General features: G+C 39.2%; 4 protein-coding genes and 1 non-coding gene across 8 annotated transcripts in view; 3 read left to right on the plus strand and 2 right to left on the minus strand.

The window, feature by feature from the left end:
• The window catches only part of LRBA (LPS responsive beige-like anchor protein), a 346,581-nt gene extending 340,986 nt beyond the window's left edge, over positions 1-5,595 (minus strand). Inside the window, exons 1-2 of the mRNA XM_015861117.2 lie at positions 5,363-5,595; positions 4,777-5,103 (exon numbers count right to left, since the gene is read on the minus strand). Of these exons, the coding sequence (XP_015716603.1) occupies positions 4,777-4,992 (216 nt within the window). The 5' untranslated portion in view covers positions 4,993-5,103; positions 5,363-5,595. The remainder of the gene's footprint in view (positions 1-4,776; positions 5,104-5,362) is intronic.
• Positions 5,596-19,846: 14,251 nt separating this feature from the next.
• Positions 19,847-23,179, plus strand: RPS3A (ribosomal protein S3A). Its single transcript, XM_015861122.1, has 6 exons — positions 19,847-19,983; positions 20,315-20,418; positions 21,242-21,429; positions 21,596-21,804; positions 22,348-22,457; positions 23,017-23,179. The coding sequence occupies exons 1-6, from the start codon at positions 19,922-19,924 to the stop codon at positions 23,136-23,138; spliced, it is 795 nt and encodes a 264-aa protein (XP_015716608.1). The 5' UTR covers positions 19,847-19,921; the 3' UTR covers positions 23,139-23,179.
• LOC116653447 lies at positions 22,690-22,760 on the plus strand. The gene has a single exon (XR_004307271.1). It is a non-coding gene; the product is annotated as a small nucleolar RNA SNORD73 (small nucleolar RNA).
• Positions 23,180-24,991: 1,812 nt separating the features above from the next.
• On the minus strand, positions 24,992-106,448 carry SH3D19 (SH3 domain containing 19). 4 transcript variants are annotated; one of them, XM_032444493.1, is made up of 23 exons: positions 106,226-106,448; positions 100,358-100,467; positions 98,629-98,758; positions 80,728-80,767; positions 62,788-62,828; positions 56,597-56,637; positions 55,668-55,710; positions 54,295-54,442; positions 53,850-54,051; positions 52,151-53,149; positions 43,955-44,062; positions 40,713-40,825; positions 38,352-38,410; positions 37,188-37,452; positions 36,237-36,305; positions 34,907-34,979; positions 34,463-34,593; positions 31,950-32,008; positions 30,774-30,961; positions 30,469-30,521; positions 29,822-30,008; positions 29,144-29,241; positions 24,992-27,815 (listed from the first exon to the last, which is right to left on the minus strand). In XM_032444493.1, the coding sequence occupies exons 6-23, from the start codon at positions 56,610-56,612 to the stop codon at positions 27,699-27,701; spliced, it is 2,928 nt and encodes a 975-aa protein (XP_032300384.1). In that variant the 5' UTR covers positions 56,613-56,637; positions 62,788-62,828; positions 80,728-80,767; positions 98,629-98,758; positions 100,358-100,467; positions 106,226-106,448; the 3' UTR covers positions 24,992-27,698. The 4 variants fall into 4 exon arrangements, with proteins under 4 accessions (XP_032300384.1, XP_015716607.1, XP_015716605.2 ...); XM_015861121.2 differs by lacking the exon at positions 106,226-106,448 and having other exon boundaries at positions 98,629-98,748; positions 100,358-100,453; XM_015861119.2 differs by lacking the exons at positions 56,597-56,637; positions 98,629-98,758; positions 100,358-100,467; positions 106,226-106,448 and adding an exon at positions 97,987-98,544 and having other exon boundaries at positions 52,151-53,146.
• A 17,325-nt stretch (positions 106,449-123,773) lies between these two features.
• FAM160A1 (family with sequence similarity 160 member A1) overlaps positions 123,774-144,179 on the plus strand; it is a 77,405-nt gene continuing 56,999 nt past the window's right edge. The window contains exons 1-2 of the mRNA XM_015861123.2: positions 123,774-124,083; positions 131,828-131,926. The gene's annotated coding sequence lies outside the window, so the exon portion shown is untranslated. The remainder of the gene's footprint in view (positions 124,084-131,827; positions 131,927-144,179) is intronic.

The following is a 144,179-nucleotide window of genomic DNA, read 5'->3' on the forward strand; positions in this document are numbered from 1 at the left end:
TGCTAAGAATTATTTTTAAAAAGCTTCAAGTTTATTTTTGTTTGTGGTTTGCTCTTTGCTCTTCAGATCCAGTCACTTTTTAATCATCTTTGGATGATAAAAAAAAACGTCATTTGTACTTCCTCAGTAGGGGAATCTTGGTGAGGACTTCATAATCCACAAACAGAATCAAAAGCAACAGCACATGATCCTCATGGAAGAAAGAGACAAAGTCTTAAAAGCCTCCTTTGCAACACAGCCTCGGGGTATGGGGGGAGGGGGGAGAAAAATCTATAATCAAATCAAATAGCAGAATCAATATCATAATTAATAGAGCAATTAAAAGCACTAAAGCTTATTTAAAAAACATAGCTTAGAGCAAGGCACAGCAGTTCCTCAGAGATGGGCAGAAAGCCTAAAATATCTGCTATCTCTATACAGTAAAGAACCTGAGACACGAGCAAATTCTGACATGAAGTCCTCAAATTGAATTACACGCCAACATCACACAGGAAGGCAACAGTTGTACAGTCATCTGCTTGAAGCACAGCTGAATTTTGCCAGAATATCAACTTCCTTCTGCAAGTTCAATAGAGTAACTAAACACCGCACACACACCCCACTCATTATGAACAAAGCACTTGCCAGTGAGCCTTTTACCCGCTACAGAAAACTAAGTTTAATATATAAACAAGAAATTTACAACAGTAAGTTGGAAACAGCATGGCATTGACATATGATACAAGAGAAGCCTACTGAGAACAAAGCTGAGCAGAAGCTCCAGCCACAACTTTAACCTGGAAGAATTTTAGCCTAGAAAATCTCATATTGCAGAAGATCTGTATTTCCAGCACAGTTTGTATGGCCTTCACAGCAGACTCACAAAATACATCTCCTAACTTGAAATCCACAGATCCTAAAAATCCCCTACAACACCAGGAGCACAGAATTTGTAAGAAAGAAGCTTTGCTAATTGTTGAATTATTTTTACGACTCTCTCTGAAAAGTTCCCCAATAGCAGCACTTTTTATTTTACCACAAAAACAGATAGTTATTTTAAGATTGTAACACATTTCAGTGTAGATCATTTATTTTCCCACTCTACCATCTTCTCCTATTAGAAGTTTTTTGTTGTTTTTTTTTTTTTGTTTGTTTGTTTTTTTTAAATCTTAATAATCTAAAGGGGAGAAGGGGGAAGAAGAACATGAGATAGGAGTTCATAGTCAACTAGTCATCTAACTTAAAATGAAAGGGCAGTGTACACAATTATTAAGGAAGTATATCCACCACTTGGCCTACTGCCTTTCAGAAAGATAACAGAACAGATTATTGCATGAACAAGAGCATATTCCCAGAGCGTATCACAGAATAAAAGACTTCCTGAAGCTCAGCATCTTCCTCCTCAGTTTTAAGTAGGGCTGAAACACACAAAGCTGTGCCTAAGGTGGGCTGGAAAATTAAGTTCTCTGAGAACACTGTCCAATACAATGCTGCTGAGTTTGAAAACTTCCAAGAATAATATGTCCAAAGACAATGAAATGAAACTAGATTCTTGATACATGATAGAAACAAGCTCACAAAGTACTTGTTTCACTGCTAAACAGGGAAACCGCTATAGCTGCCTCTCAGCTCCAAGATCCAACATTGCTGGACTGAATGAGTTATTTGCTCCAGTAATCAGGACAACAGGAGCTTAAATTTCTTTAATAAGCAGCAAGTCAATTACTGTGCACTTCAAATTCTTGACCTTTTGAGTCTTTCACATGTAAAGCATGACCATCTCTTAAACCCTTAGGATAATGAACATCAAGACTTCACCTAACGCTTCTCTCGACTCTGTCCAAAACTAAGAAATTCACCATAACCTGCTTGTGCTACAGAAAGCTTGCAGAACATAATTAAGAGTAACATGTCTGCTCAAGCAGTTAAAAAACAAAAAAATAGGTCAGCTAACCCTCCTTTTCAAAAGGAATGTCTTACCTGACAGAGTGGTTTTGCTATGAAGACTAAGCATGAAGTCACACCTTTCGACAAAGGTTTGCTCAACCCTCCCTTCAGTCTGGTCTAAAGACATCGTGTTTTTGTGACCAAAAAAAAACAACCCAGATGCTAAGTGTCCTCCTTGCAAATAACAAGAAGCAAGCAAGCTGATTTCTGCTAGCACTGCTGAGATAGTGCAGTTATGAGTCACCAAACTGAAAGAAACTCGCTAGGAAGGGGTATTTAGGGCTTAACCCCACTATCAATGACAGAACACAGCATGATTTTCACACCCACCCACTGAACCTGCACACACATGAGTAAGTTCACTTCAAAAGCTTATTCCCTATTGGGAAACAGATTGTTTTAAAAGCCATAGCCAAGAATCACTTTTTCACTGCAGGATCTTTTCCGTGCACATGCACAGTAAAGTACACCGTCACCAACAAACACTTCTCCTGCCTCAGTTTGTGATCAGTGTGATTTTAAAAGTAAACCACAGTTAATAACTGAACAGAGGCAGAACTCAACGCCAGGTGGGAAAGTATTTTGTATAGAGACACTGATGCTTCAGCTTTTCATGTTCTATACTACACTCGCATTCAGAAAGCACAAATGTTACAAGTTTTTTGCTAGATAAATGGGTAAGAAACTCCACAAGGCAGGTGCTTTTTGTATCAAAACTTGAGTTCTTTGGCTACTTAGTATTTTTTTAGTATTCCAGTTTCAATCAAGCCCCTAAAAACTGAGAGATCCCTTCCCACCAAACCAGGAGCTAAATATTTTTCCTTAAACTCAGGAAAACTGAGGGACATGCATTTTCCTATGATACCCCCTCCCAAAAAAATATTTACATTGCATTCTTGCATGATTGAAGTATTGAACCAAAATTATTAAAGGTTAGTTTGTTACATTATCAAATTATACATTGTTTCACAATATGTATCAACTTCAGCCTCTCACATCACAGGCAGGTGCGCTGGAATGCCTGGGGAATCTTCTCACAGAGGTCAGCAATGCTGTATTACTTTACAAAGTGAAAAGACAGTTCCAAGCATCTTCAGAGCCAGAAACCCTTCCCAGCTTCTAACTGGGAAAATATCCAGCAGAAGCATAGAATGGGATGGGTTGAAAAGGACCACAGTGATCATCCAGTTTCAAAGCCCCTACTATGTGCAGGGTCACCAGCCACCAGACCAGGCTGCCCAGAGCCACATCCAGCCTGGCCTTGAATGCCTCCAGAGATAAGGCATTCATGACCTCCTTGGGCAACCAGTGCATTACCACTCTCTGTGTGAAAAGCTTCCTTTCAAAACTAAAAATCAAAGATTCTCTGAATTAAGACAGATTCAAAGATTCTCCTTAATTTTTGCTCCAAAACAGAACAGAAAAGGAATCTCAGAATGAATAAGCTTTTGACTATTTTGCTCAACCTCTTTTGACTGCTGTAAAAAATATACCTCCTTCCTAAAAGTACACCTTCTCAAAAGGATGTGCTAGATAAAGCAAAACATTAAGTATTCCCACCTACTCGGACAAGCATCCTAAAGCAAACTATCTCCCATAATTTCCTTTTGAACATTCCATGCACAAATCTGAACACTGGGTTTTATTAAATAGAATTGTCTAGTGCACTCCAAGCAACTTCAGTCACCTTCCCCGGTGTGAAGCACCAACCTACCAGGTGCTCTACAGTTCATTTTTGCCCATACTGCAATTGCCCTGTAGTGTGACTTTCAACCAAACAAATCTGTAAATATGAAACAGTCTAAAAAGTAAAAGTTTACCATAACTGAAGATACCACAAACAGTCAGCAGAGCACATTCAGGCTTATTTACACGTAAACTGCAAAATGCTACTAATCGTATAACAGAAAACCAAACTGCATTTAGAAACCTGTATGCCTTTTGCATCGACCTTCCTTCTACCACACTTCACGCAATTACATGGTCTCACTTCCTGGTTTTGTCAGAGGCCACGCTTTTTTTTTAAAGCCAAAGGTGCTCAGTAAAAGCAAGGAGGAGGAACAAGGAGGTTTTTAGAGAACTCTGATGAACGGAGCATCTTTGTGAACATGGAAGGCAATTACTCCTAACGTTTGGTCTCCTGCAGTAAACACTTTAACAACCAGCCTTACAGTTTAACGCAAGGCCCACTGAGCTTAGCAGTACATATTTGATTCATTTTTTTCACAAGTTGTATCCCCAGCTTTTAGCCAGATTTATTATTAAATATTAAAACTGCTTACCCTGTATCAGCAAATAGTGCCTGACTATTTCATTCGTTACAAAATGAAGACACTAAGATCAAGTTTTACTTTCCCCAGTAAACAAAGTGAAGCACGTAAATGAGTCGCTTCCTTCCCCACTTCCTAGTAGACAGAACATCTGAGTTCAAAGCCAGCAGAAATGGGCACAGACACCTTTATAGGAGGAGCTGCTTTGGCTGAAGGCAACAACGTGTGTTTTGATGGCAGCTGGAGTGACTGACCACCATTTAACTTTCATTGAGCACACCTGTTGGAGGGTTCAACACTGCAATGCACCTCTCAGCTCCAGTTAAGGCAATGCTTTCCTTGAGGCAAAGCAAGGCCAATGCTGTTTGGAGCTTTTGCAAGCTTAAATGCACATATAGGAATTCATCTGCCACATCTTTAACTGTTTTGAGTCATAAAAGGAAGCTCACTAGAACCTAGTAAACCAAAAGTGTAGATATGCAAATATTAGAAGACAGAAAAATAACGACAAAATACACGGGACCCTTCTACACACAGATGCAGTTCTTCTCGCTCGCACTCAAAAAGGAGGCCAACTTACCAGATTGAATATGGTATCCACGATGTCTCTGTTGGACACCTCTCCAACCTCCACCAGCCCCACCAGCACGGCAAACTTCATCCTGATGCCTCGGATGGGGACCCCTGGATTCAGCGGCTGCAGCGCGCTTCCCCCTTCGGCGGCGTTTCCTTCTTTCCCCGCTCCTCCTCCGCCATCACCTGTTGGCCGCACAACTTGTTTGCCGTCGCTCGCCATGGCCGGTGCCCTCCGTGCGGCAGAGCGGGAAGAAGACGCAGCCCGGGCCGAGGAACACGGTCCGGCCGCACTCTCCTCACGGGAGGCGGCTGTCAGCGGCGGTAGCTCAGCCTGAAGGACGACCGAGACGTCAGTGAGGTCGCCGAGGGCAAAACACTCCCCCCCCCTCGCACGGAGCCCCCCCTCCCCGCCCCGTCGGCGGTGGCCGCGCCTCTCCCCGCGGCAGCGTCCGCGAACGGCTCCGTGCGGCTCCGTGCGGGGTTTCGGTCTGTGTGTGTAAGGCTCGGACTGCCGCCCCTCCCCGCCCGGCTCCCCGCCCGCCCCTCGGCCGTCGCGCACAGGTGCGCCCGCGCGCCAACTTCGCACTCACCGCTGCGCCCGCGGAGGGGGCGCGGGCTGCCCCGGCTGCGGCGCGGAGGGGTTCGGAGGCGGCGGCACCACACGCGCCTCTCGGCGGCCGCGGAGCGCCTCACGCCGCTGTCCCCGGAAGGCTGCCCAAGTTTCAGCCGCCGCCGCCTCACGCCTTGCTCTCAATCAGCCCCATCGCTTCCTGCCGCCGTCTGCCGCCATGACAGCGCTCGGCTCCCGGAGCGCCGCCGGCCGAGGAGCCGCGCGCCTGCGCGGCCGTGTGCGGGCGGGGCGGGCTGCTGGCGCGGGGCGCTGAGGCGGCGGGTCGCGCACGCCCAGGTGCGCCCAGGTGCGGCAGGTGAGCGGGGGGCGCCGCGCTGCACGATGAGACGTGTAGACAGCGCGGCTGAGGCGATGCCGACGGGATTGTGTCGGCTGAGCGGTGTCCACACAGTCCGACCTGCTGCCCTTAGAGCGACTTTCACCTACGCGAACAGAACCGAGCGGTGAGCTCTGCCTCAGCCAGCCCCGCCATGGGCAGCTCGGACCTTGCGGCCGCCTTTTTTTTCTTGATCGGCTTAAAGAGTTGTTTTTGTTAAGAAATTCACGATTTATTGTATGCTGAAGTCGTTCTTCTCGTGTAGAAAATCAAAGTTTTGCGGGCAAGCCTGGATTCACCTCATCTCATCTAACAATAGCCATAACATCAAAGTGAAGTATTTACTAGAATCACAATGCATTCGTTTCCCTTTTTGGAGTCTTCTGGGGAAAAGAAAACCTCCTTAAATCGTGTCAGTATCCTTATGCTCTTTACATTAGCTTTTCATTTCACAACAATGTTGACAACACGAATATAAAACACCTGTATACTCTTGTCATTAAGTTGGATTGTAAGTCACTTGATTGCTCGCATTGAAGCACTGTCATTCTCAACACTGAAGTGGCATAAAGGCATACACGGCCTATGGCGATGAATTAACTCCGTGTTGTAGCCACTGATAACATAATGCACATCACACTGGTTCCAAGCAACAGCACCCCCTATGGAAGGTGTTAGAAACTCCTTAGTTACTCTAACCTTGGAAATCACTATTTCTTGCCAATTGAACAAAAAAAACCAATACACAGTCCTATGGGAACTGCCAGATGCTCATCTTTTCATTAACAATTGTGCCTATTAACTGCTGCTTTCATTTGTAAAATAGAGGTTTTTTTCCCATTTTTTCAATTCATTAAAAAAATATATTTTTTTTTCCTATATATGAACACAAATAGTCTGGAAAAAAAATCTGTCTTCAAGTGATTGCGATGTGGTTCTCACAGAACCCTCACATAGATGACATAGAGCCCTCTCTCCGTACATATTTTATGTACAACAAACCCTGGATACATGTTTGTGACATAAATTGCATTCCAGCCAGAATCACGTTCACCAGAACCTTTTCTATAATGTTATAAGCATACATTCAAGTCTCAAATAGGGCAGGAAATAACCATAACAGCTGTTTCCGTGACTGCCAGCACCTTTCCTAAAGAAACTCTTGAAGCAAAGTTGAAGTGTGCTTTACACACCAGTTCTCAAAGAACAGAACAGATCTGGTGTAGTTCTGAATAGGACCAGGGACACTGTATAGATTTTGCTTTCTAATTTGATGAGATTTTTATTCATTAGGTATCACAGCAAGATGATAGCATCAAAGATCCCGCCTTTGGAAATCATTCCAGGAAGGTGGGCAGGACTTGCTGAAAAACTGATACAGAAATATATATATCTTTTCTATGTTATATAAACAGTTGTAATTTGTTTCATCCTATGTACATCCTAGAAGTTTGTATGCACCCAGTGACTTGGATATGAATTACATTTATCAAATTTCTTCTTATCTGTGCTGATATTTGTTATCAGTTGTTAAAGACATTGGGGTACGTGCATAAATAAGTGCATAAATACCTACGGTGGGGAGTTCAGTGTAGCAGCTGAAAAGTAGATCCACTGCCAGCTTTGCTGCATCTGTTGCAAGAAGAGTGGCTTTTGGCAGCTAGAGCCTGCTGGAACAAAATATGTTGCCTTTAAGCAAAGGGAAGTATATAAAAGAAATTTTATAACTTTTTATGACAAAATGCTCTTTGATCTTAAGCATTAAAAACTGCCTTAAAAATCCGTGTCTAGAAATTAAACTCCAAATAAAAAAGCTGCTTATAAATACTGCTGACCTTAAACGTGAGGTCCTTTCAGCTTTTACAGAACACAATACTTCACAAGAGCAATAGAGTCCCAAAATAAAGATTAGCCCTGTCAAAAGAGGAAGTTTTCTTTGGGTTAGGTGGGATTTTTTTTCCCAATATGTGTCAGAGGTTGTTCTGTTTTGTTCAGTTCTTTTTATTTGTCTTATTTTTACTGTAGTGCATTTTTGTAACGTAAGTTTTAACTTTTCTCATTGCTTACTATCCTTTCTAGTTGCTTACTATCCTCGTTTTTAACTAGCACTGCATTAATAAATGATGCTTAATGAGACTCACGTCAATCCTAATAGAAAATAAACTTCCATTTTCTCAGGAAATTATGGTAACACTAAGCTAAAGCAGCTGCTTTTCCTTACTTCTTCTGTTCCTTTTACTTCAGGAAGGATCACAAGAGTGTCAGGGTAATTCCTTACAAAATCTAAGCCGTGACAGGAAACACCTCATCACAGGAAATGTGAACTTTTACTAGAGTAAATGCTGAATGAACTTGTGAAACAACTAATTGTCCTCTATTTTAATGAGTATTGCTTACGTCTTTTAAGTCATACGCCCCTAGTATTTTAGCCTTCCTTCCACCTCCCACCCTCTCAGTCCCATATTTGTTGTTGTGAAAGCCCAGTTTCCAGTATCACTGACAATAAATGATTATGATTTTCTGCTTTGGTGGCAAAACCTACACCTGATTAGTTCAGGCAAATCTCAGACCCAGACATAAAACATTAGCATAGAGGAAGTAGAAAGTTCTTCACTAGGGCTACATTCACTGAAACTGAGTTTATAGGGTGCATTTATCAGGACAGACAGCTGTATGCTTGGAGGGCATGCTGGGGAGAACTGGCCTTGAGTCTGTGCTCAGTGCCCTGCTGTGCTGGACTGTGGCTGCCTCTGAGCTTGCAGGAACAGCTGCTCCCAGCCTAGCAGGAACTGTAGCGACCCACTCAGTTACACCTGGCTTGTGCTGCAGCAGCATTTTTCGCACACTATTCAGACTCCCCAGCCAAGCCTGGTTTTGCTGCTTAGAAGGTGAGAGCCAAGCACGGAGCCCAAAAGAAACAAAAGACCTAGAAACAGCTCCATATTAGAGTTCTGAGAGGGATTATGAGAGGTTTTCTGCATAAAACTCCAGTATGATCTCAGAGGATGTTTGAAAATCCCCTACAAATTACTTCTCACAGGAGCTGGATTTGGAGACTATTTTAATGTAAAACCGGAATCAATGGCAAGAAGTTTTACAGGTAGACACATTCCCTGGCTGAGCAGTAAAGTCAGAACAGCAAAGAATCAAGGGAATCTGTGAGTTTTAGGAAAGGAACAAAAACAGAAGAGCAAACTGCAGCATTTACAATGCTCCTCCAAAACACGGCTTCTTTTGTTATTATTATAACAGCTGATTATATGATTATAATGTACTGAGGAACATTTACTTACTTCAAGAAATCACAGTAAACTAAAAGTGATGGAGGATTGTCTGAACAGATTAGCTATGGCATTTTGCTTATCAAGAGATTGACGTAGACCAGAACACTTTCTAGATTGCTGGAAGATAGTTGCTACGGATGGTTACTGTCTTCTCCCAGATACAATTCTTTCACATAATCCCTTCCACATTAACCCCATACATCTTATCCTCGCTATATTTATGAAAGCAAAGATCTGCCACTGATGCCATTAGAACCAACTAAAGCAAAAAAGAAAAAGAAATTGTACCGACCCTTAGCTCAAATTGCTGTGAGCACTTGGCTGACTCTGGGGAAGATGAGAGCTCTGAAGAGAATCCGGAACCTAGCAGCAGGGGCTGGCTGTGGTGTTAGTACATGGTTAAATTTTGATTGAACTTCAGAAATTAGTTGAACAAGGGGAGATTTAAACAATCTCAGAAGCTTAATGCCCACCTTGCCTTGCTAACACTTGCTACACTAACACAGATTGATTAGTGGTTTTACTGACACTATTGCAATTACTTTGTTGGAAATGCCAGTACAGGACACAAAGCCAACCACGGCTGTTACCCAGATGAATACCATGTGTGAAATTTGTTTTGTTTGTGTTTATTAGGGGTGAACTGTGGGCCAAGTTGATTGAGTCGCGTAGTGACTTAAATATGTCAAATTATCACCTCAAAGTGTCAATTATAACAATACTAGTAAAATGTAGAACAAGACATCTCTGCAGCTGGCAGCCACCTACTCACACGTAAGAGATAAGTTGATCCATTTCTGGTAATGAAGATTAGCTGCCATTACAGAAACTATTGATTTGCCTCTGTGATGGTGAGCAAAATGTAGTTGGTGATATAGTAGCACCCAAAAGGCTTGCAAAACTCTGAGCCAGACTCCGATGTGCTGCAGGCATATGGTCATGATTGACCATCTCAAACTCCTTTTCCATTACTGTTGTGTACTTAAGGATAGCGTCGCTGCTCCATTACAATCTTGTTAAATTCAAAAGGGCACTGAAGATCCAGAGGATTTTTCAAAGTAGAGTGTAGGGCTTCTCATAAATCCTAGTTTTAGATAGAAGTCTTCTAGAGGAAACATTTCTAGGAGACTTTGGTTTTCAAATTCATGTCTGGAGGCTACAGACATATTGAAAAGGATTCTTTTAATCAAAGACCTGCATCAGATGAAGGAGCTTCAGAACACTGATAAATGGCAAAGGAGATGGCAGACAGTAAAAGGAGAGGGAAAAAAAACAAACAAACAGGGGATTAGCATGTCTTATTTTCTTCATTTCTGCTCCATTTAGGAATGGTAATTTCTCACACAGGAGAAGAAATGAAATGGGAGAATGTTGCAGAAAAAGAAGAAAAATCATCCAGTTTTTATTATCTAACAGCTGCGTAGGCACTGAGAATCAGAGCTTCATAAGTGGTCACACATGCCAGTGGTCATGCACACATCATTAATGAGCAGCATAATGGCCAGAAAAGAGACAAGAGCTGCCACTGCAGTTGTGGCTTTTAAGAATAACTTGGGATATTACACTTCTCCTTCTCAGACCTGGCCAGAGGTCTCAGCGAGTCCTCCTTCAAGTCAACACAGTTTATATGATCCACTTCCAGATACCTTATATATAGGAGAAAAGGTTAACAATCCAAATTCTACACCTGGGATAAAAACATAAAATCCAAGATAGGAAGAAAGAAACTTTTTTTTAGTAGCTAATGTTGCACTAATAATTATTTTTATTAAGACTCTTGCCTTTAACTTCTAATTTTTTTTTAATTACTCTGTCAAGTTCATCTCTAATGAGTTCCCTTAATTATATTAAAAAAAAATAGCTTTCTTCTTCATGTTTCCATTTCTTTGTTTTGTTCTCATGAGCTTGCAAATCTGTAAGCACTTTTTGCCATTTGCAGCCCAATGTGGGGAGGTCAGGATGTTTATATATCATTCTGTATTTTAGTTTTGATTATTGCCACTTAAGCATAATTACAACATCCATCCAGTTAAAAGTTCAGTTTCACTGGAAATTGCTTTTTTTCAGTGAACCGTTGCTAATCAAAAATGTATGAGCAATGCTTTCATAAGTTAAAAAAAAAGGTAGAATACTCTCATAAGTAAAATAAAATAAAAAATGGAGAGTGAACAACTTTCTGTTCTAACATGGCCATCTGTCATTTATAAAGACATCACCCCATTAACCTGTCTAATCAACTCCATTCTTTTTTCAAAGTTGGTTAAGTAAGTTTATGAGGAGACGTAGATGTTCTCTTGATTAAATCTGTTGTAAAACGGCCTCCCTGGTGTTCTGCTTTGTGTGCATTTACACGTATAGAGGTAATTACATGTACATATCACTACTGTAAATTCCATGCCTGTCATATTACAGTACATGACATTTTCATTTCCTACTGGTGAAAATGAAATCCGATCTTTTCTGTTCAAGCAATAATGACCAATTAGAATTTGTTATTATTAATGTTTGTCCTAAAATGCTCCAAGGCATGAGGTGGTTTCCTCCACGGCAATTGAATTTATAACGTGGAAAATAGGGGTTTGACATTTTGCTACAGCACCTTCAGCCATTCACTCTCAAGACCGGTTACTCCCGCAAAAAAAGTAGATCTCTCTGGAAAACCTACAATGTATGCAAGAGCATTACTCGGTTCACGTTTAAAGTAGAGAGCTGAAATAACTGCTTCTCCGCAGCAGAAATATCTCAAACCTACCCCTGACCTTTCCCTGATGTTTTGCTTTTATCTCAGGGAACAGTGCTTAATTCTCTCACAAGTGAATGTAGCGCTGCATAAGTCTGAGTTAAATATGTTGCATTGACTTCTGAGGTGATTTAGTCTGCTGTCTTCATTGGGGGTATATCCTCATTGTCTTTGGATTGTATCAGGAACAGGAAAACTCTTTCAAACTCCCCTTTTGAAGAACTGCCCAAAGAATTAAAACGATAACTGTGCTATGCATGGGAACCAGTGTAGGAAGGCTTTCATAAAATGAAGTCAATGTTTATATACATAGCTGAAATATTGAATATGTTTTAAAAGCATTACCAGTCACTTTGGAAATTTTCAAATAAGTCATAGTTGACCACCAATTTCAACAAATGGATACATATGTTTATTGCTCAACTCATTTAAAATGTGTTCTCAAACCTGGAGATGAGTAAATTTATGCACATGGAGATATTTTTGTAACTATCCTTCAGTGATGATGGACAGCGCCCTTGTTTTTATACAAGTACTGAGCATTTGGGTTAAGACTCAAATCTCTTGCCATTATATCTGAAGTTCTCCTTCTAGAAACTCCCCTCTGCTGGAGAGCCAGGTGAAGCAACACACAGACCCACGTTCCATATGATATATGGAGACAGCAGGGGTTACAAAAGAACAAGCTCTTGGAAGCATGCAGGACACAGCATAGGATGGAAAGCAGATGACAACTTTTGGAGTGACCCATTTGGAAGATGGCAATGGATCTGCTCTACTGTCATTGAAGGAGATGAAACAGCCCATGAAGGATGCTCACAAAGAACCTATTGGGATTATTACAACGCAGTGAATGACCAGCAGATCTCTTGGCACATCACAGGGTACTAGAAATCCACGGACAGCTTATGAAATACTCATACAAAAAGAAATACCTGTAATCCTTTCTCATGCACTGAGACTGAAGAACAGAGAATTTTTTTCAGGCTCTGGTTGGCCACTTCTTCCTCTTCCCCAGTTCATGAGCACAAGTGGCACAGTCACAGACTTGAAGCAACTAATAATTCAACTACTTTCTTTTTTCTTGAAGAAAACTGGCACTTTGAAAAATAAGGAATAAGCTTATGCCGCCTTTACAGTCGCAAGCAGCTCATGTGGCATCACGTGGTATCTAGTAGTGGCAACAGGTTAGAAGAAACAGAGGCAGACTATAACCATTGAACTTCAGCTTGCTGAGGGAGCTAACAGGCAGGATCCCACAGGAGGGTGTCCAGCAGGGACCCACACAGAGCTGCTCAGTCTTCTCCATAGAACCACACACAGTCACTCAGACCAGCTGCAGGACCCTGCCTACCTGAGTTCTGACCATCTCTACAAAAGCTCCATGGGTAATTTTAACATATGAATTAAACCCAACTTAAACTTCATCCTTGCTGTTTCATTTCTGGCAGTCTCTGTTCTCACGTAGCTGTCCCAGTTCTTTTGTATCACTGTGTGAGCTTTTTCTCGGAGGAGCTGTCAGTTTTCAAACCAGAACTTGCATTGTTGTTACAATTTTAATGATGGAATCAATTAAGAGACAGACTTCATTTAGATTACAGCTGGCTTCGTAAAGAAAACAGGAGCTACCTATTAGTGTGTGGGGGGAGTGTTGTTGTTTTGCTGTTATTCTTAGTTTTCTCTATATATTGGCATATGATATTCTGAAATAAGGTGCTTCAAGATGTTGTTAAAAATAATCACACTCTGAAAAATGGTGGTTATAAGAAATTTTCAAGTATTTTTTGATATCCATTCATGTTAGGAGGAGAAAAATATCTGTGCTAGCGTAACTGGAAAGAGACAATAAGAGCAGTGGTCCTTTTCTTCAACATTCACTGCAGCCTTTATTCAACCAGTTATATAAATGGGGCTAAAAATATGTTTTGTTGTGGACCAGATGAGCTCTTCATGGCACTTCCTGTACAATATTTCTGTATTTTCTTTGTCAGGATATCACATTATTCCAGACCTGAGCCCGGAGCTGAGAAGTCTTTCCTCACAAGCCTGTACCTATTGAAATAGACAGATATCTTTAATTGGAACATCCTCTTTTAGCTGACAGAGATCCAAAGAAGAATAGCTAGATTCGGAAATAAGTTTACATTTGCTGTGCTGCAGCAGCTCACCTATTTTGATGACAATGCTTCACTTAATATACTTCCAGCAAAACAACAACACTATTAATCCATTTCAGAGGGATTTCTCATTCTCGGCTTAAGACTGTATCTTAAAAAGATGCAAAATTAAAACATTTGACTATTTAGTTGCTTACCATCTCACAGTTTAAATATTTAGACAACGTGAGCTGGAGTCTTGCTTAAAGAATTGAGCAGAAAGTGAAATAAGGATTCAAATTCAGCTGTAGAAACTAACTGTAAGTATCCACACTTCCTTAAGAGGCTTGAATCCCAGTGCTACGTCAGTGTCAATGTTGTTGGGAACTGGATACAGTATTATTCTAGCGCTAAGTCTATTTTCTCCTTTTTGAAAAAGAATTTTCCACCAAGACTCTGACTGCCAAATTTCCTACACTTTTTTTTTACCCTCAGATTATTTGACAGGTTCCCTTTTCCTCAACACAAGCTATAAAAGGCATGATTTGGCTCCGAGACCACATATGTGCATGTTACTGTGACACTCTGACAACTGGTAGCCTGAAGATCACAGTTTGGAAACCCTAATGTGAGCAAACAGCATTGTTCTCCATTTACTGGATTCATTTAACTAACTACATAGTCAAATCATATTGCACGCCATTCTCATAGATGAAACACGTCACTCTTTAAATAATGCTTTATACCAAAATATTTATCCTTTTAAAGGGAGAAACCTTACATAAGTGCCTTTATTTATCTTTGGTATCCTTTATATTTTTAACTACCCAGGTAGCACAGCTGATTGTTAGATAAGTAGACGTTCAGCCATGTGCCTTCCAGACGAGAATTCTAAACATCACATTTTCTTTGCTTAATTTGAAATGGATGATGGATAAAATGCATGAGAAAAGTCAGATTTTTCTGCCAAATCCAGCATAGTGGTAACCTTCTTGTATAATGAAGTGTTAACTAAGTCATGCTTTTTCAGAATGATTTAAAGTGTGACTCCACCACCAAGAGACTGTTAAAAAAAAGCAGGGCTCCGTGGTGTCTCAGTAATTTCAACATAAGATGTGCTGAGTTTGCAAGGAAAAAAGGTGGGAATGTTTGGTTTGGGAATTTTTTCCTCCTAATTTCCAGTCCCCCAAACTCCTCCTTTGGGCTTTTTTGCATCTCATGCATCATTAGCTGGAATAAATTATCATCAGACCAAATTGCGTGGTCGACTATAGCTGAGCTGGCAGGCGAGGGAGAAACGGAGAAAGACTTTAACCTGCAGCACGGGCAGATTTAGCAGGAAACAACTGATAAAAAAATAGTCACTTCACTAAAGCTCTTCTGTAAGATTATTTTGCAGGAAAGAAACAGAAAAGTACAATAACGAGACTTTAAAAGCTTGTATAGAAAAGATGCATGATATCCTAGTTTTGGAAAAAGTCAAATGACAATATCCCAGTTTTATGGGTAAATATTAAACACTTCTATTAAAAAAAAAAACAAAACAAAAACACTAAAAAACCAAAGAAACCAACCAGGAAACTGAGAAATCCACAGATAAGTCCAGATCTACAAAATTTTAAATAATCTGAAGTATTAAAGCAAGCACTACTATGTGGAGTTTGCTCTTCAGAATCAGTTCCTCCATTACAAATACAGACTCTTGGTTCTGAACTAAAAATCTCCTTGCCTCATAAAACTGGCACTAAACACTTGCACATCCCTAGAGCTTAAGCAGCCCCCACTCCCAGCCTACCTCAGCATGTCTTGCTAACCAGTGAAAAGCAGGGCTCGGCACACTAACACTGTGCTACCATCTATCTCCATCACACGACGTGGGACCACCACACTAAAGCAGCAGAAGAACATGAGAGGTGATTTTCCAGCGTAGGGCAGCTGAGGACCCCGGTGCCTCCCATCCTTGTCCATCCTCCACTGCTGCAGCAGAGGCAGAACCACAGCTGAGGGTCACTGCTGCAGTGTGGAGGAGAAACAGAATGCGACAGGCTAGGAACTCAATAACTGCCCTGTTATTATTAATGTTGGGAGGCATCCGTGCTAACTGTAGCTTTTTCCTCAGTAATTTATGTGTTATGCCAGAATGTTTTGCTATGGTGTTATTCAAAATATTTAAAGTATTTTTAATTAATGAGGATCTGTAAAGGAAGAAAGCTGTATTCGTGCAAGGGAATTAGAAAGCACAGAGGTTCTGGTGTCACCACCAGGATCCCAAGGAGCTAAGGAAAATATTGTTAAATGAGGCATAGGACTGTTAGTAACCAGACATAAGCATTGGCATAAATACTTATAGCAAGCTAAACCAATGTAAATTTGAAGCAAAAACAGAAGCAGAACATTAGACAGGCTATAGCAGTGCTACAAAAATATATACATTCACTAAGAAAAAGTCTGCAGAGCATTCAGGCCCTGATACAATCTGCCTAGAGCTGATAACCAACATTATTTCCACTAAACAGGTAAAATTTAGGCTTGGTTAATCTACATCTTAACATATGTTTGTTGAAGGCAAAATTAAAGAGCTACACGAAGCAGAAATAAATATGTTTTCCATCTAGCGTTCCATTTAACCTGCAGAAAGATGCTCAGGACTGTTTTGATTCAGGAAAAATGAAAACAGGCAGCTTTCTGATACTTAAATACTTCTAAGTATCAGGCTAAAAGGGTACTGCAGAATCCCTTCACATTGAGGAATCTGGCTGCAAAGGCCAGTTACGCCGGATGGTAGAGATGGAACATCAAAGCCATTAAGTAGTTTTAAGGAAGAAAGCCAGAGGAGAAAACAGGAGAACCTGACTCCTCTAAATTTCTAAAGACTTACAGGGAGCAACATAAGCTCCTGCTTCTGAATTAAGACAGCACATCTAATTCCCAGGAAGGGATTGAAGCCCCTTACATTAGGGGGCAAACACTTGTCCACAAAACCTTCCCATTACAAACAAATGCTAAAACTTCATCATTAACCAGGAGCTTATTTTCACAGCTGGAGCTGGTAGCAGCAAGCTTCCTGAAGAAAACAGTGTTCTCGTAACACTACCAATAAAATACCTTTAAGTAAAAGACTATAAACCATCTTAAATCACACTTGCTAAGCGCTTTCCATTGCTGTTTGTAATTTAGCCAAAGTGATGTATAAATGTATATACAAAAAACTCTCCAGGTAGGTTCCTTCAACAGAGAGGATATGGTTTTCTTCAGTTACTTTTCTTGCTCTACTAAATAACAAAGAATACAAAGACCTTTGGAGCGTTGCTTAACTGCAAGTGTACACAGGAGCTTTGTGGGATGGATACTACCTTGTACTTGTGTAGTAAACCATAACCATAAAACATGAGAGGAAAAGGCTACTTGAAGCAGAGAACTTTGCAAAGTAAGCGGGGAGGTTATTCACAAATTGAATCTCTTCAATTCTCACAAGACAAAGGATGTCACGAAAGACAATAGTTTGTAGTGGATAGATGAGCTGTTCTGATGACCCACCCAAAATCCTGTTGAAACATAAAACAAAAACCCAAAATAAGCTTCCTGTTTGGCATAACATAACACAATAGAAATCACAGCAATAACAGCAGAGCAGCAAGGTCTCAGACTGCAGCAAGCAGAGCCTTGCTCAAATTCAACAATGAGGGACACTAGAGGCACTATAAAAAGAGGCACTTGCCTCCACTGCCAACCCCTAAAAGAGGTCTGGGAAGGGGTGGATCCTGGCTTATCCCCTTCATTGCATGCACCTGAGCTCCCCTGGGTTGACCTTGCCTTCCCACTAGGTGCTCGGTCACTGTTTCAGGCTGTGGCTTAGCATTTCTGCTACACATAGCTTAAAGTTATAGAACAAATCAGGACGTAAGGAGCGTTGGAGGTCATCCAAAGCTGATCCCTGATTAAAACGGGGCTAGCGTCAAAGTTGAATCAGACTTATGTGGATGTTTCCTCCTCAAGAAGCTGTGTAAAGAAAAAGGTAAATGTTTTAGCTGCTTTAACAACTACAGGTGCTTGAAGTATTTGCTTACCTTTCTGATTCTTTGTTCAAAAGGCTGAATGACAGCACCTGGTTGAAATGCAGTGATGATGGAACAGATCCAGTGTAACATTCTTTCCAGTAAGCCTCCTAAAGTTCTCATTGGACACCTCTGCTCCTCTGATATGCTGTGTTTTGTTAGAGCTGCTTTCAAACTCATTTCAAAGAGAAATTTCAAGACAATAAAATAGTGGGGTTTTTTTTTTTCCATGCATGTATCTTTGAGCTGGGAAAGCCTTCAGGTACTGGACAGGGCAGCACCAAATGGCAGCTACTGAGAGGCAAACAGATTCCATGTGGTATCTGATGGAAAAACTAGGAAACACCAAAAGCTGTCCTCAGGAGATGCGTAATTTCCAAAGCTGTAAGAGCTGTTTTATTTGTGCAGGTGAGATTTCACTGTTAACTCAACCTGCAGCAGAGTATCCGAATCAGCAACATGCCAACAGTGCAGTAAAATTGAGGAGAGGTTTTTGCATATCTACAGCTTGGAGAGGGACGTTGCAGCTTATGGTTCTGGGGGGTCCTGTGACACTCAGGAGAAAAACCCAAAGTGGTTTGGTTGGGGTTTTTTCGTGTGTGTGTGTTTTCATTTTTGTTTTTTCTTTCCCCTCCCCCCCCCCCTTTTTTTTTTCCTTGAGTCCTGATTACCTCAGAGGTAGTGAGCAGGAGGTCTGCTCTCATCTGATTAAGCTTTCTGCCTGATAGTGTGAGTTGCTGATAGAATCCAGTTGCTGTAGGCATGCAGATGAAATTCCAGGCCAGTGTGAAAGAAATTGATGAAGTAATCAGAACTGTGCCTGCTGCTCCGGTTTCATTTGTAAAACATAACAGATGGCTTTTGTGTGGCTGACAACTGCCCCTTCCCAAGTGCAAGATTTTTATTACCCTGGACATGTTGTAACTCACAACTCCTAACAGATCCAGAAGCCCCAATGAGCTCAGGCCCTAACCTCAGCCCAGCGCCACAGGCAAGCAGCTGCAGCCGTGTGTGAGGCAGAACCTGTGCTGGGGACAGCAGTCAGCCAACAGCCGGGTCGTTAATCTGAGATCTGCTGAGCACCTGTGTCCGCATGTAGCACCTGGTGTGGGATTGAGACCACACTACAGCTGGTACTGCCACGTATCCTGACACCCTGACGGAAGGCAGCTTCCCATCCTGAATCTGCAGGCACTTTGCTTATGTCCTCAGCGTGTGGCTCAAGCTGATGAGTGAAAAACACGAAGGCAGGAAGAGGGAAGTCAAGTCATAGGAGAGCTGCCGTTGGAGTGCACCGAGCTGCTGCCTGGATGTTTCTCTTATAATGCGCTCTGCTGAGAAACCAGCCTGGACATCTCACAGCACTAATGATTGCACTTGCTTGCAATGCTTTTACCCTAAATAATTTCTGGTGTCTGGCTGTTGGGATCACACGATGTCAAAGCTCAATTATCTCCTAGCTTTGCTTTCTTACAAGCTTTGCCACACTCAGGAAGAACAGTTTGAAACGCCTGTGAACGAAGCAGACAGAACATAGGGCAGTAGTTGTCGCCGCTTGTGAGAAGCGGAACACCCTGGGACTATCAGCTGCAATTTCAACTGATTATTCACGATGAAACTGGAGGGGGCAGTGCGATTACCGGCCTGATAGGGCTTCTACCAGCAGCTACTTGAGCCAAGCACAGCGACAGGGCAAGTACCTTCAGCATTGAGTAACGCTGTGAGGTGGGAGGGGAATCCACCGTCTTTAATTTGTTCCAAAGTCTAATTGTGTTTGACGTTTAAAAATGTAGCCTTTGTTCTCATCAGCCCTTCCGTACGGCAGATTTTCAGCTGCAGGATGTCACAGCCCCCTGTGATCTCACGTCCCTTCCTCACAGCAGCCGCCCGCTCTGAGGGAACCGACCAGCCCCGCCCGCTTCGTTCCGTCCCACAGCGCAGCCGCGCCTCGTTCTCGCGGTAGCAGCACTCCTCGTATAATCTCGCGCGAGGGGGGTGTTCCCTCTTTCCCGCGGCGCGGTGGCATCATGGCGGTGGGCAAGAACAAGCGGCTCACCAAGGGAGGCAAGAAAGGAGCCAAGAAGAAAGTGTGAGTGCGGCCGGGCGGGGCGCGGGGATGTCGGTTGTTGCGGTGCGGCACGGCACGGGGCGCGATGCTGCGGATATCGGGCGGATGGCGGCGGATGGGATCACACGGCTGAGGGTGGCTGCTGTCATGGCGGCGGCCGGGCCTTGGCCTGAGCTGGGTTGGGGGGATCCCCGTGAGGTGCGGGCCGCTGTGTCCTCAGTGGGCGAGGCTGGGAAGTTTGCGTTTCCATTTCACTGAGTGTTTAGGGATAGAGTTGTTTCAACCAAGTTAAATCTATTTTAAAAAAAAAAAGTGATTTTTCTTTTCTTCCTTGTTTTATTTTTAAATGAAGGGTCGATCCTTTCTCCAAAAAGGATTGGTACGATGTCAAAGCGCCAGCGATGTTTAATATCAGAAACATTGGGAAGACTCTTGTTACCAGGACTCAAGGAACTAGTGAGTATCGGGGTTTAATGCAGTGCGAAGATACGGATTCGTTTCATGTAAGCGCTTCAAATGAGGCTTAACTAAAGAACTGCTGACAGGCAGCTTTTCTTGTATGAGGTGTGAGTTTGGGATTTAAAAATAAAAGGTTTCATTGCCGTGAGTTTCCTGAAGCTGACGGTTAAAACTGAGTTAGAGGAGGATTAATATCTTGTGGTCCTGATTTAGATAAGAATATCAATTCATGGGTAGGAAGACAAGGATGGAGTTCTTGCTGAGCTGCTGGTATAAAATGGTTAACTACTATGTCGTTGTTCTGAATGTTGGACATAAGGAGACAGTGACATCTTGGTCATGACTGAAACTCAAAGTTATTCAGTAGCAGAGAGAGAGAACTGCAAACCTGACAGGTGGTTATCAGGGTGCATTGCTGCATGGATGCACTTAATGAGCTGTTTATCTGAGGTTAAGGAGCCCCTTGTTACAAAGGCACAGTGCTTTGGATGTAGTTAATGTTGGATGATTAAGTGTGTAGTTAAATAGTTATATTTTCTTAGTTGCACTTCAAGTTATGAAGGCGGTTGTTATTTTCAACTGCATCGTGTGAAACCAATAAAATAAGGGTCACTATAAACTACGTATGAATCAGGCAGTGTTAAAATTCTTCTTAAGCAAAGATGTGAAATAACTGCACTCATTTGCTTCTGTGTTCTTTGTTGAGAACACATGGCTCTTTGCATTTATCTTTATTCTTCAAAATGGAAGTTTAGTATCTGATTTGAGTAATACTTTTCTAACACTAATACAAGTTGCATCGTATTGTTTTATAACACAGAAATTGCCTCTGATGGATTGAAGGGTCGTGTATTTGAAGTGAGTCTGGCTGATCTGCAGAACGACGAGGTCGCTTTCCGTAAGTTCAAGCTGATAACTGAGGACGTTCAGGGCAAAAATTGTCTGACCAACTTCCATGGAATGGACCTCACCCGCGACAAGATGTGCTCCATGGTCAAGAAGTGGCAGGTGTGTAAAGAACAAGGTCTGCCTCACTGCCCTTACTGCTTTCCTCCTTAGGAAAGGAAGAAGCTACTGGTGTGTTTTAAAGCTGTTTCTGCTGGTATCAGCAGATATTAATGAATGTCATGTGCTCGTTTGGGAAGCCTCTCATGGGCATAACTTTCTTTTCCAGACGATGATTGAAGCCCACGTGGATGTCAAAACTACCGATGGTTACCTGCTGCGCCTCTTCTGTGTGGGTTTTACAAAGAAGCGCAATAACCAAATCCGCAAGACCTCGTATGCCCAGCATCAGCAGGTTCGGCAGATTCGCAAGAAGATGATGGAAATCATGACCCGAGAGGTCCAGACCAATGACCTAAAAGAAGTTGTCAATAAGCTGTAAGCTGATGGTTTTTCTCTCTTACAGTCCATGTAATTGTTTCAGTTACTGACTGAAGGCTGGTCCTTCACTTCTGTGTTCAGTAGGGGCCAGATAAAGTGTGTTTTTGGTGCTGAAAAGCTGATGTGCTTCTCTGAGCACTTGTCTCTGCATCATATTTGATTATTAATCATCGTGTTTGCATTAGTTTAGAATTAGCTTTTTTCATTTATATCTCTACAGAATAAAATTGTAACTCGGATAAGTTGGATTTGCAGATGTTCTGGATCCCTCTGAGGGATCTTCCAAAATACTGTCCTTGCTTCCAAAAGTTACATTACTGGTTTGGTCTCTAAGTGACCACACTTGCTCTGTTCATACCAGCGTTGCAAGGAAAATGCCTTGTGATCTAAGCACACTTTGCCTTCGCTCTGGAGCTCTTATTGTACTGATGCAAACTCCTCTTGAATGTCTTGAATTATTAATTATATTAAGCATGTGTCACTTGATTAGGATGCTGTCACAGTTCTAACATTTGTTAATCTGCTCTCTTGGCTGCACAGGATCCCAGACAGCATTGGCAAAGACATAGAGAAGGCTTGTCAGTCCATTTACCCCCTTCACGATGTCTATGTCCGCAAGGTTAAGATGCTGAAAAAGCCCAAGTTTGAATGTAAGTCAGTTACTCCTCACATCCAGGGTTTGAGGGGACGAGGGAGGGAAGACTTGAAAATATTTGCTTTTGGGGAAAGATATGAAAGCAGCATCAAAAGATTGCGTGGCTGTAGTAGTTAAAAGGCAGATGATTTGGCTTTCAGGCTGGGAAGTCACATAGTGATTAACTCGGTTTGAAGCTTTTCTTGAGTTCTTGCCTGAAACTGAATGTTTAAAGGCTCTGGTTTGGGAATGAATGATGACAAATTGTTTCGGTCCCAGATGACACGGAATGATTTTAATTTTCCCATTTTCTGACATTCCCATACAATGAAGCACTTGAAGTTATTTCTTATTGGTTATTGAAGTATATGCATGTGTAACTTGCTCCATTGCTTGTTTTATGTTGGACTCCAACACTTTGTTCAGCATCGTTATCTTGCACGAGCTTTCTGCAATGGAGTTGATCATACCTATGTTACATGTGCTGGTGGTTTAATATGTGTATGGTAATGAGTTCAGTAATTCAAAGCTGTTTAAAATAGGTGTGTCTCACTATTCCCAATACTTCTTTTTAGTGGGCAAGCTGATGGAACTGCACGGTGAAGGTGGTGGTGCTGGAAAACCTTCTGGGGATGAGGCAGGTGCCAAAGTAGAGCGAGCTGATGGATATGAGCCGCCTGTGCAAGAGTCTGTCTGAAACTACAAATTGACCAAAAATAAAAGGTTTATTACACACAACAAGTGTTTGGCTGCATGTGTTGGTACTAGATGATATTGGTACTAGATGATGTTGGTACTGGATGAGGATGTCTTTTTTTTAATAAGATAGACCGCTGTTTGAACTGAGAAGGAGAAAATAACTGTTTTGGAGATCCATGGTGTTTTTTTTATGGCTGGTGTTGAAAATTAAGTGGAAGATGGTGGATGGTGGTTTGTCCTTTTTTGAAAGAGGCTGTTGGAAAATACACTGCTGAGGTTTCTTTGGGGTTTGTTTTCCCCCCCCCAGAAAATTTTGGTCCTCACAGAAGAAACTGAAGGTGCATTTCAAGGTTGTATTAAATAGGTGAGAAGTGCTTCAGAAGCTAATTGGTCAGTGGAGGAAAGGGAAGCCTTTTGTTTGAGTATTTTACTGTGAAGGCATCTCCAGGATTAATCACGAGTCTGAATTTGATGTGATCTCTCATGGAACTTTTGAACAAAGGGAGGCATTGACTGAAAAATGGCAAAGTTCTGTGTTCTAAAGCCACCCAAATTGCTTGGCAGATCATTTAAAAGTGCTTCTGTGTCACCTGCGTCAGGCAGCTCATCTCATTTTTAGTTGGGCTGTGTATTCCAGCTTAAAAAGGTGTTTTTCTGGCTAGATGGCTACTCTGTATGTTGTTCAAAAATAATGGGAGGGGTAAAAACACATCTGCTGCTATTAAATTATTGGAGCAAATAATGTGGAGCAAATGGTAAGGACTTCTGCTAATTCTTTTAGTAGACTGTAGATGATGTGATTTCATATTGTGGTTCGGTTACTGTCTTAACAGCAATCTTAATTGCAGGAGAGCTCCTGGTGCAGACCTGGGTAGGTAGTGAACACATGAAGGCTTTGAGTAGCTTTTTCATTTTCCTCACTACAGTGTCTGCATAAACTGATGCAGAAGTTCCTGGTTAAAACTAGTAAATAGAAAAAGCTTTTTGTTAAAAGATGATGAAAGGAAGTTGAAATACCTTTTTTTTTTTTTTTTTTTTTTTTTAACTGAGTAGTTAAACTTGGATAGAGATTCTTCAAAGCACAGTGTGTGTAGTCCTGTCTTGAAAGTGAGCGTTTACTTTTGCTGTGGCTTTTCTATTTCTTCTCTGAGTACACAGCTGTCTGGTGGGCCAACTGAACAGCACTTGGCACTTGTGAAGATTCCTATGAACAGTTATTGTAAGAGGACTAGAGCATCTGAAGTGTTCATGTGTAAGCACACAAAGTCTTAGGCTGTTCAAAGTTACCATCCTAATTACTATGACACAATATTCAGGTAGCTCACCTTTCTTAGATTGTCAGCATAGACCTTGATTTACTTTGCAGTTTGTGTAGTGGAGGGATAGTGAACATGTAAAACTTATACAGAAGAAGAGCATGCTGGTAAGGAACAAAAACCTGTTTTTTTCAGGTGCTTTTAACAGTAGGCTGCTGACACAATCACAGAGCAGCTGTGGGTACATTTGTACCTTATAAAATCATTTAATGTGTAGTAGAACAAGTAGTTGTGTCACAGAGCATTGCCATCGTTGTGACACCTGCTGTGCTGGGTGGTTGCTGTGGCCAGCAGTTGATAAATGCTGCTGCATGTGGTAAGTGTGAAACGTACCTGAATCCAAAGGCTTGGCTGAACTGTTGAAGCCATCAGGATTATCTGACGGTCTTGCACTGCTCCTGAAGAGACAAAATACTGTTGTTGGGGGTTTTTTAATGTTGAGTTAAACATACAAGCTGAACGTGATCTGTACCCCGTCACGTTGAGCGGAGAGCTTGGCTCTCTACAATGTAGCATAATAAAAATGCAATCATCATAGAATTATAAAAATTTATTGGTTAAATACATTTTTAATTTACAGAGGTACCGTAACAAATGTACTAGACTTAACAAAGATTTATTTACGACACCGTTATTTGCACACAGAACAAAGTCTTCTTCCTGAAGATAGTTCCAGAGGTGGGGCAAACAATAAAAGCCTCGCTTATCAAAGCATTTCCTATTACACTTGATGGATGGGGCCCTGTCTGAATGTCAAGGTTACAGCTGAAACTTGCTACTGCACTGCAGTTAGGAATGGCATCCAACTTCATTCTTCCTTTTCTGCAATGTACTGTACACCTTAGAAATTCTCTCGTCCGTATGCAGTTTCATGGTGATAGCAGGTATGAAGTCTTCCTATGTAAGGCAAGCCACAAACTTCAAGAGCTGTCTGCAGTAACGTGAGCAGCTTATAGGTGGCGCTCCTTGCCCAGACTTTTAAGGCTCTGCTGCTTTTCCTTCCCAGCGAGTGGGAGGAGATGAATAATGTAAGAGTGAACTTAACCTACTGACAGGCACTGATTTAAAACATTCAGTGGAAGGTAGAAAAACAACAACTGGTCAATAGTACAGTTATAAAAATGTGGGAGAGGAAAAAAATTATAAAAATTCAGTTCTAATTGGAGACTTGTATCAAAACCTTAGAAAACCAACAGGCAAAACATAAGTAAACATTATACACTTAAGCTCCTCCTCCCACCACAGTGATTGTGTAATTTCTGAAGATCTGGTATTCTGTTTGTTGGAGTGGTTGTGTTTGGTTTTTGTTGTTCTCCTCATGAGCCCACAAGATCTCTCAGTACAGGTCATAATGGAAGCAGCCTGTTTAAAGAGGGTGGCCCACAGTTTAAGTTGAAAAGTTAGAAATATTTTGTATTTGCTTTGCCAGAGTCCCATAGAATGCAGGGGCTGGCTAATGTCTATAAAGAGCCATGGGCAGCTCCGGGCAGCAGAGCTCAGGGACAGTTGTCCTCAGGAGTGGACTTCAGTTGAATTCCCCAGCGGTTCAGGACAGGCTTGTTGGGATGTTTAAACTGAATAACAGCTGTACAGTGATGTTTCCATCTTTCTAGGATAGTGCATACATTGTAATGGTTTTTATAAAGTTAATCCCTATAACGCAATTAAAAATCCAGTTTGTAGCTCATTAAAGCTTTGTGTGATCTTTTTGCACCAGTAGGTACTTGTTGCCATAATGGTTGGACCTCCTACCAACAGAACTGTAAGCCAAAACAAAAGTAAGCTGAACTATCTCAAGGTAAGTCTTGATTATTCTAGTTTGCACACTCTTCATCAACTGCTCAGCTGCAAGTGTTCTATCAACTAGAACTTTAAGATAGAACGATCTTGTATTATGTTGTGGTACCTGTGCATCCATGCTTCTGAAGCAATGACTCGCAGTAACAACTTCATGGTTTCTTCTTTTTTCCCCATACAGTACAAAAGGGATAGAATATTGTCAGCACTGCAGTGACATTTCTTACTCCTCCAGTCTGAAGTTAGCTGCTAATCAAGACTCATTTAACAACTCTGTCAGAAACAAAGTGTCACAAAATGGCATTTACTGCCAGAAGGTCCAGGCTACCTCAGTCACAGTCAGATGCTGTTGCTCAAGTCAAGCTGCTGCTTTTACTAAATGATTTTGTTTGAGTTTCTTTGAAGTAACCTATTGCAAGACATTTTTTTTTCCTTAAGGCTGTGACAGACCATTTATAATGATGCTTGGTATAGCTGGTACGTGCTAACAACCTGAAAGCTAACCCTGTGCCTGCTGAAAGCCAAAACCAAGCCTGTATAATATCCTTCGAGTTAGGGATAGGAATAGCGTTACTGAAGTATGTTCCAGTGCTTGAGTGGTAAATGAAATGTAGACTGAGTGAAGACAGGCTTTCCACTTACATAAAAGGGGGTGGAGGGGCAAATAGTTGAAATAGTACAGCTACACTGGGAGGGGAACTGAGAAAGTTGAGTAACTGCTGTCCATCACAACTCCTCCTGGGAAAGAAGGGTAGGGTGGTGCTTGACAAAGGGGGTAGTAGGAAAACTAAGGCTCTGTCTGGAACAGATTTTTGAGGTGGGCGGAAAGGTCTAGCATGGTTCAAACCAGTGTAAGTAAGTGCTATTAGTTAAGAGGAAAAATACTTATGTCTTTTCTGATTTCTCTTCATGAGCTGCTTGGGCTAAGAACGCAAGGATTTGCTTGAGTTTTCCCTCTTAACAGTTTAATTTGACATTTTTCTACTATAAGTTATCTAAGTCATAAGTGAATTCTTCTGCTAAAGTAGAAGCAGTAAAGAAACCTGAATATTGAACTTGATCTACATACCGACTGCTGCAATAATATATTAAAAACATCACTTTAAACAGTTCTTAAGGAAGCTCAAATAAGCTTACTTTATGCAGAGGCTGTGCATGATAAATGTAATACCAGATAGTAAACAGAATACTATTTCACTGGTGTTGCACCACACTATTTCCCTAGCTGGAGACCACTAAAAATTGCGCATGTATTTTGCTCTCAGAGCTTTTCCTGAAGCATGACTAACTACATGGTCACAAAAGACTAAAATCTTTTTTGACTTCAAGATACTAGTAAGACTGTCCAGGATAAGTAGTGCAAAACATAGATAGTCAGAATACATTGATGTCTTTGCTGAAAACGTTCTCTCCCAGACACAGGGAGTACAAAGACAGGCAACACTTCATGGAGTTGTTAAAATCTGAACAAAGTTTTTGGGAAATATCCCAGTTCTTCCTTGTATCTCTCCACTCATCCAGTCCTCGTCTACAGATTCCAGCTCTGTTATAAAATCTCCTGCCTGTAAAAGAAGGAGTAATGTGAGCCATTGCAGCTTTCCATGTAATATTATGGCATGCACTGTTCATGTTATTCAGAAGCAATTAATAGCAATCAAATAGCATGGTAGTTGGAGATGATCGCTCCTGTCAGGTAAACATAGTTTCAAAGAAATCTAACTGTCTCTTAGGGTAAATACTTGCCAAGGGTTGAAAAGCCACCAGTTTGTGGGAGGGAAAAAATAGTGCTGCTGGATAACTTCCTCAGTTGCTTGAGCCCTGTAGGTAGGTAGGTGTGTCACAGAGGTAGCCTAAAGGTTGCTGCCTCACTCACTGTTCACGTTCCTGCTCTGGTATGAGGACTTTTCTTCTTCAAACACCTCAAGTATTTTCTTTCAGTTTAGTCCCAGTATTTTCCACAGCTTGTAAACTTCCCTCTTTCCTTTGGAAACTTTCTCAAAAAAGGAATGTACTTGAAGCTCAGCGTGGCCTTGAAAATAAAGTTTATCTTCTATGTTTAATCCTTAGTCCTGCTTTCATCTTCCCATACCATACCCTTCATTCAAAGTATTGGCATAGCTCTAGCCTTTCTGCCAGTACCTCAGTTCCTCTTTTCTGTTTTAAAGAATCATCCACATCCTTCCCATAAGGCAAGCTGCTAATGCAGAAACTAATTATTTTCTCTTTCTAAAGTTCACAAAGTAACGTGTTCCACCTGATAAATGCAATCTTGGACCCGATGCAACTGTCTGCCGGTTCTTAGAAACTTGCTTTTGAGGACATTTACTTAAATGTGATGGTTTTTAATCTACAAGGACTCCATTTCTTTGTGCTTTTTCATATTATCTAGACATACAGCAAATACTTCATATTCCTCACACAGCAACTAAGGATCATGCTGCCAAACTTTTAGACTGACTTTTAGATTTTGCTGCACTAGGTCTCTGTTAAAGATATCCCTGCTGTAATGCTGCCACTTTATTATCACACCACCATGTTGCTGTCTTTCCTGTCAAAAAAGAGGCTCTTTTGACATTATTAACTGATCAGGAACTGAATGTACTACGAAATGAGGTGAGTTGGTCTGATCATACTTACTGGATTAGGGATGTCAGTGAAAGTCTACAGTTTCTGACTTCTTCTCTGTGCCTTCAGTAGAGATTTCACAAAGGGTAGGGATGAAAACTTTCTACAGTTGCTCTATATCAAATATGTTAAAATAATCACGTCTATTATCTGAGTACTTTCATGTCCCAAACTTGTTTTGGATAATTTTTTTCTTTAAGCATTCCTTAGGAGCATAAGATCTGCTGACAAACTAAAAAAAAAAATAAATATAAGAGCCACTTACTTTGAAGGAAAGCTCATCTTCATTTTCACCATGAAAATCATAGAGAGCTTTAGCTTTCCCTTTCTTCCCTCCTAGAGACTGTGCTGTCTCTACCCTGGCTGCAGAATATGGAAAAGATGAGTTAGTTATACGGATTTGAGTGAAATCTATCTTTGTTTCTGGAGAAGCTTCCTGTTATGCTGGTATTTTCTCCCCACTAGTATGTTATTGGGTGCCCAAATGTTATTACTACTGCTACATGGCAAACTCAGTGTCACGCTGGACTAAAAATTCCTACTGCTACCAATTCATTTTGCAGCACTAACACATGCTCATGGTTCTGCTTCTAGGAGAATTAAATGTGAAGTTCCTTAACTTAACTCTCCAGTGGAGATATGTAAGGAAAGTTGTCATTTTCACTTTGTATTTGGAGATGCAGCGGTGTTGTGTTCTGCACGTATTTAAATTACACTTTCAACCATTTCAGAATCTGTATCACTTTCCAAATTACACACTGACTAAAGCAATATATTGTCATTATTTCAGAAAGCAATTCAGCACTTCAGTTCAGCTTTAAGGTGTTAATGTCTCTAATGGTGTGTGGCTCTCAAGGCAATGCAATAGCTGGACTCTCCCAGAAATTTGTTGTGAGTGTTGCAACTTAAGGAATAATGAGCTGTCATCTAGCACAGCACCTACCTGAGCAGGTCTGAACAAAAACTGCTGGGAAAATCCCTTCCTTTTCATTCAGTCTCCCTCTGTACCACTCAGAATCTACTTGTTCCAGTATTTGGATGTAGTCTCCCTTTCTAAAGGATAAGTCATCTTTGGTTTCTGCTGTAAAGTCATGAAGTGCTTCACACCACTCTACTGAGCATCGGTTGTTCTATTCAAATGAAAGAAGAAATACATTTATTTTAAAAGGGAATAGCAATAAGCTCACAGATGTTGGCCAAAGCAAGGGTTCAAGATGCGTGCACCCTAATTTTCTCATATACAGTACTGTTACTGCAGATACAAACCAAAAAAAGCATTTCAGCAATTATTATATAGTTTTATCTAAGCTCACAAGCATTCCTTTTTATGGCAGAGGCCATACTTAATACACAATACTTAAAATACATCTAGTAAGAATTTCCTTAAGCAGAAAGGATAAAGAAGTAACATATGATAATTTGCCAAAAGCTGTGAAATCAATCTAGGTAGAACAACTGTAAGACTTACAGATGCGCCCACACACCATTATGCGCTGTGGGAATTGTACTACATTTAGAGTTGTGCAGCTAATCTGTGATTGTAATAGAAAGTCTATGCTAAACTATGAGACCTCTATGTAATTCTATTACCTGAAGAATGGGAGAAGAAACCTCCTCTTTTTTCTTCTGTGCTCCTCCTGTACCTATGTAGTAAAGAACAACTTTAGAACAGAAGCAATGGCTACTCAATATAATGACAGCAACTTCAGGTACTCAAAGTGACTGTTAAGATTAAATTCAATCATAGTATTCCATTTGATTTATCACATCTATCTTCCTTTCCACCTCCTTTCTCCCATGCATTGACATTTTGGACTTCTATATCTTTCTTACACACTACTAGTGTGTCTTATATAAAACCACATTCTTGAACATTTTTGTTAATGTAGTCATACCTTTTCCAGGAAGATCTTCAATTATTTCCACAAAGTTCAAGGGGAAAATTCCAGACGTGCCTCTGAGTTCTCCTTTGGCCCACTCTTCATTTATATATTCTTTAAGGACAATTGTTTCACCTTCTGAAAAACTGAGTTCGTCTCTCTGATCTCCGATGTATTCAAATCGTGCTACACATCTTGGACCCCTGCACAGACAATACAGGAACTTACTATGTATATTTAATACACAATATTTAATACTATTGTCCCCATAATATTCTCCTAGCATTATGCAAAGTATGTGTTGATACCTTTTAGTAAAACGATAAAAAAGAATGCACTTAAGATTGAACAGATGGAAAATTGGAGTGTTGACCTAGTTATCACCTCTGCTGCCTGAGGAAGATGAGTAGGAACCTAAAGGAGATGGAGGTAACATCTGTATCTGAATTCCTGGCTGCTACAGTATTTTTGCATAAGATCACATACTGTCAAACAAGAAACATTACTTCTACGTGTCCCATTCTATAATTTTGCCCATATCCACATAAGTGTACTAATATGCTTTTGTTAAGAGCATCCCAGGGTGGGGAAATAAATCACTGAAGATAAAAACTTAGTGTTAGTTAATGTTAATGTTAGTTAATGTTAAGAACACATTAGTATCAGTGAATCTGATACAAGTTACAGAGTGTGGCACAAATCCCATCCCCACTCATATCTTCTTAAAAGCTTCAGCAGTAGCATTTTCTGCTCATTTGTTAACTGCAGAAGCAGGCTTTAAAAAAAAACAAACAAGTTTCAGTTAGGACAAACCAAAATCTATCACAACAAGGTTGACATTCCTGTTGCTACTAGTTCCTGTCTCTGCCTGAATTAGCTTTACCTCCTGCAGTTAGAAGTTATGAAAGCCACTAAAGCATTATTTAGTTGTGTTCAAGAGAGCTGTATATCTGTATAAACACTTGTTATGAAGTGATATGCCAATTTTTAAACATACAAAGTTAAGTCTTTTTCTTCCTGAAAAAGATTCTTAGTGAAATGCAAGAAACGCTTATTTTTTAAAACTAATTTTGGTGAAGAAACTATTAACCACATTAACCTCAGCACAGATAACATCTACTTCCATATTACCTTTCCTTTTACTTTCTACTAAATCAAGATGAGAAAGAAAACAATATTTATCTGACTCACTTAATGGATTGCGAGGAGCAGGGTATTTTTTTCCTTTTGCCATCTTCTGGAACATCAATCTAATAAGACAACAAAATAAGTAAAGCCTTCAATTTCAAGCTCATGCAAATGTAACTAATGTAAATACTGAACTTGTTAAAATCATCTATTTTTCCACTAAACATCAACTCCATTTTTAACTTCCATGTGCTGCTACACAGTCACTGAAACGTTCTGATATACAACAATTTTAATGTGGATTTTGGCTCTGTATGTCTGATTTTTCAATCTCATGCATACTAGATGTTTTTTATTAGCCTGTTTTAATAAACTGGCTTGCAGCCTGGTTGATTGACAGAAAATGGGACTGGATGCTACAATGTGTTGTTGCACTTAGCTCCAAACTTGCAGTTAGTAATTGCTAGTGCAACATACCACAACAGACAAAATTAGTGTTTATACATTTTTTTTCTGGGCTTTGGTAGCCAGCTGTACTCAGAACAAACAACATCTCCTAAATCTCACTTCAGTATTCATGCAGTGGCAGCATATATTAAAGAAAGATTAATTTAGGAAAAACAAACAATCATTCTTTGCTCAGTTGTAGATAGCTACCATGTGCTAATTAAAGGGACTGGAGAAATATTGTCTAGAAAATCCATACATGGATAAGTCAAACAGACAGCATTCAAGACCATTAACACAAGGTGACTTTAATTGTACGTTTGGTATGATCTGAAGAGTGGTCAGTGATATTTAGTGTAAAACTACACGTGCCTCTACAAGCCTAGAGATGTTGGCTAGGAGCTTTGGACTACAGCTTACTATCACATAAGCGAGTTCCCTGCACATCAACAAAAAAAAGTTTAATTGCTTTTGTGAAGGACTGAATTGAAATCAGTCAATTTCGGACAAATTATTCAGACAAAGATGATATTCAGGCAGTCTTTTCACTGCTCTTGTTAGAGAAGCTTAGATCTGTGGTGCTTTGAAGAGTCTATGGGAAACAATAACAGTGTATTACTGTTCATTAGGTATCCAGACATGAAGCTCCTATGTGGCTTGATATCATAAAACACACTACAGTGTACTGATGGAGGCCTCGTATCAATACCTAAGCTGACATGAATTCTCAGGAAAACTCACTCAGCAAATAAGCTGTATTTACTTCCCCCCCCCCCCACACACACACTTTTTTTCTTCTAATTCTTCTAAAACTATTATCTTCTCACTCAACTCTTAGAATGAAAAAAAAGAGTTTGAAAAGCATCTTCCCTAGCTGTTAGGAAGTTGTATCTGCCAGTATCAGTGCTGAATTTGATCCCAAAGATCCATTACACTGCTTTAATATACAACCATTTATCTGTATGCCGGCAGTTTTACCAAAATGTTAATGCTTTACACTCTCATTTTGTGTAGAAGAGAATACTCAATATATCTAACAAATCTTTCTTGTAAAGCAAATTGAGTATAATTCCATGATTACTAACTGCAGGTCTATTTGTTATTCTTCAGTGCTTTCCATGCTTTGAAATTCTCTTCTAGTAATGCATTACAAACTAAACAGACACCCTACATAACATACTGTGATGGTTTCTGAGTATATGGTATTTTTCATACAGCAGCAGTTCTCATCTCTGCCAGCTGCCCCAGATCAGCACAGACTTTAACTGTCTTTAGCAGCCAGTCATACACCTTCCCTGCATCCTAATGTTAACTTAGTGCTCTTCCATGCCCACTTGGCTGAGGTGGATAGCCCAATGACCACTCATACTGGCACAAAACAAACTTCAAACTTCAAGTTAGGCTTGCAATAGATCTCATCTAGCTTTTGAGGCACAGAACTACATTGCATTTCTTTTAAGATGAGCCTCTCAATTCATTTCTGTTAGGCACCAAAACAACACCTGCCTCTTGCTTGCAGTTTACTGGCAAATGTCATATTCAGTAGCAGAATTGCTTTAAACTGCTCATTTGCAATAGCACAATCTCCTTTCACTGTGCCAGCACACCCATTTGTGAAGCCATGTAGGCGAACCGATCCATCTGGAAAACAAGAATTCTGGGAACAAAGAAAATATGTTTTACTGAGCTCAAATGCTGCCCTGGCCTGATTCACTACGTGGGTGCAGAAGTGGTGACTCCAGCAAAGCTTAAGGGGACAAGAACATGAGAGAAGCTGAGATGAGGGCAAAAAGCAATCACTGCACTACATGCTGATTTTTGTATGCAGCTGTGAAAAATAATCTGCTTGTAGATGCAGATAAACTACCCAGATTAAGAGAGAGAATCTGGTAATCTGATTTTCTCACTTGGCTTGAAATTAACAGCAAAATAATCCCCGTAACACAAGTTGGCTCTGCCAAATCAAGCATCTCTCTAACATCATGCAAACAAGTTGATATGTCTTCTGTGATGCCAGAGGGAAAAGAGATTATCTAAATAGTGAGTGGAATTAAACACAGGAGATATAGTAAAACAGAACAACAAAACCAATGTGTGAGGATTTAGCGAAGTATACAAAGCCCACATACAACCACTTTAACAAAGCTGGCAGGAAATATCCCTGTGCGATTCCCACATTTTCCTCTGTACCACTTGGCATCGATTCTCTCCAAAAGATAAACAGTATCTCCAGAACGAAGTTCCAAGTCATCAGCATGCTCTGCAAGACAGCATCATTACACTTAATGGGGGTTTTCACCCTCACTGATTTTCGATCATTAAAATTTATTAATATAAATACCATGGACAAAAGCAGAATAAGTTTTCATAAAGCTTTAACTGTACTTGCTAAACAAATTAGCTTTAAGAAAAAGACCGGCACAACCATAGGTAAACTCTTGGATTTTAACAACTTGGATTTTAACCTTGCTCACTGAGCTTCCTGATTATTTTTAAGATCCAAGTCCAAGGAAAATCCCCATTTGAAAGTCTTGGAGAAAAAACAAGCTTGCAAAATATTCACATGTACTTACCTGCAGAAAAATCATGCAGTGCTACAGCATGGGGAGCACTTTTGTCAGAAACTTTTGTAGAACTGTTTGAATCCTGGCAACAAACAAATTGAAAGAGTTTATAAATCATGGAAGATATTAACACAGATTTGCTGCCATAAATTCTTAAAATTGTCTTCTGACTTCAGACACATTAGTATGATATTAGAAAATCACTGTAGGAGACAAAAATAAGTACTGGTCACCGGTCTGTATTCTGTATGCCTTCTGCCAGTGTAAACCAAAAGGTATTTCACTGAAATCTACTTTTGACCCAGCAAAAGGAAAGGAAGCGCATGTAACTTTTTCCCAGTACAGACAAAGCCTCAACTAGCTCTGTGTGTCAGAAAGCTGGAGAGTTGATGGCAGTTCGCTGTGGCCAAATTCTGTGCTGCCGCTCAGTACTGCATGTCACCAGTCGCTTCTCCATGCTCAGCCCCAGCACACACAGCAGAGTCAGCACATCTGCCAACTGCCAATTACTTCAGAGTGGGGAGCAAGACGCTAGGAAGTTTACAGGAAGATAAGTTTAGTTTGGAATCTTTGTAAAGGGAAATCATATTCACAGTGTTGAGCCTCATCTCTAATCCACTCACTAGGCAGGAGTTTTTAGACTGTACTATTTTTCAATCGCTGTGTAAAAACAAAGTGTTTTACAATCACTATGCAAGAATTGCTGTCAAGAGAAGTAATTTGTTGTTAAAAGCAAAGGAAACAACCAGAAAAACCTAATGTGAATCAAGGTAAGGACAGAATAATATGGATAACAAGGGAGAATAGAAACCTATGCGTTTCTGCTAATGAAAAATCTGCTCATAGCTAGAATTTGTACCAGCTATTTGATATTAATATAGCCATGCCCTAAAACCCATTAAATTTTGTATAAGTCCAGAGAAAAGAAAATACTTTGAAGACTGTAAGTCAATTCACTGATATATCAATTACATCACTTTGTAAAACTAACCGCTTATCTTTTGCCCATCTTTCAGATATTCAGCAAAGGGAGTCATTATCTTCATAGGAGACAGAGGAACTTTGCCAGTTTCCCTCTCTTCTGGCACTCCCGAGTAATTACTGCTGCTCTGCTCCATAAGCAGAATGACCTGGTGCCATAAGGCAAATCACCATTATTGGATTCTGTTTTGGCAGTTGCTTTGTTTTTATTAAAGAAAACTCAAGGATTTAATAAACCACTATTGGATTTCTTAGAGTAACTTTTAAAGCCTAAAGCATTTGATATTTTAACATAACATGGGCCTTACTCAGGACCACTTACTCATGAAACATTAACCACCAGAAGAAAATGTCTTACCTTACGAGACAGTTCTCCATGGTTTCTGGGAAGGCAATTTTCCTTGGCAACTCCATGAGGCACAGACAGCTGAAATAGAAGCAAATGGGAATAGTTTGTTTCATTTCTAAGCATGTGAAGACAGCCAGGTGATGGAACCATTCAGATCACCTAATACAGGTAAATAATTCAGGAGTCTTCTGGAAGATGACACGCTCATTTGGAAAGTATTTAGAACAAAACAGCAGGTGATAGAAACAGCCTTTTTGGGAAACTGCTTTTTTGTCATCAGTTTTAAAGGTCTTTTAGCCATTTACCTTTTATTATACTATACCATGTATGATATTCAGCAACCCTCTAATACACAGATATATTCTGCTTTCATTTTAAATATCTGGGGAAAGATTCTCCTTTTTATCTGTAATACTGATCCATTTCTACTTACTATCCTCTATTAATACATGCAATAGCAAAATAACATTTTTTTATAATGAAGAGGGATTACATCAATACACTGAAAATGTAAGATAAGCACTGTTCTCACTCTTTGCAAGCCTGATTCAGCAAGGTAAGCTATTTTTTAAGTTGCATTGCTCCCCCAGTTTTGCTAAGCATTTTGACATATACGGAAAAAGCAATATATAAACATGATATTTATCATTTTAAGTCCTCTTAATAGAATCCAGAACTGACTGTGAGAACTCCACCCAACAAAAGTTGTACATTAAAGATATGTAGAAAGATAATACACATATACAAAAATACACACATACATGTATTTATACTTTGCATTTATATTTTGCCTTCTCCAGTATTATCTCACAGTGTTTATAACTATTTACTAGTACTTTCTAAGGAAGATTATGTTGATAGATGCACTAGCCATATCATATTAACATACCAGTACATTTTTCACTACTATTTCTACCATCACTGTTCTATAAACAAGTTTCAGAATATCTCACCTCTTACCATGTATTTATTATAGAGGGGATGACCTGGCTTAGGTCTAGGAGGTAAAGCTGGATCTTGACTTTTTAAGACTTGGCTTTTCGTTCTTTTGGGTCCCAATCTGAGCTTGCTTGGTTTTTTATCAGAAGCAATGTCAGAAATAGATCGGGAAAGAGCATCCTTCTGGGAAGAGGTCTTGGTTGAAGAGAATTTTGGTGGAGGTGGCCTTCCAGGAACACCTTTAGGTGGGGGAGGTCGAGCTGGTGTAATTTTTCCATCCACAGGCCTAAAAATTGAGTGAACAGTAAGAGAAATGTGTGCACTAATAGGCTTGCCTCCCCACTCTCCACCACAGCCCTAGCTATGGAGCTTGCTATAAGGAAACATGGTCATGATGAGCAGCATAATAGAAGAGTGTGTAATAACTGAAGTTCTCCATGAATACATTAAACAAACCTTCAGACAAAAGAGATCAGATGATCAAGCACTTAGATCCTTTTACTGCATATTTCCAAGTCTGCTTGCCAGATTATGCAATGCATAATCTGATTCCGCTTTGTCTATGGCATTTAGTGGATCCAAATCTAAGGCTAGTCCAACTGCTTTTTCCTCCTCAGCTCTTCTTTATTGATTGTTGAAAGGAATAAAAATAGGTTATAATTAATTCTGCTGCTTTATTTTATTTTATTTTATTTTATTATTTTATTTTTCAGTTAAGTAAACAGTAGAGATATTGTAGAAATTAGCCTGTGCTTCCAGGAAGGTGCTGGCCTAGCATGCGCCCATTCTGGAGTGGCAGCATCTGCCACCTCCATTCCTTTACCACTCAAACCCAGCCACAAGTGCAAGCACTGTTGATCAAAAGGTCAGCAACATGCAGGAAAGGATGTTCTATGTTCAGCTGAGGGTGAAAAGGTTAAAGATGCAGAAAGGAATGACTGTCAGCAGCCACTGCACATTAGCTGAAGAGCCAAACAGCTGTCCTCCTATAATCTCTGCTCATACCAATACAGTGCAAACAAGTATGAAACAGCTAGCAACTTGGTCCTGTTTATTTATTAGTGAATACAGTAAAAGTACCTAATCCTACTGAGTTAGGTCAAGAGTCAGTAATATCTGAGACTAACTACACAAACTAATTCAGAAACATCTCTGTTAAGTGAATAAGTGAAGAACTGCCCTTACCTTGAGGGTAATGCAGGTTCTGGTTGAGATGCTCCAGCTTGTTCTGAATGATTCAAATCCTACAAAGATTAAAAAGACAAAGTTGTTTCATTAAACCTAGGAAATGAAACAGATCCTGTTTAAATGATGCATTTCTTATTGTAAATTACAGTCAGGAAAAACAAAAAAAAAAAATGGAGTTTGAGGAATAAAGTAATAAATAACATAAAGTCTTCTAAAGTGTTACTGCTGTACTTAGAGGGAAATGTAAATAACTTCTCTGACTTCCTGAATCACAGTTTAAATTGTGCACTAGGTATAACCCAGCCCTCTCTTGCCTACAACTTGGGAGTCAAAGCCTAAGAGCCAGATTCTGGACAGTCATACAAATGTGCAATTTCAGTGCCTGTAGGATTCCAACTTACTTGCAGTTTCACTATGCGCCTTAAGTTTGACGGATGAAAGGACACGCTGACATTTTGCACAGGCTTAGAGCAGAAAATACAACCTTGATGCAGCTCGCATTGGAAAAAGTCTCTTGCCAATAATGTTAGGTCTCATTCAGAAAGGTATCTAAGGATGTTTCCTAGAGACCTAACAGACAAATCCTAATAAGTCTTGCTTTGGCAGATCAAGTATTTACTGCTTCCAGATGCCCACCCCCATCTTGCCAGAGATTACTACCTCACAGCCGTCAGTAGAGAGGAACACACGACATATTTGAATGGTCTGGACCACAGTAATGGATTAACAAATTACCATCCTTCTGCCTCCTGCTGTTCATTTTTATCCCAGTGCCAGAGAATGGTGCCAACTCAGCTGACCAAGCACAGATGTTTGTGACAGAATGGTAAATCAGAGCTGAATTTGGGTTCAAAAGTAACCTTTTTGAATCAGTAACTTTAAAAAGAGCTGAACAGCTGTATTTATCTAGATGTGGACACATGCTTGAAACTAGTAAACAGCTTCTGTGATTTTTCTCCATATATTTTGTGACAGAACTTTGACTCTTGACTATATCCCCAGATGAATGCTCCCAAGTAAATGCTTCCGATTAAAAGGAAACCTGCCACTTTGAGATGGGAGCGGTATCCGAACAGCAGAAGTTTTCCTCTTCTGCCTGAAAGAGAACAAGTCTGTACCAACTGCTGCTTAAGGTTAATTGTTGCTATTTGTTCCATTGAAATCAGTTTCACAGACAAACACTGCTAGTTTTTGAAGCACCAGTTTTTGTAATATTTCATTATCAATTTATTCTCAGTGTCTACCACATGGCAATGGAAATAGCTTGAAATGAGCGTATTCAATCTGAGCTTCAGTTCAGAAGAACGAATCTCAAAATCTGTAACAGGTTATTCCAAAATGATTGTATGAGGTGGATCTTCCATGTGCCTTTCAGAATAATCTGGATGATACTCAAACATCTTGGGGTTGTATTGTGCACAATGTTATTTATTGTCTTGTAATGGCAATTATTTTTTTCAGCATTGTCCAGGAAAGATAGGACCTCTATGAATAGCCCCTTTAGCGATGATGTACAAAAACCTCTCTATCTACAAGCAAAAGTAGCTAAAAATACATCTGCTGGCAGCTGTCCACCTAGTTTGAGCTTTTGATTTATCTCTTTACTGCCTGTGCTTTCCACAAGATTAACCAAAATTCTTGTTATCATCACTCTCAACATTTGGAAATTCTACTGTCATTTTCTACTTCAATTCTCTTTAGTACGTCTGCATCAAAAGGCACACAGGATACATAGCTACAATGTACGCCATCATTATGTGCTCAGGAGCAAGGAACGAGGAGCCTTTTCAAAATTGATGGTTCTACTCAGGTTCTGGTAAGGGCCAGAGTAAAACAACTGGAAGAAAACTGAAGAAATCAAGCTTCGCTCACTAACAGAACAGTTTATCCTGCCTGTATTTAGGTTGGCCACAGAAAAAGAACTACATGTATGAAATAAATAAATAAATAAATGTTTATATATATATATATATATATATATATATATATATATATAAATAAAAAAAGAAAACTTATTTCTGAAGGACTTTGGCAATATTTGACTGTCCAAATATTGTTAGACTTTGAAACATTTTGCAGTGCTTTCAAAAATCAATTATAGCATACCCTGATTCCAGATGCAAAATGCAGAAAATTGAAGATAGATGTAATCGAAGTTAACTAAAATCAGCAAAGTGTTTTTCAGAATTGGCAGCAATCTAAGTTAGCACAGTTAAATGAAGAAAGCCTTGTATTTTTGAGTAGTCCCTTTCATCCTTTGGTCCCTCAAATAACTTACTTAAAAAGGGTTGAGAGTGACAAGAGATCTGTTACCCAAAGTAGGGAAAGCTGTTATACCATAAAACAGTTCTAACTTACCACGTTTTTTAATAGGTCACCACTGTTGGGTTTGCCCGCTGTGATGTCAGAGGTGTTGCCTATAGGCTTTTCAGCAGGAAGTGGTGGAGGGCTATGTGGGATTTCATCTGAAGCTGTAAAAACAAAGCTCTGAATGAAAGTCTAATTAATAGCTTGTTTACATAGAAAGTCAAATTAACTCTTTAATTCTTTAAGTCTAATAGATTCTTTAAATGAACCAACGCTAGGTAAAAGAATCCATCATGGCATGGGGCATCTTACTGTGAACACAACTTCCTTCCTCAAAGTCAAAGCAGCAAGTACACAGGAACACTTAAAGACTAGTGAACAGAAAAGGGATGTGAAGGGAACATGGCAACTCTAACGATGAAAGCAGGACTATTTCCCTTCCCACATAATGAACCTCCACTTGTATCTCAGGACACACCAGAAAGTTATTCTAGGGTTTCAGCTGCAATACTTGTTGATATAATATTAGACGAGTAGCAGAGTTTCTACCCCTGGGAATGTCAGAGTCATTCCTGGATACCCTGAAACACCATCACCATCTCTCAGCCACATTTCTAAACTAGCTCACTTTTTTTCAGCTGTCAGCTCCTGGAATATCCTTCAGGCTGGAAAACAGCTGAGGGTTATTTCAAGTAACCCTGAAAGATCAGAAGACTTGGCTGGAAGAATCTACAGAAAGGTAAAGGCAAGAAAAAACTCCTGCCTGCTAGAAAAATTCATGAGGACAAAACAAAAGGAAAGTTGTGAGTTCCCTGGCAGTCTTTAAGGAACTAAGGAAATTTGGAATCACATAAAAAAGGCATATAGACAGCCTGGACTTCCAAATACAACAAAAATGAAGGCAGATTCAATGGAATGAACAACTTTAAGTTATTCATTTCACAAAAAGTACTCTTTTCAGAGAAAGATCACATGGGAAGGTGCAGTGGTTTTTGATTTTAACACCTCAGTTTCACTACCATCATCTAAAGGTTGGTGTGATGTTTGTTAGTAAATAAGTTCAAGGATTATTATACACTATAATCCTTAGGAGCAGGTTAAAGTTACTGTGTTGACAATTACAGAGCATAGGGAATGGAAGCTAATGAAGTTCATCCACTCTTCTAAGCTAGTACTGTGAGAAGTAAAAATGGTACCTGCACGTAACTGCAAGGGATATCTTCTCTTAACATACCTCACTGATACATAAAGAGCTTGACAGATTAATTTATTCACACCACCTCAAATCTGGATATATGCACAGATGGCTTGACTTCCCTTCCTTTACCATTTATAAAGCCAAAATTAATGTTAAAAAAAAGAAAAAAAGAAAAAAAAGCTCCAAAAACTGGAAAGCAGGTGCTATATCCACTGATTTCTTAGTGTAAAAACTGAAGTGGAAGTTTAATGCTTCCTTTCAGCTCAACGAAAACACTAATGAACACCTTCTAAAGCACCAGAGCCCAAAATTCTTTAACATCCACCTTTATTTATTTATTTATTTATTTATTTTTATTATTATTATTATTATTATTGGAGTGCTGAATTTTAGTTTGTTTTTTATTTTTCAGTTTTCAGTTTTATTGGGCTTTTTTTTATTGTGCTGCTTCCTGACAGTATTAACCCAGAATGGTAAACAAACAAACATACAAACAAACCCGTTGTACTAAGATCATGTAGCTCCCCTACAAGCTAAATGCTACTAAAGCCTCGTCACTCCTTAGCCCAATTGTACTACTCTCATTTTTTAACAGCTTACATTCCCACAGTAGCTCCTATTTGACAAAAGGCTTCTTTGCTTATTTGGAACCTGCTCCTGCTCCTTCACATTCTATTAATCTTCCAGCCACCCCTCTTTCAAAACAGTCCTTCATATCCCTCAATTGTAATTAAGTACATTATGATGGGTAGTTTCTGTAGAAAGTTCGAATGCCACTAGAGAGCAGCAACGGATAGGTTATCTATGAGCTGAAAAGAGTCCAGATGATGAAAAAGACAAAAAGAATGAATTTTTCAGGTCTTTTTTTCTTTCTTTCTTTTTTTTTTTTTTTTTAAATTGAAATTACAACAGAAGATCTCCTTTGTGGAGATAAACTATGCCTCAAGTTCTTAACAGTAGACTCTCAACAAAATTCTTCCAACTGAATAAAGCTTTTTATTTATGATCGTGTATTAGCAGAATGACTTTTCCTCATAGCTTATTTTCTGTTTTCTCTGCATTTTTCATCATTCCCACTGCATTTCATGCAGAGGAGAAGAAAACCTGATATTTTAAAACTGTGGTGGGAAGGGATCTCAGGAAATGAGAAAAAGTCTTAGCAGCAATGCTACCAGGATATTTTTGGTTCAACAGCTATTCAGTTTAATAAAGCATGAGTCTGAAGTATGAGTTTTTAGAGCTAGCAGTCTTGTGATCTTCCTAAACTTTGAGGATAAAACATAAGGCTGCACATCAGCAAGTATGTACTCAAGGAAAGATGAACACACAAAGACCTATGCAAGATTTCTGATAAATTTCCACTGTGAAACACTGTCATTGTCATTTGTAAAGATATAAAGGACCAAAGGTAGAAGAAAACCATAGTCAGGAGATTCCTGACACAAAACTGAACAAATCAGTTATTTGCATCCAAATTCTTGCATACCTTCTTCATTCCCTCTGTTACTACCAAGACACTACTGCTTAAATGACCTTGGTTTTTAGGTCAGAGGTCAAGGAAACTTTTTGATGTAAGCTGTGAAAATTTTATAATAACTTTTGAAGAACAATTTTAATGAGGCTCCTTTGAAAACTGCAGACCCTGCTCCCAGGAAGCTTGGGAATGGCAACAAAATATTCTCAGCTGATGTCTCAATATAAGTCAGTTGTTACCAAAGCAGACGATTTAGCTGGCTGAATAAGTTTGCTCTGCTGAAAAGGTCTCTTCCCCCTCTTCTCTGCAATCTTTTAGATCATATCTCCCTGTCACCACTTCTCTACCAGTAAGCATTAGCCCCAAAAGGTTCAAGAAACATCAAACTTAGTGCAGGGGAAGGTGCCAGACAGGGAAGCTGCAAGAGTATCATGACTCCCAACCACTGCTCCCTCCTACCACAGCTCTTTTTGTGTGTCATTTGTCTTTTTAAGCTGTACCTTGGGATTCCTCTGACAACTAATATAACAAGTTAATAGCAATCCCCTTTATAAATAGTAAGTTGCAGTTAAAATCATTTCTTGATAAATATTTTTCAGTCAGTTCAGGAAAGAAACTTACATTTTCCAGGTTTAGCTGGGATTCGGATAACAGTGGGTTTCCGCGCTAGAGCTGGTTGAGCTGCCTGTTCCTTTGCTGGTTCAGTTTTGGGAAGAAACTGGAATGGATCTATAAGGGGAAAAAAAACCACCACAATATATTTAAGGCTCATTTGCTAAACATAAATCTTACCAGCTACTGCATTAGTTACTAAGAACATTAATATTTCATATTCAAGAAAGTAATAAAAAATAAATCTGTTTTCAGGGACAAACACTGGGCTGATGTGAATAGAGTAGAGCTCTTTGTAAATAACATATCTTTTAGGTACTTCTGTTTTCATAGTTGAATTAACACAAAAATGTTCCAGATGCCTTCTAGGATTATATAAGCCACTGAACCAGAGCAACCGCATTGCTTGATAACAGGGACCTGCAATCAGGATGGCTTCAAGGAAATGTATTCTCAGAGTAGTTGCCTGAATATGCTGCAAACACAATCACCAAAAAGTTTTAATCAACAAAATCTTGCCAAAGCTGAACAGGCAGCACTATAGCAGAAAAAATGCCTACAGAAACAAACAGAAAAATAGAAAGAACATAAATGTTACTAAGTACAGTCTCTCTGTGCTGTAGAATACCTAATTCCTTTGAAGATTCTGCATCATTTTCACTGAATATAAACCTGAAGCTCTGGGGAAGACTACTTCAGGCCAAGGACACTGAGTTGTCCTCGAGCTGTCTGTGCCCACACGTATCACTCATTCCTCTTCTAGTCTGTCCAGTCATTCAGTTGGTAAGATAGGAGCAATGTTTTCTATGATTAATAAACTTAATCGCGGGTCTTATATTAATAGGCATGAGAACATATGTGCATGCAGAAGGCAGCTGTGAAAATACTTGTACAGAAATAAAATTAAAATCAAGGGGTTCTTTCTAAAGTACACCTTCATGTCAGAAAGCAATATTTCTTTTCTTTGTTGTTAACAGATGCTACCTTTTCCTCTGACATTATGAAAAAATGAAGTAAAATGGCAATGCATCATAAACATATAGGGCAGAAACTAGAGAAGTATTCTGGCCAATAAATTCTCCATGGCATGCATTCACAGCTCCAACAGATGAGTTTGATCTCCTATGGTGGCCTTTTTAGATGTACAGCTCAATGAGATGTTATTTATGGAGTGTCAGAGCCTCAGAGAAGAAGCACGCTGGGCATCTCCTTAAATTCTACAGGGCTTTTGAGAAAAAAACTCACCCCTTCCCAAAACTACTGCACACTTTGCAACAAAGTCAGAAATTCTGCATGTGATAAAATCCTATCAAACACTTAGGAAGAAACAACAGAAATGTTAAGTAGTGTGAAGTCATGATTTCTTACAGATAATTTTGAAAAGTATAACACATTGCAGCTTATCAATACACTTGAAATCTGTGTTTGTGAATGCAAATTAGATTTCAAAATATCCAGAAGTACAGTATTTACTTATGAACAAATCTTTCAGCACTGTAACTAAGAGTAAAAATCCTGGTATTTTCAGAGAGAAGAAGTAATCCAGGTACACTAATCTTTATTTTATTATTTTAAAACTAGCAATACCCAAAATAATTTCAGACAGAGCAACCTGTAAGAACAAGCTGCTGAATTACAGCATGTCTGACTGCTCTCCTGCATACAGCAAACTTGGATTTGCAAACCTTAGATTAGCACTGGTCAGCAAAAGGTTTAGGTACCTCTGTGAAAGCTGCACCAGACAAGACTTTCTTCTGGAGGAGTGGAAAACACAGATCACAGCAGGGCTGCAAACAGTCTGGTAGTAAGGTAGTTACAAGAAACATAAAAATCCCACTCTTAGAACAAGGCTGCAGTTTTGATTTTCTTTCCTTTCTTTATACCTAGGGTCTGCAAGCTGCACTGCTACAATTTGAATTGCATTAAAAAAAATTTACCTAATTTTAACTCTTACAATGATATTCAGAATGATTTTGGTGCAGCTGAAAAAATAAAATCTGATCCAGGCTTTCCTCCCCTGTCTGCCAGGTATGTGTTAACCATACCCCTGCTGCAAGGAGCCCCCTGCAGAGGCATTCCCATAGAAGTTCTTGGGGAAGCTCAAGGCACAGTATACTCATGGTCAGACAGGTCTGAACAACGCAGGCAATGGGGATCTCTCACAGTCACCTGCTGCAGTGGTGAAGGAAGCTCTGCATGAACTGTGATGAGATCATTTTCCAAAGCCTCATTCTTATAAAAATATAAGAAGGCCAAAAAGGAATACTCTAATGAGCCAAAATTCTTACAAATCGGATGATTTCAAATTGCACAGAATTAGTCTGTCAGTTGCTGATTGTTTCTATGTGTAGATATGGTTTTCTTGACCATACAGCAGTTGGCTGAGGTCTCTCAATCAACAGCTTTAAGAGACATCATTTTTAAGCCTTGTTTTCTCACCCAAGTCTGAGAAGATCCTTTTACAAACCTTAGATTTCCACTCATTATCTTCTGTTCAATTATACTGTTGTCACCTCATAATTAGTAGAAAACTCATTACCTTGTTTGTGTCACTGCATTCCCCAGTGTTGGGTCTGCAGCAAAAATTAGTTGAGTGAATGACTGTGAAGCTTTGTGCAATGGGACTGACAGCATATCAAATTTTTATGTTGTTTAACAACTATTGGGCATCGTTTGAGCATAATTCATGGGAGTGTGAAAACAGAATTGTTAATATACTCATTTAAACCTCCTCAGCTCAAGGAAATTAATCTGCAAGGCATTTTTCATAAAATATCAACAGACTTCTATCGATCTTTCTTTATTAAAATTTCACAATGATGCTTAAAGCCTGTGTTTTCATTAGTCTCCCTCTTCTAGAGCTTTTGTTTCAAAGGATTAATTGGTAACATACATTACTGTGCTCCTTTGTAGGAAAGACAAATAAAAGTTATGCATCCAAACACACCATATATCACACCTCTTTCTTACATTAGCTTAGGAGAGCTTTTTTTTGCCCACTTCCATTTATCATTCTCATTTGAAGCTGGAAATGAGCAGGTTACAGAAGAAAAAGGAGCTTCAGAAAGTTATCCCAAACTTTCTTTTGATACAACAGCATTCAATGACCTTTCTGAAGCACTCAGAATATCATTCTGTCAAAACCACATAAAAACAAAGCAAGCAAACACTGATTTCACAAAGCTTTACCATGAGGATTATCATTCCTCCAAGAAAAGACACCCAAATAGAAATATCAAACTTCTCACACATAAGCAAGATATAAATAAAACCCACAAAAGTTGTACTAAGTCGTAGGAACAAGGGAGATGTTGTGCAGCAACATTTATTGCTACTCAGAGCAGTAGAAACACGGTGAACTATTTGCACATGTATTAGGCATTGTGCTCTTTTCACTGCTGACATCTGATGAACTGAAACAAAAAGCAAGGTAGCTCAAGGCCAGCAATCATCACTTTTGATGAACAAGCCTGATTTAAAGAATGAATTATGTTTACAGGATACATGAGGGGCATGCAGAAGGAGCTATCAACACAGTGAAAATGCATGAAGTCAAAAATTACGTAGAGTTAAACACTATCTAGAAGTTCCAGTAAAAATTCTAAGAAGTGCAAAAGAAGATCCAATGTGTACTTGTTGTAAACAAAATGTACTCAGATACTGAAATACCTTGTACATGGTGTTAGAAAGCTGGAAAAGAGGTAAAATCAAAGCTGCCACTAGAACAGCAAAATGTCTTGGGCTACTGTAGCATGTAATGACAAGCATTCATAGGATGTACAACTACAGAATTATGTAATTATATAAGTTATTATAAGTTATAAATTGACTTTATCCAAGCTTTCACTATAATCAGATTTTTGTCATTTCTCTCTAACTGAGGGGATCCCCACACTTACTTTCTACGTGCATCTAAAAGCACAACACTTCATATGGACAAGCTAGCAATGAACTACCACTAGAGGTGACAGTAATTACACGGACTTTGGAACAAAAGGATGACTAAGACCAACATAAACTGCAACCTATGAGTTTGGAGGCTTTTCCTATATCATGGATCTATTTTGTCGTTCAGGAAAGAATCTGGTAGTTCAAGTTCTAAGAGCCTTCAGGAGGCTCTAAATCAACCTCTGGCCCAGAGGTGGTCAGCTATGATGTCATATTGCTAGAAACTGGCCTGTGTAATTGGTCTAACTTCACATCTGTGGTGCCAGATGGTATTTGGGCATATAGTGGGAGACAAAACCCAAGACAACACCCAGAGAGTAAGAAACACAGCCTCATCTATTCTTGCTGAGCCAAGGAAGTTAAGTAACTTCAAGTACCCACAAGAGTCACCAAAAGTAACACAGTACAATACTAAAAGTTGCACTATTTTGAAGATAACACTGGAGTAACTGATCAGTTACAAATATTTCAGTTCTTTTTCTCCTCTTCCTTCCTGAGGAAGCAATTAAAAACAAGCTGCTGGGCAACAAACCCACAGAAAACAGAGTTACTCAAGCAGCAGTTTTTCTGAATTGGCCACAGTATCACACAGATGCTACCATTCATTTTGGAAGAAGGAAACAATATATATAAATAGACAGTAATCACTGGTTTGGTCATTTTTTCTGCCCATACAGGCAGAAGTGAACTTTTATACTATGATGAAATAAAAAACTAAATAAAAGAATTGATAAATGCATCAGCTGTAATATTCTTAGAACTGAAATACATAAATATGATGAAGATGAAAGAGAAAGCAGCCTTCTGCTGGTAAGGTAAGAATATCTCCAAATTACCTTTCAAAACACTTGGTTTAAATTAAGTGCTGGTCTACCATGAACAGAGTAATCAGTGAACTGTAGGATACCTCAGAGAAAATGCAAAGGAGAAGAACACTACAGATAGAAAAGAATTCAAATATTTTAGCAAAATCACCTCCAGGTTTTAATTTAAATATGTTCCTTAAATACACTCTTGCCTTATTTTCTGCCTCAGGACATCTGAAAGCAGTCACACTGCATGCTTTAGCACAGCAGATGATACAAGTAAAAATCCTGGACCTACCAAAGCCACAGAACTTCTACCTGCACAAGGACTTCATTTCTGAGCCCTTGTGAAAATGGACTACTGACAAAAGATTCCAGCAGTTTAGTGAAGTTTTAGCCCCAAGGTACTGCACAAATCCCAGTTACCAGCTATGAGATTTGTAAAGATACTATTTAAGATCACAAATATCACAACTGTCATCAAAGCATTAGCACTTCAAGATTTACAGTCCCAAATAGATGCCTTCATGCTCTAAGGGACTGACAGGAACAGGAGTAATTTCATTAGGATATAAACATCTGTGAACATTATCTGTAGCCTTTGTGTGAAAAGCTGTGCAGGTATTTAGAACTGCCATCAGTGCTGGCTGCTGCTGAAAAGAACTGTTTTAGGGATCTGTGATTCCTAACTTCTACTTCCTGATATTTCCCTTGGGCCAACAGTGAAGACAAGAGGTAGGTGCAAGGTTCTGCCATGGTTTGCATGGAGCTCTTGAGCCTCCAAGCGCTACAACAGGCTTCAGCTGCCATCACAGATGTTTTGAAAGTGATCTTGATACCCTGTTTCTCAGTTTATGCTGGAAGAACAATTTGTTTTGCCTGTGTTTCACTTTTTCATCCTGATGATCACCTCAACTTTTAAACCTTTCCCATCATTAACTGAATACTTTAGCTTCTTAGTTTTGCATCCGATGTTAGCAAAAAAAGTTCTGTCCCATTCTATTTACATTAGTCTAAATGCCAGATGCATTTGTGCTGTATCAGAAAAAAAGTTTGTGAATATTATAAGCCATGATGTAAAACTGCTTGTTGACCAAAAAAATTAAAAAAATAAAAAATCAGCTGGTGCTTAGTTTCAAACACCACTGCATAAAAGCCTTCCTCCTCTCTAGGGTTGCCATAACAACAAGCAGAGTGCTGTCATTTTGTTAAGTAATGACAATGACAAATATGTAAGAAATGCAAAGGTCTGGAGAATTGGGAGCTAGATTACAGCTTCTCTTCCTGCCTTTACAAAACATTTTACTGGGGATTCATCTTGTAAATCCTAATCTGTTCCTATGGGAACAGGAGAAATAGCTGGTGTTAGTGCTCTGTGTTGCCTCATTTTTCAGAAAGCCACTGCTGTTCTTGTAGATGCTTTGTCATGACCTAGCATGGCATTAGTAATCAAGGGTATAGCATATGATTTTCAGCTTGCACATACCTGCAAAAGTCCAGACTGAATTCTAATTTTTCAGTGTAATAAAACAATAATGCTATCAGACCTTCTCTATAGTAGGTTGCAGCAAAGATGTCACTTTATTAAACAAATAAAACCATGGACATTTCACTCAGGAAATTGAGAAATCATAATTTGAATAATTCTTCAGTTAACTATCAGAATGAAGAGTATTTTCTTCTTAATTAAATCAAAAATAACACCTAGGATGACAGAAAGGTGAAGACTGCCATTTGTTCTTACTACTTCATCACAAAAGCTGTTGTGTTTGTTTGAAAATTAGGTGATATTCTTCAGGATCACTGTCTGATTTAACAGAAGAATTATCATTAGTTATTTTTAGTGGGTTTTTGGAAAGGCAGTCTAATGGGTCACGCAGCCAAAACATCATTTTCAGTTTTATGCACTTTCAAAATGTAAGTATTCTCTTTTTTCACACTTAGAACAGTTCACTTTTCCCTTCAGTTGTTAAACTTTCTCAACAAATGCCTGAAAAGACAAATTTTTTCTCAGATGCATGGAAACTAGTCATAATTCCTTGTGCTTCTGACTTCTAAAACTATCGCATACACAATGGCTGTTTGACAATTGCAGTCTCCAGACATTAGAACCATAACTCTGCTCCCATTTAGATGCTGTCACTGGTGCACCCCAGAATGCCTCTTCACTCACTCAGTACTCCTTCCAGTCTGCTACAGCCTCTGTAGCATCCCTGGAACTCTTTCAGCCAAGAAGAATGCAAACACAAATCCAAGTTAAGCTAATTAGCTGTCCTGAAGGCCATTCTGTTGCCTTACTTCATTGCTTTCATAAGCTGCTTCAAAATTTTTATTGACCTGAACAATTTAAAGGTGTAAGGGACTTCCTGTATCTGCTCTGGGCTTTTTATGCCATTGTGGAATGGAAGTGATAAATTGGAGCTTCATCTAACAACGTAATCCACAAACTGTAAAGAAATCCCACTTACTAACAACTATTAATACTGATTTATTGTGACAATTACACAATACTTATGCATCTCTTTTCAGAGAGCTGAGATGTTTAATGATAAATGAGGTTAAAAAAAAAGGTTTAAATTCACAGTTAGTCCTTTAAACATGCATTTTGTATGACATACCATCTGTTTCAAAGCAGAACATTTCCTGGATTGCAATGGGACTGATAGGATAAATCAGGACATACTTGAGTGCTAAGAAGAAAAAACTCATTGCTGTAAAACGTAGTGACAGCCCAGCACCTACTTGTAGCTTAAACCATCTAAATCAGAAAAAAAGGAAAAATAAAAGAAGCCCCAATTGGCTTCTTTTTTTGACAGAATCAAACAAAGTTTATGAGAGGAATATAGCTGTAGTAATTAATCCATCTGTATGACATCTTAACTTTTTAGAAAAATTTGAAGTTGGATAACTAGCATATAGCCACATTAAAGACCAACACATGAAAGAGAAAATAACTAGCCACAGCTCACAGTATCCCAGTGTGTCTGATCACCATACTCTCTAAGTAATAAACACTGCTGCTTCCCTACATGACCTAGTGGAATAAATATCTACATATTTACTGTGCTCAGGAGGTTTCTATTGCAGAATTTCAGGCACTCAAATAAATTAGTTAGACTGGATGGCAAGAGATAAGATATCCCAAGTTCCTGAGAGAGAATTCTGATACATTCTGGAGGCAACATCTGGCATACAGCATGAAGTCTTTTATCATTATTTTAGTTATTGCGTAATAAATCCAGCAGGAAACTGCTGAGATTTATACAGCCTAGAAACCTCCTGAGTCCCAAAACCCAAGTAATTTCATAGTGAACTTGACATAATAGAAGACAAAGAATTTCATACACACAAACTCTGTCAAGACAGGCAGAATAGGTAGATGTAATTCATACAGTATCATACAACCTGCAAACTGAAACCACAGCGACAGTTTTGAAAAACAACATCTTACCTGCTGCTGCTTCACAACTGATGCTGTCTTTAACTGCACAAGGTGAACTGAGGGGCAAAACATCATCATCAAAACTGATCAGATCTCCTCCCAGATCTAGCTTACTTTGCAAAACAGGTGCTGAGTTCTCTGTGGGTGACAATTCCCCCAGAGACTTGGAAACTTTTTCTTGGGCAGATACTGAAGTCCGTGGTGGAGCAGAGATTGGTTTTAGAGGGACCAAAGAAAGGGCAGGATTTTCTACAGAATGCGACTTTTTAGGAATAAGAGGCCTTGGAGCAGGAACAGGAAACTTCCTTTGTTCGTTGCCATTCTCTGCCACTGAGCCACTCTTTGCATCAAGAAAATCGCTACTACTACTTTTTACAAGGCCAGGTTTGGGTTTCTTTGGCAGTTCAGGTTTGGCTACAACACTACTCCCAACTGCTTCAGGTTGAAGCTGCAATTCTCTGGAGGAAGGTGTTGGTTTGCTTTCTGTCCATACATCCCAGTCTCCTGAAACTCTGTTTACCCCTGGCTTTGGAGCAACTACTGGCTTCTTTGCAGGTACAGGCCTTGTGGCGAATGAACGAGGGGCAATTTCTGGTTTCTTTAATAATCCTGAGGTATCATTAGCTCCTTGGGTTTCAAAAACTTTGATCCTTGAAACAATACTACTTTGGCTCTTGCCTGTACTCATGCTGTCCACTGTCAAGTGATTGTCTAGTAAGCTATCATCTAAGACAGACGACTGCTGAACTGAAAGTTGCTGCCTCTTCACATCAGACTGGTTCACTTCTTCCCCATTGTCTCTTATCTGACTTTCAGTGTTTTTGACCACAGGTCTGAGATTGCTTCTTGATCTTGGCTTTGGCACAGGACATATCACAGCACTGGGATTTTCTTGACGCCTCTGACCTTCAGAATTTTCATGAACTATTAAGGAAGTCTCATTTTCTGAAGAAGATCTGTTCAAGAGAGATGCAGAAGGCCTAGGAGGCTTCAGGGGACTTGGCCCTACTAACAGAAAAGAAAATGTTTCAGTTATCTATTATAGAACACTGTATTTATATTACTTTACTATCGGCCATAAGAACATGAAACAATAGTTTTTGTTCAGAACTGCCTTCAGAGTGCTACTTGTGAAACTGGAATTCTCTTTCTAGAAAGACAAACAGAAAAAATACAGAAATTCCAGGAAGAAACTGAAGATGGCTGAAATGCATGGCATCTATGTGTTGGGAATTCAAAATTACTTGTTAGCTTGCAGCAGAAAAGGTATACAAGCAAAATCTTGGCCAAGGAACACTACAGTAATTCTCTTGATGGAGTATTACATACATCCAATCAGTTACTTTCCACTTTGAATGTGTAACACTGCTGTTGTTCTAATTGGACATGTGAGCTCTACTGGCACAGAACTAACTGCCAGTATGGCTGAATTAAGCAAAACAGTAAAGATTTTTATTACAAAGTCACAAAGACAAATGATTTTACTCATCTTACAGAAGTTTTAAATGTAGTCTGAAGGTAAATGCAATGATAACTTCAGAAAAGAGGAGTTTTGTATCTATTAACAGTATCAGTCATTCACAGAAATGTAACTTTTTTTCCTAGTATCCAAAATGAACCTTCCCTAGCACAGCTGGAGATGAATATAGAAGAATAACTTCAGGAAACCAAGTAGGATTTTCATCAATAGAAAGTAAAAAAATCTCACCTGGATAGTTTGTAGATTCCCAGTGTGTAGGCACACTGCTTTCTACATTACTTCCTGGTACATGGCTGATTAGTTCCCTTGGAAAGTCAGTTTGTGTTGCAGAAGTAGTGGTATGTCTGGGAGCAGCAGCATTATTGTTATTTGTTGTATTCACTTGCACTTGATTTATTTCCTTTATCACCTGCTCATAAGATGGAGGAAGCTACAAGACAAAGACAGAAATATTAATGCATGTATAAATGTGATCTTTTTTTTAAAAAAAAAAAAGCATCTAAATTTTAAAACACTAAATTAACATGTAGAGGAAAAGAGTACTGTCATAGTTTTTTATTCAATGTCATGAAAATCTAAGCAAGTAAAATTCTTAGTGATAAAACTGTTTCTCTCTTTTTTTTTTTTTTTAACCTTCATATGTCAAACACAGTTTATGTAAATCCATGCTCACCTCAGCTGGAATAAGCTCATTTGTCCTCCACTGAGCATGAGGTGAAGCAGAAGGGAATCCTAATCCCTGAGGAGCAACAGGGCTTGCACCTGGAAACCAGGAGGATGGCCGCAGGGGCTCAGCAGCAACTATTGTAATTTCAGGACGCCTAGAGATAAAGCAAAGGGGAATAATTACCTAAAACATCTCAAAATAGTTACTTTAAATATAAAAGACCAAGGTTTCCTCAGCATCAAAAGTCAAAACAGCTCAGAATTTTGGTTTCTTGTTTGTTTTTTCTTAACCAAAGTATCTTTCCATGATTTCAAAACAAATTGCCTGACCTTTCTAATAAGCGCTTAGACTTCCATTCAGAACACCTAATTAAATGCCTAAGCCAAAAAGTAGGTTTATTGGCTTCAGTGAAATAATTTACATGCTAAAAGCATCCAAATACAAGTGTAACTCAATTAGATGGAAGAAGTCTTAGTCTTCAAGGGATAATGAGAACTAATCATGCATTTGCCCTTAGTCTGTTGCAATGTGAAAACAGTGGGATAGTTAAAACTGCTTCTGGCTGACTACCCATAAGCTTGTCTACCCTGAAGACTTCTGGGGAAACTCCCCACTGTACTAAAGGAAGGGCAAAGCATGCCTCACAAGCCCCGTGGGATAGGGCTTCTTTGCTTACAGCATCTAGTATAACAGGCACCCAGAGGTACTTGTACTGTTTTATTGTTGTAACTGCTTTAGAGGATAAGCAGCAATGGCAGCATGTGCTTTCCAAACACAGCCCGCAACCACCACTGATTAATCTAGAGCCCTTCATAGAATGCATTCTAAGAAGTGAGCTTTGTGAATAGATGAAGCATCTGCTACAGAAGCTTCTGTGTGCTAACAGAAAAACTGCAGAAACATGAATTCTAAACCATAAACAGGGGGGAATGCAGTCCCTTTACACCTGAAGTAATTAGCAGATTTGGTTCAAAGGCTATTCAGGTTAGTGATCTCCTTTCTCAAACCTCTGGAGAAACCGGTATGTATGACAGTGTGCCTGGCAGTGTGCTTATTTTCATTGTGAAGTGATCTCATTAATAGATGCCAGGAAATTAAAACAGTCTTACTGTCTGGTTGCATTGTTTTGTTTTGTTTTTTAAGCCACATACAACACTTAAGCAGAAAACTCCAACTCTTAGTCCATCCTCTGTTTAAGCATCACAATATTTTGGTTTTATTCCAAGCCTAATTTCTTTTTAAACATACAAAACATAACAAGAAGCAAAACCAAAATAAAACAAAAACAAACTAGAGAAAGGCATAAAAAGTAACACTGTCATACAATCTAACAAGTTTTAAAGTAACATCTAATTGCAATATAAATAGCTGTATCATACCTTCTGTCCCTCTGCTGTTCACTATGGCTAGAAGTCCGAGAAGCTATTTAAATAAAAGAAACAAAAGTTTGGAGGAAGTTAAAATACCATCACAACACATAGTTGAGGATAATAGCATAGCCCTTACCATCCACCATAAAGGAAACAGAGAGCACACAGCATGTAATCACAAATCCCAGATTCTAAGATGCATCAAGGATTTTATTTTTTTTTAACTATTTGCATTAAATATGAGGGAAAGGTTTTTTAAAGGTTTAGAATGCACATTCAAATCACTTTAAGTCATTCTACGTCCAAGATACCACCAAAAGAGATGGTCCTGCCCACTTTCTTCCTTCTTGACCAACATTCCTGTCTTCTGTATCGTGGTGACCCTAGAGCTGAAACTTTTCATTTGCTCTGAAGTGTTAAATACGTCTGGTTTTGCTTTTGATGGCTCATTTCTAAGATGTTATCTTTTTTTAATGTCTTTTTTTTTTTTCCAAGAAGGAAAAACGACTAATGCAGAAAATCTGAGATATTTCACCATACTTTATGAAAAAAAAAAAAAAAAAAAAAAAAGTAATGTTCCCAATTAAAAATCTCTTAAAAGTTTAATCATTCGTGTATTAAAAGTTAGCAACACCTTTTAAACCATTATGTTTCAAACTGTCCTAATTTTCTTCTTTTTTTTGGACACATTTATATTCAAATTATTTTCTCAGTGGCTACATCATGGTCTCATTCTGATGTTTCCATGAAAAAAAAGGAGACTATCTGAGGGACAATTTTTTTTTTGTGTAGCAAAGATAATTTAGGAAGTGGTAGAATCTTATTGCGTGAAGGATTATGATTGTGCTGTTTCTGTGCCATCACAGAATCATAGCTGAAATCTGAAGTCAGCAAAGCATACTTGATTCGAGCATCACACAGTGTTGGGTCACACATACCTCTTCCACGGGGCATTTTTGATGTGCACTATTCATGAGTGCTAGAGGAAAAAAAGAAGGGGTTACAGAAAAGGAAGAGGAGGTGAAAGAGAACAAACCAAGGCTCCAGAGCCAGAAACTATGATTAAATGGGTTAGTCACACAAGGATAGCATACATGCCAGAGATTTAAAAAGACAATTTGTAATGTCTATTTACAATAAAGCATCTTTCTAAAAAAAAAATTAAAAGCAGATTTTATCTCTACTTCCATGTTGATTTTAACAATGGGTGTTCAGAAGTCTCTGCCATAATTAACAATGAGGAATATAACTGGATATGGAAAAGTTTGCTGTATTGCTCAACGAAGTGCAACTGTATGAACAAGGGGAGGGGAAATAAAAGGAAATAAAATCTCTTTGAATACTTCATTTAGCTTAAAATCATGGTTTCTTTGTGTCTGTGCTTTCTTCTTTCAAAAAATAATGGGTTATATTGAGGAGTTGATCCAGCTGCCAAGAAGCTGGAATTCTCCCATACTCCCACCTAACAGAGAGGTACAGTCAGGCACGCTGGCCCAGGCAGGAAGCACACCTTGAAGTTTCAGGAGTAACAGCCCATCTTCTAACCCAGTTCTGTAAAAAGTAGTTTGGCTAAGACAAATAAAAATCCCCTAAATAAACAACACATCACCTTCACTTTTTTCTTCACAGACCTTAACACAGCAATCATATTGTTCACACATTCAAGGAAACAAACGACCAAACAAAAACACACACAAAAATACCATGAAACAATCAATCCAACCACTTCCAAGTTTACTTTTGCAAAGAGGATATAAGTGTTAATGCGGTAAATGTATTCAATACAACTGCTTGGGGTACATCCAAATTGCAATGGTAATTAGAAATTAAAACTAATTACTGAGCAAAACTAAGCCAATAAACCTGCCAATTTCCACCATTCCTTTTTCATTGCTGGATAAATAATACATACTATGTTCTCCCACGAAACTCTAAACATACTTCTATTTATTAAAGTTATTAGAAAAAAATCAGATAAACCTAAAATAGTTCTTTTCCTTCCTAAACAGAAGCAACAAAACTCCGAATATCAAATAAACAAGCTCACTTGAAAGCAACACAATAAAAATATTTACATAAAAGTAACGTCACTAGTAGAAACAAACATCTCATATGTTTTCAAACATGTCCATTCTGTTGCTTGAAACAAAATCTCCCAGACACTTCCAGAGTCAAGCTCCTTTCATGAATATAAATACTTAATATAAGCATTTATTTTTTAAGGATTTTGACAATTTTTTTTCCTCCTTCTCTTACTTGCTTCTCTCTTTTTGCTTTCCTGTTTTTGTTACTACCACACCTTCAGAGGATCTTTTGTTTTGGAAGCTCTGAAATTCACATTAGAGCAGTGGTGAAAACTATTCCATCTTCTACTCTCAGGTACTCCCTGGAGTTCCACAAATACTAAAGAAAAGAAAATATAAACTTCCTAAGTAATCCTTGTCTCTGGACTAGCACAGCTTTTACTCCTTTATCGTTCAAAGTGAATCTAAATTAAAAAGTGTATGAGAGAAGACATGAATTTTTAAAGCACAGCACATACTTCATTTAAAAACAAACAAACAAAAAAATCCACAGCCATTTTTCTTGCCATGTGGTCTTTTCATACCCTATTTTTCCCTCCCTTGTGAATTGCCTTTTACAAGCCTGCTATTCATTTTTCTCCAGATTTCAAATTAAGACATCTTTAAACTTAAAAATAAAAAACAACAATATTTCTCCATCAGGACAGTCAATTAAAAAGTATTTTAGTGCTGATTTTGCACAAATCCATCCACTCTCACATTAAGAAATGATCTGGGTGACAAGTGTTGATATATCCACAGCACAAATATAGTGGTTTCTAAATAAAGGGTAAGTAAAGTGGTTAAAGAAGGGGTAGGAGAGAAAAATCCAGTGTGCAAACTCCACTCCTTTCCTTCTTATAGTTCTACTGGTCTTGAGAGAAAGAAAGAACATCAAACCAACCCATAATATTGTCACTGGAAACACAAGTATGTATTTCTGTTAACGTCAAGAAGGCATCCAAATATGTTTAATCTGTAAGAGTATATTTTAACCAAGTAAACGATTAATAGTAACTTTGTAAACAGAGAAGAGATGAGTGACTTGCAGATTCATTCTTGGTACACATTTCTTATAGGGGCAGTATTTAGTGGCTTTAGTCAATTATCTTTGGAATGCGCAGTGAGTGGTAAAGGGTACTGTTTGCGCTGCACAGTTATGTTTTAATGGGTTTTTCCACTACTCTAGTTTCTACTCTAGGTTATATTTTTCAAGCTAATTTGGTATTTCATTTATATTTGGAACACATACAAATAATGGGGCAGGAGGCAATTTAAGCCTCAAGCCCAAGAAGCCTATAAAAATACACTTCCTAACAACCATTGTACCACAAATTGTGATGATATAGATGAGCTGGTGAGAACAGCAGTCTGACATGCATTTTTGAGACTTTTGAAGAGATCTGAGCTAGAATTTACAGTCTTCCAGGCAACATTTTTAGGCAATATAAAGTTCATTCACGGATCTGCTCAGATTCCCTCCTGCTGTGTGTGCTGAGTGCTTCCACAATGGAAATGCTACATAATAATACCTGCGCATTTCCATTAGTAAACTATATGAAATACTGAACAGTTTTGTCACTGCAGACTGTTTTAAAAGCAAGTTTCATCTTCTATTGAAGATTAGAACCATAACCTCAAATAACCCAAACCTTGGGGGAAATTAAGCTTCAAATTTTTCTGATGACTTTTATCTACTGTTCTTTCCAGCAGCTATGAGTAAGCATGATCCTTCTGATTAACTATTTCAGCTAATTCAAATTAACAACTACCAATGGGTTTAAAAGTAATATCATCACTTTCTACAACAAGCAAGTATGCTACTACTTAAAAATATAGTTTCTTTCAATGCTTTCCCAACACCAGGCTAGAATTTTCTACCATGGATAATGTGAAATATATAGACTATTAGACTGAGAAGTTATCCTTCTCACTGAATAGCTGCCTACTAGGGAGGACAAGGGTTATTCATTACAGTATCTCAGGGAGAGCCAAAATTGTGAGCAAATGTTCCTTCCTTTAACTACTACTTAAAACTGAAGAAGAGCTGATGCACTGATTCCAGGTTAGAGGACACATATGTGGTATTTGCAGTACTGAGGGTGTTACGTGGCAGCAGAAATGCTTTCTTCAGGGAGAGCTAAATTGAGCAGGTTCTTCAAGCTAAAACCAGAATAAATCTAATTTAATCAAAGGCCTGATTAAACTATTCACAAAAAGTCGAGTTTCAAACAATCTTCATATGTCTCTGAAATAACAGCTGAACTACGTTTCTTGACACAAGGGGGAGGTCTTGCTCCTTTTCTTCTATTTCTGTTTCCAGGAACCTCAGGAAACATCAGGTTGTTCAAATCACTGCTAGGTTGATTTGATGCTTGAATGCAGCTAAAAAAGATCGAGCTGCCCAATTCCCCTTCTAAAGACGAACTTTGGTCCCCCCTCTTGAAACAACATTAGCACTCATAAGACCCCACAGTGAGCGAGTTCAGAACATCAAATACGAAAAAAAAAACCCGAGCACTTTCTGTATAGTTTTTGTTCATTTCATCTCTCTGATCCTGTTCACACTATGGGCACAGACCAACAGCAGCAGAGGGGAAGGAGTGTGTCACCCCCAACAGCAGTCTCTATTTCCTGCTTCTCCAGTTCTTCTTTTTACAACTTTACTGTCTGACCTGGACAAAAACCACCAGGTCAAATACCTTCTCACAGCTGACCACACTGCTGGGCACCACAGAGGCCGGCATTGTGGCTGAACAAAAACCTTATAACTACACCCGTAGCGCATGTCTGCAATTCCACTCAAATTTGATAGTAGACATTTATGAAGATACTTCACTCCTTCCCACACCTTTCCTTGTGCTGTGTGTGCCTGCCTTTGCACCATTCTCTACATTATGCCAGCCCAAATGTTTCTGCAGATGGGGAGAGAATGAGGTCACGGAATTGATCTTGTTGAGAAAAAGTAGGAGCCAAAAGAACCCAGGAAGCCCTGAAGCAAGACGAAACAAAAATGAAAAACAAACAAAATACACAGCCAAAAATGACTGCAAAACTGCCAAATGGGAAGACATAGCCTCAAAGTGCGTACAAGCTGTTACACATCCTTCAATCAGCCACAAATTTGCTTAGAACAGAATGAGAATGGAACAAGCTTGTAGGTTTTTCCAACATTTTATGGCAGCAGGCTTGTTTCTGCCAGGCTGTTCTGGAAGAGTGGAGTAGTGAGCAAAAACACCATTTCCCTTTGTCTCACCATTGCAGCACTTAGCTTCTTTTTACTTTCTTTGGCATGTTTCTGTCTCAAGCATCCAAGGAAATAGTTCCACTATTTCAGTGGGAGGCGTCTTTACTGGTATGCTCTTGGCTGAGACTGTCATTAAAAATCAGAAGCGAATTCTGAAGAGTTCAGGTGAAAAAATGACTCCTGAGCACATCTCACAATTACATGCTTGATTTCTTCAAACGATTGCGTGATCTATCAAATAGTTGGAACAAAATAACACCATCTTTCTACTCAGAGTTGTAGCAAACAGCAGGGACAAAAAGGAAAATAAGCCCGCTCCTTCTTTGGCCATGAGATGGGAAGAGACTTACCAGTAAGCCTAAGTAATTGAGCTTAATCATTGTACACAGGTTGGAAGACTGATACACTGCAGATACCTACCATGTTTCTTGAAAATTCAAGATAAGCAGACAACAGAAGCTGTGATTAGGGAATAAAATCATATTTCTAATGCTGTTAGAGAGAACTATTTTCCCAGACAATACTTTAACTTTTCCAGATAATACTTTAACTTTTCCAGATTAATGGCAAGCAGAGTTAGGAATTACTCAAGTTCAATTTTTCATTTAGATCCATCCACAGGCATGGTAACTGGCATATATAAGACCAAGGTTTCATGTACAATGCCTTGATAAGTGCATATAGAATTTTTTCTATCATGTGGATAATTCACATTTTTTAAGATTTTTATGGTTATTTACATATTAGTATCATTAAATATAATGAACATAACATGAATGGATTCACAGCTTTTTGACTAGGTGTATTTTTAAATTGATTGTGCCTCAAAACAAGGCATCACTCACTACTGCATTTTCAAAACCATACTTGCCAACTGCTTAATGGTCTTTCAGATCATTTATCAGCTAGAGGAGAGCTGGAGCTTATAAAGTCTCTATCAGTTCCTGACTCAGTGACAAAAGGCCTTCTGTGATCCAGTGCTCTGTTTTCCAGCATCCTATTTATGGCAGCAATAGCACAGATAAAGCGCTGCATTTTAACTACAGCATCATGTAGACTTGCCCTGAATGAAGCATTCATGATCTCCTTTCACTGCCTCCAATCCAATCCATTCTAATGAGCCCCTGGCTAATAGATTCAGAAGAAACAGATCAGCAGTGCATATACTAATGTACTTTTCCCCCATTGTTTCTTCAGTATGAAATTGAAATCATGGACAGAAATGAAACACAAATGAAAAGTGCAAAAAAAAAGAAACAGTATAAAATACTTCAGAGAACACAGCTGAAGAAATTCTCTGTCTGGAAATACCAAGAGCAGGAAAAGAGGTTAAAAAAATAGGGAAGAAGAGATTGCCCTTTCATTCAAGATTTAGAAACAATTTTTTGCTTTCAGAAATGAATAATGTGCATGCATCTAATCCTGTCCCCAATATAGCAAATGAACAGGTGCTGCAGATTTCTCCTGAAATGAAACAAGCTTCTAGTCTGTCACATGGCCTAAGAATTGGGCATACATAACCCAAAGTCTTCAGAGATGGATCACATCTGTGCACAAATGCTCTGGTGCTCAAATAAGAAAACATTAGGAATGGGCAAACAGGAGCAGATCATCAGCAAAACAAAAAGAGTAATACAAAAATGAAAAAAAAAAAAAATTACAGACCTCTTCCCACCCCCAAAGGCTGTTAGTGACTTCCTTTCTGAAGTTAACTTTGACAGCTCAACTTTCTTTTACAAAGTTAATCCAGATACTAAAAATGAAGATGTAGCAATTTTATAATGCAATGACCATCAAGAAGAAAGAAAAACGGACTTACATCTCTTGATTGCTGCTCTTATGGATGACAAGGGTCCTTGGCTAAATAAAGAAAAAAATAAATGGTCACTCAGTGGTTACTTTCTCAAAGAGAAAATAACTAAGCAGCATTGTATAGAGGATCCCCATACATTATACAGGGCTTGCCAAATTCATTTTACCTCAGCTACCTTAAAGAAACACATCCAAACCCCCATGCAGTACACAACCATACCCTACCCATACCAATGCAAACCAGGTTACAGCTTAGCTTAAAGACTCTTCAAAGACAGTAAGCCATTTTGGAAAACACATTTTGGAAAACACATGATTCTATATTGAAGTTCATATTCTGTCTCATTTGACTGTAACACCTGGAGAAGTGTGGGCTGTGGAGCCCATGTGGGTGTGTATTTTCTCAGATCATTAACACTTAATGACTTAACATCCCGGTATAGAAATAAAACTTACATAGCCAAGCAAACACCTATGACCCCTCTGCTAAACATTTTTAATAGTTACTTAATATCCGATCTCCACTTTCAGATGAGGTTGTATTTTTAAGTAATAACTTGGTGGGTGGGGTTAGACGGGAATACAACATAACAAAAAAATTGTTGACACACAAGGACAGAAAAATGTTCCTTTTTGCCAGCTCATCTGTTTTCTTGGTAAGACTAAGGCTTCTTATGACTCTCTCCTGAAGGTCTTAACAGATCTAACAGTCCTTAATAACTTTGCAAAAGGTATTTGATATTATTATTCCAGAAAGTGCTGCTAACTTGACAAACATGACAGTAATAAACATGCCACATGTGAAAAACTACAGAGGAGATTTTAAGAAAAGCAAAAACAAAACTACTTCAGAAAAAGGCTTTCTTGCAACAAAACAGGTTAAGAACACTCTGTGAAATGTCATCAATAGAATATCCAGCACTTTCTAAAGGCTGCAAGTCTACTATATCAGATTTGGTGTAAGACATTAACTTAATTACAATAGAAATACGTAGTGATCAAGCCTTTTCTGGAACCATTCCTCCTAGAATCATAGAATCACTCAGGTTGGAAAAGACCTTAAAGATCATTGAGTCCAGCCACAACCTAACCATACTACCCCAAATCCAACAACCCTCTGCTAAATCACGTCTCTGAGTGCCACATCCAAATGGTTTTTAAACACATCCAGGTATGTGTTCCAACCACCTCCCTGGGGAGCCTATTCCAGTGCTTAACAGCCCTTTTGGTAAAGAAGTCTTTCCTGATATCCAACCTACACCCCCCACTGACACAAGTTAAGGCCATTTCCCCTCATCCTGTCACCAGTGAGAAGAGACAAGCCCTGCTCTCACTGTAAGCACCTTTCAGGTATTGGAAGAGAGTAATAATGTCTCCTCCTACATCCTTCACCAGTAGCAGTACCAGCAAAGAACTTACAGAGAAGGCAGGAGCACTTTGCAGTGCTCTCTCAACACACAGAGTAAGCATGCCACACAGTCAGTGCTTGCTTTGGCTCTGCATGAACTTCCACTGCAATTGCTGATGACTGCAGCTATACCAGTGGGATGTGGAATACAGGATTTTGGAGGAGAGAAGAGGAAAGAACAAGTATGAGAAACATCCTCCCTCTAAAGACTAGGAATGGATGTTGCTCTGACCAAGCTTCCCTCTGAAATAGTTTGGCTCACCTAGGATAAGCAAGGTCTGCTTTCTGTCTGCTTTCAGAAACAGCTCAAAAGTGGCTTAGCCCCTATCAACGCTGCACTAGAAAACATTTCCATCAGTCATATTTCTCATACATTCATACATCATCATACATTCTCACATCAGAGAGATCTTATTTTCCTTCAAAATGTTCCATCATGATGCAGCTCATCTTCAAGAAACATTTTAGTTGTATGTTCTTCCGTCATGCAATTCATTCTTTTTTTTCTTCCTTATAGCTAAACTCTTTCTTTTGGATGCCATTATTTGCAGCATTATTCTTCTGTCTTCATTGCTAGGAATAACTGCAATATTTAGGGCTTTATATTTATCATATTTAATATTGGGCAGGAAAAAGACTGAAGTCTGCTCACATGAATCTTAAATCTTTTGCAGGAGCAAATACTTTTTATACTCAGAATTCAACATTTTCTTAAGGTTTAAAGCAGGAAATTAGACAACCTATAATGTATGAATACCTAAGTATAATGTATGAATACTTAAGTATTAGTAAGACCCAAATGGAACAGGTTAATTTCTTTCTTCAGCTGGTAAGAGCACCTTGAATTGTTTCAATTTGCCTCAGAATCTGAGGAGCACCTTTACATTAGAGCAGGCACTTGTGGCTAGAAACCATAGGTGTCACCATATATGCAATAGTCCAAATTTTCTTAGCATCATGCTAACAAAAGAAATATAGAAGAGAACTTACATTCACAGTTCAAAGAACAAAGAAGCAAAATTTTTCATTAAACCAACCCAGTGAAGCTGAAATATGAATATATCATCAGCCAAGCAGTTCAAGTATGCAACTCTCCATGTAATTTAGAACTCAGAATATCATGATTCTGTTGGAAAAATTATTAATTCACAGACAAAGCCAGCTATTATCAGATAATTTTTCTTTTCCTCTTTCTATTAACAGGTTATCTTCCAAACTATTCCTTTCCTTTGGTAAAGCACTGTTTCCTACACTCAGGAGAGTTTGATTCACATTTAACTTAAAATTATTTAAGCCTTGTAAAAACAAAGAAATAGGAATGAACTTAGATTATTATTATTTGCCATGAAACCCTGTAAGGGGACTGAAAGTTCCATAGTCTTGCTATGTACTAAACCCCAGTTATTTAAGAAATACGTTGCTCTTAGGGCAGACTGTGATAGTACTCACAGCTGATGCTGAGATAACCCTCCCCTATCCCACAGCCAACAATTTCTAGTCTCCTGTCCCATCCTGCAGAATGAGGAGCAATAAAGTTGCTAACATCGTCCTCTGCTCTACAGGAAATGACCCCATTTTCTCTCAAGGGATCCAAATAATTAGTAATACCAAATCAAATTCAGTTCTCCTATTTAATATGTAGGAGCTGCAGCAATGATTCCACCTGAATCTGCCTCTTTTCCCACCTCCTCCTCTTGTCTGTAATGGAGAGCAGCTAACCAGAACACACACAGAAACCCCACAAATGTTCAAGTCAAGGAAAAGCAAAGCAGGAAGAAGTTCAATCTGTGTGGGTTCCATCATGACCCCCCAGACAGCTATGTCAGAAGAACTGAGAGGACAGTGTGATAACAGCCAGCCCATCAGGGGGGCAGCAGTGCCCACACTGTCCTGATAGCATGCATAGGCAGAACTCCAAACTCAAAGGGCTGGTAAAAAATACGAATGGACAGCAAGAAGTGGGCACTTTCACAGCATTTGCGACTGATGAACCTTAGTTTAAACACCACCCAAGCCATTAATAGTACAGAGCAAGCAGAGATGCAAACTCTCATTCTTCCTGCACTCTAATTAACCACACGGGAGAGGACAACCAGAACACTTCTTCCAACATCTATGGATTTATCCTAGACCTCATTGACAGTCAATTTAATGTACAAAGTTTGTTCAGTTTCCAACTTAGACAGAATCTCTCTTGAGTTTCCCAAGGCAGCCCCTCAAAACAGGGAACTCATCATCCCTGTACACCTATGCAAACTGCCTCAGTTGGTTCGGAAGGGATCTGTCAAGCTCAAGCTGCTGTACTTGCCAGCTGAATGTAGTTATTCTTGTGACTTCCTGGAATGCTAGCAAAGAACTTTTCAATAGCTGTTGTTGAAATTACTGTGAGGTAAAACAGCAATATGATAAAAGGCATCACATGTTCGTGTTACTTAATAAATAATGCTACCTTTGTAACAGCCAATGTACTACCGAAGATGCAGCTTCACCCTTGGTTTAAGACAGAAAACTGCAGCCAGAGGTGCTTTCTTCCATTCCCACGCCCACCATCTCCTCCAGCCCTTTCATGTTGGTGCTGAGATGGCCACAGGTCTGCCTGACAAGCCTCGTGATTGTTCTCATAAGAAGCACAACGTCTGCCCCAAACTGCTGACGAGTTCTCAGCCAGCCCAGCCGACAGCTCCAGTTGGCTGCAGAGCTCCCAAGAGCACCGGGGTGATGTAAGAGGAGTGGTGGTGCGAAGGGCAGCTGGGGGGGGTCAGGGGCTCTCTTTGTGGGAATCAGCTTGGCCTCTGCTCACAAAAACAAACCTTTAGCCCGTGACTAATGCCATACGTGTAGCTAATCTGACAGCAAATCATCCAGTGTGCAGGTCCTGCCTCAGGCCAGCTTTCTACTCACCCCTCCTCGTAGTTGATGCACTCCTTTGTTTGGGTTTCCTGCTCGTGCTGGTTGCCCAGATCACCTTACTGGGAGATCAGACCAGCACCAGCAAAAAGCAGCTGGCAGCAGCCAGGTGCCTTAACATGCAGATACATCCACACCTTCTCTGCTAAGTAATGGGGTAATGCCATGGCCCTGCGGGTACAAAGGCTGATAAAGATCCAGTCACCAAGAAATCAAATGCTCAATAATGCAGACACAGTTATCTTAGAAACAAGATTCACCCTGATACGACTTCACCTCTCTCTTGGGTTTGGCACCAAAAGCAAGCAGTCCTGAACCAGTAATTAAGTCCAGTGACAATTCAATCCTCATCACTATGCTGCAGATGTCTATGTCTGCATCACTAAACGAATGCAGCAACTGTGACTTCCCACTGTCTGGACAAGCAAAGATAGCTAAGAAGCAGTTAAAATCCAGCTGCTCAGCTAATTAGGACGGCTCACATTGATGAGTATAGGGAAATCCTTTCAGAAATGTTCTCTAGCTGTTTCTTCAACCACTTATTACATATTTATGTGCTTGCCACTGTCACACTTGGGGATGGTATTTCGGCAACTGAACCTTCAATTTTGTGGTCAAACACTGGCAGGATGTCAAAGCAGATCATGGCAGCAAATGCTAGCATTACACCCACCAAGCCTTGCAGTGAACTCATCACCAGGTTGCAACAGCTTTCACAGTTTCACATGTCCAGCTTTCATCTTTTCGTTTTTATGAATCTGAATCACCTGGTTCATGTTTATTCCAAGTGAATACTTTCCTAATCCACAGCTAAGAACATACTAGGCAGAATTCTTTTCACGTCGTGTTTTCCTTCTGACAGCAACCTGGGCTGCATCACATCTTGCCTTGAAGACAACTGTATGAACACACCCATCACAGAAAGGCAAATTCTCACAGCATGAATCACATCATTCTCAGCCTTCATCCATCAGCCTATTTACAGACCTCACTTCCCAATAAAATGCCTATTAGAAGAATAGAGGGTCCTGCTTATTGAAGTTAGACCCAGGAGAACGAAGGTTCTCCTCTGTGCCATCTATCAACAAATTTTAGTCACTGTTGTGAAATACCTGCAAGTGTGTCATGATGGAAATTTAGAAATTATACTGTAAATGTTTTAATGACAATTTATCCTTGGCAGTAAGTATTTTTAGCAGTTGAAAGCACCTATAAATTTAAACATTAAATGCCATTATCCTGCAGTACAGTAAATTAAATGCAATATAATTGAATTGTCCTAGTGACAGTGACAAATATTTGGGCCCAGCCAGCACTGTATTTAGGCTAAAAAGACAGGGCAGAAAAACTAAAGAGAAGAATGCCTCTATCAGATAGAACATCTAAGCTGTAAACAGCAGCTTTTTCAGATGTAAATTCTTTTCCATTAAAACCTACATAGTTTCTGCATTTCTAAATGGAGTGAGATGACAGCGCCCTACTTACACAATCAAACAATGTAAAATGAAGCTTGCTTCTCAAGAACAGCTCTTTGATTCAATTATCTGCACTAGTATTTTGGTCAGTAAATGAAAGTCTTCAGTAGCCCTGACAGGTAATCCTGCTTGCCTCATACATTTCTCTATATTAAAAATACAACCTGCTGGCTTATTGAGATCCAGAACCTTTGTTATTGACATTATGGATTCATTAAAGCTGTTTTAATCAAGTAGGATGAGCAGGACAAAGGCACAGAGAGCACCTGTTGATCTGTATCCACAAGATCCAAGGTGTCTTTACAGGTCTTTAGCTATTATAAAGTACAGATATTAGATTTTCTTCAATAGTATATGTACTTCATAGAGCATATAATTATAGTAGGAAGGTTATTTTTAAAATTCAGGTTTTATAAAGGAGAGAAAAGTGGTATTTAAATGTCATCATGTGACTAGAAACACTTATTATGATTACTAAAAAAAAATTGACTATTTTCTTTAAAACAAAGTATTATCTTCAGCATATATATAACAAACCACATGAACAAATTAAAAAGAATGGGGCAGTAATGAGGAATCACCCAAAGCAGTCACCTCTGCCAGCCTTCAGAGAACATAAAGGCTGGGAAGCTGAGGAATAGAAACAGCACAGCTTCAGAGAGTGACAGGAATGAAAGGACACTGACTGGAAAAACGAATGCTCAGCAGTGGTGCCCAGAGGGAGAATGAACTAGAGGTGAGGGATCCAAAACCAAACATTCAGATACTTGCAAGCATATGGACTACAAAGCTGCAATCAAACCAAGGGAGCAAGGTGTAAGTGTTGCATATTTTGGCTAAATCTCTTTCCTGTGCAATAATAGTTGACAGAATATAGGTCCAGGGAAGGAGTCCTAGGGGAATCTTGTGGCATTGCAAGGCCTCTGTGAGACTGATTATTGAGTCTTGCTTCCAAGGGACACTACCACTTCTACACTCAGCAATGAAGATAGTATCTGTATCCCACCTAGTGAGAGATTAGTACCATGTAGTTCCATTTCTGTAACATAAATGCCAAATTTCTGAGAAGAATCTGAAATGTAAAAATGAGCTGCAGCCACAGGAATGGGATTAGGAGAAACACAATGCCAGCATGACCTCAGTTCCAAAAAATCAGTTGAGCACTCCTGAGAATTTCTAAGTATGTCAGAAAATGCCAAGCCCTTTGACACATAAGGCTGTCACACTCCTTCAGACTAATCCACCATTTTTGTAGACTATCTGAACAGAATTTGTAGCATGGAATTTGCTAAAGCTTAAGCTTTAATTGAGCAAGGAAACAAAAGCAATTTTCTCACTGTTTTAATTATAGGCCTGTATTGAGAACAGATATTCGTTGTGGAAAGACATAGCATTTATAAAATAGATGTATCAATGCACATGTATCAAATATACCGAAATCTATTAGCTCAACCAAAACAAACAAAAAATATAGCATAAACCCTAACACACTGTGAATCTGAACCAACAGCCAAAAAAAACTTGAGTAAGAATTTTACAATATCATCAGTATACAGAGTCGTGCTTGCTTCAAATCAGCCAATTATTATGTAAATAAAATTAATTAATAATAAAAAAATAATCTAACAATACGCAGAATCACTCATTTCCAACCCTCCCATGTTAAAGCATCACAAACGTAAAACACTGTTCGTGTATATGCATGATCACATCTCGTTCCAATGAACTGTTGCCTCACCCAGTTACACCCTACAATACATTAGCTCCGTGAACTTGTAACACTGGCCTTGACAGAATGCTCAGTGCACAGAAATTAGAATTTAAAATCTCACAACCACACCTTCCACCAGACCTGTCTTTCCAGAAAGTGCACTGCATGCAGCTCAGTCAGGGAACCAGCATATACACCTGTACGCTTTTCCTCTGCCTGCCTCCAAAAGCACTGAAATGCTCATTTTCTTCTATACTACAAATACTGTCATGTCTTTTGTTACAAAATGCAAAAATTGATTGCTCAGAAATTTGCACTACGTAATAATAAACCATACATTCATGTGCCTGTACGTCTACAATGCCCTGCTCTAAGTTTAAACATGATCTTAAGCTACAGCGCTTTTATCCATTTACAAGGATTCAGCATCTCTGAGATTATGGTCAGGCATTCGCCAAAGATACATGCTACAGATCATTTTTCAAGTAATAGTAGGCTTGTAGTTCTGAGCATACAAGGATGTAAGTAACGTATGGTGTATTGGTAAAGCTCATGTTTGCTTGCACACGTTAGGGAAAAAGAACTAAGGTTTTAGATTCTCAAATTCTTTCCCAAGGGTGAAACAGAAGCATCAACCATTAAAGCTTAAAAACACGACTACATCTACCCCAAACACACTGCAAAACCACTATGGGTGGGCAACAGCATTGAAGTTGCTGTAGGATCATCCAAGATACATACCTCAGCAACAGAGAGGGGAGCCTTTAACCACTAAGGGCACTACCCCAGTGAAACAGAACTCATCTTGGAGCAGGTTACCATGCAAACATGCTGCAAGACCAGAGGAACTTCCTCCACCCTCAGTCACACGCCCTGGTTGTCTTATAATATCACGAACCTCAAATAACATGGCAAAGTAGTCAATAGTGCAGCCTCTAATGGATAGTTATAGCTTGAAAAAAATAATCACTATCATCATCTCTTCCCGCTCAACTAAATTTAGCTTCACAAAAAAACACCACATAGAACAGATCAAACTGGAACTTCCTGGAGCAGCAGCAGTTAAGAAACACCTTGCTAGAGCATTTCATAGCCACAGATACCAGTGCTCTGGCCTTTAGGAATTCTCAAAACACACAGCTCTTACACATGCACTTCGATCAATGCACCCTATGCCATCACTACTAAGCAGAGGAAATTGAAGATCTGTGAAGTATCTGATTCAGCTTATTCAGACAACTGAATTGACAGAAAAACCATCTACCACTGGGATCACCCTCATCTCCTAACAACCATTCAACCTCTGATCCTTGATTTCAAATCTTCACAGAGACAGGCTTATAATTTTTTTGTTTTTAAATCTCCAGAGCAGCTTAAAAGCCCTGCATACAGGTTAACACAGCAGGTAATATTTCTAACCTCTGCTCTCGGCAATGCCCTTAACTCAAAAGGCAGAGAGAATTGTTCCTGTCCTTTTTGACATGTCAGCTAACAACCACCTCTCCCTCTCCCTTTGTAGCATGTCTCTGGGCCTCCAGAAGTACCGATGACCTTTTCCGTAAGACTACCTAACTGTTTAACACAAGCTAGGTAAGCCCAGAACAATTGCATTTTAATTTTCCCAAGAAGCACCAAAGCTCTAAGAGTTGGACTCGACGATCTTTGGGGTCCCTTGCAACACAAGATACTTACTGGTTCTATAGGGAATAAGAGCTCAGCTTCTTACACTACATGACAGAAAAAGCAAAGTGCATGTGTACTCCTACAAAAATAGCAGGCACCAAGTTCAAAAGAGTCAAAGAGACATTTTTTGCATGCAACACAAGGTCAAGCTGTAGCACTTCCTGCTGCAGAACACTGCAGATGCTAAAAGCGTATATGAATTTAACTATATGCCATTTCTTTCAACTAGTTCAGCTCTTCTAATTAAAAGATCAACCTGGCATTGTTTACATTTTAAAGACATTTGAAAATCTTGATTTGCAATGTGAAAAGAATTGTGGCAATTTTTATTTAAGCTGCTCCAGGAACATTAATGACTTTTTTTTTTTTACATTGTCATTCAGTTACAGCTGTATCACAGATGTAAATGCCTGCTTAGCACCTGCTGCAAGGCAGTTACCACACTAAGGAGCAAATTTTGCCTATTCAAACACTAATGAACAATAAAAAAAATAAATAAATAAAGTAGAAGCATGGAATGGTAATTAAAGGAAATACGAAGGACTCTGGCATCACTTTAGACCTGTCCTAGATGGGGAAAAAAAAAAAAAAAGAAAAAAAAAGATGCTATTATTAACAGAAAACATTAAAATCTATACCTATGGTAAAATATTTATTTGACAGAACATATTTCCTTGTCAAGATGCAGAAGAAAGAAGACAGGTTGGGCAGCACTGCATGAAATTTGGTGTCCCATACAGCAGTACGGCGTGGCAGGAAAGCCTCTGCTGTAGTTGTCATTACTGTCCCTGTCCCACAGTGCTGCTCTTCCTTCCAAGATGCTCAGCCTACCTCTATCAGCAGCACTATAGGCTACTATATGCTATTAGTGGGCCTAGAAAGAAGCTAGTAAAACAACACAGCTGTTACCACAACAGCTGCTAAAAAGGAGCTGTATTCCTGGGACAGAAGGGAAGCTTCCTCATCTGGTCCAATCACTAAATGTTATAAGAACTGGTTGAGCCAGTACTCTATTAATACTAGATGTTGGTGTGTGAGGGAATTGGGAAGCAGAATTTCAGGCTACATTGGATAAAAGAACTGTAACAGAGAGAGAAAGAAAAAAAAAAAAAAAAAAAAGTTCTTTCTTCCTACAAAGCATTTATTCCAAGCAAAACATTTCTTTGAATGATATGAGATCAAACATGTACTTTTTTTGCTGGAACTATATACTACACTGTGGATCAAAAGAGAGATTCAACAGTAATCATTATTTCTGGTTAGAGCATTACATTTGGATTCTCTCTTGAACTAGAAATCAACCTCTGCCTCAAGCCTCACAAGGCTGGGAATTTTCACTATATACAGAATAGTTGACAAACCTCTTGTAATATCTCTACCATGGTTAAAATGCAACTACATATACATGTACACCTCACTTGTACAAATACTTTCTACATTAGGGTTGTGTAGTCTCATTTCAGTGCTCTGTAGCAAGGACCTACTTGTGACTATATGGGTTGTAGCCTCCGATAGAAAAAGCAGCATGGCTTTTTGCACTGCTGAACCTTAGTTTGCTTCCTATAGCTCAGGCATCTGGAAACAGATGCAAATGCAGCTTATCCCCATCTACAACAAGGGCTAGTGAACTCAATAAGGGTCAAGTGGACCTGTGCTTTACTGCATTTGACCAAAACTAGGACAAATCCTGTTTGTAAACAGGGACTAAATTCAAACTTGCAGTGAGCAAAACATCTCTGAAAAGAGAAATAAAGAGAAATTTTGTATCAAAATCAGAAATGTAATGTCTTAAAAGAGACAGGACCAGAGACTAATACACAGCTGTGCAAACTGCACAGCACACATCAAATACAGTAAGATAGACAAAACTACCAATTTGACAGGCCCCACTGGGAATATTTCTTCCCCTGTGATATAGTCAGGATGCAAATGTAACATGCTTTTCAAGAATGCTCGATCAATCAGTTAAATATTCAACCTGAAAAGACCAGATGCTACTTTAAGTAACCAGTTACCTACAGTAATGTGATCTGCAGACAACAAAGAAGTAAAGTAAAGCAGGGAAGCAGTACTAGAGAAGAAATTAAAAAAAAAAAAAAAGAGTAACAATCTTTTCCTTCTTGTGCACATTAGAAAAAGAGGCCATGGAAACCAACACAATATAACTGCAAACTGAACTCTCCCACTCAAATTCCAGAGGTGAAGAAAAATGTAGATACTGACCAGATTCCAACCAGAAACCTACACAAATCCTTTGGGTAATAAATCAAAGTTCATATATCAGCTCCAACACAAGTTTCTTTCAGGAAGGATCCGGGCCACTACTTCTTCTGAGATGAACATTTACAAGGAGGCAAGTCTGTTGCTTCAGCCCTGAGATGTTTCTCATAGACTTCCCTTCACAGTTCCTCCTCCTTCTAGAAGAGTTACTGTTCAAGACTAATACTAATTCTCTTCCAGCCCTGCTTCCACCAATCGGATGAATTTCACGTGCTATTAGTCATTGCAATGTCTTTGGAACGAAAGAATAATAATAAAGGATCATTAAAACCATGCCTGATTAATTTGGCCCATAATATATTACTTATAAACAGAGAGTTCCAGTTCATCCCACAGCTTCCATTCACCACAGAGCTTGTTTATTTTCTGCAGGTTTAAAAGACAAAACCATCTGGCTGTTTCAAAGAGAGTTATTGCTGGTTTGTAGGGAATAAAATATATAAATGAAATAGTCTCAAAATTACCTTTAAAAGGAAAGCACCATCACTGAATAATAATGTACAATTATGTGCTTCCTGCAACCACCTTCCTAAAACTGATGTCTACCATGGTTGTTTATACTCTGGGCAATTATCCTAATTCATAAGGAGTGCAGCCTTGTGTCCAGATGGTTCTTGGTACCTTCTAATGCAACCCCCTTAGATAGGTGATGAGACAGCAAAGCTTGCTTGTGCATACATGACTCCCCAAGGAGCACTGAAATTCTTTCAGTGAGGAAGAGTGAATAATTTTCTTTCTTCAACAGCCACCTAATTCTCAGCATTATTTTGCATTATGAATTAGCATCAGCACTGGAGAGTGGATCAGACAACAGAGGGGGTTGTTCAGAGCATCAAAGTCCTTCAAAATTCCCTCTGCAGAAACTAAGAACAGAATGCTCTCTTATTGAAACAAATCCATCTTCTCTGTTTAGGAATAAGGAGTCTGGACCTCTGGCCAGGATGCTCCATTCACAATAACTCTTTACTGCTATCTGTGTGATTAATTGCCAAAAATTCCCAACACAACAGCAAAGAAATAGTGACTTTAAAACAAACGTCTGTAGCCACAGGCTCTAAACGCCCTCAAGATCATTAATTGCAAACAACTAAGTTGAACCCATCTGCCACCTCTACCTATGATCTTTTATTTCTCACTTAGAAGAAAGTAAAAACTGAGCAAGGAATATTAACATTGCAAAGAGTAAACAAAACATAACGATTTACTGAGGCAAGGAAGCTATCAAAGAAATGCACTGCACAGAACTGCTCCAGCTTAATTGTCTCCAGGGAGGCACATCTCTGACACGCACAGCATGAGCTGCTCACCAGAAAAAAAAAACATGATAAACAAAAGATAGACACATAAGCAGATTCCAGTCTCAAGTTACACTAGTTGCAAACCACATTTAACTAGTAGGATTACAGCATGCCCCGAGTGACTGAACACAAAATTCAGGTCTTAGAAGGGGAAAAAACTGAATCACACCATCCTAACTTTTCAGATGCCAACAACAAAAGTCAAGAAATCAAGCCCCTGCTTCTAGCTCTGCCACTGATTTATTGTGCAGCTTTCAAGAAATCACTGCCTCCCTCTGCTGAACCCATTTCATCTGTAAAATTGAGACACAGCTCTTTTTCTCCTTGGAGATCAACCTTCTGCTCCAACTAACCATATGAGCACTGATAAAGGCCCTAAGGAGGGAACAAGACCGACTTTGGAAGCAGCACAGGCTTAGCTCAGCTCAAGGCAATCGTGAAACTGCACCCTCGGGGCTTGGGAAGGAGATGAGATTTCTGCAGAAGTACTTATTACATCAATCTCTGACTTATTGGGAGTGTACACAAGTAGAAACTTCCTCTTTTCCACACCCTAGAAATAAGCTTAGTTTAAACAATCAACTGCTACATTTTAGCTTAAAAAAAAAAAAAGAAAAGAAAAGAAAAGAAAAGCTATTTATACATAATAATGCAACATTAAAACAAGTGTCGACTCTATCATCTGCTCTTTCTTCCTTCACCCTCACTGTCACGCGCATGGTTCCCTTTCATATGGATTGTCAGCAATGTTTGAAGTCTCAATCTCCATATCTGCATTACAACCACTAACACTCTAACTGTTTAGACAAGAGTCTATAAAGTATTCCCCTAGCTTAATAGCTGCACTGCCAGTGCAATGCAATCATTGCCAGGGGATTATACAAGGAGTGTTTTTTAGATATCAGGACACTTACGGGAATAAGTCTGAATATTAAATTGCCCAACATTAAACCAAAGAACCAGATTTAGAATGGTTCATTTGACACTGACTCCCACAGCATTATCATTTCAAACTCCAGTTAATATGCAAGAGACAAGCAGGCTATAAGTGGACTAAAAATCAGCTGAACCACCAGGCCCAAACTCCCTCCTGGGAGGTTTTCAAGACTTGGCTAGAAAAAGACATAACCAGATCTGTAGTTAGCATCTTCCAACTATGAGCAAGAGTGGGACTACGTGACCTCCAGAAGTCCCTTCCAACTAACATCTCCACAATTCCATGATTTTTAAGCACAGAAGCAGCAGCAGCACCAGAAGACTCTGTGCAGTACCCCTTTAATTAAGATACAACAAAAAATAGGAGCCTTATGTAAGATTATAAGAGTATATTTCAATACAGTAGCCTGAAATTAAATTTACCTAAAATAAGCAAAATCTGTTCAATCTTCTACAAAATTAGTAACGAAATTATTCCTGATGGCAAAAGAATTCATTAAACACAGAGATGTTTAATTTGTGAAAGGCTTCAAACTAGAAACCCAAGCTTACAGGGCTCAGAGCAAGATTTGTAGGGTAGAAGAAAAGACTCTCACATCTCTCTTCAGATATGCGAAGCTTGAATTATTAAATGACTGACTGCAGACTTGTAATAGTTTGGTTACAACGTAGACAATCACAGGGTTTTCTGTTTTCTCAAAACTCTAAGGCCTATCATTTTGTATAAATGTATCATTTTAAGTGGATGCTGAGTAAAATTTGACCACATTGTGTGGCCTGCACCTTAAGACTCACCTCATGCTCTGTTAAAGGCATGAGATCCAAATTAAAAGATGCCTTTCAGGTGAGACTTCACAGATGATCTGGGAAAACACATTCTTAAGATACAGGCACAGCATTATTGTAATATTTATTAAGCACAGTTTCCTAAGATCAACATTACCTAGAAGTGGAAAGAGAAATACAGAGAAACTTTCACTAATGGAATCCTACTACTCAAAAACTTAAAACCAAAGTAACATACAAAATACCATTCATAAAAATGACAGCTTGGTTTACCAGAAGCTCACTAAAAGAAATTGTAGTCCCTTTGATCTGCCACTTCAAGTACTCCATTATAAAGAAAAAAAAGCTGATTATATTGTTGGCTTGATATATTTAAGATGGGGTATGGAGACCAAATTTGTTCAACCAAAGGAAGGGATTCAGCCATAAAAGAACTTCAGTAAATTACAATCAGCAGGTACATTACATGCCAATAAATCCTATGATCTATTTGAGGAAAAAACAAAGAAACTCACAGAATCCTTAAAGTTGGCTGGGATCTCTAAAGGCCATCTAGTCCACGCTAGTGTTTTTGTAGCGTGAACACATTTAGAGATATAAGACTAAAGTGCCTACTACTTTTGACTTAATTGACTTGTGCTACAACAGTGCATGACCTGACAGTTAAATCAAGAAATAATAATAATAATTTGAAACATCAACTATGATCTTTGTTTATCCAAACTCCAAATTTACCAGCCTCATGCCATATCCCACTTTAGCTCCTCACAGCCACAAGAAATATTGTCATATGATCTTTTTATTAAGCTCATCATTTTGCGGATTAAAATGGCCTTTCAAATTCAGAGAAAGAGTTATGATATGGTAATGCTAGGGCTTTTTTGTTGTTGTTGTTTTTCATCCCAGCGTTCCACATTCATGGTGCAAGATCTCACCAAGGCTTTTTATGAAATAAATTACTACTTCCCTGTCTCTCTCAGTAAGATTTACACCAACTATTCCAACCTACAGTATCTGCCTTTCTTAAGGTTCACTGCATATGTCTTCATATAGTTGACTAGTATCCCAAAGTCCACCTCAATTTTTTTACACTGATTTTACAGTAATTCTAGTTAAGAAATTCTTAGTAGACATTGTATTCCAAGTAAATGAGCTGCAAAGTAATTTTGTTCAGCTTTAGATGATAAGAGGGACGTTATATTGCACTTTCAAGATGCATCCCTACACACGTAGCTTGACACACACACACACACAAAAAAAAAAAAAAAACAGAAAAGAAAAGAAAAAAGAAAAAAGATGGCCTTTAAGCCATCTGATTTTGCCTTTCCCTCGTCACGTGCTGCCCCCAGAGAGTAAAAGGTCATGGCTGCAGACACTCATCATAAAATGGCATAAGTAGTCCCCAGTGTAACTCAAACAGCTCTGAAATGCAGCCTGTGTTACATGAGAAGTGATGCACTGTAGTTTAATTAAAGTTTCAGATGCTTCAGTATTTCGTTTTCATTCAGTTTTTACAGCCAGAGATGCTGGTCTCCTTGTGCCTGCAGCTCTCTTCCCAGAGATGATATGGTTAGGATGGGGATAAGAATCTCATCCAGCAATCTGTCACACAAAATTTAGAACACTGCCATTATAGTATGAGATGAACCACAGAGTGTAGCAACATCAATTAAAAGAGTAGATCATTTGAATAAGGCAGGCTGCTCCTACTCTGGCCTAGGAGCAGCAACCAGACAAGCACAAAATCACACTTTCCTTTTAAAAAGACTTGCCATTCTCAGAGTTCACCCTCAAAAGCAGAACTAACATAACATGATGGCCAGTGAGACTGAGAAGGTGACAGAAGATACATAGAAATAATTAGGAGCCATGTGCACTACTGACAGAAACAAAAGACTATGAAAACCTCAATTTCCTCAATGCTATAAGCAACTTACACTAGGCTGTTAATTTCACGTGTTTTCCATGGGAGAATTTGGAATGTGTAACAATGACAGCTTAGGGAAGGATTTTACTGTCAAGGTGGTTCACACCTGTAATTCTAATTCCATGGGGGGAGGGAGAGGAAAAGAAATCTGAACTTCTGAATACACTGTAGGAAAAAAAAAAAAAAAAAAAAAAAAAAAGAAGGTTCTGATAGGAAAGGACCAACCAGATGAAGGGAAAACAGTGTTTCAACCTTACATTCAACATTTTGATCATTATATTTCCCTTTTAATAATTTGGATTCAATTTATTGTAATATTACATAATTTAACAAAGTTTCAAACATCTAGAGTACAACTGCATCATTGTAAGGAAAAAACCTAAGCATCTTATAATTGTAAAAGGAAGCACAGTGACTAGTGTTTCAAGTAGATAGATATAAGTAATGTTTCCATTGCAAATTCAACAGCACACAGCTGGAAACAAATATAGTACTGCTGGGTACATGGGAGGGAAGGAGCAAACATCCTCTCTCCCATCACATCACACAGTAGATATCAGCTGTGCTACAAGAAGAGGTTACAGTTCCCTCCATTCTTCTAGCTATAAAAGCTACTGCAGCGTAGTGTCAAAAATGTTACAACAAAAATAATTAGACTAAAAGAAAATGAAAAGGTTATGTCAAGTCTGAAGGTTGGGCACCAGAGGTGTCCTATTGAAAAGCATGTTATGAAGGAGTGCAGAAACCACTGCTAGTTAGTCTGCTCTATCATTTCACTTCATTAAAATCCCATTATCCACCGCAGGATATGGAGGAGATCTTATTCCTTAGTGGAGAGAATTGATGAATGAGTTGGGAAATAAGGCAAAAGGGAAAGATGCATTATTATTTTTTTTCTTTTTTAAATGAGATGAAAATAAAGAAAAGTTTCTGTGAATATTCAAAAAATTAAGGGAAAGTGTAGCCTTGCAAATCAGTAGTTTCAGAAGTCTAGCAATTCCTAATGGAAATTCTAGATAGAAATAAAATGTTTGTGTGTTTGAGTTAACATCTTTTTATTTGCTTTTCCTGTTTTGAATCCTTAGGGATGATAGGGTAACAGAATAGTTAAACAGAATCAAGTGTAGCAGTCCTTGACTCAACCAAGAATTAGTTTTCCTGCCACAAAAGCCAATGCTCCAAAGAATACAGAAGCAAAATTGATGAGTGCTTCTTAACATAAATAATAATAAAGAAGCATTTTGAACTTCCAGCACACACAATTATAATATAGGGAACCCTGGTCATTCCTTGAAAAATGTTGTCCATAAGGAAAACTAGATAATAACCCTTAACACAAAGTTACTCAGTGCTTTTTGGTTATTACTTTACTGTTACCAAAACGGAGAAGTAGAAGAAAGCCCTTATTATTATTTTGGCTAATTTCCCAGTTCATCTCATAAAAGGAAAAAAAAAAAACAAAAAAAACAAAAAAAAAAAACAGTAAAGAAAAGAAGGAAAAAAAGTGAAGAATAAACACAGGAATATGGTTCTTACCCTGAAGAGCGGCAGTCTGGTTTATTTCTTTCAGAGCGATCTGTGAGAAAAGAGGCATAGTATCAGCACAAAACTTGGATGTTCATTAGCAGTGCAAGCACAAAAGTCTTACAAGAACTGTCACCCCATATGACTAGCAAAAAACAAAAGCTGGTTCTGTCATAAAACTTTTTCTACACTGGACTATTCAGTCTGAGAGAAAGTAAAATCACTGCAAATTTAATGTTTGTTAAAATTTCTCTGTCCAAAACAGAGCATATTTAATGTTTCTCATTAGCGCTTTAGAAGCTCTCCCTCTGTTGAGCTAAAATGAATAGGATTTTAGTTTATGGTAAAAATAAGGGAGAGGGAAGAGGAAAAAAGAAAAACCACAGATTACTCAGCGCAAAAAAATCATTCCATGAATCACAGCTGGCAGAATTCCCTAACAGGATGGGAGAAAAATCAGCAGCTGGTTGCAGCAACATCTGCAAATACACTGAATGCAGTGCAGCCCATCATTAACTCTTTCACTTCTGGAAGTTCTAGATACTGAATCTTTCTGTGCATTCAAAAAGGGTTTTGTTTATTCATTGAGTATGTTGAGTAGCTCATGGGCATTAATGAGATGGACTAGCAATAAAAAACTGTACAGCGCAATCACACAAACTCACATAAATATCTACCAATTTATCAGACCTAGATATATTTCTTTGTTTTGACTGATTTCTAAAAGCTCTAATACACAAAGAAAATCAAACAAGCATTATCAATATCTATCATTCATGCTCTATCGGTTATATGCTTACAAAGTTCAAAATACCTCTTACCATAAGATTTTAGCCTACCTGAAAATGAGAGTTGTGTCTTGCTAAAATACACATATTCTCAAATTAGAGAGATATTTGTTTAATAATTTGTAACAAAAATACCTACTGTGTAATTAGAAGGATATTCTTACACCTACATGTATCTACTACAACCATGGTGACACTTTGCTTCTGCTACTGTGTGGCTACTCAAAAGCAAACTGCTTTCTCCATGTTAGAGGACAGTTTATTGAAATGCTTCTTTATACAGAAGAATAAGAGCCTTCGTGGAAAAAAAAATATATAATAATAACATACAGGCCATATTTTGAGCCACAAAGCTCTGCACTGATTTTTTTTTTCTTTTATTAGCACTTTCGTTTGTACCTCACATACAGAAGGAAAATTTTCCCCTCCAAAAGTTTTATGAGCTTGTGTGATTAAGTTTTGACTAAAATGGGAAAAAAGAGAAAGAAGAAAAAAAAGTCAGTAGTGCTCTAAGAAATATCTAATGCTTTTTCCACCCACAAGTGCTCCTATTGAGCTGTCATAGCACATACAGTACATAATTTATTGTGTTTCTGACTCACAGTGCTTTCCATTTCATCACACCACATGCTACTCCCTTAGCTAGAAACAGCATGCAATAGCTCAAACCAGAATTACAGCACCAGTTCAAAGACACACAGAAAAGCTCCTTCCATCTTTGCCATTTGTTCATGTAAATTCCTTATCCGTGAGTATGCAAAAAAATAAAAAAATAAAATAAAAATAAAAAGTCAGCACTTCCCACTGAAATCTGCTTGCCATCTGGTGCTTGTAAGGAGTGTTCCCTGCTATTTATGCAGACACAATCCAAGAGAATTCAAGGAAAACGTTCCTACTTCTAATCAGATATGGTAGGTGTACCCGTGAGAAGGAAGCAAGGGAGTCACAGGAGATATAAACACAGGGTCTGCAGACTCTCCCCCGCAGTCCACATCCCAGCAGCAGATCCACTACAGCCCAGCGCATCACTGTAAGCCTGATAGCTCAGGAAATCACTGCAGTTCTCCTCTCTTTCCTTTCCTTTCCACACTGAAACAGGAAGCATTACTGCTGCTTTTACACATTTTGTTTATGGGTGAATATAAAGAAAGAATATCATTCACACGTACAATTGACCTCACCAGTAAGAATAAAGAGAAACAATCCAAACAACATTCAGTTGTTCTTCAAAGTAGAAAAACCATTCTGTACATGCTTATAGTTACTTTGAATTTAGTATTTTATTTCCTTTTTTAAAATATCACATGTAACAGGAGGCTCAAAAAGTTGGCTTTCTATTCAGCACTTACATTTTGCTACTCTAGTTGATGTATAGGTGTTACGTACAAGCATCAAATCAAATAATGTCACATACCTCTAGGACATGCACACACAGAATGAACATGCAAATCTTCATGTACATTACACATTAGATACATATTCATACACACAGGTATATATTGCATATAAACACATGCACAGATCCCAAACTGCATGCCCACAGTTGGCTCCCTATTAACTCTATATGTTACTTCAACAACTGAAACCCCTATAATTTTCTTCAACAGAAATAAGCAATTAGTGAAGAAGATCCAAAAATCAAACCTTGCACAGGGGATTTTTCCCCATGACAAAGAAATAAATTGCTATAAAAAGCTACCGGACACTATGCCTTCCTAACATGACAGTGTATGCCCTTCAGTTCTAAACTCAAAGTCAAAGCCATTTGTCAGATTAGAGCAAACACTGAATATGCACTGGGCTAGCATGCAGGACAGACAGTCCACACACACATATAGAAATTTGCTTGCAAAAAAAATCCACTTCCAATGACAGAAACTACCTTCCAAAAACAAGCTTCCACAGGTGAGATGCTTGTATTGTTTTCTACAATCCTTACACCATTTAAGCCATACAGTTCCTTACTGTGTGTGGGGTTACAGTCAAATGTGCCAAAAATTCCTAAACCTTTGCTGCCCTTAAACAAATACAGCCTGCATGGAAGGAGTGCATTATCCTTGTTCAGCAGTAGGATGCAGTGCAAAAAGTCAAGGAGCTGGCAGGTGGAGCAGATGAGGCAGAAAGAAGTCAGAGACTCCTGGCTGAGGATAGGAAGAACACTGCCAAATTCTAAACACAGAAGGATCAAGGAAAATACAGGGACACAAAGATGTGCTATTGGTACCACACCTGCTCATCAAAACCTAGCGTTTATATGGAAAACCATGCTGCAAATATTCCACGGACATGTCATGCCTTCTTTCAGCAGTGAAAATCAAGAAGCAGACAGAAATGCCATATCCCAGTTGCTTTTAGAAAGGGGTGGGTTTCTTTAACTGGCAGCTTCCTTAACCTTCAAAAATGGGAAAGTTATCTCCTTGGGTTTTATTCCCAAAGAAAATATAAACATAACAATCAGGATAAAAATAAGTGACAGCACTTTATTTCAGTTCTTCTGTAAACCCAGTATTGCTTGCGTTCTTGCAAAGAAGACCACAAAATCAGGCAAATATGGCTTTTAAGTCATGTTCTCTTGCTTTTGGAAGACAAGCAAAGAAAAGGGAAAATGCAATCCTCACCAAAGAGAGACACTGTTTTTCTCTGTTTATTTTGCAAGATTCTCCAGGCTGTCTCGTTGCTAAGAGTGGCTTCAACTGAGAAGCATGCTCTCATTAGAAAAAAATTTAAGTATAAACATGAAATGCTGTTCAAAAAGGGGTGGAAAGTTAACAAATATTCTGCTGCTTCGAACCTGCAGAGTTAGTGGGAAACTTACAACACAGTTACCTCTTGAGTTACAGCTTCCTACTCTCAATCCTCCCCTCAGCTCCACCTCTCTTTACAAAGCTGAATTAGCTGAAGGACAAAGTGCGGGACATACTACTTCCACTCTGAGGAAATACGTTATTCTTTATCCTAATCACGGCTTAAGTACAGCAGCTACCATACTGGGTAGGACATAGAAGCCTCTTCCTGCCTCGTTAGTGCCTACTACAGGCTACCATTACAGCAAGTCTATCTGTGTTGCTCTTGGTTTTGGCCCATGAGGGCATCGCAGTAGTTTCATAATGGACAGAAGCAGGAGATGCTTCTAACAACTCTTCAACAGCAATGGCCTCTGCATGAAAGAACAGGAGCAATGGGCTCTTAAGCAACATTGTTGCCAGTGAAGAAATTTGATAGATACAACCTTCATATTAGCAACATAATTTTCATAGTCTTGACTATTATGCAGCTAGTCATAGATAAATGTTGCAACAGTCCCCATTAGATAACCACCTTAGATCAAAAGAGCCCCAAATCTCCATTTAACATTGTCCATATACATAGGGCCCTGTCAAACAAAACAAAACATCTTTTCTGGGGAAAAGACGTGCATTTGTGTAGGACCTTCCATGCTAGCTGTTTTATTTGCACTGAGATAAGCTTTAGTGGCCGCTAGCATTGCTATGTTTCTACCTTCCATTTTGTTAAGGCTGGATGTGTTTCATGGCAGCTCCTGCTCCTTTTAGCACTTCTCTCAGATAAGAAGTCATAACAATGCAAATTAATTCCACTGTATAGACTTTACTATGAATTTCATTCAATTTGATTAGAAGCTGCTATACAATAAAACCCGCAAGACCAAGTATTTATCTATATATTTTAGCATTGTTACAGCAGAGTCCCTTATCAGTTGTTCAAAAGGCAGAGAGCATGAGGAGGAATTAATGAGAAACTTGGAAGAAACTTTTCTCATTAAGTTTGATATATAGCTTCCCCTTCCCCCAAAAGGCCACAAAAGCAGGACGCAGAGTTTACAATAGTAAGGGCAGACAGTTTTTATACCTGCTTTAAATTCTACAGTACACTACTAAATTCCAGAGCAGTAAACTGGGGAAAAGAATGAAATACATACCCCACTGCTCCCTGCAATGAAATGGCACTGGCACTATAATGCCAAACTGAGCCTTGTAAGCACACAGTTTATTCTTGGAAATAATGCTGGAGTGATATACGGCTGAGGGGAAACAAACAAACAAACAGAGCTATAAGAATACACCGAGCCTCTCTGGGTGAGTCTTTAACCTTGAGACCTACTGACCACAATAAAGCTTCTAATTATCCAAAGACCGTATTTTTAACTTGCTAAAGAGATTAACAATAAGCTACAGTCACCTCTAATCCTTTTGTGCACTTGTGCAATATCTAAATGAACAAATAATTTACATATTTGCTAGCGTTACATTTGCTTCTGATTTGTTTTCGTGAGAGGTTACGCCTGCATTGCAACAGCAAAATTATGTGTGCTCTGGTATAAACATGTACGCCAGCCAGAAAAGAGTGGCTGATACAGAAACAGACCAAGGAAAGAGACACTGTGCAAGATCTCACTGCTCCTCAAAGCTATCTATGCTGCAAGAAACTTTACCATGCTCAGCACTTGTTATTTGTGCTGAGGACATGAACAATATAACTATGTGAGCAATCAAGTACATACAGCAGATGCATATGTTAGAATACTTGCACCTTCTAAACTTTAAACAGGAAATTTACAATGCATTTATTTCCAAAGCTCTGTTTTCAAGAACGGAGTAACTTCCAAGGGTACAAATCAGCAAAAGTTCAGTCGTGGCACTACAGCTGGCCAGTGCACTGATGATATACTTCAAGTACGCAGCACTAAGGCAGACACAGGTATCCAAATACCCTCAGTATCGCAGTGGGAGCTATGAAGAAAACTCCTACCTAATCTCAGTACTTTCATAGAGGAAAATAGATTTACCTTTTTGACAGAGATTTACAAATGCACAATACCTTCCTGACTAGGTACTGAAAATACACCAGGCTTACATTTCTGAAAACCATTTTGCTGATGTTGCTACCATTAGCAATAAAAGGGAATTATCTTTCAAGAGGATGGTACTACCACTTTCTTCCCAGAGATGTATGATGCCTGTGTAGGTTCTGTTTAGTCCTCAAGAAGACAACAGAGCACAGTCTTGCACTAGGTCTGCCTGTCATAAGATGTTGATACACAACATGCAGTAAGTGCAACAAAGATAGATGTGTGAATAAATTCCTGGTTCCTACATCCTATAAGCAGAGCATTTTATAAGCATCCATACATTGCATTCATACTGCATAAAGGTATTGAATGATTTTTCTTCTTGGAGGTTTGTGGACCAGCACATCCAGCATCAGAAGCCATAAGCTTTGAACATATGTGCACAGGCACGCTCACCTGACACCTTTGTGTCATAGAAACAGTCTTTGTTTGTATATATTTCAGCTAATTACTCATAACTCCTGTGAAATCATATCCTATTTTACAACTTGGAAAAGATGTAAACTTTATTTGTGAAGGACTGATACTTCATAGTAAGATCATCTACTTTATGATGCAAAACACTCAGCAAATTTCACTTTCCTCCCCTAATTCCACCCTCACTTAAGGGTAATTAAAAATTATCTTAATTTACTTACTCAAAACATGTTCCTATTTTTTCAGGGAAACATCAACAACTCATTCCTCCAGGATAATCTTATGGGTTATGCACTTGTAAGTTAAGTCTCATTTAATGTGAGTGAGACATGAATTCACAATAAGGTGCTGTTGAGCAGTACAGGCTAAAGATATTCCCACTTCTGTAGCAGCAGCAACTAATTCAGGTTTAAAATAAGCTGAGAAAAAAAAAAAAAACTTTGCTGATTACATGAACTCACTGACAGCAATGCTGACAGCTCAGCTTCCAAAACCTTAACATGTTAATCTGGAATTTAAGCATTATTGTTAGTAGAAAGAAATGCACAGATCTATATTCGCGGAGGGATTTGGAAAATAGGGGGTGAAAAGACATAGAACAACACTGAAGTGAAAGACTGTAACACACTAAATCATGAAAGAACAAATCTATAAAAAGACAACTACACCAGGCAAGTAAAAATACTCACCTCTTAAGATACTAATACTCAGACATTTATCAAATACTTTTTAGTCCCTCGTTAAAATTGTTTACCTACTCCAAATAAAGACACCTAATGAGAAAAATCTTGAAGCTATTATTTCATGGCATGCATTTTCTACAAAAATACATTTGAAATTAGTCCAGAAATTAGAGTAAATATCAGGAAGAAATTTTTAACTGTGAGCATAGCAAGACACTGGAACAGGTTGCCCAGTGAGGCTGTGGATGCTCCTGCCAGGAAGCATTCAAGATCAGGCTGGATGGGGCTGTGAGCAACCTGGTCTATGGGAGGTGTCCCTGCTTATAGCAGAGGGGTTAGAACTACATGGTATTAAAGATCCCTTCCAACCCAAACCATACTATGATTCTATTAATCAAATATTTTCCTCCACTGACATTGGTGCTTCTGTCTAAACATTGAAATGAAAATTAAAGATTATCTGAAAGTAAGTACGGCAATTGCTTCTCACATAGATAGGATTTTTTGAAAATACCACAAAGCAGATTATTCCCAAAAAATGGTCTTTTTCACTTCACCATAAAGATTAAAGGGTCCATAAATATAATTTGGTCCTCAAGGACCACCTTGCCAAGTTGTCACTATGCTCTCAGAGAGCATGCAGTTGGATTCCACACACTGAGATTTCACAACCTACAGAAGGTGCATCTGTGCTGGAAATTGATAGTTCAGTGAACAAGACTTCTGTGCCAGGCATGGTCCATGGGAAAATGAGCATGTGCAGACCAATCTGACCAACTCTAATTTAGAGTCCAATAATAATTTGAGATTGGAAGATGAAATGGAAGCCCACTTCAAACAGTGCAAGTGCATCAGAAATTCTGTCTCTGGAGCACTGGGCTGGTTAGTTAGGAAGGTTAGTCCTCAGTGACTACAAGAAGAACAGGAATATCTGAAAAATCATAGAATGGTTTGGGTTGGAAGGGACCTGTAAAGTCATGTAGTTACTACCCCGTTATAAGCAGGGACACCTCCCATAGACCAGGTTGCTCACAGCCCCATCCAGCCTGATCTTGAATGCTTCCGGGAAGGGGAGAATCCACATCCTTACTGGGTAACCCATTCCTGCACCTCACCACCCTCACAGTAAAGGATTTCTTCCTGATATCTAATCTAAACTCACCCTTTTCCAGTTTAATGCCATTTTGCCCTGTCCAGTTCCTATGTACCCCTTGTAAAAAGTCTCTCCCCAGCTTTCCTTTAGGCCCAATTCTGGTACTGAAAGGTTGCTGTAAGGTCTTCCTGGAGTCTTCTCTTCTGCAGGCTGAAGAGCTCCAATTATTACCTTCTTATCACAGGCCCGCTTGCATAACCAGTGGGGAACATTTAGATTTCTTCTCTTTCAGAACCACGGAAGATAACAATTTGTAAAGAGGGAACACAGAGAATGAAAAAGGGGAATAAGAAGGAAATAGCATGTTAGAAGAAATGAACACCATCCACAGGAGAGCCAGGCAACTCTCTTGGAGCACAGGGATTTTATACCATTTTGTAAGAAACATATGTGTGCTCAGAAAAAGTTACCATGGTTCACAACATAGGTTGGTGTGTTATTTATTTAAAAATTGAAAAACATGGATTAATCAGACACAGTCTGCTAAATGTGAACATACATAAATCATAATAAAAATACCATGTCTCTTTGTGAGCAAAATGAGAGCTGTAAGTCACAATTTAAGCAATGCCTTAAAAATAACCATTCATATTACAAGCATACACCTCTCATTCTTCACAAGTGGCCCTGGTACTTCAGCTAAGAGTTGGCTGCACCTGTCTCTGGGCTTCTGAGAAATTACAGTAATTCACAAAGCCCTCTCATCTGTTTTTCAGAACGTTTAGCAATTGTACTTCCTCCTTCAGTCTTTCAGAAAATACACAATAGGAAAAAAACCAATTACAAAAAGTCCTTTTTAGCAGCTTCTAGCCTTGACATCAGGTTAGTGCATATAGTCCTCAGTCTTCTTAAGAAAAATTCTACACTTTCTCTATTGCTGCTCAAGGTAACGTAGTAATTCCTCTCAACTGACCAATAGAAGGCTTCAAAAGCCATAAGGCATCTTTTAACCAGTGATGAGAAGATGACAAAGCCATCAGCAACCAGAAAAGGTGAAAACAAAGTTTTTGTGTTTACCACAGAAAAAAAGCCAGGTCATTTTGCCCAGGAATCCAAAGTCACCAGTGACCGTTCCAATCTTCAGTAGCTTGGAGAAAGAGTTCTACTCCCTGTACCTACTAGTGCTGGAAACATGAGGTCTGCACCACTACCCCATCTTATCTCTCAGCAATACCACTTCTCCAAGCATTGTCTTGTCGTGCTTAAACAAACAGGTGTTGGACTACAGCAGGCACCTTCCACTCCAGTGCTCTATTCTCTGGTGAGCTTCATCATTCCACTTTGGAGATCACTTTTTGAAGACATACTTATAATCATCTAGACCTTCAAGAAAGTTCTAGACAAGTCTTGAAAGAGACCATCAAGATCACCAGACCCAACCATCAACCCAAAATTTTCACAATCTTTTGTCAAATCACAATGCTTGCAGAACTTGTCATGAGATAATCATGGCACCTGATAATGCCATTTTCCAAGTACTAGGTAAAAAGGCAGATTTTCCCCAAACTTCTACCTTGATCCCAAATCCCATCATTTCTAGTAGTCTCTATACTGCAGATTTACAGTGCAGACAATCATAAAATGAATACAATACACTGAGGGAACAATTTATTATGTGAAAGTTATCAAAATGCTGAGTTTGTTCCCAGGCTTTTATGTCCCATCACTCACACAGGAAGAGCAAACAATATTTTAATAATAAATAACACCAAAGCACTCTGTTCACTCAAAAAAATCTTGTAAATGATTTAACACAGATGTGCACAACCTGAATCAATTTTCATGTGTTGATCTGTGATATTGACTGCTTGGGTTTTAATGCAAGACACAGTGCACGATGAATATAAATCTATCATCTCAAGAAAACAATTTACATTTAATTTTAGCTGTCTCCTACATATAGAAATAAAATGCTGTAGCTGAAGAAAAAACAACAACTAATAGCTTATTTCATGCATACAGTATCCTGTCTAGGAGAATGCATCAGAAAAAACTGTAGGAAACAAAGTGCCTGAAATTTACTTACAGTTTTCGGAATATAAATCACCATGTTCAAAGTCACATTAAAAAAAGCAAAATACTTACAGAACATTCATCATCACAACCCAAGAACCAATGAATATCCAGTAAAAATATCAGCCAGCATGTAACAGGTAGTAATTGATTTTAAATAATGCATAATTAAGTTGTGTTCCTTGCTACAATGTAACATTTGAAGGTCAAAAGTGTAAGCAGTTTTAAAAAGGAATTAATTTGACAGGGATTTTCATCTGCAGCTCCCAGTAAGTTCCTAAGATACTGGATGCAAAGGAGTAGGAATCCTTCTTGGTATTAAAAATTAAATTCCAGAAGAGATTTCTTGCATACTTACTTGAAGACCCTTACAGGCAATTGTAAGAAATAGATTTCCAAACAAAACAAACTTTTTGTGTGATACATCATAACTTTCCTTTGGACATCAAAATTATAGAAGTATCACCTTGTGTTTCTTTCAGTTTGGGCAGTGGGGCAAATAACTTCAAGCCTTACTGTCATCCAGCCCCTCAGGCTGGTCCCAAACACAGCTACATACAGCCACAAGAAACAAAAATAGATTTTTCTTGTTCTGTATGCAAAAAAAAAAAAAACAAAACAACAACAACAAAAAAAAAATACAGACCAATAAAGTTCATCTTTGAAGCATCTTATTTAGAATTCCATTAAGTCTTGTTCAGATATCCCCAGATCTCAAGTCAAAACATCGAACTGATGCTTTTAGAATACCCACATCCAACCCATAAAAAGCTGCTAATTTACAACTCCACCTGAGTCAGTTAGCGTAACACAGCACCACATCAGATAATCAACTTAAAGATATTGATATCCATAAAATACTCTGTCTTCCAAAATTTATAAAGCACCGGGAAAATAAATGCAGTTGTCCTGCTGCATGCTATCATCTACTAAATCTATGTTTGCCCTAGAAAATTATTTTTGTCCTTCACTGAGGAGAAGGATGATTGCCAAGCATAAACCACAGACAAACAGATGATAAATTGTCTTCTCAAAGCCACAGTTGGAATGCTTCTGTAACTTTGGTACATGTTGTTTTTCATGAGAAGAGCAAAAACTTCAGCTAGCAATTTGGCTGATGCTTCATCAGTTTAAAATACTGGATACATGAAGCAGAACTGCCCAGTGAGAATACTGAAGGAACTAGGCTTTTTTGGTCCAGTACAGAGGAGGCAAATGAGTTACCTAACAGCAGCACACAGCTGTTTGAAGGGCAGTAAGAAAACTCACAAGTGCAGGTTTTTCCTTGTATTAGCAGACAATATAACAAGGTGCAATGATCACAACTGAAGCTTAGGTGGTTCAGAATAAATATAAGGAAAAATTCCATTGCTAGGATGTAGTGCAGTACTGGAACAGGTTGCCTGCAGAGGCTGTACATCCTTTCTGGTAGATATTGTTCAGAACATGGCCAAAGAAAGCCTTGCTGGATAGATTCTGCCTCAGCAAGATTCCCGCATCAATTAAATGTGCCCAGTGGATTTAAATACTTCCAAAATAAAAGCATCACACTACCTATACAGAGAGAAGGTCAACACCACTTCTTCCAGATTTTAAGTCAAGGCTATACTGTCGAAAGTTAATTATTAACAATGTTACTTACAAATATTAAGCCTATTTCATCCATAAACAAAAACTGCTGTGGTAAAAACTTATTAAGAATCACAGAATGGTTTGGATTCAAAGGGACCTTAAAACTCCAGCCCCTGCCATGGGCAGGGACACCCCTCCCCACTAGGCAAGTTGCTCAGGTTTTTGCAATGACGCTGTGACTCACCCTGCCCTTTGCTGTCCATACCCTTTTGTTACGCAACAATCATGTTTTATTATTTGTTACCTTAACAGGAAATGATTGATTACAACATGAAGTAAATAGCATGGTCTTTGGACAATCATAACTCGGTGGGTTGCTCTCTTTAGCTGTAATCTCATCACTCCTTAAGCAATGATTCATTTTTGTGCCTCTCTAAGCAAAGAAGGCTCATTCCATCACATAACTGCTCATTGTTATTTGTCACTCTACAGTTTCCTTAGCTAGGAAAACACTACGCCCTGTCGAGAATCACAAGTTATTCAGTTATTTTCCTTAGAGTAGCATTTATTTTTAGAAGGGTTGCTTCTTCAGAAGACAACCTTCATTTTGGTTCAGCTGACACTCTTGCCCAAACTACAAGTAGGTTTTGCTACTGACAGTACACTGAATTTTAAGAAAACGCATTTCCACATACAGGCTACATTATTATCTTCACAAAAACTTACTGTCTTATACTTACCCTATCAAGCTAGATTTGCAGACCATTAAATTTAGTGGAAACAAGTACAATAACTTCAATGAGCTACAGAAACAACCTAATCAGGTCATCTAATTAACCAGGTAGTCCTTACATGATATACCAGCTCTATAATGAGATTATTACATAAGAATTACATTATTCATGTTCTTTAAACTGTTTTAGTGTGGTGGTGCCTCAATTACAAAGATGGAAGCCCTTGAGTCTGAATTGGGACTGCAAAAACTAGAAGAGACCAAATCCCAAGAGGAAGAACAAAGAGTTCTTAATCCAGCTGGCGACCAACCCCTCCACCTCTTGAACTTGCGATCCACCTGATTAAATAAACACTCCCAAAACTTCCTTCTCTTTTTAAGGGCTTCTTGTGTGCACACAGACAGGCTAGGAGACCACAGGTATACTTTACACACTTAACACAATTGATGTGTTCTATTATTCTTCTTCCCTTCTGAGTATGAGAATAAATGGTTACTCTCACTACAGAAAAGTGGAACAACATCCAGATGAGCACCGAAGTACACAAGAACGCAGATGACAGTTTCCAGTTGACCAATTCTGATTTCTGCAAGCAGCCGCAGATCTTTCCACTTCATAAATGTAAGGTTTAATTTAAGCTTATAGTAATACAGCACCTAACTCCTAGGGCCACTTTTTCCTGTATCACACTTTCTCTCTATCCCAGGGTCACAGTATCTCATGGGAGTTGTTACTGCCAAGCTGTACATATTACAATCCAGTGAATCCTAAGGGAGATCATCATTTAATCAGTTTCAGGCTGAGTCTCGTGAAGAGTCTCAGACCTTCTCATTTATCCTAAAGACTGAATACATTTTACATAGTAATGTGAGAACAACAACAATCTTGTACCAAATTATTATCTGAAAAAATGCCCAGTGCTCACGAAATACTGTTCTCTGCATTTCATCTGCCTCACTACACAAACATACCTCCATAACTTCTCAGCATGTTGAGAAGGGCAATGTTCAACCTTAATTTGTCACATTTGACACAGCTCATTGTTCTCAGCTTCCAAAACAAGTCAGCACCAGTCTGATGTGGGAGTTGTGGGAGTATAAAGAATTGATCAAACTGTGAACTGGATCTTGCTTTGGCTAAAGACCAAACCATTCGTTCAGTTGACCAACCAAAAATAGATAACCACACCCATAACCTAAATTTGCCCAGTAGAGATGAAAGAGTTCCAGAAAACACTTGAAATTTTGTGACGAAACAGGAAAAAAAGAAAAAAAAAAAGAAAGAAAAAAATCAGATGCTTCAGCCAGTGTAGCAAAACTTATAGCCACTGCACAGGAGCAAAGCACAGACAAACATTTGCCATAAAAATAGAGTAATATTGAATTAGGTTAATGTCTTTCAGTATTATTGACCATCTGTAGTTTTAACTGCACATTAAATTAAAAAACACAATAGCTCTTCATTATGAACTTAAATTTTATTACTGACTTCTATATTTGGCAGTTTTACTTTTTCTTTTTTCTTTTTTTTTTCCTTTTTTTTTTTTTTTTTTTTTAGTAAGGAAACATCTGCTACACCCATTACAGACTATTCTTTCTCAAGGAACACTGACTAGAATTCAAAGTGAAACTAGATTGATGCTGAATGTGTTTCAATTTCACGTGTACTTCAGGTAACACCAGAATACTGAGATTCTCTCTCACTCTTAACAGAGCAAGCCTTTTCTTCACAGACATAAAATTAACCATTGCACATTATAACTAAGATTTACTGGACTCACTATAAAGTTTCCTGGAAGTCCACTTATTTTACTATGTATACACAAAATAGTCAACACAGGAAAGTATACCAGATTAAGGTCCAAAGTTAAAATCAGATAAAGTCTTAAAGTCTTAAGGAAAAGAAACTCTAAGTTTGTTTAGGTTTTTGTTTTTTAATGTTTGCATTTTAACTTTTTGTCTAAAAAGTTAAAAAAAAAATATCTAAACTAAAAAAATACTGTTAAAATTCAGTCTACTCTATGACTTGCCAGAATAAGAATGTATACAGCATAAATATGCAACAAAAGGAAAGAAAAAACAATCAAATTTTAATTATTTATATTGTAGTTAAAAAAGAGTTTCCCCACAGGTGGCCAGGCAATTCCATTTCATTAATCTGTGTGCTATTTTTATTCTTTTTAATTTTTAAAAAATATATCTTTGTTTTTTCTCGTTACTTGAACAGTGAAAAGAAATAAAAACCAGGCAACCACCATTTTTTCAGAGAAAACCATTCTATTTAGAAAATCCTCAAAGTGTTCTGCTCCTGTTTTATCCAAGTTTTTCCAGAATATGCTAAACAAAAAAAGCTTCCTTGAACTCAGAGATAACTCACCTGTTGGCATGACATGCAATGGTGTGAACAGGCCATCATACAATGTAGGTAAGCTAAGATGACTATCATGTTCAAGCATGGTTCTGATCCCACTTCACCTAGCCACAGCTTCCCTGCTTTATTGTCAGTGCTGACACTTGCCTATTGCTTCAGCAAGCTTCTTCAGCTTATTAAACCAGCAAAAAATAAATCCAAACGCTCTGATCCACACACACACACACACACACACACACCCCACAAGCAGAACTCCAGCAGCTCAAGCTACAGTTTTGCAGCAATCTAAGCCAAACTAACTCCTGGCTGGCACAGAATCTTACCTCCCTCCAGCCACATGTTCCCACTCTCTTTTATGCCAGCTCCAACATTCATCAGATTCTGTACAGAACCACTTCAGCCAGCTGAATCAGCAGAAAGTCATCCACCAGAGAGAAGAAAAACAGCTTTCAGCTGGGCCAGTGCACTAGAACAGGTTGGTGCAGGTCCTAGTGAACACGAGAGCTCCAAACTCAGCTTCCACAGCCACCAGGGAGATCAGCCCAAGCTGCCACAAAAGCACAATGGGGACTTTGCTCACCAGCAGGTCAGACAAATAGTAGAGCTTGACACCCCAGAGAGAGCAGAACTGCAAATCCAAAAAAGTAGTGATCCCTCCGGCAGAAGCAAGCTGCTAGATTATCCTGCTTCACCCTCTTGTGTCTGGAGTAGCATAACTGTGACTAAATTCCTGGGAAAATACCCCTTCAATTCAATGGCATCCTGTATTCTGGTCCTTTAGTAAAGCACTGCTAATTACACGTCTAAGTGTTTTATAAGTCTGAAGCATTTCCGAACTTTTACCTTTCAACAAACTATCTCTTGCTTTGCACACAAGCCTTGTTTGTGCAAGGCAAAGGTGAGCAACTGCCCCTACTCTCATGTATATGCTGAACCTACCAGAAATGTAACTTGCACATAATAACCATTAGCTTAACAGACTGAAATGCTTAAATTGACAGCCAGCTAAAATGCATCAGCTCCTTTTGATGAGTGAAAAAACACTCAGTAAGTTAATTAATGCTGAACTATGCTAACATTTTGTCATTGTAACTGCACATAATACGCAAAAAATACAAGTATTTCCAACAAGCAAGGGAAGGACAACAAACTTATCCACCTCACAAGATATTCCTCATGGATGCACTAAAAACATTGCTGGCAGGCTTTACATCTGCTTTCCAGTGAAGAGTCTTTTGAACAGATGGAAGGGAGGAGCGACAGCCACAGCAGAACATTCATCATTTACACATTCTTTACACTAGTAAGGTAGGACAGTGCCTGGCTGCTTTCAGAGGGAGGATCTCAGGACAAAATCGTAATGAAAATTTAAACACTAAGGAGAGAAGTGTTATTTACTACTCATTAGTAGTATTTTACCTAGAGAAACTCTGGGAACAAGCTTAGCTTCACAACAAGAAAACAAAGATATATATATACACACACACAAACTGCAAAAATACATGTTTTCCACCAATAAAAATCTCCAAAAAAAGCCTTTAAAGAACAGACACCAGAACTAGCAGCTCGTATTTTGCTACTGAAGAAGTTGTACATGAACCAACTCTGGTTTTGCACCCTGCCCTCAATGAGGCAAAATCCTGCACACATGCCAAGCCACAGTGGCAGCTGCTAATCCAGCACCTGCCCAGGAATGCACTCACACAGCTGGGGTTGTGGGGAGCCACAGGGCCAGCATGTTGTGAGCTTTCCTCTGCAGCAGGATCCTAAAATTGCTGTGTTTTTCTCATATAGAAGGCAATGCTCCTGCTGTTCAAATGGATGCAAAACCACGTGAATTGTAAAAGTTATTAAAGCATTAAGGTTCTGTGATAATTACTAAATGTCTGTATATTTGGAATCCAATTTGAAATATCAAGGGTAACTGGAATTTTTCCTGGAAACAAACCTTATGAAAACAATTCACTCTGGAGGAAATTTTACAGAGAAGAGGAAAAAAGGTCACATTTACCACCTTAGTGATCATGGAAAATGTGATAGCCACCTATAAAGTTTGCTCCTAAGCTCCTGTTTCCACACTCCTGTATGCACTAGTTCTTAGCTCCTGTTTGCCAAGGCTTGCCATCCTTACCTATGCGGAAATAGTTACACGTGGGCAACTTTTAAATCTAGGTGTTCCTCCACCCTGAGATTTACAAGATGAATCAGTCACGCATTTTGTTTCGTAGTATGTTAAACATCTGGATGAGTTTGGTGGGCAACACGTGTCTATGTTACCATTAGGTTGGAAGAACAGTCTTTCAGAGTGCACTTCACCACCCTCTGAACACATAGTTCTGGTTCACACAAAGCAAGGTACAGATGCGCCCCTACTGAATTCATTTTGGGTGAAACGGACTGGATAAGCACGCTCCAACAGAGCTGCTAACACAAGCCAACACATCTCAGGAATCTAATCCCATCAACTAGGCAAGGGCTGGTCACTGAGAGGACACCGGGTCCTCAGCATCAATTGCTCAGCGTGGAACACCCTGGCTGTCCCCTCGCAACCCACAGCCGGGAGCACCTGCTCCCTTCCAGCGGGGAGGCTATGGCTGCTCGGCCTAGCAGTCCCCAGACGACCGACGCCTTAGCCCAGGGCCTCGTCTTCCGCAGACCCTCGCCCGCCCCTCACCTGCTACCGAGCCCAGGGCCCGGCGGTGCCGCCTGCCGAGATCCCGCAGCTCCTCCTCGTCCTCCTCCAGCCTCCAGGCTTCAGCCATCGGCGAGGGGGCGCGGCCGACGCAGCTCAAAGGCCGGGGGCTACCATGGCCAGCCGGGGGCCTTACTGCCCCTTCCCAGGACGGCGAGGGAGGCCGACGTCTTCCCTCAGCGCGGCCGCTTGTCCCCGTGCCCGTCCCCACCGGGCCTGCCCCGCACCTGCGCTCGGCTCCCGAGCTGCCGCGCTCCTGCCGGTGGGGCGAGAGGGGGCGAGGAGGCAGCCGGCTGCCGAGGAGATGGAGACGGCGGCGGGAGGAGGAAAGGCAGCGGAGGCGCCGGCTGCCCTTCCTGCCCATCCGCGGCTCGGCGTCAGCAGGAAGCCCCACGGCCGCCTGGCACCACCACAAAAGGGGGCGGAGGAGACGGCGAGGGGAGGAACCCGCGGCCGCCGGCGGGCAGCGCCGCGCCGGGTACCTCGAGGCTACAGCGGGCCGGGATCGCACCGGGCAGGCCTGCGTGGGTCCTGAGCGGCACCGCGATACAAGTTGAGGGGAACAAGATCGGGGTCTTCCTTCCATTTAAAAGCCAAGTGTAAGAAGGCAAAAAGGCTGCTTACTGCGATGGAGCTGACAAGCCGAGACCTCCAGCAGCGTGTGGAGGTGCAGGTGTCATCGCGGGAGGGCTCCTGCATCCTGCAAGTTGTAGGGTGCAGCCAAGGCAGGTGTCCTGCTCCATCCTGAGAAGACCTGGACAGTAAGAAAAGCATAGGAGATTTAAAATACAAAACAAACAAACAAAACACCTAGGGGAAAGAAATGCAGCCCAACCCTGCAGATCTGGGCTCTGGGGGGTCTATCACTTTACAGCTGTGTGAAGGAAGGCATTCAAACAATGGCGGGCTCTAACTTATGACCTGGAGGATGAGGATTTTGGCATGAGGTTCACAAGGGGCTCTCTTAAAACTCTAAAGAAGTGATCTTACGGATGCACTTGAAAGCAGTAAGTACACACTTCCAGTACCGAAGTGATATGTACCATCTGGCTGTGCTTCAGGTTGGACACTTTGAACTCAGTTACAGTTTCAACTTTATTTTCCCCTGGGCCACACTTGTTTGTATCTAGAATTAACTAACGTTGTTTCTTCTTGTAATACAAGTTACTGTAAAACTAGTTCATAAATCTTTTTACAAGGGACTCCACAGTGAGCCTTACTGAGGAAAGAGCATATGAGGAAGTAAAATTCAGCTTCAGAGCAGGTGGATAATGGACAGTAAAAAGAAAAAAAGGATGCAACAGTACATTAGAGCAGGAAGATCAAACACTAAGTAATGCCAACATTGAGCAATATCTGTGTTGACTCACCAAGCACTGTCTACTCTGTGCACTGAACGAAGTATCAGGCAGGAAGAAAGAAAGAAAATGTATATAGTACATAAAAACAAAAGATTGGCTATGCATTTCTTCCTGTTTCACTCCTTGATCCTTAAGAGATTTTGCGTTCCTGCTCCTCGTCCCAAGCATGCAGTATTCAAATGTCATAATAGTAGTAAGAAGCACGTGCTATAAAAGGACCTAAGGCCAGGCATAAAACTGAATGTACAGTAGGAGTGCATTACAGACAAGTCAAACCTGCCACCACAAGTATGTGCTCTCATGCCACATACTTCAGATGAGCTCTGCATGGGAGGAGTGTGTGTGGGCTAAAAGATCTCACAAATTCCAGTGCCAGATCGATGCCTTGCGTTTTATCTAAGCTGGGTATGTAAGCCTTCTGTGGTGCACTTCTGCTGCAGATGCTCTAAAGAAGTTTACCAGAAGGCCTTACCTCTGAGACGAAAAAAGTAGTTCCAACACAGAGAAGTATGAGGGACACCAGAAAGGAGTAAAGTTGCTGGAATGTGCCTGTGAGACAAAAATCTCTCAAATAAAACAAACAGGATATGTTGTTTGTATTCTAATTGTCTGCTTAGAGCTATAATGCCACACCTGTGTTCAGTGCCTAAATACCACTACCCACAAAGCGACAAAGAACAGCAAAACCCAAGTTTAGCAAGATCTGTATCACACAGCCAAAGTAAGTTTTCTAGAAATGAAGCTCCACAGAGAAACACGGTGTAGCAGCATAATGCAATGGAAAGCACAGCAGTAATAGCACAGAAGCAGAGTCCCAGGCTGCAGCAAGTGAGGAAGAGCCCAAGTGCAGCAGACATGGACACATAAACAAAAGGGAAAAAAAGCGGAAGGCCTCGGGTACACAGGGATCTCCAGTGAGATACCCTTGTCGCCACTGACAGCCCTTAAATGAGGTCTGGGAAGGGCTGGATCCTGGTTCCACTCCTACTCACTGAGGTACATTGCAGATATCTGAGCTCCACTGGGTTGCTTTGCCTTCCACCAGGTGCTCAATCACAGGCCATGACTTGCACTGTCACTACACACAGTAACAGCTGGGAGCCTAAAATTATATAGGAGACAGATACGGACACCATAGAAAATGGATAACGATTGTATTAGAAACAATCCTCCCTGTTTTTAATATGCCCGAGACATGTTTTTAAAAGCCCAGAGAACATTCTACTTACAAATGAAAACCCTTTACTTTGATTATGCAGAACAATGAGGTGTCTGAAATGCCAGCTTGGCAATATACCAAACTCTGCCAGTGGGCAATACTAGCAAGGATTGAAGTTCCTGCTCAGAGCTATCAGGGGTGATTAAGAAATGCCTAGAACTGACCCAGAACAGATTTAACCAGAATGGAAGAGATCAAACTGTGATACAATTCACATGCTGATACATGATTCAGGTAGTAATAACAAACATACTGCCAGAATCTACTAGAAAGAGTTTCCAATCAGTACTGCTGGAAACAAGCAAAAACTGTCAGTATTTGAATAAAATTGAAATACAAAGCAACATTGTATAAAATGCTTGTATCAGATTTCTGAACTTCTTATTGCAAGAAACCCTCATGCAATAATGTATGTTACTTTAATAAGGAGGCAGGTTACCATTAGGTAGAAACTCCTCAGGACATTGGTATATTCACACTGCCTGTGTACAAACACCACAAATATTCAAATTAGAGGAACTTATTTTCTGCTTTAAATGCAAGTGGAACAAGAATACATGGGATAATATGCAACTATGTTCAGGCTAGTACACTTTCATTCTCTTCTCTCAACAGCAAAATCTTAATATGCAAAGACTAAGGGCACAGAGATGGAGACCTTCATTCCTTACAAATAACTATTTTCTAGTGAGTACTTGCCCAACTGCACTCATTCATACTGTGAGCATGAGCTTTTCCTCACTTCCAGTTTATGTTGGTGTTCTCAAGTGATCAACAGCTTCAGCATTGCTCTATCAAAGCAACATCTCAGCAGTGTCTTGGTATTTGATAAAGGTGTACAAATAATGGAAGTAACTGGGAAGGAGGCAGGATTTAACACACCTACAGGAGACAAAAGGGGCTCTGACAGAGTGCTCCTGGGCAGTTCCATCTGAGCAGTCCCAGGGACACATACCTGGGTAAGCATTTTCTAGGAGGAGAGAGCTGTGCTGCTGGAGTTTGAGACAAGCAGCAAAGCCAGTTGTTGAAATAACCAAAACAGCTGGAGCTGCTGGCCAATCTAATAATAGCTTGGGCCAGACAGCGTAATTTGTGATAATTTGGCTCAGATTGGAACACAAAAAAAGTTCTGCCAGGTTCCCACACCCAAGGAAAGAAGGAAATGGGGGTGGGGACTGAACTTAACAGTTTCAAATGCAGCAAAAACTAAAGCCATGCAGGAAATTCTCTCCAGAAGAAAATAAAAAAACGAAAACAAAAAACTTCTACTTCTTAACAGATAAATAAATAAACATTTAAAAAAAAAAAAAAAAAGAAAGAAAAAAAAGAGAGAGGAAGAAAAAGCAAATAGAGGAAAAAAAACCCTCCAAAACTTAAAGAAAAATAAGAGAGTCCATCATCATGTGTTCTGTACTGAAGTCCTGTATGAAGTACAATATCCTTGTGTTTTAGAAACAGGATGAAAGGAAAAAATGCACTCTTGTACTGCAGTGAGAACCTCTGCTGTGTGTATATGCGTAGGAATAAGAAGACTTTTGTGTATTTCATAGCTATATTTCTCCTAGAAAAGAAATCTTATTGTCTCAAGAAGTCTGCAATTTAGCTGTTAGAATCTCTCACTGAGATTCTACTTCACCATATGCACCATTGCTGTAATGTGCATACTTGGAATTTTGCAATGGTAGAGCAGAAGGAAGCAACTGGGTAAATGGTTCTTTGTATTCCCTGCAGAACACTTACAGTTAGTTGCCTTAATAGTTATTATTTTTTTAAGTATTTTGTTCTGATTTGCATCCTTGGAATTGCTGCTTTGTGTGTCCTCGCAAATAGACACTGTTTTTCAACAAAAAATATCAGCTCTATAGAACTGCTTAATTGAAGCTGCCTATGTAGCCTCAGTGTCTATTCAGGTTCTGCAAAGCAGCTGAAGCCTGCAATGAATGTATCAGTGTTTGGCAGAGATACAGAAACCTCAGACCACAAAAGAATGCAGACAAGAGATTTTTTAAAAACGCAAGGGATGAAAAGAAGAATTTGCAAAAGGGAAAATGTAACCTTTAGACACAACAACATTAGTTTTGCTTTGAATAAAAATAACAAGGATCTTGCTCAGCAGAGGAACAACATTGGCAACAGAGCCAGTAAAGGAAATGAACTCTGTGGAGAGTAAGATCTGATAATTTGATCTTCATTTGTGTTCACCTTGTCCAATGGATTCTCAGGTAACTGGAGAACGACATATCAGGAGCCTGCAGGCTTCCTGAAAGGTCTCCAGATGAGCATGGGCTCCTTTGTGCTGTTACAAACACTTGTGGCTGCCATCATATCAGCAGGATGACAACCCAAACGCTGATGGTTTTGTGGTAAGTGAAGATGATAAGAATAAAAGATTATTGATTTCCTTGAATAAAAACCTTTCTGAGAGAAACACTGGGAAATTACCTTTATGCAAAATCAGGGATTCTGGGATTAGATTAAGGGAGGGGAAAAAAAAAAAAAAAAGACAAAAAAAAAGGAGCAAATCCAAATCAAATAACTGCAAAAGAGCAGAAATCATGGTGCAATTCACACACAAAAAAGGAAAAAAAAAAAAAAAGGAGCTAAACATACAGAAACTATTTAGAAAAAAATTTTTTGAGTTATCAGTTTTTAAAATCAGTTTTACTAATAATTTTAATTACTTCTGATGTTTTTCAGCTTAGACAAAAAACACCCTTTACTGTCCTACCTTTTTAATTAACAAATATCTTGTAACCAGGTAACACAGCAATGAGATCAGAGTAGCAAAGTCCTAAGCTACAGTAAGCAAGGATTGGCTCAAAAGCAACAGCAATAGGCACAGAAGCAAAAGAAAAAGCTGCTTACTTCAGAAGGTCCCAAATATACAAGTATCTCCAACAAAACATCCTCACCTCCACTGCCAACCTTAAATGAGGCCTGTGAATGGATGGATCCTGGCTCCACCCCTTCTGTACCTACATTGCATGCACCTGAACTCCTCTGGGTTGACCCTGTATTCCCATTAGGTGCTCCATCACTGGTTCAAGCTGTGACTCAGCATTTCCTCTACACAACTCTAAACAGCATCTCTTCTCTTTTATTACCAATGAATGTTGTCTAATTCTACCACATCTGTGATTAAAGAAAATGAGGAAAAGAAGTGAGAAAATATAGAAAGGAAAAGAGCTGTTTGAGAGGTGAATTCTCCCTAGAAAAAGTAGGCCATTAAGGCCAAATGCATTTGTAGTTTGTGCTTTAAAATGAATGTTTACTCTACATACAAATTTTATTAGTAGACAGTGTTGATGTTGCATTAAGCATCCTGGCAACAGCATGATATAAGGTATATTATCACACTGGACATATGTGAGTCTAATATCTAAAAATACACAAAAGTAGCCTGGGATAAGAGTCCAACTTTTCTGCTGCAGTTTGCATTTCAGTGCCAAGAGCAGTTAAGGGAAAAACCTATGGAAGTTTGCAGGAGATTCCTAAAGATTTTTCAAAAGATGAAATAGTCACTAATTTGTCCACAGGAGTAAATACAGAAGATTCCCAGATTACTGGAATTGGTTACTGTAGTGGAAATGCCATCATAGCCTGAACCAGTGATTGAGCACCAGGTGGGAAGGCAGGGCCATTGACATAGTTCATTCTTTCCAGAAGTTTTCACAAAGGCACATTGATATTCAGCCATAGGATAATTACATAATTAAGTAGTTTTATCATAATCACTGATTTGTGAGTCGAGTGCCAAGGAGTTTAATATTAATGAGGTTGTAAGTCTAGTTACCTTAATGTGTGTTTGTTAATGGGAAAACAATTCTGTAATGTGTAAGCTTTTCAAAAATTAAATTCTGACAAATAGAATAGTACAGACTTACAACTTAAAAAATACATATTTTATCTGTTACAGACACCTTTCAATCATACATTCAACAACTCACAGCTTCTTAAAACAATTTCTTTTTAATAAGAGCTGAGGAGTGGAAAAACAGTTAGATAGCTTTAATTGAGTGCTTGGCTAGGCCCCCTGACAGAATGTTGGATGACACCTGCTCATTTTAAGCCAGCCAGCCAAACACAGTGAGAGATACAGCAGTTTCTCAGGCACCTATTTTTCAATTAATCTGATAAAGAAGGACGTGCATACCTCAGTAGCAATTAAGGAACAATAAAAACTCCTATCTGATTATATCACTCCTGTCTTTTTCAATTTTATACCATTACCATTACTCTAAATACTAAATGTCAATAGAAGAATAGATGACGGCAAGCATACCTATCATCAGGGCCTCCGGATCATTTTTAATGAGGCTTATACTAAGAAGCTTATGTATTTCACACTTGCGCTTGCAATAATCTATTTTGCTAGGCTTTTAGGGTTACTGCACTCCACTTATACATACTTATTTAAATAACAGTAGTTTCTGAGCTAATAACACCTGTGTTAGCAAGGAGATATCAGTACTGTTTAGATAGCTGGATGAAAAATGGAGTTGCCAAAATATGCTTTCTTCTGAATAGCAGAAATTGTTTTGTTATATATACATTGCTGCCATAAAGCAATCTGGTGGTTTTACTGCCAGTGATAGAATTCTTGTTAAACCCTTTGATATCGAAGTTTGTTAACAATACAGTCAGAAAAAGTGGAGGCCTTACCCTATTTATTTTTTTTTACTTCCTTATTAATTTACATATACATGTTCAGTGTTCAGAAGTTTTTCCCACATTCACCGAGTGTAATCACAGAATTGCATCATTCAGTATGAAAAGTTTCATGTCATTAAAAAACACACAAAGTTAAAGTTTTTAATCTGATGGCATGGCAGAAAGCAAAATTCCTGTTTTAGTTACAAAAGTGAAAAACAAATATCTGCCAAATATCTGGCATTCCCAACGAAGTCTGGACTGATAAAGGTTAGCAGCATTTTTACAAGCTATTGTTGGCATAATCTGGAGTGTCGCGGACAGTTTCTCAGAGAAAACTTACATCCTGAATCAGATCTTTGCTGTAGCTAGTTGCTAAGAGAGATCAATAGACAACAGTTCTCACCTAAAATCTGGATCAACTCCTGTTTTCCCAAAAGTGTGATATTCAAACTTTTTTTAGACTTCAATGACATCTTTTCTGCAATATTTTACATCACCACAGTTTCTTCCACTCTTCCATGATAAATATATACTTTAACTCCTCTAGTCTGCCTGAAATCTCTGCCTTCCTCAGACTGTAGCAACTCATAGAAGAAATCAAAATTTTTCAAAATGTTTCTTTTCCCAGAAAATAAAATAAAATAAAAACTTTTTTATTTTATTTATTTATTTATTCTTACTCTGCACTCTTTCCTCCAAGATATACAGCCCATTCAGTCCTTACCTTACAGTTGCTTTTAACACCTTCATTCTCGAAGGAAACATCATATTCTGCTAGGGCTTTAGGAGTGTGGAAAGCACAAAAAACAGGGAAATGGCTGAGTATAATTTCCTCTAGTTTTTACACCTTAAGAGAAGAGCTACTCCTCCTCATCTTGTAACAGGCCTCACTTCATTTTACATGAATCTCTCACATTTCCAAGGATATGAAGCAACATAAGCAACATTCAAGGATTCGTGGAGTAAAAAGGACTACAGACACACTCACCTATACTTTCCTTGCTCCTTCTTGTTGCTCAGTTGGCCAACAAAGTTTCTTCCATGGACAAAATCTCTTAAATACTCATCTCAAAGTAACTTTATCAGTTCACCATCAGTTTTACAGGAATCTTTTATATCTGCTGTGAAATCCTTTCCTTCAATGCCGTTTAAATGTCAGAAGCAGTTTAAAGGTGCTCTACAGCATTCAATTTCAGATCAGTAAGAGTTCAATGGTCTGGAAAATAAGGAAGACGGTGTCAGAACCAGTTTCTAGGATACCTTCACAAAACTCATGTGTTCAGCACTGCACTGGAGCCAGGAACAACCTATCAGTCTTGAAGCAGCTCTCTCAGATAAAGCTTTGTTCCACAGGATGGCCCATAGCCTAAAGTATGCAAGTGGCTTCACATATAGTATGTTCTTCCCTTGGCTGCAAATTCACTGTATCTCTTTGTATGGGAAATTGGTCATCACAGCCTGAACCTCTGATTAATCAGCTGAGGCAAGTGTCAGGTCAGCTATGGGAGCACAGTTGAGAGTAATTTAGCTGTGCTCCCGGAAGGGGTGGAGCTTGACTCCACCTCCGCTAGACCTCATTTAAGGGCTGACCACCACTAAGGCAGGATCTCTTGGAGATTGCTCCCTGGTGGAGATTGTCTTAGCATTTACCTGTGAAGGCATCCATGTTGGTGAGTTCTTCCTTATAAATAACCTTTTGAATGTCCGTTACTATTTTTGTATTATTCCACCTTACACTCTTAGAGTTAATCAGATGATCAGCTCAGCTGTGAACAACTGCACTACAGTTGTTCATGATCTACTGAGTTTTCACCATGGTATGTTGTTCCAGCTTTGGGTTGTGTATCCTACCATAAGATAACCATACCATGCTTGTTTCTTAGACACATTATAAATACTGGCCTGTTCATAAGGGAATGAGGGTTTGCTTTAGAAGAAATCAGTGTTTCATAGCATAACTTACATCCCTACTGTCAAGTAAACAGTTGTAGTCACAGTAAAGGATCCTCTTTGGCCTTTTACTTTAGGCTTTTGCACCCAAGTCAGATGGGCTGAGTTATACACACTGTGAAACTCAAGGCAGAAATTCTTATCTGTGGATGATCAAAAGATACAGGGACAACTTTGTAGCAGGAGTTTGGCATTACAATCTACAGTACATCCCTTTTACCTGGATCAGAAGAGTGTGTTTAAGAGTTGGGTTCCACCTACTCTCTGCTCTGCATTTCATCTGTGCAGCAGCATGCAGAATCTTCTATTGTTGATAGCCATGCTGTACATAATTCTTACTGGCAAAGCAATGATTTAAGAGTGAGAAAGGAATGCAAAAATTTGCAAAATGAGAATGTCAGATATGCTGACAAAACCTTGGTCCCATCTCACACAATTATACAAAGTACAGCTTTCCAGGGGGATTAATATGAATTTATCAGCCAGTCCCAGAGTAAAACATCAGAAAAGTTTATAGCAGAAGGAAAACAAATATGAAGAAGTTCTGTAATAAACTGTCTTGTTTCACTCTGATGCTTACATTTGCAGAATGTTGATATACTGCTGCAGCACCCAGGATGATCCTTCTTTGGATTAGCACTTAAGAAAATGTATTAGCTAGACAGTTGCAGCAAATGAGCTTTGAGCTTTTTTTTTTATTATTCATGGCTGGTTAGGTGTGCAGGTCACGTTCCAGCCTCATTAGTGAGTAGTGGCAACTTGAATCTAGTTATTAATTCTCCAGGTTGCAAGTTGTTGCAACTGAAGCCCAACACTATTGACATAATGTTGGCTACAAGAGAGATTTCCAAGTGTAGCAGGACTTATACTTTTGTTTCTTGATGAAAAATGTCTTGTTTGTAAAAAAAAAACAAAAACAACCTAGTTGAATCCAGACAGGTTCACGTGGGCTAATCTTACACCTGGTGTGTTAGGAACTGAAAAAGTTCAATGCTTGACAATATCTATTTTTATTTTTTTTAAATTTTGTTCAAGAATTCTGGAAATCCGCAGGTCTGGTTTTTCCCTGGAGAGTCTTAGAACAAATTTAATGAGCTAAAGCACACAAAATATACTCCCTGTTCTCTCCAGGAAGTGAATTTCTGCTTGAGTTCTATGGGTTTTGATATCTTAAATTACTAACACCTTTTATTTGCAAGAAGTAATCTCCATCTTGTTTACTTGTAAATGCTTCAACAGTCATAGTCTTCTACAAGCATAAATATTGCATTTATCGTGTATTGTTTCCAGGTAAAAACTTTCAGGGGGCAACTTTTCAGGGACAACAACTGTAAATGTTCATTATTTACTAATGTATAACAAAAGTAATACAAAGAAGCATGGGAGATGAAATATCATGATTGTTATTTCTAATGTGCCCGTGATGATAGTACCTCCAGCGTGTTACTGAAATAAACTGCAGTCTATTTCAATTCATACATATTTTTCTCCCTTTTAATTACAGTTGCACAACTTTAAACTGTCACATGATTCTGTGTGCTTTTTTTATACATGATCATTCCTGTTTCTGTCAGTAATGAACACATAAATTATAAGAATAAATTAAGACTGGCACTTAGCCCTTGCATTCTAATTAAAGTCCAGCACTAGATAAAGTTAAACATTGTCTTGTGTAATAGGACTGCATCCATTGTCTCTTGTAATTACTGTTAAAATGTAAAGTGTATTTATGTCACTTTCCAGTCTCTTCATTATCATACAAATACCATTCATCCATCTTTTTACTTTTTTACTTGAAAATGTAACCTCTTTTCAAAATTCCTTCAAATTAACACCGTGGCTTACCTTTCAAATTAAAGTATAATTCTTGGGAAATCCAGTGAAATGAATCTCAGGCTACTCATGGTTGCATGGGTTGCTTTTCTTGCTGTGACTGTACTCTGAACTGTTGAGCCGAAGGAATATTGAAATGTCAGCATGCTGCTTGCCTATAAATAAAGAGCAGGCGTGTGGAGTGAGTGAGTGGTGTCAAGAAAGGAATGACAAACCATGTGCATGTATAACCCTGTATTTCTTGTGCATATCCCCCTACAGCTCTATGCGATATTGACATGTAATTTCTGTAGTGTAATCCAAATCATGTTCGATGGATAATTTTTATTACCATTCATCCTTGTCAGGATCACTTGAATGGCATGTGTAACTGAACTCCCCAGGAGGCAATCTTTTTTTCTGTGAGAACTGATATCAAATATAAACAGAGATCCAGGAAGAAATAGGAAAAACAGCGTTTTGTAGAACTTTCAAGAAAAAAACCAACAATAGATCCTACCAAACCAAGTAAAAATATTTAAAAACAGTGTCAACTAGACTTGATATTTGATTTGTCTTATGTCTTTTTATCCAGAATCCTATTATGTGATTTTTTTTTTACATTGACATTATTCATTAAGAATCCTTCCAGCTCTCATACTCAAGCGTCTTCAGTCAGCCTGGCTAAAACAAACATACTTGAAGGCTTCTTTCAAAGAGGACGTTCTTAGGCTATCAGAAGCATCACTGTTAAGGGCTAATGTGTGCCCCGGTGGCGCAGTGGTTTAAGACGCCGCCTTGCAACACTGGGGCCCGGAGTTCGAATCCCCCCTGTGGCGCAAGTGGTAGAAGTGCCGCTCTGCTACACAGAGGCTCGAATTCCGGGGGCTGGACTCGATGATCTCTAAGGTCCCTTCCAACCCGCACGAAACTATGAAACTATGAATGAGGTACCTGGAGAAACTGCAGAATCGGAAACCATTCTCTGTGTAAGTATTTTAGCTCATTTATGAGCCCATATGGCCTAGTCTGATCACAAACAAGGTTTTGGGTAGGTTTCACCACAGCCTTGAGTGTCATGTCTTTTGTATTTCTCTGGTATTTTTCAGGTATCTGGGTCAGTGACGAACTGAAACAGTGGCAACATAGATGTACCAGTTCACTGCTTCCTGGTAAGTGAGCCTCACACAAATTATTCTCAATAAAAGTGAAGTAGTTCTTGTGCAGAGTAAATATCATCACATGAGCTCCATCCACTTTATGCCCCTTAAGAAATCCAGAGTGTTTTGTAGTTGGTGAAGTCCTTGTTGATAGTGGTTTATAAAAGAACACAAAGGTTGTTTATTCAAGGGCCGCTTGCAAAACATGGCACATGGAAGCTATCAGAGCCAGAACTTCAGTAGCAGTTTGGAACAGTTTAGACCATAGAGTGGCCCATCATCACAGGAGTACAGGGAGGGCTAGAAGCCAGTGTTGCATACCTTCCCCTAAGGCTGTGAATTAATTTGTCCAGCTTCTAGACACGTAGTGAAAAAATTTGCTTGAAGTCTTTCAGCTGGTGCATCGTGTACTTAATTTGGCAGGTTCTCATCTATATCAGGACTGGGTTTCCCCATTTGAAAACCAGCAGAAATGAGTGCTTTTCCCAGTGTAATCTGGCAGTGAGAATGGAACAGAAGCTTGGCACAGGTATTTCTGTATACCTATTTTAATCCATGTGGGAAGATGAGGACACGTATTCCAAAGAATTAAAATCAAAACAATCAATTATTTCTGCCAGCTTCAGCTAGTTTTGGAATAGACACATACATGCTTTATCCACAAAACACATCCAGTGTTGTAGCAATCCAAAGGGAGAACTGTGAATTTTCCAGACTTGTAGACTTATTTGAAGAGATCACATTTATGAAGCAATAATGCCATTCCATTTCAGTCTTCTGCTTCTCTTCTAAGAAGCAAATGCCAATTTCTGCCAGTTGTGAGGAATTCCAGGATCAATTAGGATGTGTGCAGAAAATACTGAAGAGTGAATTCTCAAAAAAGCAGCATTTTAGAGAGAAAGAACACCCACATAATTTCATGGCAATTAGTTAAGTATAAAACCAAAGGGTAATTAAGCCACCTTCCTGGAGTTGGCACTGCGCAAGTGGCCAGCTTTTCAAGCCTTAGATTTAATATACTGCTCAGAGAATTTATCACATTCAGTGCTTTTATGACAGACAGTAAAACTTCATGCTTGTGTGTGATTGAGAGCTATATCAAAACATGTTCCCAAAGCACTGCATTGTACTTAGTGATTTTTCTTTTTACACTTCAATAAATTTACTACTTCTGTGTGTAGTGTCCACAAAATACCTATTATAAATAATAGTTTTCAAGATTCACTAGTGCCTGAAGGTTGCTGCAGATTCCATGCATGTTCAGAATAAGTCTTTTATAGTCAAGCCAAGAGGAAAAGAAATGGCTTATTAAATGCAACATGAAGAGAAATAGAATGAACAAACAATACAGATAATTAGACAAAGCAGGAAAATCAAGACAGGAGATTGTTTAAAAGCAAAACTGAAAAAAGATCTGTCATAGCCCTAACCAGAATACAGTACACTGGATTCCCATCCCCTGTAGGAAGAACATAGGAGAAAAATGGAAACAATGTTATGGAAAAAAATTCAGGATATACTGTGCAGGGAAAACATGTTTAATATCTCCAAAGAGGAAATCATTCAGTTTCTTCCAGCAGCTCCAAAACTGTGTTGACTGTTACATGATCTGATCTGGTTTGCAGCTGAATTCAGCCTTTTAAATCAACAGCTGAACTAATTATTTTAAACTACAGCTAACCTAGCTTTTGCTAACTGTACGCCTATGCATATGTGGTTTGCTTTTGCGTACATCTGGCACAAATTTTGTTGATGTTTTTCCACTGTCTACTGCTCTAAGTCTCACCCTTCAGCTTTGCTTGCAGACTTCAGCTGCAGGTGTTAGGTGTCAGACTGCTGCACTGCAGCACTGGCCAGGTTTGTACACAGCACCATCAGTCCTCTAGGGACCCTGGTGTTTCTGCTCAGACAAATAAGCTGCAGAGGAGGTTCCTGCACTGCCAGCATCATGCTTCAAGCAGCCTCACTTTCTTTTGCATTCCATTCTCTAGCTATTTGGGCAGCAATCCGACTCATTTAAAATACTTTTCTTATATTTCAGTGTAGTTCTTTACAACTTCAGTGTGTTGTTTTAAGCCACGGCTCTAATGTTGCTCTTGCATGCTCTGGCTGCTGCAGAAATACTTGGGAAAAATTAGGTGTTTTTTTATCTCCTTCTGTACCGGTTCAATTCCCATACTCAACCAACTTCTAATCCAACATCTTTCTGAGATCCTGTTTTACGTTGTTTGATATTCTCCCCTTCTTTCTCAGTCTCCTGCTGCTAACAAATTTTACTGGTAATATTCCTAAATGAGGGCATATAACTGGGGCACTCAGAGCCTCCATACATACATATAACCATTGGGTTTATTAGGGCATAAGCACTGTTAGCTTTTTGGCAGAACTAATTAGCACTTTTAACTGTGGGTTCTGCCTAGAAATCTTATGGTTGAACATTCTGGGGAATAATATCCTAAGAAGTTTTGTTACTTGTTATAATTTCAATCTACATTAATATGAAAAATTAAAATGCCGTGGAGATTTTCTGGAACAATGTTACTGACATGGCCAAAGGTCAACACTCATTAGAGTTTAATCAGTGATGATCTTATGGTAAATTTTTATCTTAATAAGAGCAAGCTGTTTAATTTTCAACAACCTTCCTTCCCCCCACCCTGCCCTCCACCAACCTTAGGATTGGATACCTGAGAGAATATTTAAAGGAAATGTTATTTTCTTTAGCTGGTTTTTAAGTTACTGTGGTCAATGAGACTTTTTCTTTCTTTTTTTAAGCCCCTCCACCTGAATGATTTTCCACTCTTCTGAACTTCAGGCTTTTCAGACTGTTTTCAAGTGTTAGATGCTATATATACAGGAAGCAGTATGACCTGGAAGCCTTTACGATATTTTGTATAGTAACTGATGCTTACTGACGTGACATCAACTAGGAAGTATATTCTTTAAAGGCTAATGTTTACAAGAAATTAAATCTCCATCAGCATAGGAGTTTTTCCTCTTAGCTGAAGTGTGCTAACTATGAAGGATAGGACCCATTTCATGCCTGTTTTTTATCTCAGTTTCTCAGAAGAAACAGGCAAAACTACTCAAGGATAATGGCAGTGCCATTCCTACCCTCTTCAACATGAATTTTGGCTGTGAAAGGTCTTGACATTGAATAACTTGAGCAGAAGTGCTTATGGGCAAACAAATCTGTAGCTCGCTCACTGTACTCCAGAAGGAAGATCTGCTAAATTTCAAGGCTCTCAATTTTCAGAAGCAGATGTCAAAATAGTGACATATGCAATAACTTATTAGGCAGAGTGTTTTAATACTGCATAAGTGAAAAAACTATTAGTAAATGTTAAAATGGAAACTTTTGCCCCTGTAGCCCATTTTTAAGCAATTGTGTATGGATACATTTAAAAAGTGCTTCAATTTGCTTCCATTACTTAGTTGTTGTACAAATTCAAAACCAACAAAACTTCATACTTATGAAGGACCAGACGAGTTTCAGCCAAATTATTGACTTGGTTATTGAGGGAAGGTCCTTTTGCTTACCGGCAAAAAAGACTCAATATTCTCTCATTTGAAAATTCAACTCAAAATAGCACTATTTTGGGGAATTCTATCCCTAACAGCTAGGATGAGCAGCATAGTGATAAATTACATGTTAGAGTACCAGAGAATGCACAGCATTGATGATCAAAAAGATAGTCCATAATGTACTTAATATCAGGTTCATTGGTGCCTATAGATAAAATGGTAGTCTTTTACTTTGCCCTCTCTAGGGTAACAATACTCTCTCGAGTAAATCGAGACACAAATCCCAGATGTTCTATCATACATTCATAGAATTTCCCTCAGTACAGCTCACTTCGGTGGAGCTAAAGCTGTAATTTACACATATGGCCATGGAGTGGCAGCCTAATAACAACAACAAACAACAAGAAAAAAACACTAACCAAGCCCGATGTACCTGATGCTCCAAAACGAGGGTATTTCCTAATGGTTTAAACTTTGCAGTGGGGTTTCTAAACATCTGAGAAGAATGAATAAGGCACGAATATCCCCTAGAGAAAATTAGAAAAAGGAGAAGTAATATCTGGTGTTGATAAAAGCTGGCTAGTAATGTGAGAGAGAGGGGAGAGACTGAAAACTAGAGGGTAGAGGGGGTCAGGTCACATGCCCGCTAAAGCAAAACTGATCAAAGAGCAAGAAACAAGGGCTTAGTTTATGTCTTAAAATTCAAATGCCTCCTCTTTCCTTTGATACAGACAGTTAGTACTACCTCAATGGAGGGTAACAGACAGACCTACATTAGTAGAAGCTAATTTTCAGTCAAGCAGCTTCACAGAATTTTCATTGATAAAAACACAGCTGAAAAGCCTCTGAATGCTTAAACAGTACTGCATATCTAAAAGGCTGAAGAACAGCGTATCATTGTTTGTTCTGTTGTTTGCCACAGCAGTTTATGTGTGAAATCAGAACAATTAGATCACTCTGTATTAAACTTTAATTTTATATGGAATTAACTGGGGTTAGCAGTTTCAAGCACACACAAAACAGTATGCAAAGTAGCGCTGAGGCTGAGGTTCCTTTGCATTTATGTAAATGAAAATTGGGATTAATTCTATTAAATCTGGTGAAGTTGTACTAGCATAAAATCAGTATGAGAAAAGCATTAGCCACAGTAACATTTTCAGAGGTTAGTTCCCAGAACTAACTAAATTATATAGCTCATTGTGCTTAAAAACATAAGTATTCAATGTGAACCATATATAGTTGTACTTCAAATAACTGCAATTACCAAACTTAGTTATTACACAATAAATATCTTCATGCTGCAGTCCCTGATTTCTGTATCTGTGATGGCCACATATTGCTGTTGTTCTTTGCAGACTAGAAAACAAAATTGAGAAAAGCTGAGAAAGAAATGGCAGCCCATCAGTAATCAGGCATAAGTTGCAAAACTCTTTCATGTGTCACTGCAGTAAGCCTGAAAATTACATATCAGGCTGTGATGTAGTTTGAAAACTGGAAAGCACTCTCGCACAAAGTTGAAGAACCCTTTGCCGGCATACGGATGTTTCCTCAAATTACTATATAACCTTCCCTGCCTCCTCACTCTCCCTCCCAAAAAATCCATCTGACTTATTTGGCTGACATTCAGTGCTTGAAGTAGAGAGAAATTGTAAATGTAAGTCTTCCCAGAGCTATAAAAATTACTCTCAGTAGTCCATACTCTGCTCCTTTCTCTTCTGTACCTGCTGCTTACATTAAATTGATATCTTCAAAGGATGAAAAGCAATGTGGGAATCTCCAACCTCCTCCACTTCCTCCTGGATATCAAAACAAACTCAACATCTTTCCTTTGACCTCTGTGTTGCTACCTCTTAGCCTGCAGATACTTCCATCTCTTTAATTGGAAAAGGGATGGAAGACAAATCCTCTATAGCGGTTCACACAGATGGGTCAGTCCAGTTCAGCATCTCATCTTCTGCAATAGCTAATGAGGTCTACTTTTAGGAAGAAGATGGAAATTAGGTATTCAACCTCTAACTCCAGCAATAAGCAGTTCAGAAACATCCTGAGCAAGAGGTAGTACCAGCAATACTTTCAAGAATATAAATTACAATTGCAGGACTTGTAATCCATTTTATTTACTCTCTTTTGAACCCATTTCAGCTGCTGACTCACAACAACGATGCTGCAATGACTAGCAATCTAGCAAGACATACTGACGTCTCTTCCTAGGTTTCAGCTACTCTCCATCCCTTACACTAGCACTACCTCCTGCCTACTATGGCTTTAAGTCTGTAATCAGACCACTTCATTGATTGCCCTCTAGTCTTTGTCTTATGGGAATAACATTGCCATAGGCTCTACCGACCAAAATTAAGGAGAAAAGCATTGTGTTCCCTGACAGCTGCCATTCCCATGGATCACAGAAGCTACAGAACCCAAGGGACCAGCATGGAGCTACATCAGGGGAGGGTCAGGTTGGGTGTTAGGAAAAGGTTCTTCATCAGTGTGTGGTCAGGCATCAGTACAGGCTCCCCAGGACAGTGATCACTGATGAAAGCAACCAGAGTTCAAGAAGTGTCTAGACAATGCTCTGTGGCTTAATGTTTAGAATCCAGGAGCTGGATTGCATGATCCCTTTGTGTTCCTCACAACTTGGGATATTCTTTGATTCTATGATTTATTCTCAGTAATTCCACTAATCTCTATAGTGGAAAGCAGGATTCCTCTACTAGAGCTTCTCCTCCCATTCAATGCAGATAACTCCAGCAATAAGCCTCTCGTGACCGGAACAGATGTTCCTGTTTATTTAATTTATTTATTTTACTAATGTACATCTGCCAGGGCCAACAAATGAAAAAACATCACATTCCATCAGGATTTCAGTTTCCAGTGGCTACATCCTAAAGGACAGAATCCTTATAAATAATTGCTTTTGAAACAAAGGTGTCAAGTTTAAACTAGAAAAGAAACTATGAAAAAGCATCTCAAGACAATAGTATCTAACAGCTTACATTTTGTAAATATGTAAGTTCTTTGGTGTGCAAACTGTTAATTGATTCTTAGAGACAAATGTGGACAGCTCACATTGCACAGATAGGGCGTATTCATGGAACTTTTACAGTCTAAGTTCAAAACAAGCAACATTATGTCAAATAATACAATCCATGTAGAATGCTAACTGCAGTTTTCTTCTGCTATGTACAGAAGCAGAAGCTTTGTACAGGCAGACAGCAATTATATACAAGATTTCCTTCAAATTGCAGCCCCGTGCTGAACTGGAGTTAAAAATTCTGAATTAGAGATTTTCATTTAGTTAGCACCCACAGCCTAGAAACTGCTCTTCGTATGAAATGAAGAGCCCTTTCTTTCACCAGAAAGGCATCTGCTGAGAAGCTGTTGTTGGCCCTAGAAATAGGACACTAATAGATAATTTGCCTACAAAATACAAGAGCCGAGTTTAGTTAATCCTTGGCCAAAGAAATGCAAACTCACTTCTCCTTCCTTGTCTCAGTATTTCTTACCCATCATTTTTCACAAAGTGGGAAACTTTTGAAGCAGGATTCTTTTGAAGCTGGGGTACTAGGCTGCAAAGAGCACAAGGCTGGGAAGAGTAAGCAAGAGGAGCACGATTATACCAGCCAGCAGCTAAGAACTCATTTCTCAAAGAGAAAGAGACTCAGTGCCTAGTCTTTGATCCTAATCCTGTTGATGCATTTTATCCAATGACTTTTAAATGTGAAGGGTTATGAGCAGTTCTCATCTTCCAGATATTAATAATAATTAAAAAAAAAAAATTAAATGAAAAAAATTCCCATACCAGAAATGAGCACCTGGCAAGGAGGCAGGGTAAACCAAGGGGAGCTTGGGTACGTGCAATATATCTGAGCAACTCGAAGGAGTGGGTCCTGGCTCCACCCCTTCCCAGACCTCATTCAAGGGCTGGCAGTGAGGCAAGAGTAGTCTGTTGGAGATCCCTGCCTACTCGAGGCCTTCCAAGGTAAGCAGACTTTTTTTCTGTTTTGTTTCTGTGCCTATGGCTGCTTCACTTGGGCTTATCCTCACCTGTTGCAGCCTGGGACTTTGCTACCCTGCTATTATTGCTGAGCTTTCCATTATGTTATCTTATAGTGTTACAAATCCCTATAGGGTTTTGTTTCAAAGAATTTAGGTACCTCCTTGTTTCTAATCATCCAAATGGTTTATGTCCTCCAATTCAGCGAATTGCACGGATTTCCCTAGAACTTCCTGTTGAATATCTTACAGAACAGGGAAGGACCCTGAGGATCTGGGATGTTACATCTGTGACTTTACTAGGAGTTGCTATAGAGGCCTTGATTGTTCTCAGTCTCTTTCTAACTAGGGAGTCTCTAACTGTCCTGTGATTTTGTTGTAATTAATCTTGTACAAATATGTTCAACTTTTCTTTTGCATTATTTATTTGCCATGAGCACATGTTGGCAAAAATCTAAAAGAATTTTTCATAAGCTAAGTAAACATTTCTCGCAACATATTTTATACTTAAGTGACTTAGTCATAAACTCTGAAGTCAAACTAAGCTACAATATGGAACATTAAAAACAATGCATGATCCAGAAAAAAAAAATAAATAAATGAAGGCAACTTTTTTTGTACTTTAATAGCAAGAAATACAATGTAAAACTCTCCATCTTTGCAAGCACTTTTTCTTTCTTTTTTTTTCTCTGCAGAAAGTAGCACCTGACTTCATAAAGTAGCTGACAATGATTGAAAGAAAAACCCACTTTATTCTAGACATAAGCAAGGAACAAAAAAAGCAAATGCAGAGAAATAAACCACTACTACAAATTACTCTTGGATTCACTATAGATTTTTTTTACCTAGCAGGTGAATATCTCATCTCCTATCTAGTACTGGTTCGTTCATAGAAGAAATAAGTATTCATACACTCACATAAAAAAGCTACTTGGTAATATTTCACTGTGTTGTAAAAAAGACTTGCAGGCTTATTAAACCTTTCACTGACTGTTTTCTCTGCATCTTCTCATACATGCAGGTGGACAGTAGTATGACTAAGAGGCCAGTAGCACATACAGTAAAACCATTTCTTTTCCCCCCCTACCAATTTCCTGCAGGTGCACGGTCACGTTAGTTCAGGAGAAAATCCAGAATGTCCCATTTCACATTTGGCAAATAGGTTTAATGCAACACGGGCTGTAGGGTTTTCCTGTATTGCAGGCAACATGTTTCCTGTTACCATCAGCTCTGCGATTAGACAGCATACCAGAAAGAAGACAAAGTAGAGGGTTTTAGAAAGCATACAAAAGTGTAAGTGTGGTGTGGCAAAACAGTGATGAAATAAGGAGTTAATGAGCAGGTAATCTTCTAAGGAATTTCCATGGATCACATTGTAATTAGCTGGGAGTAGGCCCTTCTGTCTGATCTTTTTCTCAGTGTTGCTATTGAGGTCTACTAGAATTCTCCCTACTGATCAACTGTCAACTTTTATTTTTTTAATATCTGAGATAATTAAATGATTAAATCTAGTTTGTCTAAGGTGATTTTCCAGGGCATAGGAGTAGAACACTTGGATGTTTTTGTACTATTGACATATGGGCAGGTTATAGGCTATGGAAGAGTAGCTTTGGCACTGTTCACTTAAATACCATGCTAGCTAATCATAGTCTGTATAGCCAGAAAAGCACAGCATTGCTGATAACCTCATTTTCATTAAGAAACATATTATGTAGTTCTGGGTCAAAACTCTCACTGGACCTTGGAGTATAATTTGTAATTAGAAAAGCAGAACTAAGGCTCTAAAGGAATCTACTACTGCTCTTTCCCTAGGGATATATTTTTGTTAAATATCCTTCAGCAGTATTCTTAAGGTAAGCAGTTTGCTAGGGGCCAGACATAAATCTCTGTTGGCAGGGATGGATTAGCAAATCCAAAAGAAATCTATGAGAGACTGAAGAATTCTGTCTAGCAACTGCCCTGCAATGGTAACAGCCTAGAAAAAAAGCAAGTAGGTCTTTTTGTTTGTTTGTTTCTGTGGTAAAGGAGGTCTTCCTTGCTTTAAAGAAGAATATTTTCAATTGTCAGTTGTTCTCCTTCCCAAGTACACAGCCTGCAGCATTTAGAGCATAAACCCAGGATTCAGCTCTGTGTTTTCAAAGCATAAAGAGAAAAACAGAGTATCTGAATAGAACAAAGGCAAGTTCTCACATAACACTGAGAATAGTATAGAATGTGCTTTAGACCCACACACTCAAATAAAAAACATAAAAGAGAAATAACACAAGGAGGGTTTCAGAATCATACTTTGTTTCATACATCTTTATGTGAATTTATGTAGTCCCAGCTTACTCTTGCCCTCACGCCGCTTCCTCTTGTGCCAGAGTAAGGATTTGCATGGTAGTAGATGAACCAGATCAGAGACATGTTCCATGTTATGGTTAATAGCAGAAAAAAGTGTGTTAATTTTAATCTGAATCAGGGAACTGATCTCATTTACTAAATAGCTGCGTAAATTTTCTTTGCACCACAAATGTGCGGAAGAACTTCTTTACAGTGAGGGTGACGGAGCACTGGAACAGGCTGCCCAGGGAGGTGGTGGAGTCTCCTTCTCTGGAGATATTCAAGACCTGCCTGGACGCCTACCTGTGTGACGTGGTGTAGGGAGCCTGCTTTGGCAGCAGGGTTGGACTCAATGATCTCTAGAGGTCCCTTCCAACCCCTACAATTCTGTGATTCTGTGGAATATGCAGGTTTAGGAAGGGACAAAATCAGCAGAGGAAGGCAAGATTATTTTTTTAATAGCAGTGCTGACCTGTGCCATTTTTACATCAGATGAGAAATTGTGGACTATAAGTGGACTGACTTTTGGACCAGACTGAATTAATTTATTCTCAAAATTAGCGTCAAGCTCCTATCATAGACAACCCAATCTGGTTTTAAAACGGAAAAATAATTTTGTTACAAGAGCAGTGAATTTATTTTGTCTCACAAATTACTACTTCACAGTGGTCAAAGGTGACTCTATTACTAAATGCAGGTATTAAACTTATTTAACAAACTGTCTTTCATTGAATTAAGTCTCCCTAGAACAGGTGGATCTATGAACACCAATTACATTGTGAGATCTTTCAAGTTGCTACTGTTCATGAAAGAACATATTTCAGAATGCATATCTTCTTTTCTTAGCAATCATTAAGTTTTTTGTATTAATCAGTCAGAAATGTTGCTTAAACACTGAAAGAGAACATTAATTTCCAATCTGTATATTCTTGTTAGCTACAAGTCTAGCAAAGCAGCTGCATTCTATTCAGGTAATTAAAATATTCATCTTGTATAAAGTGATTTTTGAATAGTATTATGCTTTAAATTATGCACTGAAGCAAAATACCTGCAAAACTGTACCTAAAAAAGAAAGTTTGGGGATCATTTTGAATCCTAAGAGATAAACATGGTTTATATTGTTCAGATGAAATATGACTTAGCACAGGACAGTGATTTTTCCCAAATACTTACAGTACACTGTTCTTTCTTTGCCTGAAGGTTTCAGGGTGTGGATGGAGAAAATTCTTAAGCATCTTCCTGAAGACTTCATGTTTTCTTTCTTTCCTACTGCACACTTGTGATGACACAACATTCAAGCCTGGCATATGCTCTTTGCTGAAAACTTCATGCTACCTTTACTTCTTGCAACTGTCCTGTCAGTTTGGGTGTGACTGAGTTTAAGTGCTGTGCCTCTTACTATTTTATCTTGAGTATTTCTTGCTAGCTTAGAATGCCTTCAGAACAAAGAGGGCTTCTAGGAGGATTAGAGGGAGCTCGTGATAAGCCATCTTCACATTTCCATCTCTTCTAACTGTGTGATAGAACAGCCAATCTAATGATTTAGAGATACGGATGTAAAAGGACAGTTATCTTGTATTCCTCTGAACTATCACAGGAAAAAATAATAATTATGGAGAGTTTTTTAAATGCTTAAAGCAGTATTAGAAAGAAGTGAAACAGATTTTATCAGTATCTGCAACAGACACTGTAGTAGAGGCTTGTTCCTTAAAGACCTGCTTATGATGAGGGCAGCTCCCAGGCTTCTGATATTGAACAACGTAAGCAGAAACATCCTCTCAATTTTTGCTAGAGTCATCTAGACACTCTTACTGAAGTTCCAAGCTGGCCTCTGTTCTGCCATCCTAGGCAGATGCTGAATGCCACCTACATGTGAGCCTACCCAGGATCTGTGGCAGGACATGGAAGCCGTTTCCTGAATGAATGGTAAGAAATACTGGATGTAATGAAGGAATGTCTCTGGCAGAGACACAAGCAACCAAAGACATGGACAATGTTTAATGATGGACACTATGGGGAAGAGAATATGTTGGTAGCTCTGCTGAGCTCTTCTACTAATGCATTTGCAATTACTAATGATGCTGAACTTATATTCTGAAAATAAAAATCAGGAGAAACAGCTGATTCTCCCATCCTTCAAAAGCTTAGATTTAGTTAAAATAACCAACAATTGTTCCTCTTTTTCTAAGTGGAAGGACCAGATTCAAGTTAGTGTAGTTTTGAGTTAGTTCTTTTAGACAATGGAAACTCTAGCATACCCTGGTGTGAATTAGTTTGCGAAGGTCTGTGTAGTTGGCAACCTTAGTAAATTATTCTTTAATTGTACAAAGCATTTGAAGAGAACACTTCCTGAGCTCACACAGAATACCATTACACTTGGTAAATTATATTATATCTTTATTTAAATGAACTGTTACTCTATTAGACCAGTGTCTATTCCTATTTTGGCTCATTAGCAAAATCACAATCAGTACCCTGACAGTCTAATTAATTCATTTGAAGCCATTAACAAAAAAAAAAAAAAAAAAAAAGACACAGCAAACCATATTTAACTATTCACCACAGCAGTCTATCACAGTTAGGTGTAAATACAGAGATATAAGAATGATAGCTTGCATCATTAGAGAATTATTTCTAATTAGCAAGTATCTAATTGCTGCTGAGAGAAGCTGTGGGTGCCCCATCCCTGGAGGTGCTCAAGGTCAGGCTGGATGGGACTCTGGCAGTCTAAGCTAGTGGGTGCCCTGCCCATAGCTTGAGGTTGGAAATGGGTGAGTTTTGAGGTCCCTTCCAGCCCAAACAATTCTGAGATTCTTCTAATTCTTAAGTGTTTTAGGCTAGATTTAAAACGGCTGTTGGTATTTCTGGTTTGCTGTCCTTCCATACGGGAGAAACCAACAGCATGAAGCTAAGCACTTGCTCAGTCATTATCCACAGTGGTTACACAAGTAACCCTCACAGAGGCTCCAGGGCAGGCCCACAGCTCCCTGCAGCCCCATGCAGACTGTGGCTTCTGTGCTTCTGTGGGTGACTCATGGAGGAAAGAGGACCTGACAGGTAGTTGCTCCCACACTGCTACCAGGAGAAACATACCCTAAGGAGCATCAGTGTTTTTCTGAAGACAGAACAACACTCACAGCCTTGTCATCTGAAATCTGGGAAGAAAACTCTCTACCTCCAACATGGTGTTAGAAAGGGACATTCCTTTATTCCTCAGGATATGTACCGAGCAACCTGTCCAGCAAGAGTGCCCTCTCAGAGTTCAGGTTCTGCATTTCAACAGGAACAGATGCACATGCAATATGTTGGCATACATATTCTTTTTCGAGGACTCATAAATTAATATCCCTTTGGGCATGCTCAGTGGTATCTAGGATTTTCACCATCAGCTTCATCACTGAGACCTTAGATTCCCTTTCATTCACTTTTTCCCAGTTTGGAAAATTTCTATTGCTTATTAGGCCACAATGAGAACTACATGCGGAACCTGAGGAATGTGCTCTTGCACCTTTTGAAGTAAAAGTTTTTTGTTGTGACTCCACGCAAAACCACTGAGGCAAAGGATAAAAGTATTCTGTCTCCGGTGCAAAATCATTGGGGAAACCAAGACCGTTCACCCACTAAAGCTGAAATACAAAGTTTTAGGCAGCCACCGGACGCCTGAGAATGGCATTCGCCCAGGCTCGGCCTCCCGCCCTCCCGCCAGGGGGCACCGCGTCAAGGCAGCCCTCACCTCAGCAGGTCGCGGCTCCTCCCCGCCTCTCTGACTCAGCGGCCCGGCCCCCGCTCTCACCAACTGGGCTCCCGGTGCCAGGTCGGGGCCGCCTACTCGCCGCGGGGGGAGATGCTGGCCCTGAGGGGACGCAGCCTGTGGGGCGCTCGGTGAGGGCGGGCGCGAGAGGATCGCCGTTTCCCGTCCTCCCTCCCTCCGTCCCTCGTTCCCTGCCCGATGAGGGATTAGCGCCGGCCGTCCCGCCGCTGACGGCGATTTACCTGTGCGGCTGCGTCCCTGGCGGCCGCTGTGGTTGAGACGAGCGGAGTTCGCCGTGCCGCTCCCGGGGGAAACTTTCCGCCGCCGTGGCAGGTAGGGGCTGGCCCCGCCGAGGCCGGGAGGGGTTGGGGTGGGCGGTGGGGTGCAGCCGCCTCCCGGGAGCGGGGTACCCGGGCCGGGCAGCTGCTGTCTGCCTCGTGGCCGCCGAGGGGAGTATGTAGGTCAGTGGAAATAATGCTCGCCTAATCCCCTTTATCTTTTTCGGTGGGAAGGAGAGAGGGGAGGCTTTACTGTCGGTGTTTGGATGGGCGACCGGGCGGCAAAGTTGTGTGACAGAAAGCGGACATGTTGGCGGGACGGAGCGGGCCGCGCTGCTCTCTATGGGGGGGGGGGGGGGTCGCTTCCTCACAGGTGTCGCTGGCTGGCGTCCCGTGCAGCGGCTGTCAGCTGGGATCCGGCTTCTGTAATACGGATTATTTGTCTTCGGGAAATTGGTTGTGTGCCTTAACCGAATCTCTGAAGGTGTTTTCCAGGAGTGGCACAGCGAGGGGAAGGTCCCGGTGTGCCCTCGTGAGGTGCGTGTTCTTCCCGTGGAGATGCAGCAGCGTGTGTTGGCTGCTCCACCTCAGCTCGCTGCCTGACTTTGGGTGCTCCGTGGGGGTGATAAGCAGGCACAGATTGGAAGGCTGTGTGTGTAGGACCATCCTGCCTGTGAGGGGTAGTTGGCCAGGTTGGGGCACGTGATGTGTTATAACTGAGAAATGCTGGGAGGTTGGTGTTTGAAGGTTTCTTCATTTGGGTTTCCTCCTTCTCCTGCCCAGGGTGTGTGATGGTTTTCTGATTGGCTTTAATACGTTTCAGACACTGACAGAAGGAAGAGGATAAATGCCTAAAAACAAGTGTGTTGTGTTTATACACTATCATAGTTCTTGCGGATGAACTGAAAAATAATTCAGATCTGCCAGCGTTTTCTCTGTTGGAGATGTCTTTTGTAGATGCATATGAAACTTGTCGCTCAGGGTTCTGTAGTGGTGTTTTTCTTCTGTAAGACATTGTTTTCATCCCTTCTCCATGCCTAAGAAGGATTTAGGCCTTATTTTCCTAGGGGTGAAGCATGATGCTTTTGCCTTGTTTTCAGGGTGAAGATGGAGAGGCAACAACTCTAAGAGCTCTCATGTAGTGGTAGAGTGAAGTTATACAGTACAGAACTATGCTGGTTTTGTGTCAGTAATGTCCAGAAATAAATCTTTTAGAAAGATAACAATGGGAAGGGAGTTGAACACCTTGAAGGAGTGAAGTCAGATTAGGATTTTCACACGTGTTTTTTCTTACTTCATTTGGGCAGTGTATGAAGGTGTTCACCTACTCTGAAACTAATATAAGAATAAGGACCTAACACTGCAATTTATTTATTGCTGTTTCTGTATCGATGCAAGTGGACAGTCAAAGGAAGAAAGAAAAGACAAAACTCCCTATAATCTCCTTTTTCAAATAGGAATAGTTGCGAGACGTGGATGATGTATTGGTGTGAGGGTGGCAGCTGAAGCTGTGAAGCTGTTGGAACACCAAAATTCTGTGATCACCCTTTTCTGTGATTCATCTCAATCAAGACACACATTTTCATTTGACTTCTGCAGCAGCTATTCTCATCTATTTATTGAGCCATGAAGACTGACGATACAAGTGAGCTGTGCAAAAACCATGTTGTCAAAGCCTATAGAAGAACATAACTTCATTTAGGGCTTTTTTTTTTTAACCTTACTTTTTTTTTAGATTTCACAGTCTAAACAGTAAGAATTGGATTATACTCTATAAAGTTTTTTACCCCTAAATGGAATACGCAGGGTTGTGGAATCCAAAGTGAAAAGAATCAAAATAGGATAAAGTGCTGCTGGTGTGATTTTATTCTGTCCTGATGTGAAACTGATTTTTAGCAGAAGTCTGTGTGTTTTCTTTTCAAAAGATTACACTGATGCACTGAAAACTGCTCAGCTTAGGACTTCAAACTTACAGACTGGTATCTGAATCATCAGTTTCTCTGCTAAACTCTTGAATGGTTGTCAAAGATGACTTTGATGTGCAAGTTTTGCAGATTCTTTTTTACTAAACAATTTATTCAGAAGCTGATGTTGTACCCTTGCATATCTTTATTTATTAGTATACAAGTGTTGCTTTTTGATGCTCACAGAACGTTGCATTGCAAGTGCTATTCAAATTTTAATTAGTCTTATGGAAATCCAGTATAGTTCTTAGTGTATTCATTGTGTGCTCGAGTTTTTCAAAACCCAGGTCTGCATATCCCACTATAATCTTATTGTGACTTGTAGTTTCTCTCAAATGTTTGAGAGATGCTTTCTTTCTGTGCTTTAGAACACGTTTAGAGCAGTTGGCATGTTTGTGTTGTTTGCTCTGTGTTTCTGGGAGTAGGGATTTTTAGACCTCTCATCCTTTTTCTAACAGCTTTAGAACTATACTTTGGTTTAAACTTAGAGTTCAAGTATCTGTAAACCAGAGCATGCCTAGGACATGCTCTATTTTTCAACCACAAGCATTCTTACTACTCAGTTCTTTGTGCTTTACTCAAACATGCTGATGTGGCATTGCTGGCTTTCTTGTGATCTCTTTTCAGTCTGACCAAAAACTGTCTGTCCTACCACCCAGTAAAAATCTTACTCTGCTCCTTAGGTACCTAAGAAATAGTGCTTCCAGGAGGACGCTGTAAAATAGCACTTTTGGGTCATGCGGTCTGCTCCACTGCTTTTGGGGATCTTTCAGGCACTGTTGTCATATGACAGTGGATGTGCCTATTTCAGGTGTGCTACAGATAAACTTCCAGTACTCTGACAGCATGGTGCTGTCAGTGCTGGGGTGCTTCCAGAGGAAGCTACAAAGGACTGTTCTGCTCAAAAGCTGGGGCTCTATGACCTGAAGATTCTGAATTTCTCTGTCCTTTTTGCTGCACAGCATAGTAACTATCAGTATGGCTATTCTTTAAGAGTTGCTGTATCTTTAAAAACTCATGCAAACTTCCTTCAGTGCTTTGTCCTGCTTGAATTCATCCCTTCCATATGTTAGAGACGGGACTTCATTCTGTCTTGTAGAGCAGTTTGGATAGACTTAGGTCAGGTCTGAAAACTCACTACGCTAAATTGAAAGAACAGTTTTGAATGCACTTGGGAATGCATACAGCAATAAGTGGTAGTTATTGTTGTATGCAGTAGTTAGTCCTGTGTAATAGACATACACCAGTATGTTATTAAAATGTTGATTTAAGTTTGGAGGTGCTGTGGTAACCGTAAAGCATTCACAGCTAAAGTTACTTTTAGAAAGACAAAGAAGTTTTGGGGAACTGATCTTATTTTCTGTCTTACTGTATTGATCATGAGCTCTTTCTATGGCTATATGTAGGTATCTTATAGTAAATGAGTCATATTGATGATGTGATAAGGGTACTTTCCTTTTTAAATCATGTAGCCCAAAGTGCTTGTCAGAAAGTGATTGTGAAGGGCACGTTCTGATGAGTCAATTCAGTGCGGAATGAAAGTAGAACAGGTAAGCTGTGGCCTTCTAACAGTGGCAGTTGAAGCCCAAAGCACCTGACAGTATAGTTTACGAATATTGCCTTTGATATCTAGTGAGAGAAAAGCTGGGAAATGTGAAACAAATAGAACTATCTGCATGCAGGAGGCCTGAAAACATTGCTCTGTATATACCTAATAATTCTTTGTTTCTCTGAAATAAGCTGCCACCTGAAAAGGAGGAATGAGATCCTGGATGAGTATGTGTCAGATCTACTTAGACCTTTGATTTGCTTTGTTCTGTGTCTGGACCAAAGGTAGCATTGCAATTGCAAGATTTCTTGTGGAATTTGGCTGCACGCTGTGGTGGCTCCCCACGGGAAAAGTTATTGAGAAATCAATGACTTCTAAGGGGAAACAAGAAGAGAAAATATCCAAGTGTGAAGTAATACTGAATTGCCTGAGTGCACAGTAACAGTTAATTTTAGTCATAATTAGCATCACAGAGGACATATTATATGCTTCTGTGTGGGGAAATACAGCTAGATGAATTTTTATTGTGTCATTTTTCCTGTGTAGCTGCAGAGGAATAGTCAAATGTTTTCTCCCCTTGCACCTCTACCCAGCTCTGCAAACAGCACAACAGACATCGCTATAGTTATATAATCCATTGCATGCATTCCTATAACTTTTCTGGTTTGGCTTAAACCAACCAAACTGTGTGGTAATAAAAATGGTGCTGGGTTCTTTGTGTAAGTAACTGTTGCGGAAATACGCTTGTGCCCTTTCTCCTCCTAATTCTAGTTCATTTTGAACAACTTGCCGTGTTGTGTACGCAGTGAAGGGGAGGATTTATTTCTGTGAAATTTCTGTTTATATTAGTAGCCCTAATATAGTCACCATTCTAGTAATAGTTTAGTTTGCCTGGGGAACAGATGAAGTGATGCTGGTAAAAGGTCACAGCAAGAAGGATTTTCTAATATACATTAAACAACAACAACCCACCAAACAAAAAACCTTTAAGCTATTTAAATGACCTAAACACCAGTGAACTTGTGAATTGTAAATTAAATGTAAGTACGTGCTGTCTGCTGTGCAGATGATCAGGGAGCTGAACTGCTGAGGAACCAACCAACCCCACCTGAACTCATCAAATCTTTTCTAAAAGCTCAGGTACACCAATGAGGGAGAGGAAATGTATAGTAATAGATTTGCAAGCGCTAAACCTTTTTTCAAATGTTTGTTTTCTGACACATGAGGCAAAGCAGCAAGTGAAAAACTGTTGGTGTGCAGCTGGGTCCAGAAAGGCAGTATGACTTTAACTGAACTGTGTTTACTCGTTTGAATATGGCAGTTTATAGTCCTAATGCAATATGCTTGAGAGACAGAGATCATTTGGCTTACAGCTTTGGTACTGTTCTGGTATCGTGTTAAGAGCAGTGTTTTTGTAAGGATGTGTCTTGAACATATAAGGGAAGAAAGGAGACTGAGCAGGGAGGTGCCACTTTTGCAGTCACGTGTGCTTGTTTTGTTACACTGCACCAATGTCCTGCACTAAACATATCTGTGCTGTTTCCTCCTTGCAGATTTGTGGCGCTTCTACATTTTTCCTGTGCCACAAACATGTCCTAAGTACAGTAAGCCGTAAATTCAGATTGTGTTCCCGTAAGAGAATTTACGGAAGACTGAAGTTTTTCTCCTCTGGTGAGGAACTCCTTAATGTGAGCGCTGGCTATTCAGGAAGCACACACTCCCGGGTGCAGAGAGTTGTGGATGCTTTTTGGAGGTGTCTCTCTCTTGTCCTCTGCATGTAACTTGGAATTATACTGAGTTCTCTCATGTGCCTCAATGAGGTACAGCCATGGCAGGTGCTGAGCAGCCAAATCTTTGTGAACCATTAACATCTTCAAATAAAAAGGACGTGTTGCTCCTTGTTTTGCTCCCACACTGCTATTTAACCCACCTGAATGTCTTTGGGATGCCTGTAGCATGGATTGAGAGGAGCAGTAGTACTGGGACTTTATTCTGAGATTTGAAAGTATTGAGGTGTTTCAGCTAGTTTGTTACTTTGGGGTGGTCATGCCTTTTCTTTAATGTATTTTTAAAGTAGTTAACCTTTTTTTTACCATTAAGTAGAAGGAAGCACAGAATATAGTCTGCAGTTGCATTTGGAATTTCTAGGTGTAAGTGGGGTAACTTCCATTCTGAATTCCTGACTTGCATTAAAGTTAATTATGCTCGCCTGCTTGGAGTGGTTTCAGTTAAACAATTAGAAAGCTCTTTATCAGCTCCTTGAAACACTTTTGTATGGTGTGGAGCATATCAAGTGAAAATACTGTGTTTTCTTAAAAGAAAAAAAGACAAAAGAGGAAGGAAAATAAATTGATTTTCTCTCATAATGATTTCTGTTCTTAATGTTTTGGTTGCAGCAGAGTGAACAGGACTGGGAAAGACAGTATGAACTGACTGCTAGATACCACAGAAGTGAATCCTTATGAATGTCAGTGGTTACATCTGCCTTCAGCAGAATTTCACTGGCATGATTTTTATGTGGCTATCTTCGCCAGCAACAGCCTGGGGTTCCGGGGCTCCTGACTTGCTAGTGTTAATACAGCAGAGCACATGGTAGCATTGAGATGGTTTTGTAGATTATCTGTAGGTTATACAGAGCTTGATTTATCTCAGTTTGATGCCAGTGGAGTCCTTCTGCTTGGAAGACTTCTTTCTATTTACATGATATTTTTAATGGGAAAAAAATATATATATTCAAAGAGAAGCAAAGAAGGTATTTAGCAAATGTGGCAGTTACAATGTGTTTATTCTATGTGAGTTGTGTTTTATGCTAGTGTTGCTTTTAGCAATTTGCTTATTAATAAAATGGGTTAGTCAGAAGAAGTAAATAATACCCACCACCCAGTATAAAGGATGTAAGGGTGAAGGTAAAGTTTAGTGGTGGTATAATACTCCTTGATAGGTCAGCAGCTGAAATTGAGAGAGTAGACAAAGTTCTAGGCACACAGGCCTTGTGTCTGCTGACATTCAAGGCAGCTTTGCTAAAATGACTGAGTTATGTGGCTGTTGGTCTGTGTAGAAGCTATCTGAACTCTTTTCCAGGCATTGCTATTACTTTTAGGCTCTGCTTATAAGGAGGAAAATTACTTGCAGCATTTGTAGCTTGTATTTGCGTGAACATTTCCCATTAGCCTTCAGTGAAATTTGACAGCATTTGAATTACTCTGTGTGCAGATACATTTTAAAAAGTTAAATGAATTAAAGATGAATTAAATGTTATCTGATTCTTCCTCTCAACAATTTAAAATTGCAAAGTGGTAGCAATGTGCCTTGTGTTTCATGGATGTTGTATTGGTTTAGGAAGTGCTAAACTATGCATAGCTTAAATCCAGTGCTTGCTGTATGTTATGTTATTACCATAGCAGATGCAAGCACAGTGATTCAATAGGTGGAAAGTTAGTGTTCAATTTTGAAGTAGCAACAGGTGTAAGGGATAACATTTTCTTGTGTAGTCCTGTAGCAATGATAGGAATGATATTGTTCCTTTAGGAAATTATGTTAATAGCAGAAATAGAAACTATTCCTCTACAGAGGGAACTGTGAAAAGCAATGAGAGGCTCCTTAACAGCAAACACAGCAATGAGGGGAATGGAGTCTTGGCTGGGATGCTAAGGGCTAGAGCAGAATTACAGCTCAAGAACATGATATTAAAATGAAGCGTTCAGAATGGCTAATTGGCAAAGATTAACAAGAAATGATTAGAGAAATACAATGTTTGCAGAAAGATAGGCTTTGCTGCTCTTTGGAGACCAGAGCTGTTGACAGATAATGCAAAAATGCAAAGTCCGAGATCTTTTTTCACCTCATCTGTAGTAGGAGAGTCTGACATAACTGATAATGAAGGCAAGTGCTAAAGCCCTAAGCTGGCACGAGGAGAGAACAGGTTATAGAGCATTTAGATAAGTCTAAATTTGAAGTGTTTAAAAAGCATTATTGAAAGAGTCGGAGTTGGCTGATGTAATCCCTGAGTTGCTGCGGCTTTTAACTCATGGAGGATGTGTGTGATACCAAGGGACTAACAAGAGCAGTCCTTGTGTGTCTTTAGAAGTGTTGGGGGAGGGAGTGGAAGTTAGCAGTTGCAGACTCGGTTGTGTTGTTTTGAGTATTTGCTCCAGTATTTTTCCTGGGACATAAGCTCTTCTAAAGCACTAGAAGACAAAGAAATGATTAGTAGCCCAGAAGATTTTATGTTTAAGATTAAATTGTTTGAGACTAATGCAGTTTTCCTTTCTCCAAAATGCTAATAGGATCTACAAAGAGTGGAGGAGCTGGTATCTTGACTTGTTGCGATTGAAAATGTCAAAATTTCACCCTGGCTGAAGACTGTCGAGAGGAGCTGACTGAGGGTAAGTTCTGAACTGCTTGAAAAACATTGTTTTCTCAATGGACTATCAAGAAAAAAGGACTGTGGGCATGCCTACACCCACAGTAGCTCTGCAGAAGCAAATCCTAGAACAGGCAGTGCTAGGAAATGTGCCATGCGGACGCTTAGATTAGCTTCAGAAGCAGTTTAGTCATGTTTTGTGGAGCTGCATCCAAGCCACTGTGGTTTACTGCTTCCCGACCGATGCTAATGTCTGCTCCCTGCCACACAGACTTAATCAGCTTGTGTTAGTGACAACTTGGCAGACCCTGTCTTTTAATCCACTGTGTGTTGTAAACAGCCCTCTATTGTGCTTCCCCTGTGGCCTATGTTTGTTTGGGTGCACTAACTCTTCTCCTTTAATTAATTGTCCAGTAACAACACAAAAAGGAGGTGGCTCTTGACTGTGTGAGAGTTCATGTCTGAGTGCTAGGAGTAATGACAGTGAGATTAAACAGGTTTTAATTTCAGTTGGGTGATATTGAATCTGTGGGTAGCAGAAACAAAGCACAGAAGTGAGGAAATTCTGCTGTGTCAATTGATCTCTAAATCAAAAGTGAGTAGGCGCAGTTTTATATAAAATTAACTGCCTAGAGGATTTTTTTCTTCTTTAATTCACAGAGGGAAGTTTCTCAGGATGTATTGCTGCCATGATATATTCTTTCTCTTAATTACCACTGTGTGCGTATGAAACAGAGCTATTTTTTAACAAACTTGCATTTTAATATTTTAAAGTCCATCTGCTGTTTTTGTGAGACAGTGTGGCATATATTGCTATTGGGAGTGTTCGCTTTGTTTCATAAATCTGTGGACTGTGGTTTATGGGGTTATTTTCTTGGTTTTCACATAAAGGGAAGAGATAAGGGAAGTAATTTAAATTTCCCAAAGCACAAGGCTATGCATCTTTCATAATGTCTGGCCTGGGTAGCGGTATAGGTTATGATACATGGGATGCAACACAATCTCTAAGGAAAACTTCCATCTCAAATGAAATGCGGTGTAATCCTGTGATTATACTGAGCTCAAAATTAATTGTGCCAAGGGGGATGGTTAGTTCTTGGCTACCTGCTTCCAAAATTCTTGAAAAGGTTTTTGCTGTTCTGAGAATGTCCTCTGTCCTTGTTAAAAGGTTTGTTGGATTGCTCTTCACTGTGGCTTGAAGAAACACTGGAAAAATTATATTCTGTTATGATGGTTTTGATGTTACCAAGATAGAAAATGGAGCATCTTAATTCATGGATGTTATTGCTACAAATTAACTATCCTTGTGTTCTAAAACTTTTGGGCTACTTTCCACTGATTTCAGTGAGGATGGTATTTCAGCCTAAGCAAATCAGGCTGATTAAGTATGAGGGATTTTTTACATTTGCCTCAGTTTTCAGAAGCTTTGCTTGTCTCTTCTCCACCCCACCCTCCAGTGTATCATACAGAATGCAGACGTGTATTATTTCTTACCTGATACTTGGTTTTGCTTGTTTGCTTTTACAAAACTTTGTATTTGATGCAAAAGCAAAATCCTTGTTCTTCCAAATATATATTACAGTAGGCAAGACTGTACTTGGCAGAAATAGTTTATCAGTGCCTAGAATGAGATCCAAGTGTCAGTGCCCTCTGGAGATAAGGATGTATTATTTCCTACCTGACAGTACTGACTTTTGTCTTGAAGTGAGTGAGAGCTGGTAACAAGTACATACTGGCAGCACTGAGTGATTAATATGATTCTCCTGGGCTACGAGTACAGGAAGCTCTCTGCTTAATTGTAACCGTGCTTTTAAATTTAATTATATCATTTTTTTAGTGGGAGGGAAAAAAAAAAAAGAAGCCATTTGGGAATTCAAATTACTGTGATTTCATAAGCTACAATAAGTCTTCTTTTGCCCTCTAGCCTAAAGTGTTTGTTTATGTATGTTGTTTTTATTTAGTAGGTTTTAAATGAGTTGGAAAGTTGGAGGCACTCGCCTTGCGGAAAGTTACTGTGATTTTATTGTTTTCAGATCTAGGTTTGTTGGTTTTTTTTAAAACTTATTTGTGATCAGAGAATGTTTTCATCTTTTGAATGTTTTCTCCTTAAAACCTGCTCACCGACTAAGGATCATAGAGAGCTCACACCTTTGCAGACAGGTGAAGAACAGACCTTTTACATTTTTACTACCTCTGTAGAGCTGCCAAAGATCCATTGAGTCAGTCCTAAGTACTTTGAAGCTGAAACACTGAATACGTCAGGGTAATATGGCACCACTTCTAAATATGTCTAATGCTTTATTAATCATACCATGGAAAGCATGTGCTAGCCAGCTCTGAAACATTTTTGTTCCTCATTTTACCTATGTTCTTCATTAACTGTGTTTTGAGTCCCTTGTACCGATTTACAGTTCCAGACTTATGATTTTGGGTAAGAAATGTCCTTGTGTTGAAAAAAACAAAGCAACAGCAGCAACAACAACAACAACAACAAAAAACTCCAAGCAAACCCCATCGAACCTACAGGGTTAGATCATAACATTTCTGGAGTTAGATCATAACATTTCTGGAAGTGGATATCATTTCTCAAGAGGAATAGTTTTGATAGTTTTGAAGACTACCTCTTTGGTTTAATAGAGGGAAATAGAAGCTGCAGGGCTGTTACTAGATTTTAAGTTGCCCCTGTGAATGAGCTTGTTACAATCATCCCTAAAGTTCTGAAGAATAGAATGGATAGTGATCTGTTGTGTTTTTCAGTCTAGTCTGTACTGAAATCATCTTTTATTTCTGATGTATAAACTGATAATGTCTTCTTATAAGCATTTTAATTTTGAGTGCTTCTGTTCATGTTTCTTTGATGAGTTTATTTCAGAGCATGGTTAGAAACTCCTGGTCTGCTCTTATTGCATCTGGTTTGAACTATGAGTTCTTGTCCAAAAAATAAGCTGAGACAAAAGAATTATTTTCTCCCTTGATGTATTCTGGATTAATTTCTGCATGATTCCTTAAAGCAGTGTACCAAAAGCTATTTCAGAACTTTAACTCTTTGCTTATAAGAGGGAAAATGTGACAGCCTCTGTTTGTGTTGTCTGGAGGATTTTCTGCGAGACAGGTTAGCAGAATGTCTGTAAAATCAATTCTAAATACCAAGCACTGTATAAATGAATAGTCACCCTTTTCATGCTTGCTGTTTTTTGTATGTGTGGGGCCTGGTTACGTGTCAAATATGAATTTAATATGAATAGCTTCAGTGTTAATGGAAATGTGTGGATTTCTCCTTCTCCTTACTGGGTGCCTGGCTTGTTTAACAAGATGCTTCTGAGACGCGTTTCCTGTCTGAATAAATGAGTTTTGTGATCAGCTGTTTGGCAGCATAATTGGCTTTAGCATTCAGTGTTGCATGTCTTCTTTCTGATTTTGCATTTTACGGGTGCAGCATACTGCTGTGAAACGGCCTGCATTGCTCTGCCTTGATTGTGTACACATATGTGTATTTATCTGTCTTTTCTTGTGTGGTTAGTTTTAGCCACAAGGATTTCTTAATTGCCCCAACCAGGTTCAGTGTGTGGCACACAAGTGTTTCTAGGTGCAGCATGGATGAGTGGGTGGCAGCAATGTACGGGAGGCAGCAGGGAAGGGTAAGGTGGGTTGCTTCTGCGCTGGTGTGAGCTCGTAACTAATGGTGGCTTCAGTGCTTTTGGGTGGTTGTTGCCAAGGTGGTGGAACCATTGGTCTTATATGTGTGGACTGTATTGTGTTGTGGAATGCAATTCCTTGCATCTGCTTCTCTTCCATCTAACTTGAGAGTTTACTGTCAGAAGACTTGTTCTCTTAGAGACTTTTTTTTTCCTTTTTCTTTCTTTTTTTTTTTTTTTCCTTCTCAGTTATTAAGCTGCCAGGTTTCATTCCAATGTTGGATGGTTACTTTGTATTAATGAGAGAATGATTTTTACTTACATATTTCCTTATCTGCACAGGGAAGCTGAATGCACTGAAAGCTGAGCAAACTTTACGCCTAGCTTGTCCACCAAGCAGAGCAGCCACTGATGCAGGTTTTTTTATGGTTTTTTTTTTTTTTTTTTTTTTTTTTTTTTTTTTCTGATGTGCAGACATACATTAATTTCAGGTACACTGTCTGTATAACAGATAATGGGTGACAGAAGTCTGTGCACTGGAGCATGAGCTCTAAATCTGAAATACTGGATATCAGCATAGGTTTTTGAGATAAGGACACTGATCTTCTGAAAAGTGGACTTGAGATTTCAGTTCGCTTTGAAATGCCAAGTAGAGGCTCCAGTAGCAATGAGCTGCATTTAGATGATGTGAATTCTGGAGCATCCTGTCCTTGTGCAGTGGTTCACTTCCTTCTTGTTGACACCTATAGAATTCTCCACAGAGGATGATGCGTAATATTCCTGTGGCAACCACAGTAATTGTTTATATGTGAAATCAATACATGGCAATTATCAAATGCTCTTTAGCTGTTTCTCAGTGCCCTGTAGCTTCTGGAGATCAGTACTTTGTGACCTATATAGAATATAAGTAGGTCATAGATTACCAGTGTCACACTGATGAGTGTACATAAGACCACATGGCAGGGTTTTCTTGAGTTTGAATGTTTCCTCTTTACTTATTTATTTATTTTCAGAATGTCTCCATGTCATATGGGCAATGGGATGTAAAACAGTTGTGAAGTCCTTCATGAGGAGAATGTAGGTTCTTTTTTTTTCCCTCTGACTGGAACAGGTATCCGGTAGGATACTCAGAGAGTCAAAGGAGGAGTCTTTGCTAGCTGCACTTTAAAAATAATCACACTTTGGAAATCCTTTAACTGCAACAACAGAATAAGGGGTGGAGATTACTAGACTTTGATGTGTCGTTGTGCTGTATTACTTCATCTTATTTTGCAATGAAACCAATCAGCTGACAGATGAAAACTCAGATAAGTCTCTCCCCAGACCTGATCTACAGGCATGAGTATCACTTAGTTCTTGCTGCAACATCGTACACGAGCTTTTTTTATTAGATAAGCTGCTTTACAAGTTGAAAAAGGCTGAATATGTCTGAATCGTCTTCCCAAGTAGAATTTACTCATTGTTTGCAAAAGGGGATGATGAAAGAGTGCAGGTGGGTGTGGTTTCCATAGTTTAGATGTGTCACAGAAGAGTTGGCGCCTTTTAGGGAAGAAGAGATGGATGTTAATTGCAAGATCGACATAGAGAACTCACGTGGATAAGGTGAGCCCATGTTAGATGGTGGAAGTGTGGGAGTGAAACCAAACTGGTATTAGTACAGACAAGCTTGAAATTGGCCAGTATGTTTGGTTTCCAGGGCTGCATTAGTCATATTAGGTTAGGCCTTTCATATCATTCAAATATTATTACAAAGGAAAACTACTGTGAATAAGTAGTTGAGAATCATTGCTAGTTCCTATTTTTTATTTACTTGAGTTTTCTTTGATTAAAAAAAATAAAAATAAGAAGAACAGCTGGTAGATATGCAAATGCTTGTGTCTTGTTTGTTCTTTGTAAAACTCCAAATCCTTGCTTTATGAAATCCAGTGCTGTCTTTCATCAGTCTTTGTTGGTTTTGGTCTTGTCCTTCACCTGTAAAGCCATGGTCATTCTTCCACCTTGTTCTTGATGCAGTTTGTACTGAGCTTTAAATGAAAGATTTCTGCTTTGTCAAAACGGAAAAACAAGGATGATATTCTCAGATTAACTTGTGCTGCTCTTCAATGGTTAGGGAAGCATCAAATTCCTCTGCAAGTATCCTATTGCATGTGTTTAGTAAACGCCAGGGTTGTAGATAAAATGATACTTAAGAAGTTGAGTACTTAATCTGCTATGATTTTCATTGTTGGAGGAAATAAATTGGCTGCTCTGATAGTGTTGCAACCTGTTTTACTAAACGCAGATCGTTAAAATGTATCTGAATCAGGCCTTGTCCAGAAGCTCAGCTAGCAGGGTGTTTGTCCGGAGGAACTGCCTGTTCCCAGCACAGATGGCACCACAACAAAAATTGAACGAGTATCAACTTTTACATGACATTTAATCCATGGCTCCATTACTGTATGTAAGTCGTATTGATTACCAAAGTGATTATTTCTCAATCTGTTGCTGTAGGTAAGAATTCTTTGGACAAGTTTTTATATTAGAATTAATGCAAGTTAATGGCTATTTTTTTTTTTTTTCTGATAGAAAATAAAAAAAGCAAAGTTAGTTACGCTAATAAGAGGGCAATACAGTACTAATGATAGGAAGATACATGAACTAATATAAGGTTTCTCTTGTTCCTACTCTGTGTTGGTTCGAGTCATTAAAGTAGTTAGTGTTCTGAGTTCTCCCAAGCTGAGCCAGCAATAGGAAAGAAAAGAAAACCCAGTTTCTTTCCTTAAGTGTTTGTGTACTTATTTTAAACCTGTCTGTGATAAAGGTTTTAGTACCAGTTGGGACTGCAATTGATAATGCAATCCAGTAAAATAAAAAGAAAGAAAAGAAAAAAAAAAAACAAAACCACACACACACACAAGAAACTCTGTTTTTTATCAGTAATCAGAAATGAATGTTAGAGGAGAAGATCCTGCTCTACTTATGAAGGTAATTTTTGAGTGCTTGGGGCTTCACAAAATGTTAATAGAAAAGAGCTCTGACATGACTTAGATCTAATTCTTTCGGAGGGTTCCTACTTGCAGACTACTTAGCATGGCATTTTATCAGCAAATAACGTGCTATAAATGATTTAAGTAGTTCTTATTTCTAATCCTTTCACCCTGTGTTATAGTATGTGGACTTGCTCTCACTGCGCTGCTGAAATTTGTAAAGGATGTGTCTGGCATTTTTGAGATGTGTAAAGGTGTGTGTATTGCTTTAGTAACATGTAAGACACATACTCCTTTGCAGCTCAAGACAAACAGGGAAAAAACTTGTGTATGTATCACATATCAGGGCTGTTCATTGCAGAGTTTCAGGGTGTGTCATAAAGAATGTTTTGTGCAACCATCTTGACTTATTTAACACTACTTGTGTTTTGTGTCTCATTGGGTAAGTACATTATGTACCCTGTAGAGTTACGCTTAGTGCGTAATTATCAAGTTACAACGATAGATAGTAGAGGATGCTGCCAAGAAGAAATAGAAAGTAAGACGAGCTTTGTGTTAGTAGTGACAGATGTGTTGTTTTTGATGTTGTTTGTTTTATCTCAACAGGACGAAATTAAAATAACGAAGAGTTGTTTTTCCATAGTGGAGTTTGTACTTGATAGCAGCCCTACCAAATGAAACAGAGTTGATGACAATTCTGAATTAAGCAGATTTGGAAAGTTCACAGCAGCCCTAAGGGAATTCTGAATAAGAGAGGTTTGCTAAGTTCAGAGCTAGAAATGAGGAGGTTTTAATGATAGTTTAAAAAAAACCCAACAAGTGGGGGTGGGAACAGGGCTGAAGGGCCAATGGTGTTTTTCATCATGATGATGAGCATTATAAGCATAGTGATTTTATGTTTATGCTGGGGTAAGAACCAGCATTGTGATGGAAAGTTATGCAGAAAGTCATATTATAACAGAATAGAAAAATCTTTTAGAATCAGATTCTCAGTTACCAGGATGTTTTCCCTCGAATTACTGTTCCTTGCTTCCTTTAATTTTATTTTTTTCTAAGTGTGGATTGATTAAGTTGATTCTAATTGTACATTACTATTTCTAAATATAAATATTGATATATAAATAGAGGAAAGAGAGGAGAAAGAGTTGTTAATACACATGCTTACGAGATTTCATTGAATTGGAAGGGTAAATGTAAACTTGTTTATTAGATTTTGGTTTTGTCTATACAGTTCAAGAATCTGAACAGACTGACTAGAAAAACAGCAGAGGAGCTTTCTGTAGCTGTTGTCAGACCTGTTGCTCATTAACCAGGTGAACACTGCGTTCAGGGCATTTGTTCTGTGTGTGGCAGTGAGGGGCCAGGGAGGGTTTTCAGGTTGAACTGTCCTTAAGTGGAGGTTGATGGGCTTATAACACTCAAAAGAAGGAGCAGAAGTCTGCTGGAAGTTTTGCTGCATGAGCACAAAAGCTGAGTTTCTCAACAGCTGTGTCTCAGGAGTGCTCTTCTGACCTGAAACTGGAGAGGAGAGCCTGTCTTGCATGCAATTTGGCACATTTTCCTGTTGGTCAGGTTGGGGTCCCACCCAAACCTGCACTGATACCTGTGGCTGAGAACTCAGCATCTGTACTGGCTGGGTCAAAAATCAATTTAGCACAGTGGTATCTCCAGTGGCAGATGCCTGAGGGGGAATATAGGAATAGTGCAAGCGTATGGCAGTATCTCTAGCCATGTGCTTATTCAGTCAAAAGCAATATTCTTTCTGTTCTGTATGTTCTGCTTTTTTTCCCTTTCACAAATGTGACTTCTAGAGTTTAGAAATCATGTAATCATAGGGTGCCTTCTGTGGCCAGTAGAACAAGTGTTAACAGTTATGTCACAAATTAACACTTGTGTGGGAACAGAGGCACCAAAAGGAGATATCCAGAGGGGGTAGAATGCGGGATCCAAGTTGCAGGCATTTACATCATGTGTCATGTACTCCTTTTTAATTTTTAAAGGACACAGTACCTCTGTGTTAGTTTATGTTTCAGGGCTGTGAATATACCTTGTCATTTATGTCATTGGATTCTGGAGTAGTTTTAAAATTCTGGTTTGTTAGAAATAGAATTGGCATCATGAAAAACTAGGTTAAGCTTAACCTTAAGCATAACAGTGGGCTTTTACAAGCATTTTTTTGTGGTCTTAATTACATATTGAGTATTGTAAACTTTACATCAAATATCGTTATTATTTAAGTCTTCTAAAACAGAGACTTGAGTGCTAAGTATAGCACAGAATGCAGCTAACCTGGAACAATTCTGAAACTTTGACCCGAAGTCTATGTTCTCACAGGTAAAATTATGGCAGCTCATTGACTTGGGGTTTTACTTTACTGACGTCTGAATTTATGTTGTAGGAATGCATAAATGTTTAGTTTCAGCACGGAGCAGTTGGTGTTCATCAGTTTAATCACTGTACAATTAGAATTTGATTACTTTCTGACGTTCTGATCCTTCAGATAGAGAAAAGGATACGAGTTAATACTGGTTGCTTGCAATAGCATTTCCTTCACTTTGCAGGGGTTCTTCACACCTAGCACCTACTCTCATGCACTGAGACAACCTATAACAAATTAAAATGATTTAAAGAAATCTCTAAGCACCGATGTTTAATCACTCTTAGCTTTGCTGGTTGTTTTCAAGACCTAGTAAGCTTTGATAATGGAGTTTGTTCTCCCTGTGTGCTGAAATTGTACGGCTAATCAGTAAAATGTTGTAAATTCTCAAGTGGCCTATGCAGGATAAACTTTCTGTATGCCAGCAATCTAGCAGCAGAGTATTGTTGTTGTAGGATGTAATGAAAAGGAGCATTCATTTTAGCCATGTGAACCAGTTGCTGAGGTGTACCCTTGAGCAACCAGCTGCAACAAAGGAAATGAATCTTTTAAAAAGGCTGCGCTAATGATGCTTTTCCTTGTGAATTCAGTTACTTTAAAATTTCTCCTTGAGTACATCTGTAAAGATCTCATTACTTATCTCCTCATTTAAGCAAAACTCTTAACATTCTGACAATTACCAGATTCTGAGGGTGACACTCATGAGTAAGTAGGTTGCAGTACAATGCTAGGAAAAATATGTGGGCTGGTATTTCACTGCTTTGGAAACGCCATTGTATCTTCTGTGGATGTAACAGAATATTGAAAATCTAGAACTTGATTAATTTTGTGAAGAGGATTATAAATTGTGATAGCAGATGACTGGACTTGATAACAGTGGAGATCTTTCAGTTCTAAGCCTCATGAAGATCATGATGTGGAGAAAGCTTTCAAAAGCCAAAATAATTGAAATTTCTTTCCAGAACAGAAGTAGATCTTAGAATGAGACTCCATTGAAGAAATCCTTTGATAAAACCTTGGAAGAGTGAATGTGTGGGAAGTAGCTGCAGTCAAAGACATAATATGCTGCATTTTAAGTGAGATAAACAAGGATGAGGGTAGTGATGAAGTGCTTGTGCAGAGTAAGCTCATTGCCTGGAGCAGTGTGCCCAACAGCAGTTGATCTGGGAGGTGAAGCTGCTACTGCACTGGGTTGCCTTCTTAAAAGAAACAAGAAAAACTGGTCTGGTGCTTATGAAAAGCAAGACAGCAGGTGAAGCTGTATTATGAATGACCTTGTTCAGAACTTCTCCATTTTCCTGAAACTGGGGAGAAAACAGAAACCAATAAAAACTAACAACAAACCCTGAGCGCTTACTGATCCTTTTATTAATGAACGTTGTTTTTCTGTTTGCACAATTATCTTGTAAGCATGTATTCCAGAAAATTTCCTCAAGTGGTAGATGGAAGTTCCTTTTTTTTTTCTGTCTTCTTCTGAAAGGTGAACAGAGGAAATAACGTAAATGCTTCTGTTCTATGTTTGTAATTGTTTTTAATTTTTGTCTAAAATATTTTATATTTTATAATTATTTATATAATTTATATTTTATATAAAATATTTTATAACATACTACTAATAATAAAAGAATTGAGCTTGTACATTCTCTTATAGCACGTTTCTTTTACCATATTGCTGTTAGCTTCCCAAATAAGTTCTTCAGTGTTCTGAAACAATGTGGTCTTCGGACCTAATCAGCTGGTGTCTTCATGTGACAGCTTTCTAGCAACATGTTCCAGAATCAAGAACTTGGGAAGCAGTTCTCCTTGTACTTTCTCTCTGGTGTAAAATACAGTCTTTGGACTGGCTCTAGACCAGAAGTGAAGAGACCTGATGTCAAGGTAATTGATATTGTTCTGCTGTGTTTCTGTCTGCTTAGACAATACCTGTAGTCGTTCTGCCTTATAGCAGAGGTGTGATGTATGGACTGGTGCTTTGCTGTTCAAAATAGAATAAGTCAAACAGCTGTGCAAGCAGTATTAGATAATTTTGTAACTAATAGTCTTGTTAGCTTTTAATCTGTCGTGGAGCAACAGCAACATCAATTAGCCTTTACAACTGGTGTATTCAGATATGATGACAGTGTGTGGCATGAGGAAAGTCGATCACTTGTGGATTGAAGCTGATTGTGCTGACTAGTCTCTTCCTTTGCCGCCTTGACAGAGCCACAGCCACATTGCTGGCTTTCCTGGGGATTGTGTCCAACCACTCTGGACCTTCTGGCAAAGCAATTCCCAGTGCAGGCCAGGAGGGATGCAGCGACAGCTCTGTGTTGTTGCAGCAAGAGCATTTTGCTGGTTTATGGCCAACATGTTGTCTGCCAGGTCCCTGCATCTTCTGCCAAGCTGCTTTCCAGCTGGTTTGTCCCCAGCATGTATGTTTCGGTGCCTGGGGTTGTTCCTCCCAGGTGCAGGGCTTTGCATATTAAACATCGTGAGAATCCTCTCTGTTCATTCCTTCCGCCTTCTGAGGTCTCTGAAGAGTAATACAGCTATCTAATCTATCAGCTACTCCTCCCATCTCTGTAATGTCTGCAAACTGTAATGGGAGTGCACTCTGGTGCTGTACTTGTTAATGAAGATGTTGAACAGTTTTGGCCTCCAGCTGAAATCTTGTTTTATCTCGTAAAATTAAAATTCAGTTCTGTCAACGACTAATTTCTGAGCACCACCTGTGATTCCCCCCATCCCTTTTTAGTCGCTGCCTTCTTAAAGATGTTCTGAAACTCAGCAAAGTAAACTTTAGTGTAGGAAATAGATAGAATACAGTAGTGTCATCAAACCTCATGTAGGGCCTGCTGTTGAGTTCTGTGCAATTTACTATTAAGGTGCTTGGTGAGGAGTGGAAAGCAGATATCAGCAACTCAGTCCAGAGTTAAGAGGAGTCATCTATAAATCTGCTGTCAAAGTAACCGCACAGTTGCTTCTAATTATTTAGCCCATGCTTAGGGGTAGTGGAGAAGTCTTCCTGTTAAACTACAGAATGTGTACATTGTAATGTTGTTGTTGTTTATTTTTATTTTTTAAATTTTAATATGCCATCTTTCCTGAACCTCTTAATAGAGTGCTATAGTAATGAACAAAAGCAATATGCATCTTACAGTGTAGAATAAAAGTCTTAAAATTATCTGTGAGAGACAGCAGCTGGAGTGTTGATTCCTGCTTGCATAGCTCAGGAGTGAGATGATACCACAGTGTGAGCAGAGGCTGCAAAGTCAGGATGTGAGTTGTGCAAATGACCAGGTGGTGACTTCAGAGCCC

This window comes from Coturnix japonica, chromosome 4, assembly GCF_001577835.2.
Source record: "Coturnix japonica isolate 7356 chromosome 4, Coturnix japonica 2.1, whole genome shotgun sequence".
NCBI classification, from domain to species: Eukaryota; Metazoa; Chordata; class Aves; order Galliformes; family Phasianidae; genus Coturnix; species Coturnix japonica.

Bases quoted from the DNA above. Each gene is read 5' to 3' on its own strand.
- SH3D19 (XM_015861118.2), bottom strand. From the start codon at position 98,368: ATGGGCAGGAAGGGCAGCCGGCGCCTCCGCTGCCTTTCCTCCTCCCGC. The intron at 62,829-80,727 runs GTAAGAACCATA...TTCTTTATTTAG, and splicing joins CCAGACTGCCGCTCTTCAGG to CCAAGGACCCTTGTCATCCA. The intron at 54,443-55,667 runs GTATGATACAGC...CTTTATCTCTAG, and splicing joins GAACAGCAGAGGGACAGAAG to GCGTCCTGAAATTACAATAG.
- RPS3A (XM_015861122.1), top strand. From the start codon at position 19,922: ATGGCGGTGGGCAAGAACAAGCGGCTCACCAAGGGAGGCAAGAAAGGA. The intron at 19,984-20,314 runs GTGAGTGCGGCC...TTTTAAATGAAG, and splicing joins AAAGGAGCCAAGAAGAAAGT to GGTCGATCCTTTCTCCAAAA. The intron at 21,805-22,347 runs GTAAGCTGATGG...TTGGCTGCACAG, and splicing joins AAAGAAGTTGTCAATAAGCT to GATCCCAGACAGCATTGGCA.